Below are 142,788 nucleotides of genomic sequence, written 5' to 3'. Positions count from 1 at the left end.
CACTTCAATCTTGGTCCATATGTACTGGCTCTCAATTTGTTCTGGTCACAATTCAAGATGTTGGTCTTCAAAGCTATATACGGTTTGGGACCAACATACCTGAAGGACTACCGACTCATTTTATGAACCTGCCCAACAACTTCAGGGGCTCCTGATTTTGTTGTCCCACCTTCTGAGATTAGGTGGTAACCCAGGAAAGGGCCTTCTCAACAACAAAACCCTGGCACTCTAGCCCCACGGAGGTTTGTCTGCTCCCTCCTGTTGCTACTTTCTGCAGAGGACATAGCCTTTTTATTGGTTTGGAATTCCCTTAATGATCCCCCCCCCTTCCTGTTTTTATGTCTTACATCTCTGAACATATTTTAACTGTTTTTGTTTTAATGCTGTGTGTTGGAAGGGGTTGATTTTAATGTTTCTTAAAATGTGATTTGATCACATTTGCAAGCCACCTTGGTGGCCCTTGTAAGGTCAGAGGTTTGTAAATAAAATAATAGATAACACTATATTTTGATTAAAATCTGCATTGAATTCTGAAGGGTGGTTTTAATATTAAGTAAAACAGCACAGATAAAATCATGCTCCCCTGCTTGAAAATGAATGGCAGAACCAACTTGTGAGGCAAATCTTGAACCCTACCGTCAGGGAAAAGATGGACAAGGTTGAAGCAGGGAGTTACAAAGGAACACTTATTCAGCACTATCCAGGGATCCAGAATCATCCTTTTGGGCCACCCTATCTGCAATATATGAATATATTATGCCAGTTCTAGTGTATTAGGCTTCTTATTCCAGGTTCACTTGTGTTCCAGATTTTCCCACTCAAGCTCCCCTGAGAACAACCAAGCTCCCCTACTGCTATAATCTGCATGCCCTGTTGCTGAAATCCTCATGGCCAACCAGTGATTGCTCTGCAGTAATGGTGCTTTACTGCTTCTTGTATGAAGGTTCAAATCCTATGATGTCACATGCACTTCATTCGTTCTCACAGCAACTCTGTCTCCCATTATCCCCCCCTGCCTATCCCAACTTCCAAAAGTTATACACTAGGTGAGACCGGCTGCTGCTCAGGCCACATCTCTCTTCATCATTCTCTATTGATTCTCATAAACACCCCAAAATCCCAGAATATCATCACTCTACTCCAACTGTTCTGGTTATTCATCTTCCCTTGTGTATTGCTGCAGTTTCTAAGCCTTAGGGCAGGGGACTCTTGGTTGATATGAACCACTTCTGAAGACAATTCAACTAGTTGCTTCTGCTGAGCATGGCCAACCAATGTCAAACTCCAATGCGTTCTCTGCTACTCTATGGGAAGCTGAAATCCCATGATGCCATGCACTAACTGAGCAGTCAACTGACTTGTCGTGTTAAGCCAAGTTATCAATCCCTTTGGAAGTTATGTTTTTCCTAATTCCTCATGCCAAACCAAACTCCCATAAAGTCTCATGCCACATCAGACACCCTAATTCCTCCTCCTCCTCCTCCTCCTCCTCCTCCTCCTCCTCCTCCATTGCTTCTATGAGCTGTGTGAAGAAGGCTCTTACTTATGACTCAGTCCTCCCGCTTTACCCACATCTTAATCCTCCCTGGGGTCTAACACTGTTATATAGGACAGCCACAGAGATACAAGCGACGAATGAGACGAACTTCTGGTAAATATTGAAAACAGCCATTTACGCTGCTGTCCTATAGCTCTTTCTACCCTCCTTTTGCTTAGTATCATAGAAAGTGGGGGGGAATCCGTTTTTACTTTGGAAGTATTAATCCGAAGCGGCTTTTTTTTACTGTCCCTATGCAGAAGCATGAGTTTCTCCCCTCGTCTTATGCCTATCCAATAAAACAAACAAAAAGCCTTCTGTGTCTCCAAGATCTTCTTTGACCCCCAACCTCCAGTCCGCTAGCCGTCTGAGAGAGCCTCGACCTGCGTCATTTCCGGCGCGCGCCGGCCGGGACCCGGAAGCAGGGGTGGCTGATGTGTCGCTCTGCTCCCGGCCGGTATGTGGCCTGGCGAAACAGGAAAGAAACAGGTGAAGGGGAGCTATGCTTGTACCTGCCCTGACTCTCGGACTCCTGGGTGCGTTGGGGAATTTGGGTCTATACGAGCTCGGAAGGGAAGGGTTGGAAGCGAAAGTGGCCACTGCACTTAAAGGCCTGACCCGTCTCAGAGGCACCGGGACCCCGATCGCAGCCTCCTGCCCTGATAAAGGGTAATCTTGTGTGCGGCAAATGACGTCCTGACACCTCTTTGCCCCAGAGCAGCCTGGAGGTGGAGCAAGGGGGGTCGGGGATCGTCCCTGGGCAGAGTTGTTACCCCTTGACCCAGCCCCTACAGCGTTCCCTTTTAATAGAAGAAGAGTTTGGATTTATATCCTATCTTTCTCCCCGGTGAGGAGACTCAAGGTGGCTTACAAGCTCCTTTCCCTTCCTCTCCCTGCAACAAACACCTTGTGAGGTAGGTGGGGCTGAGAGAGTCCTGAGAAAACTGTGACTAGCCCAAGGTCACCCAGCAGGAATGTAGGAGTGCGGAAACACATCTAGTTCACCAGATGAGCCACTCAGGTGGAGGAGTGGGGAATCAAACCCAGTTCACCAGATTAGAATCCACCTGCTGTTAACCACTACACCACGCTGTTTAAATAACCGCTTCATCTGCAGCTGTGATATAGGGGATTCTTTCTGTTTTAATGAGTGGGCTGTAGTTGCAAGGCCTACTCATACCTTCTGTCGGATATGAAACAGAAAAGGGAAACAGTTCTGGACACCATACCCGAGCCATTGTTTCCAGTGTAATACCATTGACCCTGTGGCACAGTATAAATAACCGGTTGTTAAATTATTTGAATCCCACCATTTTAACTATTTCTTCCATCATGTGTTTTCTGTTTAGTTCCTACTTGATATGGTTTCTCTTAGAAAAGTTCAGGAATGCAGAGTGTATTAAACAACTCCCATATTTCACTCGGAAGTCTCTACATTTCAATGGTAAGTGATCATTGTTTATGTGATGGTTGTCTAATTTGGAGCACAAACTTTAACATGTGCTCAAAAGTGTTATGGTTGAAATCCTGAAATCCCCAGTGCATTTCAGACCAATCTGTACAAATCTTGGGAGGCAATTGGGAGTTTTATACAGCCACTTCTCCCCACTTACAGTTGCATATGACAGCAAGGAGAGTAGAGTTGCCCTATAATTCCACATCCTAGATTTCTTCCACAGGCCCTTAAAACAATGTCATGCAGCAAAAAGGAATTAAATCTAACATTAAAGAGTGACTGTGAGCCAGTTTTTGTGGGCCACTTTGAATTACCATAGTTGACTGAAAATGTGGCACGTACATGTTTAAATAAATAATTGAGGGGAATTCAGTGGTGTGTTCTTGGCGAGCAGCAGTAGATTAAAGGTGAAGGATCTCTGGATTGACCTCAACTGGCAGACCTCAACCTGGCCCCAGCCTGATAGAGCGCTCTGTCAAATGAGATTTGGGCCTGTAAGATGGGGCTGTTCCACCAGAGTTTGGGACTCTTTAGTTTGGAGAGGAGACATCTGAGGCGGGATATGATTGAAGTCTACAAAATTATGCATGGGGTAGAAAATGTTGACAGAGAGAAATTTTTCTCTCTTTCTCACAATACTAGAACCAGGGGGCATTCATTGAAAATGCTGGGGGGAAGAATTAGGACTAATAAAAGGAAACACTTCTTCATGCAACGTGTGATTGGTGTTTGGAATATGCTGCCACAGGAGGTGGTGATGGCCACTAACCTGGATAGCTTTAAAAGGGGCTTGGACAGATTTATGGAGGAGAAGTCGATTTATGGCTACCAATCTTGATCCTCCTTGATCTGAGATTGCAAATGCCTTAACAGACCAGGTGATCGGGAGGCCATTGCGTTCACATCCTACATGTGAGCTCCCAAAGGCACCTGGTGGGCCACTGCGAGTAGCAGAGAGCTGGACTAGATGGACTTTGGTCTGATCCAGCTGGCTTGTTCTTATGTTCTTATGTTCTTAGACTTATGGTTGAGGCAGCAACATTAAAAACCAATGACTTCCATCAATCTTGGCCTCTCTCTCCCCCTACTGTCATATAGTTCTACTGAATTTTAATTGCCTTCTATTACAGGATTAGGAATTACTGGTTTTAATTGAGATAGATTGCTTAGCCACAAAGCTTATTGGGTAACCCAGGGCCAATTATACCCCTTCTCTTACTTATCTCATATGGCAATTGTGAAAATAAAATAGGATACAAGAACAGTGATTGCCTACTTTAGCTCCTTGGAGCAATGGCATGGAAGCAAATGCATGGATGGACAGTGTTGTTGGACTCAAGCATGGTAGGCCTTCAGTCAGCAGCTTTTTTCAATCTATCCCACTCTATAAGGTTGTTGTGAGGGTATAATAGGATCTGATGTACACCCTTCTCCCAGCTCTGTGGAAGCAGAACACCAAATATATGGGTTGTCAATATTTGTTCACATGTTAATATTATTTTCTTTTCTCTGTACTTAGTAGAAATGCTACCTTTTAATATTAACGGAATCCTTTTATTCCAGTTTCCATTTGTACCAATGATTCTGGGGATAATGCTTGTGCCTTATGAATCTGTGACATCTGGCTGATACTGGAAGACGATCTCATTCCATGTTCTGCTCGTCCTGAAGAAACTGTCCCAAAATGGGTAGGTGAGTATCTGAATGCTGACTACATAAAACCAATATCCTGATAATTCCAAGGGGATCAAACAACCTTTTAAAGTCTGCTTGACTTTAAAGTCATTAGCCAAACCTAGCAACTTTCTTTGTTGCTGTTATCAACATCTGTGCTATCCATTGTTAACAGCTATAAACTGCTTTATAACAGATTACTGAGGTACACAAAAGGTGTTGAGACTGCATACCTTATGTTGTAACAGGATGTTTCACAATATAGGTGGACTGGATCCCACAGTGCTTCTAGGTTCCGTGGAAAGAAAGTGTTATTGTTAGCAGAATGGATCAGTGGGATTCAACCCATTGTATAGTGAAGAAATGGTGTCCAATGATGATATTAATACGGATTTTGAATGTAGTTCACACAAATGGTATTGATGCATAATTAATAATCATAGTAATTGTATATAGTGATTCACATATAATGCCAATAATCCATAGGCAGTTTTGTAAAGAAGGAGACAATTACCATATTGCAGCTCGCACCGGGAAGATAGCAAGCTTTGTCTCTCGGTAGTTAGTTTTTTAGCGCACATACAAGCATCGGCTGCCGTCAACGCACGTGTGTGTGTGTGTGTGTGTGTGTGTGTGTGTGTGTGTGTGTGTGTGGGCACACACACGTGGGGGACTCACAATGTTTGGGAGGGGAATGTCATTTTCCTCTGTCCCACTCTTTCTCTTCCCTGAAAACCTGTATAGCCTCTTCTCTTTTCCTGCCCGGATGGATGGATGGATGGATGGATGGATGGATGGATGGATGGATGGATGGATGGATGGATGGATGGATGGATGGATGGATGGATGGATGGATGGATGGATGGATGGATGGATGGATGGATGGATGGATGGATGGATGGATGGATGGATGGATGGATGGATGGATGGATGGATGGATGGATGGATGGATGGATGGATGGATGGATGGATGGATGGATGGATGGATGGATGGATGGATGGATGGATGGATGGATGGATGGATGGATGGATGGATGGATGGATGGATGGATTCAGATTTCAGGTTTTTTGCAAAGTTTTTGCAAACTTGGAGCTTTTCTCAGGTTTCTAGACAGCTTTTGTCTGTCTGTGGCTCCAGTTTCCGGATTTAAGAATCTACATGCCCACACTGAGAATTAGATATATGGAGAAGTGGGGACCCACAAGAAACTTGCAGGGAGGGAGCATTCCCCCCACTTTTGACCTAGACAGGGTGGTGAAGGAAGGAAACAATGTTCCCCTTTCTGCCTCCACCATATCAATCTTCCCTCACCCACCTTTTTCCCCTCACCCTTCTGTGACAGTCTGTCCCCCACCGTTTTCCCGCCACCACTTCTCTGACAGTCTGCCGTTAACCCTTCTTTCTCCCTTCAGCCTTATATGTCCATCTTTGCCTTTTTCCCTCCTCCCCTTCTCGGACAGTCTTCCCCTACTCATACAAACTCCCCCCATCTTGTTTCTTTCTAGTATGAGTGTTGCAGCGGTAGGGCCCTGGTAAGTACTCTGTGTGTACATACATAGACAACATTTTTGTTTGGATAGGATTTAGATACTTCCATATAATATATTTTAAGTTTTATTTTCCACCAACCCGGGGGGGGGGGGGTCTTCCACGTTTGGAGAAAATTCTCCTTTCTCTTAGTGTGAACCAAATCTGTGGATTTAGATATCCATAGATCAACCCACATTTAGCTTTTAGAATATGTGTGTAAGCGGAATTAAAAAACCCCCAATGTTTATACGTATACTGAAAAAATACAAAAAGATGGAAAAAGGGGAAAGTGATAAATATCAACAGATTATATCTCACAATTTCTGAATATAAGGTAGAACAATTAAAATGGTTCAAATCTCTATTCAGCTTTTGCTGCCATAAACAAAAACAAAGGTTTCCACGTTACCAAAAATAATTTTGATGGTCTTTTATTTCTCAAGTGGACAGTTTTGCTTAACCTCGGTGACTTTCTAAATCATGTGCTGGGTGCTTGTTTGGTTTGGTTTTAACACGGTGTAAAATGTGGCCTGTGCAAGATTAATCTGTAATCGTTTTTCCACTGTCCCGTTGATAAGGCCCCATTGATTTCAGTGAGACTAGTGAGATATTGTTACTTTACTGTCCCATCATATATTAATCAATGAGGATTTTAACACTTAGGAATGCAAGTTACCAGTTTAACCGTTGGGAGTTCTTTCCTAGCTTTGAACCATGTAAACACTGTCTATAGTTTATCACATATATAATTTGACAGTGAAATATTGACTATTTTAAAATGTTTTGGGGGCAGCAGTTGGGTCTTTTGGCATGTGTTTCAGGAGAGCCTTTCAGATGGAACTGTTCTTATGCATTTCAGGATCAGCATCTCTTGTCTGTTTCCTGCTTCGTGGCATTTCAGCATTTCACCAGTGGGCTGTCCTCGAATGTTGAACACCACATTGCGACAGATTATTGTCCTCAGTCTGCTTGCTGCTGCGTTTTTCTTGCTGTACTACTCAGTTGTTGTAATCAGGAATAAATATGGTTACAGGGACAGAAAGCTACACAGGTAAGAACAACAGCAATTAGGACAAAATATGTGGTGCAAAAGTGTACATGCCCAGTTGAAAATAATATATATTGCATATGTCTGGAGCTGCTGCTTTCTGGGACAGCACGTTGGTCTGTCTAGCTCAGCTGTGCTGTGATTGGCAGCAGCTCTCCACATCCCTGGCATAGAAAGGTTTTTCCTGACCTGGACTATTTGTAGTCTTCTAACAGGAGATGCCACATGAAACCAGATGGATGCAAAGCTTATCCTCCATCTCTGAATCACGCAATATATGAGCGCAGTTAAATGCATGCTTTAAAAACACTCTTACATCCACATAACACTACTGGGGTTTGCAGTTGCGTCTTCTTTCATTATTTTACCCAGGAGTGGGTGGGACTCACTTCTAAGCATCACTGCTTCTTTTTCTTCTAGGTACCTTGCTCGAGTGACTGATACAGAAGCCACAGATACCAACAACCCCAACCTGAACTATGGCATCATGGTGGACTGTGGCAGCAGTGGATCTAGGATCTTTGTGTATTGTTGGCCAAGACACAATGGCAATCCACATGATTTGTTGGACATTAAACAAATGAGGGATGAGAACAGAAAACCAGTGGTCATGAAAATTAAACCAGGTATGTTGCAGCCTGCTTTATTGGTGATAGTTCACACACACACACTCACACTAAATGCTGTTGTTAGCAGCATTTAGTGTGCTTATTCCTTTCTATTTGGGATGATCCTTGCAACCTGATTTTTATCTATGCTTACTCAGTATTAAGTCCAGTGGCTTTTCATTGGACTTGCTCCCAAATAAATGTTTAGAATTACAGTCTCAATTAAATGCTCTAAAGGAATGTTGAGCATCTAATTAAGCTGACAAAAACAGATTGTCAAGATTTGATATTTGACAATTGCTGTTTTTGTGAAGGGCTGTATATTTGAAATTAACCATAATTAATGTCAGTATGGCCTCTGCCAACTCATTCTTGCGAGCAGCTGTGCTTGCGACGGTAGTCAAAGAATAGAAGGATTCCCAATTCAACCTGTAAAGTGGTTTTCATTTTCTGTGACGCAGATTTAATCTGTTTAGGGCAGGGAGCTGCTTGGCAACCACGTCCCCTAATGTTGATTCATCACAATTGTGTTCATATTGAATTTCTTGTTAGTCTGCGAAATCTAAAAAAGGTGTTATGAGCCCTAGTGGATCAGATTGTGTTCACCTGATTTAGCATCCTATGTCCAAAGTAGATCCCTCTGAGGAAAATTGTAAGTGGGGCATGAAGGCAACTGCACACCCCTGCTATTTTCCCCCAGCAACTGACATTTATAGGCACCTCACCTTTGAATATGGAGAATGCATTTAGCCACATTAGTCCTAAAGTGGCTGTCTCCCATTAATTTCTCTAGACCCCTTTAAAGCTAAGCTTCCTGCTGGCTTTGAATCATGTGACAGCGAGATTTGTGTGTGGTATGAAGAAATACTCTGGTTTGTCCTGAGTTTGTCAATTTTATAAGATGGGCTCTAATATTATGACTGAAGGAGGAAAGCTTTCCTTTATCCACTTTGTATCCTATGAGTAATGTTTTGAATGATCAAATGATACCTTTCGTTTGGGCATGAAATTTTTCTTTTAAGGGTTTTTTTTAACCATTAAATCGCTTACAAAATTGCAGTAAACAAGTAGATTCTCTTCAAGTGCTATTTTTTCCTTTTATTGGGTTATTGTGCTGAATGTTGTGTCGGAAGTCCTCAAGATAACATTTAATGCAGTTTTCATCTCTTACAAGTAAACTTTTGTTGTCCGTTTCTTTTTTGTGTTGTGTTTTACTCTACAATATTAAAAATACCTCTGTTGTTCTCTAGGCATTTCAGAATTTGCTACCTCTCCTGAAAAAGTTAGTGACTATATTTTTCCACTTCTGAGCTTTGCTGCAGAACATGTACCCCGTGCAAAGCATAAAGAAACACCCCTCTACATTCTTTGTACAGCAGGGATGAGGATCCTGCCAGAGAGGTGACTGCATAGCTATTTCTATTAAACCCTTAACCCAGTGATCCCCAGCACAGTGCCTGTATGAACCATGACACCCCCCAAAACCTTTCTTTGTGCCTGCAGCAGGTATTGTTGGAAATTAGTTGGGCCAGGTGGGGTTTTCCCAGCAAGGCTTCTGATAGGCCCTTGGAGATTTGATTGGCTTTGTAGATTTTTTTAAAACTGATGCTTTGGCAGCAGCTGCCACCACAAGCATTTTCACTGTATGACTGTGGTAGCTATTGTGTTAGCAGTTCCACCCCCGTGACTGCCGTTTTGTGGCTATGTCCACCACACTGTGTTACAATTCCAGTGGTGCCTGCAGGCTCAAATAGGTTGGGAACTCCTGCCTTAACCCCAAAAGATTCAGTTGACTGGAAGAAGTGGGGAGAGGGAATCCTTGGTTTTATTCTTTTATAACTTATTATTTATTCCTTGAGGTGAATTGCCCAGTGATGTTTCATGTCCCTTGTAACTTTTTTGTAAACTGCAGTGTGGGTCACGCACATCCACTCTGAAAGGGAAACAAATTAGCATGTACAGTGTAAATAATACAATTGTAAGAAATTACATATTTTTCTTACACTTTTCCTCTAATCCCTTTGCTGCTATTTTGTTCATTTACTGCCGAAAAGGAATGATAAATAGGATTAACTTTGTAGGGGTGGTGTGGGGGGTAGTTGGAGCATGCTCAGTGCATCCTTCAAGGCTTTTTAAATTTCTATGATTTACTTTGGCGTGTGTTGAACCTTCACACTATGTTAGTAGCAGTATACGTTTTCTTTGGGCCAAAGTTTCATATAGAGAATGGAAGTATAGCAAGTGTCTTTACTGTCAAACTTTTTGAAATCTTGCAGCCAGCAAAAGGCAATACTAGAAGACTTGCTTACTGATATTCCAGTGCATTTTGATTTTCTGTTTTCGGATTCACACGCTGAGGTTATTTCAGGAAAACAGGAAGGTAAGGGTTTTGAAATGATATTTTTGGACACTCCAGCACTGAAATTATGGATTATTGTCCTGGGCACTGGCCCTTCAGTGGGAACCAAGCACCCCTTGCTGCAAATGAAGTCTGCACCACTGGGAGGGGGCATTCCCAGCTGGAACGCCCCCTCCATACTGGCTCAGGCATTTTTAGCAGTAGCCTGCCACCACAGGGTCCAGCTTCCAGGTTGGATGCCGCAGTTGCTGGCTGCTGAGGTAACTGGCATCCATGCTACTTTTCACGGCTCTGATGGCATGGGTCCTGGCACAACCCTTTTACTGCTTCCTATGCAACTTCAGCTTCCCCTCCTTCGGATTGTACAGTAAATCTTCCAATAAGTATTAAGTTTATAGAGAAGCACCTTGTGGTAGTTTTATCAGTACATTATTATTAATCTGTGTATGGTTTGAACTTGGATTCCTGAAAATGTTCTTCTCTATCATTTCCTTTTCAGCATTTCAGCACTTCCATTTCTTTTCTGTAGACATTTTGTAAATATTTAGGACTAATGTGCTGTCAAGTCTCACCTGAGACATGGTTACCCCATCCACGTGAGGCTCAAAGCAAGAGATGAGCAGAGTTGGCTTGCCATTGTCTTCACCCCCTTAGAAACCCCAGTCTGTGACGATCCTCCCATCTAAGTACTAACTGTGGCTTATTCTGCTTGGCTTCCCAGCTGTGGCTAAGCTAGGCTATTCAGGTCCAGCCCTGGCTTATCTACCTCTGTGCCTTCCATCTGCTGTTCTTGTGTCCTTTACATACCTCTGTGCTTAATGCCTTCCAGCACTTTCCGAACCCTTCCACTCTGACAGGCAGACTTCTGTTACAGCCTTCCTTTGAGTCTCACAAATGCTACAAGAGCACACCCTCATGGCAGAACTTGGAACCCCAGAGCACAGGAAATGCCTCATATTCTTTTCAGTTTTCCTTTCTGCACAAACTTCAGAGTTAGGACAGTTGGTATTTTCTGGTTTCAGTCACATCTTCAGAATCCAGACAATATTGTTTAGATCACCTGATACCTGATTAGCGGCATGTCGAGATTAATGGAATATTTTAAAAGGAAACTATGGTGTGAGGATTTTTGTGCATAAACACTCTTATTAAAGATACTATTTATTTTATTAAAGGTACTACACAATAACTTTTAAGTGTTTAGAAGTGTTGTGTTCAATTTCTGTAGGTGTATATGCTTGGATTGGCATCAACTTTGTCCTTGGAAGATTTGAACATACCGATGATGGTAAGTACCTTAAATAGTAACCAGTGCTGTATATCACCACAGAAGCACCAGTAGTGATCTGCTGGGTTGTGTCCTTCCCCAGCCCTGTTCCACTGTACAGACATTGCTCATCAGCAGCGCCAGCAGAATTGTGTCCAGTGTCCCAAAACAGGTTGTAATAAAAACAGTGATTCCATGTAACTCTTCAGGTAGTAAGATGCACGATCAGGTATTTGATCAGAGGCCTTATTCTTCTGTGTGAATATGATTTATTTATTTTTTATTTATTATCATATTTATATACCGCCCCATCCCCTGATGCAAGAACTATGCTGCCAGATCAAAGCAAGTTCCACTAAAGCCCCTTCTGCACGTTCAAAATAATGCACTTTCAATCCACTTTCAATGCCCTTTGAAGCTGTGTGGAATAGCAAAATCCTCTGGCAAAGAATTGTGAAAGTGGATTGAAAGTGCATTATCCTCATGTGTGGAAGGGGCCTTAGTCATGCATTCCAGTAGCAGCACCTAACCAGGTGCCCCTTGGTGCTCAAAAGAAGAGTATGAAGGTGATGTCCATGCCTGGTTTGCTCCAGAAAGAGGTGATGCTGCTTCAGAGATATGCTGCTTCTGAACTGAGCTTCTCCTTTGCAATCGTGGCTAATAGTCCCTGATATGGAGCCAGCATAGTGTAGTGGTTAAGAGCAGTGGACTCTAACCTGGGGAACCCAGTTTTGATTCTCCTCTACATGAAGTCTGCTGGGTGACCTTGGGCTAGTCACAGTTCTCTCAGAACTCTCTCAGCTCCACCAATTCACAAGCTGCCTGTTGGCAGGAGGGAGGTGATTGTAAGCTGCTTTGAGGCACCTTGTGGCAGAGAAAAGCAGGGTACTAAAAACAGCACTACTTCATACCCTTTTAACGTGCTTTTTAATAAAGCCATCTAATCCAATGGCCATCAGGTTTTGTTGATTTAAATTTCATATATGAATTGTGCATTGTTTTTGAACATATTGCACTTTAACATACTGTAGATCAGCTTCATGGGGTTCTGTTATTATATAGATGACAGAGAAATGTTTGTTACATTTTATAAACCTCAGCCATGTCTCCTATTAATCATCTTTTTTCCACCCACAATCAAATAAGGAGTCCTTTGTGATGTTGTTGTCAACCCTTTAGCAATTTGTGGTGGTGTTGCCAACCCTTTAGCAATTTTTAGCTCTTCTTTTTAGTACTGTTTCTAGTTATATTCAGGGGCCTTGCTGCTCAAAGACAGCTTTCAATCATAAATGTTGACGCTCCAGCACTTAGATGTTTCGGGCGAGTCAGCTTCAGTCTGGTCTGCTAATGGTGATGCTTTGCTCTGGTGGAAGGGGCCTTCTGCTGACACAGGTGGATGAGTCCTTGTGGGAAGCTCCACAGCTAGTGGAGTAGGTCCACAGGATCCAGCCTTCTGCAGTCTGCCAGGCTCTGACTCTAGGTTCACGTGGCTTAAGTTTCTGTTGCAGCGCTGTAGGCAATAAGAGCAGCAGAAAGAGTTCAAGTTAAAAAAGAGTTCGCTCCACCCCATTAGATTCTCAGGAGTGTTTCCTTCATGTTCCTATCTTTCAGAAGATGACGCTGTCGTGGAGGTGCACATTCCTGGCAGTGAAAACAAGGAAGCCATTGTTCGAAAGAGGACTGTGGGTATACTTGACATGGGTGGTGTGTCCACTCAAATAGCATATGAAGTCCCTAAAACTGTAAGCTTTGCCTCTTCACAGCAGGTTATTATCTGTACAGTTTTCCTTCTTTTCCTTTTGTTTTTGTCCCCGTGTTTTAACTCATATCCATTGATTCTTTTTCTTTGGCGTGTCGTGAGTCCTGTGCTTCATAGCAATGACATCTTCGCCCCCAGGCCAAAGAAGAGGCGAAAAAGGGTGTCTCATCAGTTAAGCAGATCCACCTGTATTTATTCATTCCATCAGTTGGTTTTCATGCAAATGTGTTTGTTTAATTCTGGTGCGCAGCTGTCTTTTCTCTGAGCCTTTCTTTACATTATGACCAGTAAATAACGACAGTGTATCGTCGAAGGCTTTCACAGCCGGAATTAACTGGGTGTTGTGGGTTTTTTGGGCTGTGTGGCTGTGGCCTGGTAGTTTCAGTTCCTAATGTTTTGCCCACATCAGAGGCATGCCACAATAAGACGTCCTTCTCTCCATGGTATAGTGTTGAGTGCCACAGATAGAAACACATCTTGCCGTGGCATACTTCTGAAGATGCCTGCCATAGATGTGGATGAAACGTTAGGAACTAAAACTACCAGATCACAGCCACACTACCTGAAAAACCCACAACAGCCAGTAAGTAATGACGCTTTAAAGACTTCTAATGCTAAAGCTATGTATTGTTGTATGGGTGGAGGATAGTAGTTGTGGGGATGGGGGGCTGCAAAACCAAAGTGTAAAAAATTAGCCTTTGCGGGAGGGGGGGGGGAGTGTCCCAAAAGATAGCATGGCAGGGGTTGTGTTCTTGTAAATAACACATCAAGATGCTTTGCTGCCTGTTATGAGATTTCAGTGAAGCCACGTGAGCAACTATGCATTAAATATTTATTGCCTTTTATGTATTGCTCTTTACTTTGATAAAGAAAGGTCTTGTGATTTAGCCTGCAGTGACTGAGGGGGCTACTTTTTAACATAACGATGAATGTGTGCAATGGCAAAATGTTGACATCTTGTGTTGATCAGAGCCTAACCAGTGCATTTTGTGCCTGAGGAGGGGGCATGAGCTGGATCCTCTCCCAAGCACCAGATTCATTGTCCTGGGCCATGCCAAACTCCGTGCTAAAGATGCAAGTTAATAAGTGTACAGCATTTGCCAAAACAGGAATCTCACCTCATACTTTTAAGTGCCAGAAATGCAAACAAACCATCTTTCATTGTGCTTACTATTAGTGAAGATGTTTTTAAAAATTGCTTTGCAAATCTTTGCACATTAGTCACCTGTCCCTTTGACAAAGCACTCAGTTGTCCATTACGACATTTAAGAGTTTGTTTTTCTCTCCTGACAGTGCTAGAGTATCCTAAATGTTGTTCTTGAACTGTCAAAAGTCAAGTGCCAACTGTCAGTCATGGATGTCAGCCTCCAGCTGCATATTAATCCTTCCTTTGTTGTTGCCTGTTTGAGTTTACAGAAATGGGGACTGGGGAGGTAGAAAATGGTTTTTCACCACTGCATGTTAATAATAACAATTCAGGGTGTTGTCGAAGACTTTCACGGCTGGAATCGCTAGGGTGTTGTGGGTTTTCTGGGTTGTATGGCTGTGTTCTAGTAGCATTTTTTCCTGACATTTCGCCTGTATCAGATGCAGGCAAAACGTCCGGAGAAAATGCTGCTGGAACACGGCCACACAACTCGGAAAAACCACAACACCCTAATAACAATTCAGTTTTGCATACTAACCCATGCATTCCCGTGGAAGTCAAATGTGGCTTCTTCCCTGCCTCCCCCCCCCCCCCTTTTTTTCATTCCATTTTTAAAAATTCCCTCATCTGGACACAATTTTTACTGGGTATAGCTGAGTGACCATTTTCAGGCCTGCATTAATTTACGTTTCACTTTTGTGGAGAGGGGAGAAAAGGGAGAGGCAAAGTTAATGGGATGGACATGAGCATATATGCTATTATGCTACTGGCAATGGGCTTAATTCCACTGTGGGCAAGTTGCACTGGTCCATATTGGAATGGATGTCCCTTTCTCTAGAGTTTTAGTGTCAGGCTTGAAGGATTTTTGTAGAGAAATTTCTAATGAAAAAGTTCCAGAGACATAAATCTGAACTGATTCCCCAGTATTTGGGGTGTGGCTACATAAATCATAAAGCAGAGCTATTCATGCCTTCTATCCTCTTGTTTGGGGACCTACAGGAGGAGGTGGCCAAGAATCTACTTGCAGAGTTCAACTTGGGATGTGACGCTCATCAAACAGAACACGTGTACAGAGTCTATGTTGCAACTTTCCTCGGCTTTGGCGGGAACGCTGCGCGGCAGAGATATACAGATGGCATATTTGCCAACATGATATTTAGAAACAGGTGATGTTCTGTGAATGATTTGCCCTGATATTGAAAATGCTTGACTTGTCTTATACACCCAACATTAAACATTAACATTAAACTGATGTACATGGGACCTTTAAGGACTCTATCTCCACTGCTAAAGCTGAAGTTGTTAAAAGTTCTGTGCATAACTCTTGAAGGATATGATCACCAGGCTAATGGTGCCAGGATATTGGCATATATAGAAAGCCATTTACATCCCACAAAGTGAGCGTTGTTGTCGGTACTGTCCCAACGCTATGGACTCAATTCCTCATATCCTGCTTTACTGTTCGAGGTATAATGATAAAAGAACCGATCTGGGAGCTTTACTACCTCTAGAATTTATGTTTCTCTCAGACAAACTAAAAATGTCTAAGCTATTGAACAGCCCTAATGTAGAAATTTCTGAAGCAGTTGCTACATTTTTAATCCATGTTCTACATGATATATAAAAATGATCCTGTTTTTGTACTTGGAATGTATGGTACTTCTGGTTTATGCCTAATAAAGGTTTTTGGATTAGATTGGATTAGAAAGCCATTTAACATGAATTGTCTACCTTGAGAATAATAATTATGTATTGAATAGGGATCCTTCAGACGTCATACTCCGACTCCATTTATGTTTGCAGGGTGGGGGGTGGAATTCTAACACCTGTGCAATTCATACATTTCTGAACTCTGTATATCACAAAAATGTTGTGGTCAAGATCACAGCACTGTTACCCCCATCCCACAAATATAAGAAGTGGTTTATTCTAACTATGTCTGTGGTCCTATCTTGATTTTTTAAAGTTTCTGTTCTGTCTCTTTTACTGCAACAGGATCTATAGGGTGGCCTTTTAAAAAAGTGATTGATTTTAGATAAAATTGCCATAAGCTTAAGTGTAGGTAGCTTCTCTCAGATACTGAAAAGAAGTATGAGAATTTGGTATTAGCACACATTGACACTCATCATTAAAAGCAAATGATGTCTTCCACATATTTCTTTTTTATCAATTATTTCATTAAGACCAGAATAAAAATAGCCTTTAATTGTGAACAAAGAGGCCCTTAGCTTGTTACAATGATTAAAATTTACCTTTAATGGTTGATCAATTAAAACTGGGTTTGATCTGCCAGTTAAATGTGAACTTCAGTACCCTATTTTCCAAAGCAGTCTTATTCAGATAGAGCAGGGAAGTAAGCCATATATGGTTGGTGGCAACATTAGATCATTGAGACTTGTTTGAGAATTCCTGATATGAAGAGAAACAAAATATCTAAATCCGTCAACACCAGATTGGCTCATTACACCTTTCTAAGGCTACTTCAAACATTGCAACTTAAATCCTGCCTAGAGTTTCTCTGACCATGGGGGGGGCGGGGGGGGGGTGTCATTGATTTTCCCACCACTGTCAAGATAGCCCAACACACAGCTCAAAATACTGTTCCTGGAGGCTCTCAGGAATAACTGCAAGGGGAATAGGTGAAAATCATTGGTCCCATTAGGCAGAAATTCCAGATGGGATCCTAGCTCAGATTTCTAGGATATACTTGTCTTACTGTGTGCATACAAAATTAACCCTGTGAATGTGAATATGATATACAGGTAAATTCACCAGGGAGCTGGTCTTGACTGCAGCTGCCTAAAAAAATTATTCTTAGTGCAAGTGAAGTAATGCCTCAGTTCATATATTTAATTGGGGTTGGAGCTGAATAGAGTGATTGAAGAGCAGCACGAGCTCCTCTCCTTCGGCATTTCATTGTCCAGTGTGAACTGGGCCTTCAACAGATCTCAGAAGCTAAACAGTGTCAGCCCTGGCTAGTATGTAGTATGGAAGACCACCAAAGAAATCCAAGGTTGCTCGTAGAGAGGCAGGCAATGATAATGTGAGTGGCATAACTCTGTTCAATCTTGATTGCAGGCTTCTAGGCAAACAGGCTGGTATGAGTCCCGATACCCCTTATCTAGACCCTTGTCTGCCTTTAGACATTGAGGAGGAAATCCAACAGAATGGGCAGACGATGCATCTTCGTGGAACGGGAGATTTCAACCTGTGTCGTGAAGTTATTCAGACTCTCATGAATAAAACCAACGAGACCCAGACTTCTTTGAATGGCGTTTACCAACCTCCAGTTCACTTTGAGAACAGCGAATTCTACGGGTTCTCAGAGTTCTACTACTGTACCGAAGATGTATTACGGATGGGGGGAGAGTACAGTGCTGCTAAGTTTCTGAAAGCTGCAAAGGTAAAGCTGGCCTGTGTAAATGGAATTGAATGCGGGTCCTTCCCTCGTTTACTCTTGCCTCCACCGCCCTCTTCCTCTCCCCTTTATCTCCTTTCTTGTCTCAAATGTTAGATTGTAAAGCATTCAGTCTTCCTTCTCATGTTCATCTTTCCTCACCTCTGGCTGACACATGTACTATGTGGCTAGGACTACTGCCCCAATGTCCTCTGGGCGTATTAATTTTAAAAGAAGCTATTCTACAGGGTGATTGCAAGAAGAGAAATTAGGAAGCAGTTTGTGCTCAAAGCTGCTGTATAAATAGGTATTCAATATGTTCCCAGCACTGAAAAGGTAACTCAGTGATCCATGTTCCTTATATATTCATCGGAGGAGGACCTCCTGGTGATCCCTGGCCCTAAAGCTATCAGGCTGGCCTCTACAAGGGGCAGGGCTTTTACTGCCCTGGCCCCTACCTGGTGGAACAGGCTTCCAAGGGAGATCAGGGCCCTGCAGGACCTGCAGAGTTTCCGCAGGGCCTGTAAGACAGACCTGTTCCGCCAGGCATTTGGCCAGCCTGGTTAAAAACATCGCTGCCATTTCATCTGGCCTCCCGTGGGCATAATGGTAGGGAGGGGGGGAAGGGTGGAACGCCATCTGACGTTGTACGGTTTCGGGTTTTATTGCTGCTAATCAGTTTTATGTTACGTTTTAAGCTGTTTTAATCATTGTTGTTCACCACCCTGAACCCCTCGGGGGAGGGCGGTTTAGAAATCAATCAAATAAATAAATAAATAAAAATATTCTTAAGTGTTTTAAGATGTGTTTATTGGTATCCTTTTCACTTTCAGGACTATTGTGCCACAAAGTGGTCTGTGCTGCGGGAACGTTTCGACCGTCATCTTTACGCATCACACGCTGACCTTCACCGGCTGAAGTGAGTGTTGTTCACCTTCGCAATTGAATCTGCTCAAGCAAACTTCTCAGGGAGGCAGGGCTAAAACAAAACTATTAGAACAAAAAAAAGTTAAGGAGACTAGGAGGCATTAGATCTTGCTGTCTGAACAGCTGCTCATCAAACACTTCTGGAAGTGTAACCTATTTGACAATATGATACAGTTAACATGATGGGTGTAGTTTTTTTTGTTTTTGTAGTTATGATGGAGAGGAGAGCCATGGATTCTGCCCTAGGCTCCTGAATGGAAGAGTGCGATAAAGTGTGATCAGCTGTATAACTACGACCTGATTCATTACAGCCCCTATGGCTGCTGCTGTCCCCTTTTGGTGGAGTAGTGAGTTGATGCCCAGTGTTCTGACTTTGCATGGGAGGCTTGTGTTTGGAGGCATGACTGGCATGGTTTCCTCTCCTCTCTCTGTTCCCCTACTCATAAAGAGTATTGGGCTCTCCCCATAAGTTACTTGCTCGATAGAGAGCACATGAGGACAGTGGTGTACCAGTGAAATGTATGAACTGTGCCTCGATGCCTGAGAAGGTGATTGTGCTGGTCTTGGTTATGATGGTTGATTAGGAATTGAGCCATCTCAAATCACTGTCCTTTATGTGTTCATATACTTGTAACTTCTAAAAAACTGAATACCCCTTTAAAATATATATGTATGTGAAGGTCCCATCATACTTTTAATAAGCCTAGAAGAGTTTTTAAGGCTAAATTGGTCAAACCATTTGGTTCCTTTAACCCTGTACACTCTTGACTTCTGCTTTCAACATGTGCTATCTTTTTAACTGGAGTTGTTGGGCTTTGAACCAGAACTTTATGCAGACAGAGCCTGTATGTTGCTTCTGAGTTATGTCCCTTTCCATCTTCAGTTCTTCTGAATTCCAAATTCTAGCTCACTGGAGGCATTACTGCTGTATCATAGCAGATCCATAAACTCTTTCAGGTAGTGGTTAATGTTTTTGGACACAATGCAGAGAATGTTAGATCTACGTAAGTCCCACTAAAGACAATAGGTAAGACAATGAGTATACAATTGTGCTTCAAGCTATGGGATTTAGACATTATTCTGGATTGCACTCTTTACGTTGGTGTTCCACTGTTCTTCAAATAACATGTTGATTCTTTATTATTGACTTTATTTTCTGTAGGTATCAGTGCTTTAAGTCAGCCTGGATGTTTGAAGTGTTTCACAGCGGCTTTTCTTTTCCCATAAACTATGGCAACTTAAAAACTGCACTGCAGGTTTATGATAAAGAGGTGCAGTGGACCTTGGGAGCCATCCTTTATCGAACACGATTTTTGCCTCTGAGGTATGGCGTGGATGTACTTAGCATTATCTAACCATGAACCTGGCTAGTCACCAACTTCTGCCTTCTGCAGGCTGTTTTCCCAGAAAACTTTACAATAGTTGTTCTTCCTGAACAGTATGTAGAACTACTGAGATGCCTGCCAAATGGGGTCACATGGATGTGGCAGATTAATGGGTAACAAAGTGCCAGTTGTCACCAGGTGCTCTGTGCCCATGTTCATTCTTGACCCTTGACTTCCAGGTTAGTTAGCTAGAGCCACCTTTGCTCTGTGCTGTTTAGACATGGATAGTTCTGAAAGGAGGATGAGGATTAGTGGAGCAACTCCCATAAACTGGTTGTTGTGGGTTTTCCGGGCTGTGTGGCCATGGTCTGGTAGATCTTGTTCCTAACTTTTCGCCTGCATCTGTGGCTGGCATTTTCAGAGGTGTATCACAGAGAGAAGTCTGTTACACACTGTGTCTGGTGAGAAGAGAATGTTTAGTGGGGTATACCTATATTGTCCTTGACCCAGGGTGGGGAACCAATCAGTAAGTGTTTGGGTGGAACTTGCAAAGGTGTGGTTGAGTGCATTGTATTGCAGCTAGGGTTATCAGTCCATTTACATTTGTAGTCACGCTTGCATTCTCTGCAGCAGCAGCAGCAGCAGTATTGGTGAATGCAAATCCTGTGTCTGGGTGGAGTCCATTGTCCATGAACTTAGCATGCCCATAAAGTTCCTAGGGGCAGTGATCATTTGGGGGGTTCTTTCCAAACTGAAGGTTGCAGATTCCTCAGCCTGCTAACTTCCCAGTCCCATGAGTTTTGTGACTGTCCCGCCTGACACAGTACATAAGGACAAGAAAGCCAACTGCATATAGACTCACTAAGGTGTGAAGTGGTGTTATATGAGAAGTAAAAACATGCCTTCTTTGAAGGTTCAACTTCTTTGAAGGTTCAACTTCTTTGAAGGTTCAACATTGCTTCTTTGCCCCTTTCTCAGGGACATCCAGCAAGAGAACTTCCACGGCAATCACTCCCACTGGCGCAGCTTCTCCTTCGTTTATAACCATTACCTGTTCTTCGCCTGCTTCTTCGTCGTGCTGCTGGCCATCCTGCTTTACCTGCTGCGGCTGCGACGGATTCACCGGCGAATGCTGCCCGGCAGCCAGTCCCCTGCCCTCTGGATCGAAGAAGGCCTCCCGCCACAGAAGATTCCCGGAGCCTTATAAGCTGTTGAATGTTCCTTTTCAGACTTGCTCAAGAAAAAGCCATTGTTTTGCCTCAGGGTTCTTCTCTTCTCCCTAGAAACCATTCTGCCACAGTGTGGGAATCAAGAGGAGCATCACGTCGAAGACCATGGAGAAAGCAGCTTAACTAGACAACCAGCCAAAATTATTTTAAAACTCGTATCATTAAAGTAAATGCACTTTGATTTGGGGTGGGGCGAGCAGAAGGGGTGAGACTTGATGCCAGTAAATGCATAAACGGGGATGTAGCAATCTGACTTATGCCCAGTAGCTGTGATTGTTCTGTCCGTATGTGATAAACCTGCTGTTCGGAGCTCTTACGTGAACTGATTATGTGCCCCCCCCCCCCCCCCCCCGAGGTTTCTCATCTGTCCCTGCATTCTGCTGCTTATCATACACCTGAAGTGTTCTGACCCATAGGCTCTTTCCTTCCTACTGTAAACATCAATGAGGACCTTGGCAGAGTTTTCTCTTGATGACTCTCAACTTCTCATTTCCCTATGTGTGAGTCTTGACTTGCATATGAGAATGAAGCATGAAAGGGGGCCAGAGACCCTTTCCGCACGGGCCAATAAAAGTGGGGGAAAGGCAGGTTACATGAACCTGTCCTCACCCCGGCCCGTTCGCACAGTTGGCTGTCCCATGGACAGCCAGCGTGTTGGCCAGGGTGTGCACCTTTGCATGAAGGCGCATCTTTTTTCCTTCCCTGCCTGCCTGCGAAGCACAGCAGGCAGGACTGACCCCCCCTGGGCCCATGATACAGCCTGTTGCCCTGCGTGGCTCTGCAGATGGGAGCCAGGGAAGGGTTGTTCGAGAATCGCAATTTTCATGATTCTCTTCTTCGAGCGAACCTCACAGCCACGGCTGTTCAGTCAGTCGCAGCTGCGAGACGTGTTAAAACAAAAAAAATCACAATTCTCGAAAAACCCAGGTGGGTGGGGGGAAATGAGCAAATCCGCAATAAAATCGGGATCCATGCAAAGTTCCCCCCAACCCGGGTTTTTTACTCGTGTTATCCCTGGTTTACCTGCGTAATTGGCCTTTGTGGAAAGGGTCAGGATACTGCTCTCGTGGGAGAAAGAACTTGAGCTCTTTGCCCCTTAGCAAATGGCTGATGTGTATAATAAAGTGAAGAATCTGCCGTATTCTTTGTTGCTGTTTACGTAGGGGAATAAGTAGTTGAAGAGTCCTTTGCTTGTCTGGGCTTGTGTAGGAGTGTGTGGCTGGTTTTTCAGCCTTTGCTCCATTTAAGATAGAATCTCTTATTTAAAAATTGTTGACCAGGGCAATAAACAATAGAAATTCTGAGCCTCAATTAAAAAATGGAACACACAGGGTTCTTCTGAAAAACTAGCAATGCAACTTGTTAAGATGTGATGCCTACAATGTTCTTGCAATACTGTGATAGAGAAGCCTGTTTGGCTACCGGTAATTTAAAAGTTGCCGCACACTACGCTGACAATTTTTTTAAAATGCACAGCTGCCCTTGCCAGGAGCCCTCTTTGTGTCTGGCTAGCAGCAGCCTGCTGTGGCAGAGGTGATGTGTGGCATTTAAGCTTTTTGACCTGATTGTGATTCTCAGTGGTCCTGTAGTGATGAAGAATTGGACAGGGATGAAATGGACAATCTTGTCATAAAGACAGCAGAAGAGGAAGAGTGTCTGTCACTTCCTCGTTTCTGGCTATGAAAACTTTACTTGAAAATCTGTTCATAATTAAAAGTGGCATTTCTGTGAAGAAGTCCCATAAATACAAGCTTTGTCATCTTCATAAAAGCAGCATCTGTTTTTACTCTTGCATTCCGCTCTTAGTGATTTTATTGTGAGATTTGGAGCGATTGTACTTTCGTATCTCTTCCAAATGTGTGAAGTTGAGATAGGAATAATACATTTAAGTTAATTAAAATAATTTGACTGCAGATCCCCACAGGCTTAGAGCTCCCATTGCTAACTCTTTCCCAAACTAATAGCAGTAAATAGAGCAAGTCTCTGTTCAGCATCACCCACTGCAGTGTTTTAATGGTTGTCTTTAAGGTGTTTATTTAGTATGCATTCCTTTTGATGGAAGACTGACTGATGGAAATCTTCTCAGCCTGTCATTTAGTTCTGACCGTTCCCTGTATACCTTCAAGCCAGTTGCTGTAGGCAGGATTAGCAACTTGCTCATTTTAAAAACGACAAGCAGATTTCCATAATGCAGAATGCTCAGTTTTGAACACCTTCTCCTAAAAAACATTGATTTTGAATTTGAAACTCTCAATTGCCATCTGAGGAAATAATTAAGCAGTAGAATTAGATTCCACTTTGTTTGAAGGATGTTAATGTAAATTGCGTTGAGTATATGTTTAAGGGAAAATAGCTGGTGTGCAAGTTAATGTATGTCAGAAATTAAGCAAATTTTTTTAAATATAGACTGCAGAGCACCTGACTACAGAGTTCTGAGTACCAAAGTCAACTTAATCTATCCACCCTGTCTAGGATTAAGGTTGGGCACAAGGGGCAGCTGATCTTTGAACCTTTGTTTCTTGCAAGGTTTGTTTTGATGTTTGATGCAGTCCATGGGAAACTTGGATGAAAATAGTCTTGCAATCTTGGTACTTCTGCCAATTGAACTGGCTTTTGACAGAGCTGGGGAGGGTGGAAGAAGTTCCTTTCTAATCTAGACTGATCTGCAGTGCTTCCCCCTGAAGCAGTAATGAAACGCAACACCATTAAGCGCCTTACATGGCTTCTGATCAGTTGAGATTGTGACAAAAGGTTGTGTTGATGTGTTTATGCACTTAACATGCCTGTCTCTCTTTTTCCCTGATCCATTAAAAGCGGGGAAGGCATGTAGGAAAAGGGCAAAGAGAGAGACTAAAGCTGTGTTCCCTGCCCTTTGCCAGTGACCTTGCTGGCCAGGTGGATGATATTCATGCCTCTCTGTTATCATGGCTACTTGCACATCTCCATCAGCATCCTTTTAGCTTCTGGGCTGTATCAACAGCCTTGCACCAATCACCATGAAGACCTTCTCAAATGGGTATTGTTGTTTTTTTAAAAGAGATTTTAGCCTTTTGGAAAGTACTTTTGAGCACAGGGAAACCGTTTGCCTCTATACCAATTCTCTGACTCCCAGGCCCTTTTTTAGATGGGCTGGACAAAAGGCTTGGCTAATGTATGTCCATTTTGGTAGCGCTTAACAAAGAAGACAGCTAAAACGTTTAATTGGGTAGATGACAAACTTTCTGGGTCACCTTGCTCCCCTTTGTGGCTTGATCTCCGCCATTGTTACTACTTAATGATGTGTGGAAGTTAGCTAACTCCATGTACACAGCTGTGGTGCTGAATGCAACTTATTTGAGGGGGAAGTTCTATTCAAGCTTTGATTATCTTTCAGATCAGTTTGCAGATGGTAGAACAAGTGGCAAGTACAGATATGGTGTTCTTGTGAAAAGTCTCCTTTGTTTTCAATGTTATAACTTTAAAAAGGGAGAGGTTTCCTCCTTAAGGAGAATTAGCCCATGTCCCATTTAACAGTGTGGAGAGTCGTGCAGAAGGGGTAAGCAAGTTCTGCCGACTTGCACGTTGGATCTGGAGTAAGGCAAACCATCCTTTTTCTGAGGATGGAACACACCAAAGGAGTGCAGGGTATTTTCTTCAGCCTTCGTTATCAGAAAAGAAGCCCTCGTTCTCTCAAGCAGCAATTCCACTAATTGAATGTTATTTTATACCACCTTCCTAGAAATAGATAATTAGGACAGGTTACAAAAAGAATTATATAACAATGCCAGGGTGGAACCTTCCTTCATCCTAAGGAGCTCCTTCTGCTGCGGAAAGGTTCTCTAGTTTGAAGAAAAACTTTGCTAAGCAGAATGGTAGGATATACTAGAAAACTTGCCCAGAAACAGAGAATAAGGCATGAAGCAATAAATACATCAATTACTGGCAACTGATAAGTTTATTCAGAACAGTTGAAATGTTCAGATTAAAAAAAAAATTCAACATAACCAGTTAACTGCCTAAAGGGATGAAAGAACAGTTCTGGGTCAGTTCAGGCCTTGCCTGGTGCCAAAAAGAAAGGAGGTACCAGGCAGATTTCCTTTGAGAGAAGGTTTCATAAACTATATGATCTGAACTTACTGTTGCAGCGGGTTTCCCAGTCTGTGCGTCACGTTCTGCGTATTCCTGTTCCTAACGTTTCGCCTTCATCTGTGATTCGCGATCTCTTGAAACGCACTACAGGGGGAAGTCTGTTCTCTAAAGCTGCCAAAAGCATACTATTGGAAAATACAATAAGACAAGCAAGTCTTAGTGTCCAATATATCAAAAACAACCTGGGTAGAAGTCAAGATGCATATTAATTGGTTAGAGTACATATAGCTTTGCATAGGCTCTCAGTGTGTGTGGCTCTGATACCTGATAGATGAAAGTGGATACAGACGGTTGATTGCTGGATTGTTCTGCCTCCGGTGTGGGTAACTCTGCTAATAAGGTCAGAAATGTTAGCATTAGAGGGGATTAATTGAACAGGTGGAGATTGAGTTGGTATGTGGGAAGGGATCTCCATCTAGCGGTCATATGGGTTATCACAAAAATTAGCATTTAAGTGATTTAATTTTCATCGACATAATGTGCACCTCCCTCACCAGCTATTCTTTCTGGCTAACCACACAAGGCATATTGAGACTTTTGCTCTTGCAATTATGAAAGGCAGTGACTGAGTACTCAGTGCAGAAGTTGTCATTGTGAAGGTTCCTGATTTCTGGTGGTTGTGGGTTTTCTGGGCTGTGTGGCTGTGATCTGATGGTGCAATTTACTGTGACATGCAATTTGCTGTGACATGTCTTTGGGGATGCCAGCCACAGATGCGAGCAAAACATTGGGTACTAAAACCACCAGAACATGATCACACAGAGCGGAAAAACTACAACCGTCCGTTAATTCCTGCATGAAAGCTTTCAACAGTACATTCCTGTTTTCTCTATTTTTAAAGAAGAAAAGTTTTAACCCTCTTGGTTGCTGGGTGTGGTAAAATCCCAGAAACTGAAGCAAAAGCTTCAGCGATCGCAGGCTGAATTTCGGGCATGGCCTTCATCACTTGTAGGATCAACAGAGCAGGCACAACAATAATGAAAATAGTGAGATCACAACATTTAACTTTTCTTGGAATTCAGCCTGGATTGGCACAGAATCTGGAATTTTGTTTAATGGCAAGTGCATGCAGCCCCAAGTATGACAATGTATGGTAAGCTGACAAACGCTCACGTGTCATTTTATCCCTCATTGTGCTGGAAAACTCGCTGCATTTCAAATGATCCATTGAATGCCGCAAATCCAAGGTCTGAATGGGTGGTGTTGACATCTTGGGCCCTCTGAAGAAACTAGCATCTCATACATGACCCAGCAGGATTCAGTCACATTGTTCATATCTATCTGGTTAACTTGACAAGGGTCATGGTACCCCAGGAGCCTTTTTTTGTGTCAAAGGAGTTTCTTTAGCCCATGCTATTTCCTTGTAAGAACACAGGGATGCCCTCTTCTTCCATTCAGTGGAGCGTAAAAGGGTGTTTGGATGAAGGATGATGTGGTATAGAAGAAGAGGAGGAAGAGGAAGTGTTTGGATTTATATCCCCCTTTTTCTCCTGTAAGGAGACTCAAAAGGGTTACAAACTCCTTTCCCTTCCCGCCTCACAACAAACACCCTGTGAGGTGGGTGGGGCTGAGAGAGCTCCAAAGAACTGTGACTAGCCTAAGGTCACCCAGCTGGCATGCGCTGGAGTGCACAAGCTAATCTAGTTCACCAGATAAGTCTCCACAGCTCAAGTGGCAGAGTGGGGAATCAAACCCAGTTCTCCAGATTAGAGTGCACCTCCTCTTAACCACTACGCCACACTGGCTCATAAGAGGTCTGCTGGATGGGATCAAAAGGCAGCCTAGACCAGCATCCTGTTTCCAGTGGCCAGCTGGATGCCTGGAGGAAGCTTTCAAAAGAGGATTTGAAAGCAACAGCCAATTGCTTTTGTTTTCATTCTTGTTTTCTTGTTCCTAAAATCTGTTATTCAGAGGTATACTGGTTTTGCAGTGGGTGGATACATTTAGCTATCAGGGCTACCAGCTATTAATAGATCCTATGCATGAAGGTCAGTGATTTATTTAAGACCCATTAGCGTAACTTCTACTGATTTGCCATTTAGTAATAATATACCTGCACCATCTAGGATCTTTCTTTAATCATATTTTGCTTGTCATATGATTTTGCAGTTCTAGACAACTTGCAATTGACTGTTTCAAAAGGCTAATTAAAAACAGGAGGAAGTATTTCACTCCAGTAGGAACTGGGACATTTAATTTTACAGGACTGGCAGACTTGCATGTGGGTTTTCCAGTTCTTCAGTTCTTTTTAAATCTGGCCATGTATTTGGGAAACTTCAATATATTATTTCAAAATATCTGTTTCCAACCACTGGAGGCCAGAACTGTGAAATATTAGTTTACAGAAGCATTTCTTCAAATCTAGCAAAGCCTGGGGAGGAATGTGATATTAAACAAATGTTATATTTTTTTGAATAACAAGAATAAGATGGAACTCGCTGTTACTACTGCATCAGATAATCTGTGTTGAGAGCCAACATAGTGGTCAGGATGTTGGACTTGGACTTGAAGTTCTGGGTTTGAATCCCCGCTCACATTATGAAAATCACTGGGTAATGTTAACCAGTCATGCTCTCTGTGTTCTTGTAGGGGGCAAATGGGATCATCTCACCCATGTCTGCCAACCTGAACCCCTTAGAGCAGGGATGGCCAACCTATGGCACTCCAGATGTTCATGGACTACAATTCCCATCAGCCCTTGCCAACATGGCCAATTAGGGGGATGGCCATGCTGGCAGGGGCTGATGGGAATTGTAGTCCATGAACATCTGGAGTGCCATAGGTTGGCCACCCCTGCCTTAGAGTAAGGGTGAGATATATAAATGGTGATAGGTGAATGCATCAGACCATTTGGGTGAACGCATCAGCCATTTGTCTTGTCTGGCACTAATCACCAATGGTGTCCTAACAAGATGCTCCGAAGCAGAGTAATTGTCATTTTCCACTGATTGTTCCACCATCTTGGCTAAGTGTAAACGCTTCCCCCTCAACTAAAAGGAATCTGTCAAGAGCTTCTTGAGGACTCTCGGCCATCATTGCTCATGATGTGTTCTGGGCAGAGGCCAGAAGTGGAGGGAACTTCCAGCTACAGACTTCAGACATGACTGATATAAGCTTTGTATGACTAGTAATGTGACTTCCGTCAGCTGCCTGCAGAAGCCTTTGTGTCCTGTTGCTGCCCTCCCCATACATCGTGAACAGTGGTCTAGGAGACTGAGGATCAGTAGCTGCCCTTTATAAACAACCTCATCAATTCTTCAAGCAATGTCTTGTTGCTGTCCTGCAATGGCCACTAGCATGCAGAAAAACCTGCTGGTTTTTCAACTTATGTGGGTTTCAGAGTGATGTAAATTTTGAGAGAGTCTCTATCTCAGTGATAGAGCACTGCCATACCGGCAAACGATCTCTAGTTGAACTGCTGGCATCTCCTCTTCAAAGATATCCATGCTTATCTTTCCGAAAGAATCACCTGCCAAATTCTAATGACCAAGCCCTTTGCCTTCTTCCTGCTAGTTTACATATTCTGGATGACTCTGGTCATGCCTAATTTGGATATCAGCATGCGGTTAGGAAACCCTAGGCATCTAGTTAGTTTCCCTATATCAGATCATTTAACTCCTAGCCGGAGGAACTGTATAAATTTGTTCCAGGTATAGTACACAAGTAAATACTATTAGAGAATCTCTGTTTCAATTTTAAGCTTTTTATTAAAATGTAACCAGTCTGTTCTTAAAGCAGACTAAATCCATCCATCATTGTTACGTAGATCATTAAGGACAGCAAATACAACAAAGTTTCTCACTCCAAAAGTATGCAAGTCACAAGCTAAGAGCCCCCTCAGAGAAGAAGCTGTCAATCAACACAACTTCCCATTTTCAAGGATTTTAAATTATCTTTTTCCCATAGCTGGCTGCCTCACTTGATAGGGGCACACATTTTTTGCCTGATCTCATATCTTCAAATATCATATAAGGTTTATCTATAATTAAAATATATTCTTGGAATCTACAAAATAGTTTATTCTTGTTAGTTTTTATCTTAAAGCCTATACAAAAATAGTTTCCTATATATGATAATTTTTTGACCCTTAAGCAAAACTCCCATCTTTGAACCATATATTAAGCATGGAATTGTATTCTCAGAAACTTTTGATGTATTCTCAGATGCTTTTGCACTTGAGCTTAAACCAATTGTATCAATTGATAATAGACTCGTATGTCTTTTGAATCCCGTGGTGGTTTAACTCTATATAGCATCTTCCAGACGCCATAGAGCAATTCCCATCAGCCCCTGCCAGCATGGCCAATTGGCCATGCTGGCCATGCTGACAGGGGCTGATGGGAATTGTAGTCCATGAACATCTGGAGTGCCATAGGTTCACCACCACTGTTCTAATCTATACAACACCATATAATTATGTTATTACTATGGCTTCTTGATACTCTTCAAGGCTGTTCTATACACAAGGTTCAGTGTATGGCTGAGATTTGGAGAGAGCCCTAGACAAGATGCCCTCTAGTGACTACCTACTGTATTAAACATAGCATTCACTTTAATGTGCATACACACACATCCATCCCAAGAGCATAGCATGTTCATACTCCCTTGTACCCCAAGGACTCTGGGAAGGCCACAGATATTGTAAAGAGTTGTGCACAGCTTCCTCCAGGCACTTTCCCAGCATGAATGGGTATTTGTCCCATGGATCCCTGCAACATTGCAGTCTTCAAGGACAATCTCCCATTCATGGTGGCAGCATATACGGCAAACATCTGTGGTGGTTGGCCTTCTGCCAGGCTGTGGGCCTCCACAGGTACTCAGCCGTTTGGACCCATTCATAGCATATGCGCTACTACAAACACCAGCATGGTTCAAAACATTGGCACATAAAGATTGTTTTGTTGGGTGAAACAAACTTCCATCTAGTTCAGCATTTCTGTTTCCAACAGCAACCAAACAAAGGATTCCCAGAGATAACAAACAGCGTGTGACCATAAACATCCTGGGTTCTTTGTTCCCAGCATTTGATATTCAATGGTATACTGCCTCTGCACATTGAGGTTCTATTTAGCTGTCACAGCTAATAGCTACTGAGAGCCATCATTTCAATGAATATGTCTAATCTGTTTTTTTAAATCCATCTAACCCAGGTGCCATCACCATGTGGCATGAAATTTCATAACTTATTTAAAGAAAGAAGTGTTTCCTTTCAACTGCTCTTAACTTTTTGCTACTTGGTGTCACAGGGTAGCCCTAAATATAAAGATCTATTTCTTTAAAACAGTTATATGCTGTCCCTTCAATCATCTGCTTGAGGTCCCTCACAAAATAAAAAAGATAAAAACCATAAAAACATAAAACCATTAATTTCACAACCATTACAAACTCAACCAATAAAAGCCCCGACGAGTTAAATCAGCGCTAAACCCCCAAAAGCTTAAAACATTGGGCAACCTAATCTTCTCGTATTCTAAGATTCGTACTCCTCAGATTCTAAGCAGACAGTACTTGGCCTTTTTCATTGTTATTACAATACAGCGAAGAAATCTCTCCATACATACCATTTATACTTTTAAAAGCCTCTGTGTTGTTCTAATTATCTCTGTTTCCAAACTTAACCGTCATGGAAATGAGCCAGCCAATCTTCCAAGAACTACTGATTTCCAAGGGGAGAGTTAAGCAGTGTACGAAACAACCTGGGCTTAATTTGGACTGTGAAGCACACGGCAAGAAAGAGACAGAAGTTTTTTTCTTTGGGAACTAAAGTCACAGTTCCCAATGGGTGGGTGAAAGACAGCCATGGTAGCCTAGTGGTTAAAGTGCCGGACTGGGATCTTTGGGCCATAAATGATTAACAGTCTCCAAATGAGAAGTGATGACATGGTGTGTGATGCTCCCCCTCCCAACTGAAAATAATGTATACAGTGCTTGTATATCTGGGATACTGTGAACAACTTTTTGCTAGAAAGAAGTTGGTGCATTGCTTCTTAGTGCTGTGCCAAATCAGACTGGGTTCCCTGAGGATATTGCTTAACTGATCCCTGCAGAGGGGGTGGAAGATCCATCCACCAGTTTTGGTCACTATGAAAGGTCAAGCTGACCTAGAAGAGATGTAGTTCCACTGAGTATAGATCAGGGGTCAGCAACCTTAACCACCGAAAGAGCCATTTGGACCCATTTTCCATGGCCCCGAAGATCTACCAAGCCGGAGAGGCGGCTCCACACGGATCCTCCTCCGGTTTGGCCCCTCCACTCTCCTTTCCTTCCAGCGTTGCTCTGGAGAGCTGGAGGGACACACCCACGCTACCCTCCGACCTCCAGGCCATGTGGAGCCACAGTGTAAGGCTGAAAGAGCCGCATGTGGCTCCGGAGCCGCAGGTTGCAGTCCCCTGGTCTAGATGATGCTGATAGAGGGGCAGCAGCTGCTAACTCAACCCGGCACAATGTTTGGAAAAGCCCAAGTGACCGGTTAGCAAAAACCAGATTCCCCACACCATGTGCACTGGCACTAGAGCATCCAAAAGATCTAGCAATTAGGCATGGAAGTCCAATGACTGTTCACTAGCATAGCTTTTATAGTAGTGTCTAGTGTGACTCTCTGGTGTACAAGACTCTGGGAAGCCTTAGTTTCCATTTTAATGTTTAAAAAATTAGCAAACATGCTTTCAGCCCTCACAGTTATGAGGCTAGTTTGGAGGAAAGCACCAGTGGTTGCTAGTGGCCCAAAATTTCTGCCTGCAAACCTAAGAATACTTCACTTTGTCATCTTAGTGACTTTTAATGTCAAGAAATGACATCTGAAAGACAACAGGAACAGGAGTTTGTCATTTTGTACAATTCTTTGTGTTGCATTATAACCCAGTAATCTTGGGTTAATCCTTAAACCAATGATTAATTCAATGGTCTGATTTGGATCAAAGCTGCAGCAAAGAGAGAAAGTGGAGATTAACTATTTTCTCTCCACCAATTTCAAGATGGGAATCTTGAGGCCCAGTGTGGAAAAAAGATAGGTGCCTGTTTTAGAGCTTCCCCTTTACTGGAGCTAATAACGTTACTTTCTCCACAAACAATTACTTTCTACACAAGTTGCTATTGAAAAAATAGCGTAGGAGGAAAAAGGATTTTAAAATGAGTACTTTAGACTTGATCCAAATCTGTCCAAGTCTTCCCAGAGCTACTGCTAAACATTAAAAAAAATACATTGGTGTAGTTCAGTTTATTCCATAATGTGCTAACTATGTTTAGTGTAGATCAGTGATAGCGAACCTTTTCGAGACTGAGTGCCCAAATTGCAACCCAAAACCCACTTATTTATCGCAAAGTGCCAACACGGCAATTTAACCTGCATACTGAAGTTTTAGTTTAGAAAAAAACGTTGGCTCCAAGGCGTGTATTACTCGAGAGTAAGCTTGGTAGTAGTTGGTGGTTTTGCTTTGAAGCAACCATGCAACTCTTCCAACAGGTGAATCAGGAACCTAGGAGGGTTTACTCAGAAGCAAGCCCCATTGCCATCAACCGAGCTTACTCCCATTAAAGGATTGCGCTTTAGTTCTTCACATGAAAATCAGTGGGGTTTAACAGCACTTAACAGGGTTACCTACACTGCTTCCCCCAAACTAGGTCTTAGGTTTAATGCTAATAATCGAGCCCAGCGGCCCATGCCAGCCTAGATATGTGTATGTGTGTGCGCGCGTGGGGGGGGGTGACTCTGTTTGTGTGTGCCCACAGAGAGGGCTCTGAGTGCCACCTCTTGCACCCGTGCCATAGGTTCACCACCACTGGTGCAGATGGATTTGCTGTCTAAGTCCTTAAATGTGGGAAAGAGTTAATGGAGGTTATTCAGTTGGGAGGGGGAGCACCATCCATTGCAAATATGACTTGTGTTTGATTATGCTGCTGTTTTACGTTGTGCTCAGCACTGTATTGTTCTAACGTTTCCTGTTGAATTATTTTGCTGTTTTACGTTGCGCTGAGTACTGCATTGTACTAATGTTTGCTGTTGTCAAATGATTGTTTTATTTCACGCACTAAGTTGTTGTTGCCTACAAATTTCAGTTCAGTTAAGAATCAAATCAGAGCTGCAGCCAACGAGTTACGACAAGATGGGTGACTTCCCCCTCAAGCACTTTGGCTAATTCTCTGTGAATGTATCATTCAGCTTGGAAAGTCACATTCCAGTTGGCAGAGGGCTGGATGCTCTATCCTTACCTGGCCTCCCAGTTTCCTTAGCTATGCCGCAAAAAAATATTCCAGCTATGTGCTGCCGTTTACTCCTTCATGCCTGGACTTGGGGGCAGTTCTGACTTTCCATTAAGTAGCTAATCTGCTGCACAACCAGCTCAAAACATCTTATGGGCTCATTCTTCACAGACTGCATGTTAGGTATGGCAGTGACCTGTTAAGTTGTACACCACAAGGTGGCGTTCAGGTTGCTGGTGGCTCTCAGCATGCATGTTGTAATCAGTACCCTAGATCATAGGTGTCAAACTCAGGCCCTCCAGATGTTCATGGACTACCATTCCCAGCAGCCCCTGCTAGCATGGTCAGTTGGCCCTGCTGGCATGGGCTGATGGGAATTGTAGTCCATGAACACTGGAGGGCCTGAGTTTGACACCTATGCCCTAGATGGCCCAACCTTTTTGTTATGGTGACCCACAAATATTTAGTATGGTGACCCATCCAGGGCCAGTTCTATGTATTTTGGCACCCAAGGCAAACTATGGCTTAGCCTTAGCCACTGTAGAAAATGCAGTGCTGGACTAGATGGGTGACAAACGTGATGTTGCTGAGAAACCCAAAGGGTCTATTTGTTTACTCTGCAGCAACCTGTCCTGTTTGATTTCGAGACCAAAGAGGTATCTGTTCTTCTCGCTAAAGAGATACAGGAAAATTGTAATTGTCCTACAGTAGGTTGTTAAAACAGACTTCAGCTGCTTTGTATCATAAGGCCATGCGGTGCATGGTGCCTTAGTGTTCATACACCATGACATGCATGCACAGTAAAATCTGGATGTCTCTATTCCCCCACTTGGACAATTAGTATTTGGAGACCTTGGGAAAGAGAGCTGAACTCTGAAGAATGCCACATCTGCCTGACCTTTACAATCAGTGGACGAAACCTTTCTTTAGGAACCTGCCTGTCTTCGGCTAGGTTGGCAAGTACTTGTGGAAGATTTTTTTCCTGCCATTGTCCCCAAGTTATAGAATTTCATCCCCAATCAAATGAAGTTGGCACCATCCCTTCAGACTTTCTGGAGCAGTCTTAAAACATTCATGTTCCAGAATGATCTGAGAAGAATGATTGTTATGGCTCCCTAGGGCCAATCTGCTGTACCTGTTTGGGGTTATTTTTATGATGATATGAGGAGTCTCCATAGTATACTGATTATAGTGGTTTGACTACGTTCATCCACCCAGACATGAAGCTCACTGGAAGACATTAGGCCTGTCACTCCTTTTAAGCCTCACAGAGTAGATAATTTGGGTGGCATTTTACAGTTACAGATAAGGGTTGTATTTTTCTTTACATTATGGATTGTCATGTGTGAGGCAGAAAGGCAGCATAAAAACTGACTAAAATAAATAGAATTTACAGCTTTACCCTTCAAAATGTCTGCCAGATATCCTGCCTAACGCCAAATTTGAGACAGAGGTTTACCAGAGACCAGAAAAAGTAGGGCAGTTCCTGGTAATTAGGTACAGAGTATGAAAAGAAGAGCAAAGCAAAATGAGAGAGCTGAGAAATGAGGCCTGGAAATATTTCCCTCTAGTATCCCAGCAGGTACAAGGAATTTTGAATCTCTTCTGTTTGGTAGTCTAGGTAACTCCTGGCATGTGCAATTCGTTCCTTATTGAACGAATTTCATCACTCAATACTTTTCTTGACGAGATCCTCAGACATCTACCTAGGCATTGACGGCAAAGTAAATGTTGCATTTCGCATCAGAAAGGTTTCCAGAGACAGCAGTTTTCTTTTCCGCTGGAAGGTAAGCAGCTGGAGTAAAATTAAAAGCTTTCCCTCTACTTCTTGTTTGTTCAGTTGCTACCATGGAAGGTTGCTTCAGCACCTTCCATTTTCTCTAGCCGGTCTGGACCACATCACAGTCAACCCATTCAGCTTAGTCTCCATGAGTATAGCTGTTGGTACAGGAAAGGTGCCCATGACACCAAGCTCAGGTATGTTAGCCCTTTCCAGCCACAGCAAGATAGAAAAAGGCAAAGGGTACGCCAGGCCAGAAGCAGCTTGATGATGGGGCATCCATTTTTGTAGCGCAGCACAGAAGCAGATACAAGGTGTTGAAAGCAAGGTCTCTGTCTGTAGTACAAACCCAGCTTTGCAGTTTGCACTACAGAAGTGTATGTCCCCGCAAGTCCAATACTGTAAATATTATGGATGCACACTCTTTGGGTATTGTCATTTTTTTGTTTGTTTTACAATATTTTTAGTTTCTGCTACATTCATTATTACATATGATCATTTTTGTTACTACGTTTGACTTCATTGGATTGTTTTCAATGGGAAAACTCTGTTTCTTGAATGACATTTGTCGTCATTGCTTTGGTTTCAGTGGCAAACACTACCTTCCAAGGAGATTGTAAGCCCCTTTGAGTCTCCTACAGGAGAGAAAGGGGGGATATAAATCCAAACTCCTCCTCCTCCTCCTCCTCCTCCTCCTCCTCCTCCTCCTCCTCTTCTTCTTCTTCTTCTTCTTCTTCTTCTTCTTCTTCTTCTTCTTCTTCTTCTTCTTCTTCTTCTTCTTCTTCTTCTTCCCAGTGTGCTGTGGACTACTATAGCAAAACTGAGCATCCAGCTTGCAGTGACAGTGTAACCCCCATGCCCAGAATGGGTTGGCCCAGAATGGGTTGACCCAGTAAGGGGGTGGAGACTCGGAGCAGCAGAGAGGCTGAAAGAGCGCTTTGCAGAAGACAAGGGTACCAGACTCGGACCTTGATTTCTATAAGCCCTTAACACCTTGTTAAGGTAATTGCAATATTGTTGGGAACTACTGGGAAGGTAGTTGTTGTTTTTGCTATGTTGTAAATGTTGGAGTTTATTGTTTCAGGGTTTTCTTTTGTGGTTGTAATGGGTGAGAGTTCTCCTGGAGACCTTCATCATGTTGCAACCTGTTCATCAAGCCCTTGGAGTCTTCAGGAGCCAGCCAACTTGCAAAGAGAATTTGGACTTGGCAATATCAGTAGACTGTAAATAGAAGGACTTGAAATGCAACCTGAACAGGACCTTGAATTGTAACGTTAAATGTTGATGTTTTAAAAGTGTTAATTGTAAAGAAAAGTAAACAACTGTTTTGTTTAAATTTGGTTCTTTGCAACTCCTTCCAAGTACTGCCCCACAGAACCCACAAGCTGAGGTTACAACAGCAGCCAGCCAGCTGCTGGGTGTTCTTTTGTAATATTATTGCCACCTCACTGTAAGCTAATCTTTGAAAAGAGCGGGATTTACATATTTTAATGAATAAAATGAAAATAAAAAAACCCATGATTTTTACATGCTTATCTGTTCATCTTTCATCTGTCCCCAGAACCACAAACTTTACAACAAACATTTGCAAAAATGTTCTGGCTATTGTGGCAAAAGCAGAGGCGTAGCAAGGGGGGAAAGTGCCCAGTGCACTGGTGCATCCTCCGCCCACGCCACACCCCGGAATGCCCTCGCCACACCCCCACAGGGGTGCCCGCCCAGTGCATTGCACACACCCCGGTCCCCTTGGAGCTACACCTCTGGGCAAAAGCAAGCTGGATGCTCTCCACAGCTTCAACTACACTTAAAAGCTGCAGATCAAGTATTTCAGATGTTGCCCTGGGAGAGAAAAAGGTACATTTCACACTTAATGCAGCAAGGACTCTTTCAAATCACGCTTCACCGCTCTCAAATTGTTATGTCTCTCTTTGCCCTCAGAGGTGTGTGATGACATTTCAAAACTTATCTTTCAGCACTGAATGGGGGGGAGGAGGGGGGGTTCATTCATTTTACAATAAGTGAACAAGGAGTTCAGAGTGAGAGAGCAAACTTACACTAAAGTATGTATATACATTTACTCACTACTGTTAAGACAGCGGTCCATTCTCGTCCTTTCCCAACCTGAATTTTGTGATGGCCCTCTTTCTAGCTTGCCACTTCGAGTCTCTTGCTCCCATTCTCTTTTAACTTGTCTTCCTTTTTGGGTTTGTGTATTGCATTTCCTTCCATCTTTGTTGTTCCTTTATTATATTCCCTCTGTTGATTTTTGTTTGCAAATTTGGATGCAATAATCTTTGCTCTTTGTCCCCTTCTCTTCACACTCTCTCTTTTAATTTGGGGTATACCCTGCTTTTACCTGTGATAAGGACCCAAAGCAGTTTAGACAAATTTCTAATTTTAACGAACAATTAAGCAAAGTATGAACAAAGCCACCATACGATTTGGCTGAAGAGTAGATCAATTCTTGTCATTCAGCCCTGCCCTGTCCCTTTTTTCTAGGTGTTTTCTCCAGATGTTCATGGACTACAATTCCCATCAGCCCTGCCACTTGGCCATACTGGCAGGGGCTGATGGGAATTTTAGTCCATGAACATCTGGAGAGCCACAGTTGCAGACCCCTGTTCTAGGGCTTCCAGATTCTCAACATTTGCATCTCTCACTCCTTGCACTTGTATAGAACAGTATTTAAAAATGTACCTCTTCTCTTGAGCCGCTCTGCTTCTCTTCCAACTCTGCCATTCCTTTCTGTCTTTCCATCTTTCTTTGTGGCCTTGTCAGCTTTGTGGTCTTTTCCCCTTGAAAAGCAAACTTGTGTGCAGCATTTGTTCTTTGTTTAATTTCAATCATTTCAGAAAGCCAAGTTTTTGAGACACATTTGTAAATAATATTAATCAACAAAGGAACTGAACTGAACCCTTTTGTAGGGTTGACCTCCATAGCAGTAGGGAGAAATGTAAAGAACTTATCTAAGCTTGTCTTTAAGGTTTTATTGCTCTGTAATGTGTACCTCAATGATGTTACATAAATTATTATTGTAGGATTAATGGGACTTTAATTTGCCAGATACTTGACAACATTTTTGTTCTTGCATCCCTAGGAGACAAACAAAACTAGGAAGATTATTGAGCTCCTGATGGCCTCGTTGCTTAGAAAGTTCCAACATGTATTGGCTTGAATTAATATAAACATACTATAGAATTGGTAATACATATTAGTTAATTTCAAATTGGGACCTATTTGGAGGCAGTTGGTACTGGGGGTGGAAACATTTTTTAAAAAATTGCAATCATTCAGCCACTCTAGTATCAACAAAGATTCACTTCTTGTTTGTTGTTTATTTAAAATATTTATGCCCTGCTTTTCTCCAGCACTCGAAGCACTTTTCTCCAGGTCTCGAAGCAGCTTACAAAAATTAATATCTTAATTTATGGGCAAGCTCTTGAAAGTTTATTAAATTCAAACTGTATATTGAAGCTAAAATGCCTGCTCTGCAGCCCCTAGAAAAATTTAAAAAGTAGGATATTATCAAAAGAGGTAGGCACAGAAGGATGTCCTGAGTGTAATCATTATAGGTTGGGGCAAGTGTAATTGAAGGAGTTTTAGTCCAGGGATAAGTTATCATTGGGGAACTCCACACAGCAAATGTATAACAGGTTGCAGTCAATTGTTTTCCTTTCTCCCATTCACATGCATGCTGTTCAGGCAGCGATTGGAGCCCAATCTGGGTTGTTTTTGCGCCTACGCATGGAGACACTTCTCTCTTTTAAAAAAAATTTCCTGCAACACATGTGTAGCTGCACAGGCATACAGAAATGAACCCCCGCAGCCACATAGATTGTCCCACAATACCACTGGCTGCACCTGTGTAGCTGCACATGTGCAACATGCAAAAACCTCCCTGCAATGGCAGGGCAATAATGAACATGTTGCCGTAGATCGGTCATACTCACTGCCAAGGGGAGAAAATGTGCTTGGGGTCTTTGTACCTTGTGGGGACCTCAGAAAATCTGCCCACAACCAGCTGGGTGACCTGCACAGAATGGCAGGCAGGGGGATTCTCCCTGGCAGTGGACAGCACAGAACTTACAGTAAATGGGCAGCAGGGAGGGAAATAGAGCATCTCCTGCCCGGCCATTCATGCAGGAGTGACTCCAACCCAGGAACCCCCCCCCCCCCCCCCCCCCCCCCCCACCCTCCCCCCCCCCCCCCCCCATCCCACCCCCCCCCCCCCCCCCCCCCCCCACTCCCCCTCACCACCCCCCCCCCCCCCACCCCCCCCCCCCATCCCCCCCCCCCCCCCACCCCCCCCCCCCCCCAACCCCCCCCCCCCCCAGCCCCCCCCCCCCCCACCCCCCCCCCCCCCCACCCCCCCCCCCCCCCACCCCCCCCCCCCCCCACCCCCCCCCCCCCCCACCCCCCCCCCCCCCCACCCCCCCCCCCCCCCACCCCCCCCCCCCCCCACCCCCCCCCCCCCCCACCCCCCCCCCCCCCCACCCCCCCCCCCCCCCACCCCCCCCCCCCCCCACCCCCCCCCCCCCCCACCCCCCCCCCCCCCCACCCCCCCCCCCCCCCACCCCCCCCCCCCCCCACCCCCCCCCCCCCCCACCCCCCCCCCCCCCCACCCCCCCCCCCCCCCACCCCCCCCCCCCCCCACCCCCCCCCCCCCCCACCCCCCCCCCCCCCCACCCCCCCCCCCCCCCACCCCCCCCCCCCCCCACCCCCCCCCCCCCCCACCCCCCCCCCCCCCCACCCCCCCCCCCCCCCACCCCCCCCCCCCCCCACCCCCCCCCCCCCCCACCCCCCCCCCCCCCCACCCCCCCCCCCCCCCACCCCCCCCCCCCCCCACCCCCCCCCCCCCCCACCCCCCCCCCCCCCCACCCCCCCCCCCCCCCACCCCCCCCCCCCCCCACCCCCCCCCCCCCCCACCCCCCCCCCCCCCCACCCCCCCCCCCCCCCACCCCCCCCCCCCCCCACCCCCCCCCCCCCCCACCCCCCCCCCCCCCCACCCCCCCCCCCCCCCACCCCCCCCCCCCCCCACCCCCCCCCCCCCCCACCCCCCCCCCCCCCCACCCCCCCCCCCCCCCACCCCCCCCCCCCCCCACCCCCCCCCCCCCCCACCCCCCCCCCCCCCCACCCCCCCCCCCCCCCACCCCCCCCCCCCCCCACCCCCCCCCCCCCCCACCCCCCCCCCCCCCCACCCCCCCCCCCCCCCACCCCCCCCCCCCCCCACCCCCCCCCCCCCCCACCCCCCCCCCCCCCCACCCCCCCCCCCCCCCACCCCCCCCCCCCCCCACCCCCCCCCCCCCCCACCCCCCCCCCCCCCCACCCCCCCCCCCCCCCACCCCCCCCCCCCCCCACCCCCCCCCCCCCCCACCCCCCCCCCCCCCCACCCCCCCCCCCCCCCACCCCCCCCCCCCCCCACCCCCCCCCCCCCCCACCCCCCCCCCCCCCCACCCCCCCCCCCCCCCACCCCCCCCCCCCCCCACCCCCCCCCCCCCCCACCCCCCCCCCCCCCCACCCCCCCCCCCCCCCACCCCCCCCCCCCCCCACCCCCCCCCCCCCCCACCCCCCCCCCCCCCCACCCCCCCCCCCCCCCACCCCCCCCCCCCCCCACCCCCCCCCCCCCCCACCCCCCCCCCCCCCCACCCCCCCCCCCCCCCACCCCCCCCCCCCCCCACCCCCCCCCCCCCCCACCCCCCCCCCCCCCCACCCCCCCCCCCCCCCACCCCCCCCCCCCCCCACCCCCCCCCCCCCCCACCCCCCCCCCCCCCCACCCCCCCCCCCCCCCACCCCCCCCCCCCCCCACCCCCCCCCCCCCCCACCCCCCCCCCCCCCCACCCCCCCCCCCCCCCACCCCCCCCCCCCCCCACCCCCCCCCCCCCCCACCCCCCCCCCCCCCCACCCCCCCCCCCCCCCACCCCCCCCCCCCCCCACCCCCCCCCCCCCCCACCCCCCCCCCCCCCCACCCCCCCCCCCCCCCACCCCCCCCCCCCCCCACCCCCCCCCCCCCCCACCCCCCCCCCCCCCCACCCCCCCCCCCCCCCACCCCCCCCCCCCCCCACCCCCCCCCCCCCCCACCCCCCCCCCCCCCCACCCCCCCCCCCCCCCACCCCCCCCCCCCCCCACCCCCCCCCCCCCCCACCCCCCCCCCCCCCCACCCCCCCCCCCCCCCACCCCCCCCCCCCCCCACCCCCCCCCCCCCCCACCCCCCCCCCCCCCCACCCCCCCCCCCCCCCACCCCCCCCCCCCCCCACCCCCCCCCCCCCCCACCCCCCCCCCCCCCCACCCCCCCCCCCCCCCACCCCCCCCCCCCCCCACCCCCCCCCCCCCCCACCCCCCCCCCCCCCCACCCCCCCCCCCCCCCACCCCCCCCCCCCCCCACCCCCCCCCCCCCCCACCCCCCCCCCCCCCCACCCCCCCCCCCCCCCACCCCCCCCCCCCCCCACCCCCCCCCCCCCCCACCCCCCCCCCCCCCCACCCCCCCCCCCCCCCACCCCCCCCCCCCCCCACCCCCCCCCCCCCCCACCCCCCCCCCCCCCCACCCCCCCCCCCCCCCACCCCCCCCCCCCCCCACCCCCCCCCCCCCCCACCCCCCCCCCCCCCCACCCCCCCCCCCCCCCACCCCCCCCCCCCCCCACCCCCCCCCCCCCCCACCCCCCCCCCCCCCCACCCCCCCCCCCCCCCACCCCCCCCCCCCCCCACCCCCCCCCCCCCCCACCCCCCCCCCCCCCCACCCCCCCCCCCCCCCACCCCCCCCCCCCCCCACCCCCCCCCCCCCCCACCCCCCCCCCCCCCCACCCCCCCCCCCCCCCACCCCCCCCCCCCCCCACCCCCCCCCCCCCCCACCCCCCCCCCCCCCCACCCCCCCCCCCCCCCACCCCCCCCCCCCCCCACCCCCCCCCCCCCCCACCCCCCCCCCCCCCCACCCCCCCCCCCCCCCACCCCCCCCCCCCCCCACCCCCCCCCCCCCCCACCCCCCCCCCCCCCCACCCCCCCCCCCCCCCACCCCCCCCCCCCCCCACCCCCCCCCCCCCCCACCCCCCCCCCCCCCCACCCCCCCCCCCCCCCACCCCCCCCCCCCCCCACCCCCCCCCCCCCCCACCCCCCCCCCCCCCCACCCCCCCCCCCCCCCACCCCCCCCCCCCCCCACCCCCCCCCCCCCCCACCCCCCCCCCCCCCCACCCCCCCCCCCCCCCACCCCCCCCCCCCCCCACCCCCCCCCCCCCCCACCCCCCCCCCCCCCCACCCCCCCCCCCCCCCACCCCCCCCCCCCCCCACCCCCCCCCCCCCCCACCCCCCCCCCCCCCCACCCCCCCCCCCCCCCACCCCCCCCCCCCCCCACCCCCCCCCCCCCCCACCCCCCCCCCCCCCCACCCCCCCCCCCCCCCACCCCCCCCCCCCCCCACCCCCCCCCCCCCCCACCCCCCCCCCCCCCCACCCCCCCCCCCCCCCACCCCCCCCCCCCCCCACCCCCCCCCCCCCCCACCCCCCCCCCCCCCCACCCCCCCCCCCCCCCACCCCCCCCCCCCCCCACCCCCCCCCCCCCCCACCCCCCCCCCCCCCCACCCCCCCCCCCCCCCACCCCCCCCCCCCCCCACCCCCCCCCCCCCCCACCCCCCCCCCCCCCCACCCCCCCCCCCCCCCACCCCCCCCCCCCCCCACCCCCCCCCCCCCCCACCCCCCCCCCCCCCCACCCCCCCCCCCCCCCACCCCCCCCCCCCCCCACCCCCCCCCCCCCCCACCCCCCCCCCCCCCCACCCCCCCCCCCCCCCACCCCCCCCCCCCCCCACCCCCCCCCCCCCCCACCCCCCCCCCCCCCCACCCCCCCCCCCCCCCACCCCCCCCCCCCCCCACCCCCCCCCCCCCCCACCCCCCCCCCCCCCCACCCCCCCCCCCCCCCACCCCCCCCCCCCCCCACCCCCCCCCCCCCCCACCCCCCCCCCCCCCCACCCCCCCCCCCCCCCACCCCCCCCCCCCCCCACCCCCCCCCCCCCCCACCCCCCCCCCCCCCCACCCCCCCCCCCCCCCACCCCCCCCCCCCCCCACCCCCCCCCCCCCCCACCCCCCCCCCCCCCCACCCCCCCCCCCCCCCACCCCCCCCCCCCCCCACCCCCCCCCCCCCCCACCCCCCCCCCCCCCCACCCCCCCCCCCCCCCACCCCCCCCCCCCCCCACCCCCCCCCCCCCCCACCCCCCCCCCCCCCCACCCCCCCCCCCCCCCACCCCCCCCCCCCCCCACCCCCCCCCCCCCCCACCCCCCCCCCCCCCCACCCCCCCCCCCCCCCACCCCCCCCCCCCCCCACCCCCCCCCCCCCCCACCCCCCCCCCCCCCCACCCCCCCCCCCCCCCACCCCCCCCCCCCCCCACCCCCCCCCCCCCCCACCCCCCCCCCCCCCCACCCCCCCCCCCCCCCACCCCCCCCCCCCCCCACCCCCCCCCCCCCCCACCCCCCCCCCCCCCCACCCCCCCCCCCCCCCACCCCCCCCCCCCCCCACCCCCCCCCCCCCCCACCCCCCCCCCCCCCCACCCCCCCCCCCCCCCACCCCCCCCCCCCCCCACCCCCCCCCCCCCCCACCCCCCCCCCCCCCCACCCCCCCCCCCCCCCACCCCCCCCCCCCCCCACCCCCCCCCCCCCCCACCCCCCCCCCCCCCCACCCCCCCCCCCCCCCACCCCCCCCCCCCCCCACCCCCCCCCCCCCCCACCCCCCCCCCCCCCCACCCCCCCCCCCCCCCACCCCCCCCCCCCCCCACCCCCCCCCCCCCCCACCCCCCCCCCCCCCCACCCCCCCCCCCCCCCACCCCCCCCCCCCCCCACCCCCCCCCCCCCCCACCCCCCCCCCCCCCCACCCCCCCCCCCCCCCACCCCCCCCCCCCCCCACCCCCCCCCCCCCCCACCCCCCCCCCCCCCCACCCCCCCCCCCCCCCACCCCCCCCCCCCCCCACCCCCCCCCCCCCCCACCCCCCCCCCCCCCCACCCCCCCCCCCCCCCACCCCCCCCCCCCCCCACCCCCCCCCCCCCCCACCCCCCCCCCCCCCCACCCCCCCCCCCCCCCACCCCCCCCCCCCCCCACCCCCCCCCCCCCCCACCCCCCCCCCCCCCCACCCCCCCCCCCCCCCACCCCCCCCCCCCCCCACCCCCCCCCCCCCCCACCCCCCCCCCCCCCCACCCCCCCCCCCCCCCACCCCCCCCCCCCCCCACCCCCCCCCCCCCCCACCCCCCCCCCCCCCCACCCCCCCCCCCCCCCACCCCCCCCCCCCCCCACCCCCCCCCCCCCCCACCCCCCCCCCCCCCCACCCCCCCCCCCCCCCACCCCCCCCCCCCCCCACCCCCCCCCCCCCCCACCCCCCCCCCCCCCCACCCCCCCCCCCCCCCACCCCCCCCCCCCCCCACCCCCCCCCCCCCCCACCCCCCCCCCCCCCCACCCCCCCCCCCCCCCACCCCCCCCCCCCCCCACCCCCCCCCCCCCCCACCCCCCCCCCCCCCCACCCCCCCCCCCCCCCACCCCCCCCCCCCCCCACCCCCCCCCCCCCCCACCCCCCCCCCCCCCCACCCCCCCCCCCCCCCACCCCCCCCCCCCCCCACCCCCCCCCCCCCCCACCCCCCCCCCCCCCCACCCCCCCCCCCCCCCACCCCCCCCCCCCCCCACCCCCCCCCCCCCCCACCCCCCCCCCCCCCCACCCCCCCCCCCCCCCACCCCCCCCCCCCCCCACCCCCCCCCCCCCCCACCCCCCCCCCCCCCCACCCCCCCCCCCCCCCACCCCCCCCCCCCCCCACCCCCCCCCCCCCCCACCCCCCCCCCCCCCCACCCCCCCCCCCCCCCACCCCCCCCCCCCCCCACCCCCCCCCCCCCCCACCCCCCCCCCCCCCCACCCCCCCCCCCCCCCACCCCCCCCCCCCCCCACCCCCCCCCCCCCCCACCCCCCCCCCCCCCCACCCCCCCCCCCCCCCACCCCCCCCCCCCCCCACCCCCCCCCCCCCCCACCCCCCCCCCCCCCCACCCCCCCCCCCCCCCACCCCCCCCCCCCCCCACCCCCCCCCCCCCCCACCCCCCCCCCCCCCCACCCCCCCCCCCCCCCACCCCCCCCCCCCCCCACCCCCCCCCCCCCCCACCCCCCCCCCCCCCCACCCCCCCCCCCCCCCACCCCCCCCCCCCCCCACCCCCCCCCCCCCCCACCCCCCCCCCCCCCCACCCCCCCCCCCCCCCACCCCCCCCCCCCCCCACCCCCCCCCCCCCCCACCCCCCCCCCCCCCCACCCCCCCCCCCCCCCACCCCCCCCCCCCCCCACCCCCCCCCCCCCCCACCCCCCCCCCCCCCCACCCCCCCCCCCCCCCACCCCCCCCCCCCCCCACCCCCCCCCCCCCCCACCCCCCCCCCCCCCCACCCCCCCCCCCCCCCACCCCCCCCCCCCCCCACCCCCCCCCCCCCCCACCCCCCCCCCCCCCCACCCCCCCCCCCCCCCACCCCCCCCCCCCCCCACCCCCCCCCCCCCCCACCCCCCCCCCCCCCCACCCCCCCCCCCCCCCACCCCCCCCCCCCCCCACCCCCCCCCCCCCCCACCCCCCCCCCCCCCCACCCCCCCCCCCCCCCACCCCCCCCCCCCCCCACCCCCCCCCCCCCCCACCCCCCCCCCCCCCCACCCCCCCCCCCCCCCACCCCCCCCCCCCCCCACCCCCCCCCCCCCCCACCCCCCCCCCCCCCCACCCCCCCCCCCCCCCACCCCCCCCCCCCCCCACCCCCCCCCCCCCCCACCCCCCCCCCCCCCCACCCCCCCCCCCCCCCACCCCCCCCCCCCCCCACCCCCCCCCCCCCCCACCCCCCCCCCCCCCCACCCCCCCCCCCCCCCACCCCCCCCCCCCCCCACCCCCCCCCCCCCCCACCCCCCCCCCCCCCCACCCCCCCCCCCCCCCACCCCCCCCCCCCCCCACCCCCCCCCCCCCCCACCCCCCCCCCCCCCCACCCCCCCCCCCCCCCACCCCCCCCCCCCCCCACCCCCCCCCCCCCCCACCCCCCCCCCCCCCCACCCCCCCCCCCCCCCACCCCCCCCCCCCCCCACCCCCCCCCCCCCCCACCCCCCCCCCCCCCCACCCCCCCCCCCCCCCACCCCCCCCCCCCCCCACCCCCCCCCCCCCCCACCCCCCCCCCCCCCCACCCCCCCCCCCCCCCACCCCCCCCCCCCCCCACCCCCCCCCCCCCCCACCCCCCCCCCCCCCCACCCCCCCCCCCCCCCACCCCCCCCCCCCCCCACCCCCCCCCCCCCCCACCCCCCCCCCCCCCCACCCCCCCCCCCCCCCACCCCCCCCCCCCCCCACCCCCCCCCCCCCCCACCCCCCCCCCCCCCCACCCCCCCCCCCCCCCACCCCCCCCCCCCCCCACCCCCCCCCCCCCCCACCCCCCCCCCCCCCCACCCCCCCCCCCCCCCACCCCCCCCCCCCCCCACCCCCCCCCCCCCCCACCCCCCCCCCCCCCCACCCCCCCCCCCCCCCACCCCCCCCCCCCCCCACCCCCCCCCCCCCCCACCCCCCCCCCCCCCCACCCCCCCCCCCCCCCACCCCCCCCCCCCCCCACCCCCCCCCCCCCCCACCCCCCCCCCCCCCCACCCCCCCCCCCCCCCACCCCCCCCCCCCCCCACCCCCCCCCCCCCCCACCCCCCCCCCCCCCCACCCCCCCCCCCCCCCACCCCCCCCCCCCCCCACCCCCCCCCCCCCCCACCCCCCCCCCCCCCCACCCCCCCCCCCCCCCACCCCCCCCCCCCCCCACCCCCCCCCCCCCCCACCCCCCCCCCCCCCCACCCCCCCCCCCCCCCACCCCCCCCCCCCCCCACCCCCCCCCCCCCCCACCCCCCCCCCCCCCCACCCCCCCCCCCCCCCACCCCCCCCCCCCCCCACCCCCCCCCCCCCCCACCCCCCCCCCCCCCCACCCCCCCCCCCCCCCACCCCCCCCCCCCCCCACCCCCCCCCCCCCCCACCCCCCCCCCCCCCCACCCCCCCCCCCCCCCACCCCCCCCCCCCCCCACCCCCCCCCCCCCCCACCCCCCCCCCCCCCCACCCCCCCCCCCCCCCACCCCCCCCCCCCCCCACCCCCCCCCCCCCCCACCCCCCCCCCCCCCCACCCCCCCCCCCCCCCACCCCCCCCCCCCCCCACCCCCCCCCCCCCCCACCCCCCCCCCCCCCCACCCCCCCCCCCCCCCACCCCCCCCCCCCCCCACCCCCCCCCCCCCCCACCCCCCCCCCCCCCCACCCCCCCCCCCCCCCACCCCCCCCCCCCCCCACCCCCCCCCCCCCCCACCCCCCCCCCCCCCCACCCCCCCCCCCCCCCACCCCCCCCCCCCCCCACCCCCCCCCCCCCCCACCCCCCCCCCCCCCCACCCCCCCCCCCCCCCACCCCCCCCCCCCCCCACCCCCCCCCCCCCCCACCCCCCCCCCCCCCCACCCCCCCCCCCCCCCACCCCCCCCCCCCCCCACCCCCCCCCCCCCCCACCCCCCCCCCCCCCCACCCCCCCCCCCCCCCACCCCCCCCCCCCCCCACCCCCCCCCCCCCCCACCCCCCCCCCCCCCCACCCCCCCCCCCCCCCACCCCCCCCCCCCCCCACCCCCCCCCCCCCCCACCCCCCCCCCCCCCCACCCCCCCCCCCCCCCACCCCCCCCCCCCCCCACCCCCCCCCCCCCCCACCCCCCCCCCCCCCCACCCCCCCCCCCCCCCACCCCCCCCCCCCCCCACCCCCCCCCCCCCCCACCCCCCCCCCCCCCCACCCCCCCCCCCCCCCACCCCCCCCCCCCCCCACCCCCCCCCCCCCCCACCCCCCCCCCCCCCCACCCCCCCCCCCCCCCACCCCCCCCCCCCCCCACCCCCCCCCCCCCCCACCCCCCCCCCCCCCCACCCCCCCCCCCCCCCACCCCCCCCCCCCCCCACCCCCCCCCCCCCCCACCCCCCCCCCCCCCCACCCCCCCCCCCCCCCACCCCCCCCCCCCCCCACCCCCCCCCCCCCCCACCCCCCCCCCCCCCCACCCCCCCCCCCCCCCACCCCCCCCCCCCCCCACCCCCCCCCCCCCCCACCCCCCCCCCCCCCCACCCCCCCCCCCCCCCACCCCCCCCCCCCCCCACCCCCCCCCCCCCCCACCCCCCCCCCCCCCCACCCCCCCCCCCCCCCACCCCCCCCCCCCCCCACCCCCCCCCCCCCCCACCCCCCCCCCCCCCCACCCCCCCCCCCCCCCACCCCCCCCCCCCCCCACCCCCCCCCCCCCCCACCCCCCCCCCCCCCCACCCCCCCCCCCCCCCACCCCCCCCCCCCCCCACCCCCCCCCCCCCCCACCCCCCCCCCCCCCCACCCCCCCCCCCCCCCACCCCCCCCCCCCCCCACCCCCCCCCCCCCCCACCCCCCCCCCCCCCCACCCCCCCCCCCCCCCACCCCCCCCCCCCCCCACCCCCCCCCCCCCCCACCCCCCCCCCCCCCCACCCCCCCCCCCCCCCACCCCCCCCCCCCCCCACCCCCCCCCCCCCCCACCCCCCCCCCCCCCCACCCCCCCCCCCCCCCACCCCCCCCCCCCCCCACCCCCCCCCCCCCCCACCCCCCCCCCCCCCCACCCCCCCCCCCCCCCACCCCCCCCCCCCCCCACCCCCCCCCCCCCCCACCCCCCCCCCCCCCCACCCCCCCCCCCCCCCACCCCCCCCCCCCCCCACCCCCCCCCCCCCCCACCCCCCCCCCCCCCCACCCCCCCCCCCCCCCACCCCCCCCCCCCCCCACCCCCCCCCCCCCCCACCCCCCCCCCCCCCCACCCCCCCCCCCCCCCACCCCCCCCCCCCCCCACCCCCCCCCCCCCCCACCCCCCCCCCCCCCCACCCCCCCCCCCCCCCACCCCCCCCCCCCCCCACCCCCCCCCCCCCCCACCCCCCCCCCCCCCCACCCCCCCCCCCCCCCACCCCCCCCCCCCCCCACCCCCCCCCCCCCCCACCCCCCCCCCCCCCCACCCCCCCCCCCCCCCACCCCCCCCCCCCCCCACCCCCCCCCCCCCCCACCCCCCCCCCCCCCCACCCCCCCCCCCCCCCACCCCCCCCCCCCCCCACCCCCCCCCCCCCCCACCCCCCCCCCCCCCCACCCCCCCCCCCCCCCACCCCCCCCCCCCCCCACCCCCCCCCCCCCCCACCCCCCCCCCCCCCCACCCCCCCCCCCCCCCACCCCCCCCCCCCCCCACCCCCCCCCCCCCCCACCCCCCCCCCCCCCCACCCCCCCCCCCCCCCACCCCCCCCCCCCCCCACCCCCCCCCCCCCCCACCCCCCCCCCCCCCCACCCCCCCCCCCCCCCACCCCCCCCCCCCCCCACCCCCCCCCCCCCCCACCCCCCCCCCCCCCCACCCCCCCCCCCCCCCACCCCCCCCCCCCCCCACCCCCCCCCCCCCCCACCCCCCCCCCCCCCCACCCCCCCCCCCCCCCACCCCCCCCCCCCCCCACCCCCCCCCCCCCCCACCCCCCCCCCCCCCCACCCCCCCCCCCCCCCACCCCCCCCCCCCCCCACCCCCCCCCCCCCCCACCCCCCCCCCCCCCCACCCCCCCCCCCCCCCACCCCCCCCCCCCCCCACCCCCCCCCCCCCCCACCCCCCCCCCCCCCCACCCCCCCCCCCCCCCACCCCCCCCCCCCCCCACCCCCCCCCCCCCCCACCCCCCCCCCCCCCCACCCCCCCCCCCCCCCACCCCCCCCCCCCCCCACCCCCCCCCCCCCCCACCCCCCCCCCCCCCCACCCCCCCCCCCCCCCACCCCCCCCCCCCCCCACCCCCCCCCCCCCCCACCCCCCCCCCCCCCCACCCCCCCCCCCCCCCACCCCCCCCCCCCCCCACCCCCCCCCCCCCCCACCCCCCCCCCCCCCCACCCCCCCCCCCCCCCACCCCCCCCCCCCCCCACCCCCCCCCCCCCCCACCCCCCCCCCCCCCCACCCCCCCCCCCCCCCACCCCCCCCCCCCCCCACCCCCCCCCCCCCCCACCCCCCCCCCCCCCCACCCCCCCCCCCCCCCACCCCCCCCCCCCCCCACCCCCCCCCCCCCCCACCCCCCCCCCCCCCCACCCCCCCCCCCCCCCACCCCCCCCCCCCCCCACCCCCCCCCCCCCCCACCCCCCCCCCCCCCCACCCCCCCCCCCCCCCACCCCCCCCCCCCCCCACCCCCCCCCCCCCCCACCCCCCCCCCCCCCCACCCCCCCCCCCCCCCACCCCCCCCCCCCCCCACCCCCCCCCCCCCCCACCCCCCCCCCCCCCCACCCCCCCCCCCCCCCACCCCCCCCCCCCCCCACCCCCCCCCCCCCCCACCCCCCCCCCCCCCCACCCCCCCCCCCCCCCACCCCCCCCCCCCCCCACCCCCCCCCCCCCCCACCCCCCCCCCCCCCCACCCCCCCCCCCCCCCACCCCCCCCCCCCCCCACCCCCCCCCCCCCCCACCCCCCCCCCCCCCCACCCCCCCCCCCCCCCACCCCCCCCCCCCCCCACCCCCCCCCCCCCCCACCCCCCCCCCCCCCCACCCCCCCCCCCCCCCACCCCCCCCCCCCCCCACCCCCCCCCCCCCCCACCCCCCCCCCCCCCCACCCCCCCCCCCCCCCACCCCCCCCCCCCCCCACCCCCCCCCCCCCCCACCCCCCCCCCCCCCCACCCCCCCCCCCCCCCACCCCCCCCCCCCCCCACCCCCCCCCCCCCCCACCCCCCCCCCCCCCCACCCCCCCCCCCCCCCACCCCCCCCCCCCCCCACCCCCCCCCCCCCCCACCCCCCCCCCCCCCCACCCCCCCCCCCCCCCACCCCCCCCCCCCCCCACCCCCCCCCCCCCCCACCCCCCCCCCCCCCCACCCCCCCCCCCCCCCACCCCCCCCCCCCCCCACCCCCCCCCCCCCCCACCCCCCCCCCCCCCCACCCCCCCCCCCCCCCACCCCCCCCCCCCCCCACCCCCCCCCCCCCCCACCCCCCCCCCCCCCCACCCCCCCCCCCCCCCACCCCCCCCCCCCCCCACCCCCCCCCCCCCCCACCCCCCCCCCCCCCCACCCCCCCCCCCCCCCACCCCCCCCCCCCCCCACCCCCCCCCCCCCCCACCCCCCCCCCCCCCCACCCCCCCCCCCCCCCACCCCCCCCCCCCCCCACCCCCCCCCCCCCCCACCCCCCCCCCCCCCCACCCCCCCCCCCCCCCACCCCCCCCCCCCCCCACCCCCCCCCCCCCCCACCCCCCCCCCCCCCCACCCCCCCCCCCCCCCACCCCCCCCCCCCCCCACCCCCCCCCCCCCCCACCCCCCCCCCCCCCCACCCCCCCCCCCCCCCACCCCCCCCCCCCCCCACCCCCCCCCCCCCCCACCCCCCCCCCCCCCCACCCCCCCCCCCCCCCACCCCCCCCCCCCCCCACCCCCCCCCCCCCCCACCCCCCCCCCCCCCCACCCCCCCCCCCCCCCACCCCCCCCCCCCCCCACCCCCCCCCCCCCCCACCCCCCCCCCCCCCCACCCCCCCCCCCCCCCACCCCCCCCCCCCCCCACCCCCCCCCCCCCCCACCCCCCCCCCCCCCCACCCCCCCCCCCCCCCACCCCCCCCCCCCCCCACCCCCCCCCCCCCCCACCCCCCCCCCCCCCCACCCCCCCCCCCCCCCACCCCCCCCCCCCCCCACCCCCCCCCCCCCCCACCCCCCCCCCCCCCCACCCCCCCCCCCCCCCACCCCCCCCCCCCCCCACCCCCCCCCCCCCCCACCCCCCCCCCCCCCCACCCCCCCCCCCCCCCACCCCCCCCCCCCCCCACCCCCCCCCCCCCCCACCCCCCCCCCCCCCCACCCCCCCCCCCCCCCACCCCCCCCCCCCCCCACCCCCCCCCCCCCCCACCCCCCCCCCCCCCCACCCCCCCCCCCCCCCACCCCCCCCCCCCCCCACCCCCCCCCCCCCCCACCCCCCCCCCCCCCCACCCCCCCCCCCCCCCACCCCCCCCCCCCCCCACCCCCCCCCCCCCCCACCCCCCCCCCCCCCCACCCCCCCCCCCCCCCACCCCCCCCCCCCCCCACCCCCCCCCCCCCCCACCCCCCCCCCCCCCCACCCCCCCCCCCCCCCACCCCCCCCCCCCCCCACCCCCCCCCCCCCCCACCCCCCCCCCCCCCCACCCCCCCCCCCCCCCACCCCCCCCCCCCCCCACCCCCCCCCCCCCCCACCCCCCCCCCCCCCCACCCCCCCCCCCCCCCACCCCCCCCCCCCCCCACCCCCCCCCCCCCCCACCCCCCCCCCCCCCCACCCCCCCCCCCCCCCACCCCCCCCCCCCCCCACCCCCCCCCCCCCCCACCCCCCCCCCCCCCCACCCCCCCCCCCCCCCACCCCCCCCCCCCCCCACCCCCCCCCCCCCCCACCCCCCCCCCCCCCCACCCCCCCCCCCCCCCACCCCCCCCCCCCCCCACCCCCCCCCCCCCCCACCCCCCCCCCCCCCCACCCCCCCCCCCCCCCACCCCCCCCCCCCCCCACCCCCCCCCCCCCCCACCCCCCCCCCCCCCCACCCCCCCCCCCCCCCACCCCCCCCCCCCCCCACCCCCCCCCCCCCCCACCCCCCCCCCCCCCCACCCCCCCCCCCCCCCACCCCCCCCCCCCCCCACCCCCCCCCCCCCCCACCCCCCCCCCCCCCCACCCCCCCCCCCCCCCACCCCCCCCCCCCCCCACCCCCCCCCCCCCCCACCCCCCCCCCCCCCCACCCCCCCCCCCCCCCACCCCCCCCCCCCCCCACCCCCCCCCCCCCCCACCCCCCCCCCCCCCCACCCCCCCCCCCCCCCACCCCCCCCCCCCCCCACCCCCCCCCCCCCCCACCCCCCCCCCCCCCCACCCCCCCCCCCCCCCACCCCCCCCCCCCCCCACCCCCCCCCCCCCCCACCCCCCCCCCCCCCCACCCCCCCCCCCCCCCACCCCCCCCCCCCCCCACCCCCCCCCCCCCCCACCCCCCCCCCCCCCCACCCCCCCCCCCCCCCACCCCCCCCCCCCCCCACCCCCCCCCCCCCCCACCCCCCCCCCCCCCCACCCCCCCCCCCCCCCACCCCCCCCCCCCCCCACCCCCCCCCCCCCCCACCCCCCCCCCCCCCCACCCCCCCCCCCCCCCACCCCCCCCCCCCCCCACCCCCCCCCCCCCCCACCCCCCCCCCCCCCCACCCCCCCCCCCCCCCACCCCCCCCCCCCCCCACCCCCCCCCCCCCCCACCCCCCCCCCCCCCCACCCCCCCCCCCCCCCACCCCCCCCCCCCCCCACCCCCCCCCCCCCCCACCCCCCCCCCCCCCCACCCCCCCCCCCCCCCACCCCCCCCCCCCCCCACCCCCCCCCCCCCCCACCCCCCCCCCCCCCCACCCCCCCCCCCCCCCACCCCCCCCCCCCCCCACCCCCCCCCCCCCCCACCCCCCCCCCCCCCCACCCCCCCCCCCCCCCACCCCCCCCCCCCCCCACCCCCCCCCCCCCCCACCCCCCCCCCCCCCCACCCCCCCCCCCCCCCACCCCCCCCCCCCCCCACCCCCCCCCCCCCCCACCCCCCCCCCCCCCCACCCCCCCCCCCCCCCACCCCCCCCCCCCCCCACCCCCCCCCCCCCCCACCCCCCCCCCCCCCCACCCCCCCCCCCCCCCACCCCCCCCCCCCCCCACCCCCCCCCCCCCCCACCCCCCCCCCCCCCCACCCCCCCCCCCCCCCACCCCCCCCCCCCCCCACCCCCCCCCCCCCCCACCCCCCCCCCCCCCCACCCCCCCCCCCCCCCACCCCCCCCCCCCCCCACCCCCCCCCCCCCCCACCCCCCCCCCCCCCCACCCCCCCCCCCCCCCACCCCCCCCCCCCCCCACCCCCCCCCCCCCCCACCCCCCCCCCCCCCCACCCCCCCCCCCCCCCACCCCCCCCCCCCCCCACCCCCCCCCCCCCCCACCCCCCCCCCCCCCCACCCCCCCCCCCCCCCACCCCCCCCCCCCCCCACCCCCCCCCCCCCCCACCCCCCCCCCCCCCCACCCCCCCCCCCCCCCACCCCCCCCCCCCCCCACCCCCCCCCCCCCCCACCCCCCCCCCCCCCCACCCCCCCCCCCCCCCACCCCCCCCCCCCCCCACCCCCCCCCCCCCCCACCCCCCCCCCCCCCCACCCCCCCCCCCCCCCACCCCCCCCCCCCCCCACCCCCCCCCCCCCCCACCCCCCCCCCCCCCCACCCCCCCCCCCCCCCACCCCCCCCCCCCCCCACCCCCCCCCCCCCCCACCCCCCCCCCCCCCCACCCCCCCCCCCCCCCACCCCCCCCCCCCCCCACCCCCCCCCCCCCCCACCCCCCCCCCCCCCCACCCCCCCCCCCCCCCACCCCCCCCCCCCCCCACCCCCCCCCCCCCCCACCCCCCCCCCCCCCCACCCCCCCCCCCCCCCACCCCCCCCCCCCCCCACCCCCCCCCCCCCCCACCCCCCCCCCCCCCCACCCCCCCCCCCCCCCACCCCCCCCCCCCCCCACCCCCCCCCCCCCCCACCCCCCCCCCCCCCCACCCCCCCCCCCCCCCACCCCCCCCCCCCCCCACCCCCCCCCCCCCCCACCCCCCCCCCCCCCCACCCCCCCCCCCCCCCACCCCCCCCCCCCCCCACCCCCCCCCCCCCCCACCCCCCCCCCCCCCCACCCCCCCCCCCCCCCACCCCCCCCCCCCCCCACCCCCCCCCCCCCCCACCCCCCCCCCCCCCCACCCCCCCCCCCCCCCACCCCCCCCCCCCCCCACCCCCCCCCCCCCCCACCCCCCCCCCCCCCCACCCCCCCCCCCCCCCACCCCCCCCCCCCCCCACCCCCCCCCCCCCCCACCCCCCCCCCCCCCCACCCCCCCCCCCCCCCACCCCCCCCCCCCCCCACCCCCCCCCCCCCCCACCCCCCCCCCCCCCCACCCCCCCCCCCCCCCACCCCCCCCCCCCCCCACCCCCCCCCCCCCCCACCCCCCCCCCCCCCCACCCCCCCCCCCCCCCACCCCCCCCCCCCCCCACCCCCCCCCCCCCCCACCCCCCCCCCCCCCCACCCCCCCCCCCCCCCACCCCCCCCCCCCCCCACCCCCCCCCCCCCCCACCCCCCCCCCCCCCCACCCCCCCCCCCCCCCACCCCCCCCCCCCCCCACCCCCCCCCCCCCCCACCCCCCCCCCCCCCCACCCCCCCCCCCCCCCACCCCCCCCCCCCCCCACCCCCCCCCCCCCCCACCCCCCCCCCCCCCCACCCCCCCCCCCCCCCACCCCCCCCCCCCCCCACCCCCCCCCCCCCCCACCCCCCCCCCCCCCCACCCCCCCCCCCCCCCACCCCCCCCCCCCCCCACCCCCCCCCCCCCCCACCCCCCCCCCCCCCCACCCCCCCCCCCCCCCACCCCCCCCCCCCCCCACCCCCCCCCCCCCCCACCCCCCCCCCCCCCCACCCCCCCCCCCCCCCACCCCCCCCCCCCCCCACCCCCCCCCCCCCCCACCCCCCCCCCCCCCCACCCCCCCCCCCCCCCACCCCCCCCCCCCCCCACCCCCCCCCCCCCCCACCCCCCCCCCCCCCCACCCCCCCCCCCCCCCACCCCCCCCCCCCCCCACCCCCCCCCCCCCCCACCCCCCCCCCCCCCCACCCCCCCCCCCCCCCACCCCCCCCCCCCCCCACCCCCCCCCCCCCCCACCCCCCCCCCCCCCCACCCCCCCCCCCCCCCACCCCCCCCCCCCCCCACCCCCCCCCCCCCCCACCCCCCCCCCCCCCCACCCCCCCCCCCCCCCACCCCCCCCCCCCCCCACCCCCCCCCCCCCCCACCCCCCCCCCCCCCCACCCCCCCCCCCCCCCACCCCCCCCCCCCCCCACCCCCCCCCCCCCCCACCCCCCCCCCCCCCCACCCCCCCCCCCCCCCACCCCCCCCCCCCCCCACCCCCCCCCCCCCCCACCCCCCCCCCCCCCCACCCCCCCCCCCCCCCACCCCCCCCCCCCCCCACCCCCCCCCCCCCCCACCCCCCCCCCCCCCCACCCCCCCCCCCCCCCACCCCCCCCCCCCCCCACCCCCCCCCCCCCCCACCCCCCCCCCCCCCCACCCCCCCCCCCCCCCACCCCCCCCCCCCCCCACCCCCCCCCCCCCCCACCCCCCCCCCCCCCCACCCCCCCCCCCCCCCACCCCCCCCCCCCCCCACCCCCCCCCCCCCCCACCCCCCCCCCCCCCCACCCCCCCCCCCCCCCACCCCCCCCCCCCCCCACCCCCCCCCCCCCCCACCCCCCCCCCCCCCCACCCCCCCCCCCCCCCACCCCCCCCCCCCCCCACCCCCCCCCCCCCCCACCCCCCCCCCCCCCCACCCCCCCCCCCCCCCACCCCCCCCCCCCCCCACCCCCCCCCCCCCCCACCCCCCCCCCCCCCCACCCCCCCCCCCCCCCACCCCCCCCCCCCCCCACCCCCCCCCCCCCCCACCCCCCCCCCCCCCCACCCCCCCCCCCCCCCACCCCCCCCCCCCCCCACCCCCCCCCCCCCCCACCCCCCCCCCCCCCCACCCCCCCCCCCCCCCACCCCCCCCCCCCCCCACCCCCCCCCCCCCCCACCCCCCCCCCCCCCCACCCCCCCCCCCCCCCACCCCCCCCCCCCCCCACCCCCCCCCCCCCCCACCCCCCCCCCCCCCCACCCCCCCCCCCCCCCACCCCCCCCCCCCCCCACCCCCCCCCCCCCCCACCCCCCCCCCCCCCCACCCCCCCCCCCCCCCACCCCCCCCCCCCCCCACCCCCCCCCCCCCCCACCCCCCCCCCCCCCCACCCCCCCCCCCCCCCACCCCCCCCCCCCCCCACCCCCCCCCCCCCCCACCCCCCCCCCCCCCCACCCCCCCCCCCCCCCACCCCCCCCCCCCCCCACCCCCCCCCCCCCCCACCCCCCCCCCCCCCCACCCCCCCCCCCCCCCACCCCCCCCCCCCCCCACCCCCCCCCCCCCCCACCCCCCCCCCCCCCCACCCCCCCCCCCCCCCACCCCCCCCCCCCCCCACCCCCCCCCCCCCCCACCCCCCCCCCCCCCCACCCCCCCCCCCCCCCACCCCCCCCCCCCCCCACCCCCCCCCCCCCCCACCCCCCCCCCCCCCCACCCCCCCCCCCCCCCACCCCCCCCCCCCCCCACCCCCCCCCCCCCCCACCCCCCCCCCCCCCCACCCCCCCCCCCCCCCACCCCCCCCCCCCCCCACCCCCCCCCCCCCCCACCCCCCCCCCCCCCCACCCCCCCCCCCCCCCACCCCCCCCCCCCCCCACCCCCCCCCCCCCCCACCCCCCCCCCCCCCCACCCCCCCCCCCCCCCACCCCCCCCCCCCCCCACCCCCCCCCCCCCCCACCCCCCCCCCCCCCCACCCCCCCCCCCCCCCACCCCCCCCCCCCCCCACCCCCCCCCCCCCCCACCCCCCCCCCCCCCCACCCCCCCCCCCCCCCACCCCCCCCCCCCCCCACCCCCCCCCCCCCCCACCCCCCCCCCCCCCCACCCCCCCCCCCCCCCACCCCCCCCCCCCCCCACCCCCCCCCCCCCCCACCCCCCCCCCCCCCCACCCCCCCCCCCCCCCACCCCCCCCCCCCCCCACCCCCCCCCCCCCCCACCCCCCCCCCCCCCCACCCCCCCCCCCCCCCACCCCCCCCCCCCCCCACCCCCCCCCCCCCCCACCCCCCCCCCCCCCCACCCCCCCCCCCCCCCACCCCCCCCCCCCCCCACCCCCCCCCCCCCCCACCCCCCCCCCCCCCCACCCCCCCCCCCCCCCACCCCCCCCCCCCCCCACCCCCCCCCCCCCCCACCCCCCCCCCCCCCCACCCCCCCCCCCCCCCACCCCCCCCCCCCCCCACCCCCCCCCCCCCCCACCCCCCCCCCCCCCCACCCCCCCCCCCCCCCACCCCCCCCCCCCCCCACCCCCCCCCCCCCCCACCCCCCCCCCCCCCCACCCCCCCCCCCCCCCACCCCCCCCCCCCCCCACCCCCCCCCCCCCCCACCCCCCCCCCCCCCCACCCCCCCCCCCCCCCACCCCCCCCCCCCCCCACCCCCCCCCCCCCCCACCCCCCCCCCCCCCCACCCCCCCCCCCCCCCACCCCCCCCCCCCCCCACCCCCCCCCCCCCCCACCCCCCCCCCCCCCCACCCCCCCCCCCCCCCACCCCCCCCCCCCCCCACCCCCCCCCCCCCCCACCCCCCCCCCCCCCCACCCCCCCCCCCCCCCACCCCCCCCCCCCCCCACCCCCCCCCCCCCCCACCCCCCCCCCCCCCCACCCCCCCCCCCCCCCACCCCCCCCCCCCCCCACCCCCCCCCCCCCCCACCCCCCCCCCCCCCCACCCCCCCCCCCCCCCACCCCCCCCCCCCCCCACCCCCCCCCCCCCCCACCCCCCCCCCCCCCCACCCCCCCCCCCCCCCACCCCCCCCCCCCCCCACCCCCCCCCCCCCCCACCCCCCCCCCCCCCCACCCCCCCCCCCCCCCACCCCCCCCCCCCCCCACCCCCCCCCCCCCCCACCCCCCCCCCCCCCCACCCCCCCCCCCCCCCACCCCCCCCCCCCCCCACCCCCCCCCCCCCCCACCCCCCCCCCCCCCCACCCCCCCCCCCCCCCACCCCCCCCCCCCCCCACCCCCCCCCCCCCCCACCCCCCCCCCCCCCCACCCCCCCCCCCCCCCACCCCCCCCCCCCCCCACCCCCCCCCCCCCCCACCCCCCCCCCCCCCCACCCCCCCCCCCCCCCACCCCCCCCCCCCCCCACCCCCCCCCCCCCCCACCCCCCCCCCCCCCCACCCCCCCCCCCCCCCACCCCCCCCCCCCCCCACCCCCCCCCCCCCCCACCCCCCCCCCCCCCCACCCCCCCCCCCCCCCACCCCCCCCCCCCCCCACCCCCCCCCCCCCCCACCCCCCCCCCCCCCCACCCCCCCCCCCCCCCACCCCCCCCCCCCCCCACCCCCCCCCCCCCCCACCCCCCCCCCCCCCCACCCCCCCCCCCCCCCACCCCCCCCCCCCCCCACCCCCCCCCCCCCCCACCCCCCCCCCCCCCCACCCCCCCCCCCCCCCACCCCCCCCCCCCCCCACCCCCCCCCCCCCCCACCCCCCCCCCCCCCCACCCCCCCCCCCCCCCACCCCCCCCCCCCCCCACCCCCCCCCCCCCCCACCCCCCCCCCCCCCCACCCCCCCCCCCCCCCACCCCCCCCCCCCCCCACCCCCCCCCCCCCCCACCCCCCCCCCCCCCCACCCCCCCCCCCCCCCACCGTGAGTGGGGCGGGGGAGGGCGCAGAGGCGGCTCCGTGCGGAGCCGCCTGCCGTCTGCCGGCCTCCGCTTCGCCCCCACGCCGCCCGCACTCTTGGCGGCGTGGGGGCGGAAGGAGGCCGTGCGGAAACGGCCTATAACAGTAATTTGTCATGAGAAGTTTTCCTGTGGAAACAAGGCAATCTAGTTGCAAATGATTGCTGTAGCTCAACAAGTGCAGAGTATCCTGTGATGGTAGAATGGCAGCCCACCATAAACCTGGCAGCCCTTGACATAAGACCTGCACATAGACAAGTTTTGTGGGATGCAGTCACGAAGGTACAAGGGGATGGGGGGTGCGCTGTGCACCAGGCGCACGCCTGGGGGGCACAGAAAATTGCCCCCAGGCCCCTCCCCCCTTCCCTGCCCCCTGCAGCGCGCATTCCGCAATTTTAGCCTTCCCACACTTGCTTGGATTCGCTGCTTTTTTGAAGAACTTTTTTCAGGCGGCAAGAAGGCCTGTTTACGGTAAAAACGGCATTTCGAAGAACTACAGTTAGAGGAGACCTTGGGAGTTCACAAGGTCTCCTGGGAAGTATGGATTCCATTAGAGACAGTTTTTACTGAAATTAAACGCAATACAAAGACCCTCAAGAAAGAATTCTCACGAAATGAAAAGAACTAAAGTAAGTGTAGGAATGGAAGCGCCGATCGAAGAGCATAGAGACGTAAGAGTGGAAAATTACAGTAATGCACCCGAAGGCAGTTTGGCCCAGCTATACCTCTGGTGGGATGCACCTGTAATACAGAGGGCAATTGAGCCTGAGTAAAAAAGCTGGCTAGATCCAACTCATTCAAATTGCTACAAACATTCCTAGAAGAGTGGCTTCCCAGCTGGACAAGCAGGACTCAGGCATGATGAAGGGATGCCGGGCCACTTCTCTGCTCTCTCTGGTGGCTTCATTAGTAGCAATTGATAGGTGAAGGGACCAGGCTCTTAGCTGAACTGGATCCAGGCATATTGGAGGGGGCCTTGCTGCTTTCTGTCTCATTCTGTTCATTTCAGTGGTGGGCTTTAGAAGGAGGGGTCCAGCAGAATCTGAGAAGGCACAGTGGGAGAGTGTCTGGCTGCTTCCTGTCCTCCCTCTGGCCCCATCAGTACAGCCGGAAGCAAGAGGTTGGGATGAGATTGGATACAAGCACAATGGAGGGATACCAGGGTGCTTTCTGTTCTCCCGTATCGAGCTTGACATCTCACAGACTTCATTTTTTTCCTTCCAGCAAACCAGCCAAGTTGCCTCCCAGCCCTCTGCAGAACTCTGTTGGTAAAGGACTTTGGCTTCCCAGGAGACTTGCAGCTGCTGAAAAAAAAAAGAAATGGAGAGGTCCCTAGACCTTACTTTTAACCACTGTTTGTTTGCGCTGTTCCTCTCTGTTTACTTGAGCCCCTTGAGCCTTGCTCAATATGAACATTCGCCAGACCAACCCAGTCAGGCCACTCATGCTCCCAAAATCCAGGTGCGGTTGGTTGGGACCAAGAAGAAACACAATGAAGGGCGGGTAGAAGTCTTCTACAATGGGGAATGGGGCACCGTATGTGATGATGATTTCTCCATCAGTGCTGCCAATGTGGTCTGCAGGCAGCTGGGCTACCAAGAAGCTGTATCCTGGATCCCCAGTTCCAAATATGGCAAAGGAGACGGTAAGTCCCTTGTTCTTTTAATGACAGGAAGACGGTTTGCATTGCTTTTGCTTGCTTTAACCTTCTGCCCAGCAAAAGGGATTTCTGTCAATTATCCCTTGCGTCATCCTGAAGACTGCCATGGGAGGAAGCGAGGCAGATATATTGAAATCTGGATATTTTGTTTATTCATAGTCTGCTTTTCTCACTAAAACTCAAGTCTGATGATAAAATTAGGAAAAAATAAACAAAGGAAAATAGTATAGAATGCATTATAAACAATGCAACAAAATTACAACAATTCAAAGACAATAAAACCTATTCCTTTAATGAAAAGTGCCTACCAGACCATTCCATTTATCATCATCTTAGTCTCTTTTATTACAAAATGATGTCTACCCTATTAACATTCCATTAAAAATCAGCTAAACTGTCAAAAGACAATCATGCATAGCATTTACATAAAGTGCTGTGATGTGTTTCATACTGTAGATTTTGCTTGCTGATGTAATTCTTATAACAACCCTGCAAAATAGAGCTAAATCCTCGCTTAAAGAACAAACTGGTTGTTAATGTCTTGGCTCTGGGATTGTGGTCATCAGGACTGGCAACTAACTGTCCCTTGCCTTATATTCTTTTCTTCACTCATGCACTAGGGCACTAAATAGCTATGTAAATACTCCCAATGAAGCAAAGTCTTTGAGTCTCCTCCCAACAAACAGCAGATCTTTGGAGTACTGAAGTGGTCCTCTGGGAGCTGGCCATGGTGGATTGCAGGCAACCATTCAAAGGTGCCTATCTAGATCCAGAAGCTGGCCTCAAGGTTACTGTCAGGACTCTATGGGGGAAAATGTATGATTGTTCAGTCATGTTAGCTGCACACATATGCGATATTCTGACTGGCACACTTATTTCTCTGCAGGCAGAATCTGGTTGGACAATGTCTACTGTACAGGCAAAGAGGCTACGCTGGCCGAATGTACCTCCAACGGTTGGGGTGTATCAGACTGCAAACACACTGAGGACGTGGGCGTGGTCTGCAGCGAGAGGAGAATCCCAGGCTTCAAGTTTGATGACTCCGAAGTCAACCAAGTAAAGGTAAGCCCAGTTTGGAAGAAAAGAGGGTTTGGTTCACAAGGCCTTGGCAGCTCTGCTCAGACCTGCAAGAACAAGCTGAGTCCCGTCCATTTTGCAAGCAAGCACAAGTGCAATCCGAGTATACAGTATCCATCTTCCATTTCAAACCGCCTTGATAAATTAGCAATGAAATATCAGTCAAGGAAGGATGTGCCTTTGGGTCATGCTTTTAAGTTGCTGATGGAATTCAGTGCCAGAGCTGAACTGGGGGCTATGGGAGGCTCTCTCTGTAGGCAGTCCTGGAGTTTTTCCAAGACCGGAATACCTAAAATTAATGGCTAGGCCAGAGTCTAGAACAAGCAGGAAGTGCTATGCTATTGACCTGGAAAGAATAAAAGGCTCAACTGCATTTACTTATTTTCCCCAGTTCTTTAGTAATCTACCTTTCTCTCTCATGCTCAAAACAGACAGTTAAAATAGTTCAAGAACAGTATAAAGACATACACTCAACAGTGAAGAAAACTGCATTACAAGATCGGTGTACAATACGCTAAAATAGTATAATACATATACTAGAATAGTGCAAAACATACAACAAGCAATGTAAAGGAGCTGAATTGCGAAAATAGGAGAACCATAAAATGGAATGAAAACTGCTGATTCATAGGTGTTAATTGACCTTCCTATTCCAGAGAAGACTTTTGTTTATGTATTTATAAACATGTTTTATTTCAATGTCCGGCTTTCACGGCCGGAATCACTTGGGTGCTGTGTGGTTTCCGGGCTGTATGGCCGTGCTCCTCTGAAGATGCCAGCCACAGATGCGGGCGAGACGTCAGGGGGGAGTGCTGCTGGAGCACGGCCATACAGCCCGGAAACCACACAGCACCCATGTTTTATTTCATTCATGGCCAGTGCAAAGTCATTTGAAGAAATACTTGCTACCAAAATGAAAACCAGAATCATGATGCAGTCCTCTACTGGCAACAATCTAAAATTTTGCCTCTTTTGAATTCTCAAAAAAATGTACCACATATATATATTGCCAAATGTGTTTTTCCATGGGGTCAGCCAGGTCTAGTATAAACACTAATAGTGCAGTCCTATTCAAAATTAACCCATTCTTAACCCACTTGGAATCAAAAGGCTCAGACTGGAGTAACTCTGTATTATAAAAAGTCTGACTTTCTGCCCTTTTTCTGAACATCCCAGTAATGCATCCTCCTTTTTGAACCAAAGTCAATGAATGGGCAAGTGCCCATTGCTCATTTGAAAGGATCTCAAATAGCAGCTATGTGGGGAAGATCATGTGAGTAGTCAGATGTGTAGTTCCCTCCTGGGAACAGTCTGAAGACACATGGGGCCTGATTCATACTGGGACTGGGAGAGAATGTTTAGGCCTCCCTTTCCCTTGCTACTTTCTTAACTAAATTGTGAATGGGAGTATTATTTGCCTCATTGAGGAAACCTCATTTAACCTATCAGCGTATGTGAAGCCTCCCAACAAGGTAAATCCCCCTCCCAATTTCAGGTCAGGATAATGGCTAAGGGGAGAGGCCAAATCCCCTTTTTTTGCATGCCACAGTCCTGATCCAAAGTGGATTGAAAGTGTATGTGCAGAAGGGGCCTATGAATCACATGGACCTGAACAGGGCTTGATGTGTAGTTGAAACAATATTGGGCTTTCTGGTCTCACTCAGGTTAAAGCCACAATTGTACACAATATTTTGTATTAGATAAAAATCTAGTAGGGCTAGAATGTCTTTCAGTCTCTCCCTTTCATCTACATTCATAAGTAGGAAGCTGTTTCTTTCCAAGCAGGCTTCTTGGGGACAGCTCATCATTAGGAAGGGGGTCCTGGGATGTCCAAGATGGCTTTGGCAGTCACGGGCTTCCCCAGAGCCACATCTGAATTTTCAGGACAGAGGCCAAGGGAAAACATGCATCAGTCCAGACAGAAGTCATTTTCCATTCCGGGATGCTTCAGATATTAATCCTGCAAGCCAGTGTTCTCTGCCTCTGCTTTTTTCATTTGGAAAGGATCAAAGTTTAGTGAACTAGTGTAGGGCTGCTCCATTTGATGAGTCAGCTTGCACTGCCCCCTGACTTTTCCTAGGAACTTGTAATATCCAGCCACTTTGAGAGGGTGGGTGGAGATGAGGAGAATGAATTAAATCATCAGTCAGGGAGACTGGGGGAGAAGATACATGATTCATTATCTGTCAGCCCAGCTTCATTTGGCCAGTTGGTTTGGTGTCTGTTGCACATATGTTTGTCCTTCTGAGCTATGAGGTGGCCTGGGAACAGGTCACGCTATTTTATGCTCAACTTAACTTTTAGGACTTTTTGGACTGTATAGGTCAGAACAGGGTAAAATCTCAGCAAATTTAGCAAAGTAATACAAGAACAAAATGCCCCCCCCCCCCCCCCCAACCCCGGGAAGAACTGGTAGACTGAACTGCTTGATGATTTTCCCCCAGCAGGACTTCTTTTCAACCTCAAATCTCCATTGCAGACAAAAGTTATGGACAGGACATAATTCTTCTGCAGAATTAACATGGCATGCTTACTGTACTCTGCTTCCTTTTCTCTGCATTTAAATTTGTGGATCTGTAAACAAAGCAGTTTTAGAGAGAGTCCCCAATGTCTTCAGCACTCTCTTCTCCAATGGACAAAATGTGTTCTGAACTTTTCACCTCTTGTATACGAAGAAGCAAACAACAACAACTACAAGCCCCTGGCAGTAACTTTTCCACTGCAAAACCCTGAGCCTGTTTACAGTACAGACCCATCCCAGTTTTCCTTACATCACATCTTCCATGCCTAGGTTACATACCCTGTCCTTTGTTCTCTTGAAACAGTAATTATTTCAGCATGTGGACTCCTACCGAAGTTGCTGTCCTTGTGCATAGATTTTATAAAAGCTTCAGACTTCCATTAACAGCAGAGATTTTATTTTTTGTAAGAGACAACTTCCACGCTACTGTTTAAATTATTACCGTGCACTGTAGTATAAAGGTAAACAATTATCAGCTCAACATATGCTGTTGTGCATGATTGACATAAATGTCAGCAAATCAGCATTCTGCATAAAAGAACTGTTTTTTAAATTGTGGGTCAGCCCCAGTCCCATACAAATGAAGGATCCAGCTTAAAAAGCTGAGCCCTCCAGGGGTAGGGCGATCTATTAAGTTTAATAAATAACAACAGCAGCAGCAGCAGCAGCAGCAGCAGCAACAACAACAACAAAATGGATACAAGGCAGCGGGGGTGAAATGTGGGGATGACTGAATAATCACATCATTTCTGCTGCACACCCAAAAATGAGGTGACCACAATGGCATGATGCTCTGGGATCTCCCCACCTCTATGGTAAAACTATCAGCATGATGTCATTTTCTTGTCCCTGCTCCCTCCCTTTCCTCCTAGTTGTAAAAGACTGGGTCAGATCCAGATCTACACTTAGGCCCCTTCCGCACATGCAAAATAATGCATTTTGAAACCACTTTCACAACTTGGGTGCTGTGTGGTTTCCGGGCTGTATGGCCGTGTTCTAGCAGCATTCTCTCCTGATGTTTCGCCTGCATCTGTGGCTGGCATCTTCAGAGGAAGATGCCACAGAGGAAGATGCAGGCGAAACGTCAGGAGAGAATGCTGCTAGAACACGGCCATACAGCCCGGAAACCACACAGCACCCAAGTGATTCCGGCCGTGAAAGCCTTCGACAATACACTTTCACAACTGTTTGCAAGTGGATTTTGCTATTCCGCACAGCTTCAAAGAGCACTGAAAGCAGTTTGAAAGTGCATTATTCTGCATTTGCGGAATGAGGCCTAGAGATGGGTCTGCCACTTCTAGTTTGGCCCTGTGGTGGCAGGCTGGCAGCCCCAGGCAGCCAAATGTCTTGACCTGACTTCCTGTCCATAATAGCTTAATATAATTCTAAACCGATCCACGCATTTCTTTTCATTCATCCTAAGTGCTAATCAAATCACCGCATTTTCACACATTTGAAATTAATGTGTCCTGAAATCTGCATGTGGTTCATGTTTAGCAGTAGCTTAATAATAAAAAACCCTCGAGAACCAGATAATCACGCAGCGCAATGCTATCACATGTTGCCCGTCTGACTTCAAGTCTTAAAGAATGTGGACACTTTCAGGTGGGTTTCCCCAACAGGACAAATAATGCCTTCAGGATCATGACAGGTCAGGAAAGCAACACAGGAGGCTGGCTGAAGCCATTTCTCCATGCATGCTGCATTTGCTTTCTGAATCAGGTACTTCATGTGTGGGAACTGAGGAATTTCCATGTGACTGCTACACAGGACACAGAGTGCAGACGCTTGACTATGTATGTCCACAATGTAAAAATCAGTTCAAAGGCAGGGGGGAAAAACCACAGAAAAGAACTGATTCCAAGACTCATCTCTGCGCGGTGGCGCGGGGGAGTGCAAAGATATCCATGTCCTCTGTTGCTTCTGCAGATTCAGGAGCCTCCACAAGTTGTAATGGCTAGCTAGCTAAATGTCAACTGAATGAACAACTGAATTTCATTCTGAGATATTTAATGGTGTATATTGAACCAAATGGTGAGTAGGAATTTAAATTGCACATAGTTTGTACGAGATCCAACTGCAGCATTTGGCCTTCTTCTGTCAGGAGTGTGCTTATTCTTCTGAATTTACCATACGGTTTCTGCCTTAACTTTTACAGGACACATTTTTTTTTCAGAATGCTTGTTTTGCCCCTCAGTGTTATCTAAACATAGTTTAAAATAATATACTCATTACCACTTGCCCACCTCCTCCAGCAATTTGATGGGTGTAGGAATAAGACCCTACTATACTTTTTAAAAATAGACCCAGGAGGATTTTTTAAGAGTTCCCCCAAACATCCCTTTAAAAATATTTGTTGTTGACTCTGCCCTTTTCTCTGCTAAATATAGGCCTTGCTACTAAATATAATTAAACCACTGCAGCAAGAAATTTGCAAACAGAATGTCTTCGTGGTTTTGAATTCCAGCTATGGGCAGATCTCATTTGGGGCTGGTATACATGGGACATAGTGCTAGATTACAACACATCCTGCCCTCTATTGTAGCTATAAAATCTGCAGTGCTGGATAGGGCTAAAGAACCATTTTTAACATGCTCAGCTAGATGGCCATATGAATCTCACATGATGAATGATAGATATGTTGAATGAACTTGATCTCTGGTTACTGTTTGTTCTGTTGATGGCTAATCTATTACAATGTATATAAATATGTGCACAGGGGCAGTGGTGGGATTCAAATAATTTAACAACTGGTTCTGGAGGTGGGATCCAAATAATTTAACAATTAGTTGTTTACAAGCCCTATTTTAACAACCGGTTCTGCCAAAGTGGTGCGAACCAGCTGAATCCCACCACTGCACAGGGGGACTCGCTTTTACAAATCACTCTGTTGCTGAGTGCTACTAGTGGGGGGTGTCTTAGTGTTCTGGACATCTTTGCAACTAGAAACAGCCACTGGGGGCTGTTTGCCCCTTTCATGGGCTCTGTATGTCCTGCAATTATGTGATTGTGTATAACTCACAATTACCCCCATCTGAAAGTGACTCTCAGCCAAGTAGGTTTATTTGGAGGATATGTTCCAACATTAAAATGTAGTTGTAACTGAGACATGTAATGAAACAGAGGAGGAGATGGAGCTGACAGACTTACAGTTAAGCATATCTCTAACACTGGGGTATTAATGAGAGACAGTTTGCACTCTAATCTGTATCAGTTGCACTCTAATCTGGAGAACTGGGTTTGATTCCCCGTTCTGCACTTGAGCTGTGGAGGTTTATCTGGTGAACCAGATTAGCTTGTGCAATCCAACACATGCCAGCTGGTTGGTCTTGGGCTAGTCACGGTTCTTCAGAGTTCTCTCAGCCCCACCTACCTCACAGGATGTTTGTTGTGGGGGGTGGGGAAGGGAAAGGAGATTGTAAGCCCCTTTGAGTCTCCTTACAGGAGAGAAAGGGGGGATATAAATCCAAAACTCTTCTTCTTCTTCTTCTTCTTCTTCTTCTTCTTCTTCTTCTTCTTCTTCTTCTTCTTCTTCTTCTTCTTCTTCTTCTTCTTCTTCTTCTTCTTCTTCTTCTTCTTCTTCTTCTTCTTCTTCTTCTTCTTTCCCCTGCTTGTGGCCAGTGGGGAAATTAGCAACCCTAACAGATGAGAGGGGATCCCTTTCTTTGTCTGATTAATTGTTAGGCATGGAACAAACTTATGGTGGAAATTTCTCATACAGAGCTTATCAGCCCCAGCAGCTCCCTGGCTGCTTGCCCAGTGATGTCAGTGTGTGGGTGTAGATGCATTTAACATCATAATTGGGATTCCCTTCTGAAGAGTCATCGGCTGCGGTTTGCTCGGCTCGCTCCCATTGTGTTGCAATTCTACTTGGATTGCCAACAACCTGGAGAGGGAAAAATGCCTTGCCCCTGGAACAGAGACTTAACGAGCAGAAATGTGTAGTCGATGCTTTCCCTGGCATGGAGTTAAATAATATCACCTCCTAAATAACCTTCCATTAAGCTTCTGTTATAGGGCCTGGATGCTTTTTTTCTCCAGATAGTTGGCGGCCCTAAATTGCAAAAAAAATAATAATAATTGTGTGCATATGTATCCATATTCTCCTAAAAGGCATCTGATTGGGACCAGAAGAAACCCTGAGGAATGGTAACTAGAATAATGTGTCAGCAAAACTAGTTGTGCTGCAGTAAACAGGGATGATATGAACAAAACAGATTTGGGCAGCTATGTTGACCCAGCAGAGAAAAATCAAGTAAGCACTGATTTTAAAAAAAAACTGGCACAATTCAGACACACACACACACACACACACACACACACACACACACACCCCGTAGCAAATCTACCTTCCCCATAGAAATCATTCACCAACTCTCAGGCCAACATATATTATGTTGGGCAGTGTATGCTGTACCAGGTCCACATATTACTGAGTCCCTTTTTCACATCAGCATTCTATTTCTGGCCCCCAGAGTGTAGACAACTTGTGTTCCCTGTAAAGTTACCCTGAAGAGGAGCAGGCCAGCCGCTAGCACACTCTTCTGTGGGGGCCAAACAACAGTTTTTTAAACAAAGTTCCTGCAGCCACATTGCAACTATGGTGAATGGCTTTTAAAAAACAAAAGAGAGTCCTTATGGGCTCAAAATGCTGCAACAGGGGAGGAAGGGCTCAAGGGGGGAGCTATTCCCTGTTTTTGCTGTTTCCTGTGGATGGATTTTGCACAGGGCAAATGTAACAGGTGTCGGACGCAATACAAAACTGGGATTTTTTTTGAGGGCAAGTCTCATTCCCAAAACAGCACAAGTCTCATTCCCAAAACAAGTTTGCCAGTTTTATTTCTTTCAACCTGGGATTTCCGGAAAAAAAGAGAAACGTCTTTGTGTGAAGGCGCAAAAGCAACCTGGATTGTTTCCATGGGCTCCAATCACTGCTTGAGCGGCATGCATTTGAACAGGAAAAAGGAGAAGGGATTCCTTTAGAACAGTGATGGCGAACCTTTTCGAGACCGAGTGCCCAAATTGCGACCCAAAACCCACTTATTTATCGCAAAGTGCCAACACGGCAATTTAACCTGAATACTGAGGTTTTAGTTTAGAAAAAACGGTTGGCTCCAAAGCATCCATTACTCAGGAGTAAGCTTGGTGGTAGTCGGTGGCTTTGCTTTGAAGCAACCTGCAACTCTTTAAACACGACCCTAGGAGGGTTTACTCAGAAGCAAGCCCCATTGCCAGCAATCGAGCTTACTCCCAGGTAAAGGATCGTGCTTTAGTTCTTCGCATGAAAATCAGTGGGGTTTAACAGCGCTTAACAGGGTAACCTACACTGCTTCCCCAAAACTAGATCTTAGGTTTAATGCTAATAATCGAGCCCAGCGGCCCAGGCCAGCCTAGATGTGGGGGGGGGGTTTCCCCCCACATGACAAACTCTGCATGTGCCCACAGAGAGGGCTCTGAGTGCCACCCCTGGCACCCGTGCCATAGGTTCGCCACCACTGCTTTAGAAGGACTGCAGCCTGTTATACATTTGCTGTGCAGCATCCACCATGGAGTGAGGATCTTGAACCCAACTCTTTAAAAATGTGTACTTTGGCCCTGAGTTACAAGTTACACTTGTATTTTGGGGTGGAAATCCAAGAGTTGTGCTCCAGGATTCCTTGCAGTGGGTTCTGAACTAAGACTATCCTTTGCACTGGCAAGAAGGCACCGTTTCCTTCTTCATACATGCCGCATACCTTGTGTTGACTTTCCCACACTTTTTTGCTTGCAGTATACCACTCTTTTGATATCTAAATTTTCCCATGAGCCTAGACAGTCAATGCCGAAAAAGTTCCAAGAATCCAAGGAATTTCACATGAAGTACATTTAAATGCGTACTTACAACTTCATCTAACGCTATCTCAAACCAAAAGTATGTGCTTAAGTAAGTATCATCTGTTGTTAGCACAGCCCCCCCCCCACACACACACACACCCTCCCCAGTTTAGAAGCAAAGACAGAGCAAAAGGATTTTTAGAAGCAGCCTGTTTCAGGCTATGAGAACTTCAACAAAATGCCAAATGCAACAAAAATTCCCAAAAGAGAAGAATCTCCTTTTGTGCATTTAAAAAAGTAAACAGGAGAAACAGAAACATGGATTGATTATTCCAGGATGAATGTCCATGGTTTCATTATTTTATCTTACCTTCTAATAGCAAACTCGATCCTGTATGCAAAAGTGGGTAATGGAATAGAGCCACTCACAAACAAAGCAGAGGTTTCTAAATACCCAGGTATGCAGGGGGGGAAATGACTTTGTAAATTATAAAAGAAAGCTTTCTATAAACACTGGGACTTGACTGTTTTTGTCTGTTTTTGTAAAATGTTTTTGTCCTCTTTGACATTCAAATGAGAGGGCTTTTTTCCAAATATCCACGACATCATGCTCTGATGCTCCAATTGTCCTGTGCCTGTCCTGAATACTCTTGGACTGGGGAGGACCCTCTTTGAGTTCCTAACATCTGCCAGAGGAGGATAAAGGTCGGGTGATGTCCACCATGAAGGATGTATTCTTCAGCCTTAATTCCTGCCCCCCCTTCCTTCAAGATGCAAAAAGCTTATGAGAGCTTTGACCTCTCTGAAGCTAAAACAGTGGGGGATTAATTAGTATTAATTCATCATAATTAATCATAGAGCTCAGGATGACACAGCAAAGGAAGACAGAGCCCCTAACAGTCTTTAGCATCTTAAAATGAGCATATGTGACATCATGGTAGACACCCAATACCAATTCCAGAAGCTCTCCCATTCAGTATGGAAAAAGAAGACTAAAATTCCCTCCTCCCTATGCTGTTCTTTTTGGGGTTTGGGCCCAGATTGGTAGTTTCCCTTATCAGCACTTAAAGGGTGTTTGTGCAGTGTAGCACATCAGCTTTCCAAGTGGACAGGAAGCCACACAACCTAGATCCAGAACTCAGTGGTCACAAGGCTCAAGTGGATGAGATGCCCAGATCCTGGGAATAAAACTCCCAGGATCTTTTTCTCTCTCTAAAAATGAGAGCAAAGGACCCTTATGGGCTTGGGACCATGATTTTAGGGAAGATGGGGTTAAACCTTTTCCCCATGCTATTTTCCACCACAGATAGTTGCTCTTTGCCCCATTAGAGACACTTGCAGATGCTGATTTGGGTGCAGATTTGCTCTAGCTGAGCAAATACTGGCTTCCTATGCCATTTTTCACTGTTGAACCATTGAGGAAGATTTTGCCATCAATGATTTTCTGCCTCTCAATTTGTAAATCACTGTTTTCCAAGTCAAAGCTCACTTTGGGCAAAGCCTGTTTTGGATAATCTAGTGCAGGACTTCAGCCATACTGTAGCACAGACTATGTATGTGCCAGAAGCTAAACGTGGTTTGCCATTTTGCCCTTCCAAAAAACTAGATTTACTTGACATTTTTTTTAAAAAAAAGTAAACACATATTTCATTGTATGAAAGTGCTGCATCTACTGGCTATAAAAATCCTTTCTTCAGTTGATTGAAATGAGCCCTTCTGAGCTGTCAGTTCCGCAGCTGAGGAGTTTGGAATTGTTATTAACATTCCAACTTTTTAAAAAGTGCGCTTGCAAGACCTTTGAACAGATGGGTCCATTTGCAGGAAAGAGAGCAGAGAAGGAAGGAAGCGGGAGTATTATATGTACACCAGTTTTATGGAGTAATAATAGATATCTATATGCGTGAGAGCAGCACATGAGATATGAATGGAATAAGTATTGAATGTGGGAGAAGGACACAGAGAAGGTAGAGTAAATGTTTACAATTTGCATTTTCCCAGACCTCTGCTTTTAATCTTGACCATATATCTGGATGTACAAAAGCCAGTTTCCCAAATTCCTCCAACCAGGAAAATAGTACTCTCCCGAGAGATTTCAGACCAGGAAAATTGGGCTGTGGTCTCATCAGGGCCCCACATACTCAGGAAACAAATTCCTTCACAATCATCGTCAGGTAAGGGGCCCATAGACAGAACACACTGCAATTTGCAACTTATACAAATCATAAAGCTTAGTTTTGCCCTTAGACTTACCTTAAATGTTACTGGTTCTGATGGTTGTTCCTATCCCATTCTAATAACACACACGCCACTGCCATTGGTTTGGCTAGATTTCATAGGTGCAGAGTGTGGTTGTGATGATTTCCCAGCACTGCATTCATAGCAGTTGATGATAAGAACATAAGATGATAAGCAAGCTTGCTGTAGCTCAGCAGGCTGGGCATCTGTTCAGTACTTGGGTGAGAGGTCTCCTGGAAACCCCTTTGCTACCTAGAGTTTTGTAAGGGGAAAAGATGAAATATAAAATGTAATAAATAACAATAAATGGGAGAAAGTAGAAGCACCGTTGTTGGATGGTCTGAAAGAATACCATGCTAAAAGTTATCTTCCACACAAAGGTCTTGTTCTAAATTTCCCTCTCAAACTATAGCGGGTTTTTCCTATGTTTCCACACAACATGCAGCTGCACATGTTTTGACTTTTCCTCTGTTCTACAGTTCCCCAAACCTGCTCTGGTACAAGCTTTTTGGAAGATTGAACTCAAAGCACGTTTTGTAGCCTCATGGATAGGAAGATGCAGCCACAAGCCACAATACCACAACACTCTAGCCACCACACCACACTGGCTTTGTTCTTATAGAACGGTCTGGAATGTGAATTAGACCACCAACATGCCGTGCTGCAATAACACCCACAAAATGTTCAGAATTCTCCTTGGTGAAAGAAACTATCCTGTAAGATGAGCTCTGAATCGCCTTTCATAAGGAAACAAGGGGCACAAACAAATGTTGAAGCCGGTTTCTTTCCTTTGTCTCAATATTTATAATGATATATCCGCTTGCTGGCCCCTACTGAGTTGTGCTAGGAAGGATACAGTGGCTAAACCAGACACTATTAAGCAGTCATCCTGTTTGATTGGAGCCCACTGTAAAAAATGTGAGCGGTTAGGAGCGAGAATGTAACCTGAGATGTTAATTTCTGGAGCTGTCCAAGATGTTAGCCAGCAAAGTATATTTCATATACAGGAAGGTAATAAGGATGTAGAGCAGTAGTCTGGATTTGAAGTACAGAATTTAATCAGGATACTGTAGTACTGTCGCTGCAATTTAAAGCAGAGCCAGGATTTCCAGATAAATTAAACTACGCTTTTAATTTTAAAAAAATAATCTTATGCTGAGACTAATTTGCTCCCCAAAATTCTCTGCATTGAATGTTGATGTCAAATAATATCTAGATATTCTTGAAAGTATATTTTTGGGGGAGAGGGGAAAGAAGAGGGTAGGGGAGAGGAGATCTCCCCCAGTCTTCTTCACTAAAATAGTGGTGGGCCGAAGCAGCAGTCTGAATCAAGCCGAATTCGGGGATCTGCTGTTCGGCTCCCTTTACACTGCTGCCATTTTTTCTGGAGGGAAAAACCTGGAAAATATCAACAAGGCAAATACCAATACGGTATTTTTCGGGAGGTTTTGGGTTCAGCTGTGCTGAACTTCACACCCCTACTGCAGTGGTCTTGCTTGTGGGTTTTGTAGAAGCACCCAACTGGCCACTGTGTGAACTGTGTGAACTGTGAACTGTGTAGCTTGTGCTGTGACCCCAGTCCAAGTCAAGGCTGCTCATGCCTGAACTTACGATCCTAGCACAGAACTCAGAATATGTGTTTGATCACTCTGGCCCAGAGAATTCCTGGAAAAAATGTAATGTGTAACTAGGCCATGGTCGGTACAATAGCTTCATATTTCATACAGTAAATGGCACCCACTCTCGCATAAACATACAGCAGTAAATGGAATCACTGGGAATTTGCTGACCAATTCAAAATCGGGCTCACGTTTTGCTGCCTGAAGGGTCTCATTTTGCCTGATGTGAAGGCTGGATCTGTTTTAACCATTCCCCTCAGTGCCTCCTTGTTTTTCAGAATGAAGTGCAAGTCCTCCGTCTGGCAAAGCACTTTTAATATCTTTTACACGATCTTTGAGCCTGCACGTTATGGCACTAGCAGGTCTGGTGAGCCAGATTGCTTCAAGGAGAGCAAGTTGCAGGTCTGGCCAAACATAAGGAGAGAAGCAGGGAGGAAAACAGAGCTTAGTCTTAATTAAGCTTTTCTGGCAAAATGCTGTGTAGTTTTGACCTGGAAAAAAGACATTGGGAGAATTGAACTGTCCACTGGGGATAAAAGAGATGATGCATTTCTTAGTAAATTGGTCATTCTTTTCCTTAGCCAGGACAGGATAAAATCAGAGCAAACAAGCAGCGCATTTCTTTCTTTATGCCGTTCACCTGCCAATGATTTATTAGTAGTGTTATTTGTATTAAAATCTTTTAGGACAGAGAATTTCAGCCAAACCAGATGAAACTGGTAGCTTGAAAGGAGGTTCCCAATGTGGATATTTAAAAATGCAATTATCCTATGAACAGAGGGAGGGTGTGATCTTGCTTGGGACCACAATGTGAAGAGCAGGTGCCTTTAAATCTTTTTTTGTTCTGTGTTCCTGACCTGAAATGGCCCTGGGGAACCCCATTTGCCCTATTCTGGCAAACACAGAAATGGAACTGAAATTCTTAGCATTTTTCCCTACAATGAACAGAGTCCACTGGCAAGTCATCAAGGTCAAACTGGATGGGACAGGAGTAGCCAGGGTGGTTTGCTCACGTTTTCCATGTTCACATATAAAGCATGGAGGGGAGGGGACATAATTTTAATATCAAAAGTGGCACATAAGTGAGGATTTGAAGCCTCCCCAAATCCTATCCTCCATTATTTCAGGCACCTTTCTCTCTGACCTATTCACATATAGTTGCCAACTCTGGACCAGGAAATTCCTGGAGGAATGGTGGAAGTGCCTGGGGAGGGACTGAAGCTTCTCCCAACCTGTACGGCAGAGTCCACCTTCTGAAGCTGTCATTTTCTTCAGGAGAACAGATCTGTGCTGCACAACCACCCAGCCATTGCTGCATGCTGTTCTGCTGGGGAAGGGAGAAATAGAAATCTGCATGGTGGTTAGTCAGGCAGGTAGATACCACACCCGGAGGACAAAGAGAAGTTGTTACCAGCTTATACTTGTCTCTCCTAGTAACTGGGGTTTGGTAGGGCAGTTGCCTGGGTCTGTAAGTGGGGCCCACTGCTGCCATCCCACCCCTGCCCTTCTTCCAGCTTAAGTGCTTCATCACCAACACTCCTGACTGTATGCCCAGCATTTGCTATAATGGAACTCCCAGCTGATTGGACAGCCCAGCACAGTTGGAGAAATGGTACTCAGGGTTGCAGAGCAGGGGAAGTGAGAGAGCTTGCAAATGGGTATGGGGCGGAATTCACAGGTGATGGGGCTATGAGTGAGAAAGAAGTGGTGGAGTGAGAAAGAAGGCACGAGCAGGGGGCTCGGTGGGCAGCCGAGGGCAGGGGCTGCTGGACATTGCCCAGGACCTGTCAAAACATGGAACCAGTACTGGTGTAGAGGCTTCCTGGGCTCCAGGAGTGGGCAAAAGGTGGATGATCTTGCCCACTTACAAGGGAATAAAAGTAATGCTTTAACTGCAGACAGGGATGCCTATTGGCTGTGTGTAGGCGGGTGAAGGATCCATCATTTTTTCTCTCACGTTCCACTGACTCTCAGCTTCTTTTTCTTTCCCAGGATGACTGAATGTTAATGTGTTGCAAAAGGGCAACGGGAGGGAGTGACTTCAACCTGGAAAATTTGGTTATGTTTTTATGGCAATGTTTATTCCAGCATTCTCGGAACAAATACTTGAGGCCAGTGAATGTAATGTGCCACAGGGTTGATTTAGCTTATTTCAGATGACTACTTGTTGGAAAACAGCACAAATGGATTGATAGTTAATTCAGGCTGTTGGCTGATGACCTGTACACGTGCTGATAAGTTTGTGATGGGTGAGAGTTTTCCCCCGCCCACCCCCATTTCCATCATTTCCACGTGTCTCTTGCACGTGTTGGAAAAATTATCATGGAAAGAGGAGATGCACAGTCAAAATGTAAACAACCAGCCTATTGCATGACAATCTGGGAAAGCTTCATGAAAAAACATATGGGTCATGTAAAACCACCCTTAGATGTTAGAAACAGAGAGACAGCATGGGCTACATTTGTTTTCTCACGCTGTAGTTTATGCATAAACTGTACATTTGTGCACAGCAAAGTGCTTCAAGAAGGGCAGTGGTAAACGGTGTTGCTCAGCAGTTTGCTCTACAGGGAACTGAAAAACATGGCAGTCGGGTGTTCACAACCAAATACCTTGAAGCAAGAGAAACACACGTGTGTGGAGCAGCAGTGGCATAGTGGTTAAGAGCAGGTGCATTCTAATCTGGAGGAACTGGGTTTGATTCCCTGCTCTGCCGCCTGAGCTGTGGAGGCTTATCTGGGGAATTCAGATTAGCTTGTGCACTCCCACACATGCCAGCTGGGTGACCTTGGACTAGTCACAGCTTTCTGGAGCTCTCTCAGCCTCACCCACCTCACAGGGTGTTTATTGTGAGGGGGGAAGGGAAAGGAGATTGTAAGCCCCTTTGAGTCTCCTACAGGAGAGAAAGGGGGGATATAAATCCAAACTCCTCCTCCTCCTCCTCCTCCTCCTCTTCCTCCTCCTCCTCTTCTTCTTCTTCTTCTTCTTCTTCTTCTTCTTCTTCTTCTTCTTCTTCTTCTTCTTCTTCTTCTTCTTCTTCTTCTTCTTCTTCTTCTTCTTCTTCTTCTTCCTTCATTTTTCATGCGGGATCCCATATCCGGGTCTTGATGTCAGTGCATTGTGCGATTATATGGAGTGCAGGTAGAAAAGTATCAGGAACACTGAGTAAATCACCTTGTGTGGTTATGGAGCAGTGGAGAATACAATACAAGGCTGCCATTTTTGGAAGCAATGGAAGTATCCTTAGAAAAAACCTAGACAGCTAAATGTAGAATGTTGTTAATACAGTAATTTCTATGGCCCTTTTGATTTTATACAGTTTTTCAACATACATGATTCTGTTCAACATTTCAGCAATTTTACATGAAAGTAGGTTGTTTCTATATCTTCTTTACAGAGAACAAGCTAAGACAGTATAATACCAATGTAGACTTGACCTAAGTATATGGCTGAGTTGAGATTTGGCCAAGTTGGGATTTGAGTTACAGTTTTACAGTTTTGCTGGATCTCAGATGCTATCCATGTGTTTAAAAGCCAAGACATTGGGGTTATTCTTGATTTGTTCAATTGTTTCCAAGTATTTCACAATTTCAGATTAATCGCTGTCATAAAGAGGGCTTGCAGCTTAATGGGTTGGAACCTAACCATGAAATTAGATCTGAAGATTTCTTTCCAGTCATGGATGGTGTCTTCTGTTCATGGAAGCAATCCATAGGCAAAAAGATTCTTTCCATGAATGGCAGGGGGACTTTGGATCCAACCCCCAATGTTTCAGATCCAACCCACTGTTTCCTTAAGACTGAAAATTATAATTCCTAAGGCCCATGCACCACACAAAGATTCTTCTAGGCTGCATGTAGCCCTTGAATGTACATTGTCAGCACTGCGTTTACAGAAAAGTTAAATCAAATGGTGATACAGCAATTTGTTTTGCTCAAGCAATTAATGGAGATGTTTGGAGAAGTTTGATAAAATGTCAAAAAGGGTTTTGTAAGGAGGTCCCATGTCCAGTTGTTTTAGGCTATTTAAGTGCAAAACTTGCTTCTAATAACTAACTTTTAATTGATAAAGAATTCTTTTTGTTTACTAGCCTTTTCCCTTTATAGGTATTGCATATATGAGATGCCAGGGAAGAGCTCCATCAATGTGGTGTAATAAAGAATCCATGTGATTTTGTTTTTTGTAAAGGAAGCTGCTTCTTCTGAAAGCTTTATATAAACATCCAGTTGATCTTTTTTTCCTTTTCTTTGGGTTTCCCCCTCCTTTTTAGCTGCCTACCACTGCATTTTTCCTGCAGTCCTCTTGAGCATCTCAGCCTACATTCCTCTGAGGTTTGCTCCACGATTGCCCTCACATAGTCCCAAATCATGACTCATCTTCCCTCTGTTTTGTTAAGGGCAATCCAAGCTGCATTAACTTGAGAGGGAAAGCAATTGAGAGGGAAAGAAATCTTGCAAGATCATTTACTCAGTCTGATCAGCTATTTCTGTGCTCACTGTGATTTTTTAACCCAGCTTCGATTAGCAGCTTTTATTGATGCAATCATTTAAATTGCCTTTCTTAAGGGAGTTTAGTATGACGTGTGTCAACCAGGGTAGTGCCTTAAAATCCTAGAATCTTAGAACCATAGCGTTGGATGAGACCACAAGGGCCATTGAGTCCAACAGCCTGCCATGCAGGAATACACAATCAAAGCATCCTTGACAGATGGCCCCATTCAAGCTCTGTTTAAAAACCTTTAAAAAAGGAGACTCCGCCACACTCAGAGGCAGTATATTCCACTGTCAAACAGCTCTTACTGTCAGGAAGTTCTTCCTAATATTTAGGTGAAATCTCTTTTCCTGTACCTTGATCAAACTATTATTATTTTCACAATATCCCTGTGAGATACTGACTTAAGCTTACTATGCACTGGTGGCCCCAGAGCTGAAGCTAGTAGAACACATGGCCTGTTGCCAGGCAATGGAAAAAATGTTTTCTAGTCTTCTGGGGAATGGTCTCAGAACTGGGAAAGTAACCGGAAAAGGCCACCAAAAGTGGAAGGGGCGGCGGGGGGGGGGGGGCTCAGACCAGAGAAAATTCCCTTGGAGCTGAGCCAGGAAGGAACCAAAATAAACTCCCTTTTCTGCTGACTGAAAAGGCCTGGAATCCTTCATTCCCCATTAAATCCTGCTGTGAATTTCAAGGGATAGTTTGAATTCAAGCCTCCTAAGGATTTTTTTTTTTTAATTCTCAAGCTTGTCTACTGGACGGGAAAGAAATGTATTTTCTGTTTAACAGAGATGTTGTCAAACTCATCTGTGCCCTAGCCCAATAGTTGGCATTCTGTTTAGAGAGCCATCAGGTTCAAGTCTTAGCTTAGCCACGGATTCACAGGGTTGGGCCACAGCAAGTCACACAATGTCAGTTTTCAACTATAAACAGGAATAATACCCAGACTGGGAGAAACAAATAAAAATGGCAAAGCATTGTATATGCCAGTGATGGCGAACCTTTTCGAGACCGAGTGCCCAAATTGCAACCCCAAACCCACTTATTTATCGCAAAGTGCCAACATGGCAATTTACCCTGAATACTGAGGTTTTAGTTGAGGAAAAACGGTTGGCTCCAAGGCGGTTGTCTTTGCTTCAAAGCAACTGTCCAACTCTTCCAACAGGTGAATAACAACCCTAGGAGGGTTTACTCAGAAGCAAGCCTCATTACCAGCAACCGAGCTTACTCCCAGGTAAAGGATTTCGCATGAAATTCAGTGGAGTTTAACAGCACTTAACAGGGTCACCTACACTGCTTCCCCAAAACTAGGTGTTAGGTTTAATGCTAATAATCAAGCCCAGTGGCCCAGGCCAGCCTAGATGTGGGGGGTGACTATGTTTGCGCGTGCCCACAGAGAGGGCTCTGAGTGCCACCTCTGGCACCCGTGCCATAGGTTCACCACCACTGGTATATACCAACAATTGTCTAAAAATGCAATTTTCAACCAGCCTTCAGCTTCAGGTTCTACAGTTTACGCGTGAGTAGAACCTTGGAACTTGCAGTCTTGCTGGTGCAGCTTCTTTAACACCTCCCAGACGTCATGGGCACTTACGGCGTTTTGCACATACACCAGCTGAGAATCAGCCACTGCCAGGATAATAGTAGCTCTTGCTCTCTCATCAGCCCTCCGTTCTGCTGCGACTCCAGCGGCGGGGGTACCTCGGCAATGCCCCACAGGTCATCTCTGATCAGATAACTCTGCATTTTACAGCTCCACGGCATGTAGTTCGTCCCATCCAGCCTCTCAAAAGGCAAACTGGTAGCTGTAAACGCCATGACTGCCTCTGTTCCACACACAGCCCATGAACTTCACGCCAACAACACTCCTCAGCACTACCTTACTCCCGTGTAACGGCAAACTCTGGGCCCATAACCTGACAGAGTAGGCGGCTTATCAGCGGAAAGGTGCGTTACCAGAGAAAGATAAGCGCTGTTGTAGACGACTTGGCACGGCAGAAGAATAACTCCACACCACACAGTAGCTTCACTTCAAAGAAGGATTTTACTTTTAGGTGCAAGCTATATACAGTGAAACCAAAGAGCAAACCGGCAGCATGCCTCGCAGTAAACAAGAAACCCTAACGGACACTGTACACTGATAGTGCTCTGATAATATACAATCACTGACCAATCACTGTGAAGGTCACTGCACTGGATCAGACTGGTTTGGTTCAGTTGCATCAGGCTTTGCCAACTGACCCTGGATGACAGGTGCTGTCATTCAGATCACCATGATCTGCGCACACGATGCACACCATATTTATTTTGCTTCCCTGACAGTCATTCCCATACATTCTGGTACATCCCGGTTTCTGGCTTTTCACAGGGTCCAGAGTCCAGGATAAAGAAATTCCTCTCGCTGTCATATTTCTGGTTCCACCAGGAGACTTATTCCCAAGCTACAGTACACTATGTCTTTTGGCCAGTTAGGTGCAGGTTCCCTCTAGCCACACATCAGCTGTGGGGGATGTCATTTTAAAAATCGGTGAGATCTTAATTTCATCTGGCATGACAGTGTGGAGTGGCAGGGACTCCAGCCTTCTCTCTATGTCATTTTGCTGAACTGAAATGGCCTCAGCAAGGACAGCACCAAAGTTATGCAAATAAACGCACTGTTTTTTCTTCCTCTGACATTGGTCAGAAGATAAAAATACATACTTCTCATGCTATACTAAATAGTGCAGCTAAAATCTTCCACCAAATCATTGGGACTAATTTGTTTATACTGATTTCAATCAATCAATCAATATTTTATTTTGGTCAAAGACCAGAAAATATCAGATATACTGATGTGTTTTTATACAGTGATTTGGGTTTTTTAAAAAACTGTAGGCGATCTATTTGAGATGTATTTTTCAACTGTGTTGTGTTCTGACCAATTGCTATTGACAACAAACTATTTCTCTTCCTAGAATATGAATATCCATGTGGAAGATACCAGAATCCAAGCCATCCTAGGTTCCTCCCGCAAGCGTTTGCCCGTTACAGAAGGGTATGTGGAAATAAAAGAAGGAGGCGTCTGGAAACAGATCTGTGACATAAACTGGACCACAAAAAATTCCAGAGTCATCTGTGGCATGTTTGGGTTTCCAAGCGAGAAGAAATACAACATCAATATCTACAAGTAAGAAGGATGCTTTATAAGGGTTTGCCGTGTTCTTGAACCACAAGAGCTTATTGTGTTTCTTAAACCCAGAGAGCTCTTTTCAGAAATGTAGGTTTCCAAACTAGGGCCAGAAAAAGTCAAGCTTCAATGGGGGTTTTCTGTCAGCATATAAAATGCTTCATTTCTTTAGCTCAGGTTTATTTCACTTTAAAGTGTATTGGACAACAGGGCAAACCACATATTTCAAACCTGGGCCAATTCAAGCATGCAGGAAAAGCTTGTATAGAGGCCTCCTGGGACTGTGCTATTTTAGACTGTCAGTTGGGTATCACATTTTTGAATGCTGCCTTGCATAAAAATGGGCCCTATGTTTGGAGAGCTAGTATACCCAGAGGAAGAGCTTCTTCCTCATGTAATTTAACACTGAACATATGAAGCTGCCTTATGTCAAGTCAGAGCTCTGGTCCACCTCGTCCTGTATTTATCTATTGCTCTCTGGCAGAAGGTGATTCCCAATCATTGCTAACTGAGATCCTTTCACTGGAGGTGCCAGGGGTTAAATCTGTGATCTTTTGCCTGTAAACTATGAGTCTACCTTCTTGAGCTACAGTCTCCTCTCCTAAGACAACACTTTAGAGAGGCTTGAACTCACAGCTTCCATATTGTAAGTACCAGAAAGACATGTACTGGCTTTAAGAGGCCCGGAAAATAACTTTCAACAAGCAGAACAGTTTTTACATGGAGGAGGAGTATTCAAACAGACCCCACCTGGAATCAGAGTAGTGTAGTCAGTGTGGTATATTGATTAGTGTGTCGGACTGGGCCAGACAAGGCCCACGAATTTTACTGGGATAGTCATTGTCTAGGGGCAGGGCTGCCTCTCAGCACCCAATAGTCTGTTCCACCCCTGACTGCTCCTTGTCACAAATGCCTTCTTAGGGAGCTTGGAGCATCTCACAACTGGCAGCCCTGTCCCTGGACTTACCAAAAGGAGCAGGGACCTCCAGAAAGCCAGAGGTTGGGAAGAATTGTAGAGAAATGGCAGGAGGGTCTAAGCAGGAACAGCAGGTCTCTACAGTTCCAGATAACAAGGTGGGGGCAGCACAGCCCTAACCAAGCTGCAATCAGCAGCTCTCTGCAGCCTTAGGGAATGGGGCGGAGCTAAAACAGCTTCAGCCAGGCTACAATCAAGGAGGAGGACCAGGAAATCTGAACAGCCAGTCCAGACTGGCAGGGCCCGACAGACAGCTCATCAGCCACTAGCAGGTTGGACCAAAGAGCTCCCAGGAGGGAGGAAACCTCCTAAGAGGGATAAAAGGGAGGCAGGGCAAGAGGGAAGAAGTAGGGGTGGTGCATAGGCTCAGGATTTCAGGAGTTCTGTTTATTGCCTGATGGAAGTAAATAGTCTATGAACAGAAGCCAGAGTCCTGTCTTGTCTGTTTCAGACAGGTAGCCATGTCCCCATGAGACCAAGGTGGGCTACCTTGCAGGGGTAGCCAGCAGAGGAACTCTCACACTGATGTATCTCACAGTGTTGCTATATGGAGAAACTGAAGGAAAAAAGAGCCATATACACCCCCTTGTGATCTTCGAAAGCAGTGCAAAATAAAGATATAAAAATCAAATACAGTGCAGCCCTTAGAGCATTCTACTTTGTGATTGATCTTTTAAAAATCAATGAGAACAGAAGAGTAATCCAAATTACAGATATTAATTCACAATACAGGATAGTTATTTGATCCATTTATGCTTTGGTTTAGTCAGGATCTGAGATGTAGCAGATACGTTTAGTCTCTCACTAAGAATCAAACCAGGATGTTTTTCATCATTTATTATAAATAAGGCCTTTGAACCATTGCAGCATATCTTATGTTGAGAAGCAGTTCAGATTTTTTTTCTTAACCTGGTCTATGGAGCAAACTGCAGACAGAGGCTTGAAGTCACAGTGTTTGTGGCTTTTAGCTTGTTCTGTTGGCTCGTCTACAGGGATGTTTCCCAGGGTCCCTGTCTGGGGATTTCACTAACTGTGTTTCATGCTTTTTATTAGTCAGCTAATGACCAAAAAAAAGCAGTTCGTGGATTAGAATAATGCAAAAGCACATTCAGTGCATTTTTAAGGCCAGAAAAACTTTTTTCCCAACTTGTTTTTCCATCAGTAAATAAGTGTTTCCAGGTGGACTGGTGTTGTGTTCTGTACATGGAGAGAGAGAAAAATCGCATGTTTACAGCTGTGTTCTTCTTTTGCCTCTCTGGACTTCTGAAAGCTACTGCCTGCAGTTCACTGCTAAAGAATTTGCCACAATAAGGGCTAAGAAACTGCTCTGTGTGAATTCCCTTCTGTCCACGATGAGATTGGCTTCTCTCATTTGGTTTGGTGATCGGCCAACATATAGCCTGCTCTTTCTAGAATTGTCCAGGCTGTGCTCCATAAACACAGACATACGAAGGCAGTGCTTTTTCATACTAGAGGGGTTCTCAGATCAGTAACCTGGACCCTTTAAATCAGTAAAGAGGGGTTCTCAGATCAGTAACCTGGACACCTTTTGCCCTTTAAATGGTCCAGCACAGTTGGTGACTTAGTACGTAACTGCTCCAGTGGAACGGTAAACAAAGGGATGCTTCTTGTCCTTAGTGGCAGGTAGAGTTTGAGTGCAGAGAAGGTGTGTGGCTGCTGATTGGATGGCAGCATCCAGTGTAGCCTGCTGATATGACTTGCCAGCAACCAGACACCCTCACCTGGCCATCCTGCTGTCTCTACCAGTATCATGGGATGACATGGTGCTCTCTGGAAGCAGAAAGCTTGAAAACCACTTCAAGAAGAGAGTTTGGCACTGGTTTCCTTTAGAGCATCTGAGCTGAATGTTTCCATGCAGCCTCCAGTTCACCGATGGGAGGAACCTACATTTCTCTATTTTGAAATTTTGATGAGAGCAATCCTAAACAGAGTTGGACCTTTCTAAATCCACTGGCCTTAGATGATGCAATCTCTGTATAGGTTTGTACTTCAAATGTTGTCAATGACCCGCAGTGCCTTCTTTTGCAAATGGGGTTCAATAACGCACTCATTTTATGGCTTCAAATGCTACCTTAAAGGAAAAGCAAACAAACTGAAATTTCTCAGAGGTCATTTGGATCCAGTCCTTCTTGTACCTGTCTCTGAAGCCCATTTGGCACGTTTCTCATTCTTCTTTCATTTTGCATAATATTTAATTGCAAATAGCCTTTCCCAAGGGTGGAACCTCCTATATTCCAGGCTATATTTCACAGTTGGGAACCATGTTATCTGTTCTAATAAATCAACAATTTGCACACACACAAAAATTCCCATCTCTTGCCCACATGACCAAGTAATATTCCTGGTTTCAATCACAGTTTTTACGTGTTGAGGTCACCCATGTGAGATGGCAGCGTTTCTCAATGGCTGACCGGAGGCGAAATGAATCCCAGATGGCTGTTGGGTTAAAGAAAACAACTGAGTTCATCGCCCTTCTTCCTGCCAAACGCTCGCCTTGGAATGTCATTTAGTTTCTGCCTTCTGACAGCGCAGTTTATGTTAAGAGGAAAGACAAATCAAAAACACTGTCAGTTTCCTAACCTACTGTTTTTCCTGGTCTGACTTTTTCAGGCTTTTTGCCAGCTCATTCTAAGCTCCACACTAAAATGTAAGCGGTTATCCCCAAAGGATCTCAGAGTACAGCCATTACTATCCAGGGGCATGACATTTTGCCATGCGAAGCAACTGTGTTGCCCAATCTCAAGAGGTGTGTTCCAAGACTTCCTGATCCCTAACCTGAATTGCCAGTACAAGTAGAAAATTCCTTTAAAATTTTTTTGCATTGTTTGTTATTTTTATTGGAAGTATTCCCAATATATTATACCCTATAACTGGCCTTTCTGAAATCGTCATTACTATGTATGAAGTCAGGGAGTTGTGTTCAGCATTTGCTACCAAGAGTACCATAACTGACCTCCATTAAAATTTAAATCCTTCCCATCTAATGGGGCTGAAAACCTTTTTGTCCGATTTTTTTCTCCACAAGGCAGAGGTCTGCTTTGTGTTTTCAGACAGGTGGGAGTTGGTTTGTTTCTTGTCAAGGGGGCTTATCTACATTCAACAACTTAATGGAGTCGTTCTTACAAAATGCCACTGCAGAGCTTCGGAAACCTATGCCTGGCTGGTTTGCTCTTAATTTGTCATGGTGGATTTCCTTTTGCTCTTGGAAACGATCCCTGGGCTTTAATCTTTAAACACTAAGGTTTTGAAAAGCTTTATTCCGAGGTAGCAGATAAACCAGGATAAAAGATAGAAGAACAACTTATTTAAGTCCATACTTTCCCCCCTCTGTTTGGTTTTTAAAGATTTTTTATTTATTTTTCTTCCATTGTTTTCCTGAGCACTTTTACTGAGATGTTTTCCCTGAGCAATTTCCAATCCAATTTCCCTTGGGTATGCGATCATGATGAACAGTCTTTATTTCTCCACCCCACCAAATACCTGGCACTTATCTGTGGCTCCTAGTTTCCTAACTTCCCCTTCAACCAGTTTCTCCTCTCCCTCATTCTCCGACATGGGTATAGCTGCCTTTTATCCTCTCCGTAAATGGTGGTGGTCAACGGCTATGCTTTTGTTCTTCCTTCAAGGTTGACTTCAAGCCGAAAGAAGCACAGATACTGGGCTTACTCTGTAGACTGCAAAGGCACCGAGTCTCATATCTCCAGCTGTAAACTAGGCAATCGCATCAGTTCGGCTGCGGGGGGAAACATTACATGTGTGAATGGGATGCCTGCTGTGGTGAGCTGTGTCCCTGGTCCTGCCTTTGCCCGCACCAACTTCCACAGTGGCTTCCGCAAACCTCCTCAGCAAAAGGTAAGAGAGAGATTTGCTCAGCTTTCTCTAAAGGGCATGGTTTCCCTGGTATTTTTGTGTTGTAGACAATTTTTGGCTATAGACATTTAGCCTATCTTATAGTTCTGCAGCAACATCTGAGCAAGGCCTTTTGAAGGTGTTGCTCCTGCACATGCATAAGACCAACAGTTGCCCATACCCAAGCATTATCTGTTGTGGCCCCACTTGGTGGTATGGCTGGCCTGACAAGATATGGAAGGCTCCGCCACTCTGATCATTCTGCAAAATTCCTTAAACAAAATTCTTCAGAAGGACATAAAGGTTATTGTTGTAGCTGTTTTGGTGTCTGTAGAAATTTCCACTATAGTTTTTACTGTATTTGTCCTTGATTTTTACTGAAGTTATTGTTTTTACTGTGGGCTCTCCAAAGTAAGGACTCAAGGAACTTGCCATGAAGAAATTTAAAGCTGTGGTATTGGTTTGTGGTCTAGCAGTTATGTAGCTTTGGGAGTTTAGCTCAAACTCATTTCTCCTTAAGGAGTGGTCTTAAGGGTTTCTTCACGCTCAGTGTGAATGGAAGTTAATAACGTGTCTTCTCATACATACATACATACCAACAAGTTGAATAGTAGGGTGATGTGGGTTTTCCAGGTTGTATGGCCATGTTGCAGTAGCATTTTCTCCTGACGTTTCGCCTGCATCTGTGACTGGCATCTTCAGAGGATCTGATAGATCTGAAGATGCCTGCCACAGATGCAGGCAAAACATCAGGAGAAAATGCTACTAAAACACAGCCATACAACCTGGAAAACCCACAACACCCTAGTGATTCCAGCTGCGAAAGCCTTTGACAGTAAGTTGAATACTGGCTTAGCCCTTTGTATTATTCCTCCATTCCATCTTTACCAAATCCTTCCCAAAGCAAATAGAATTGCTTTGATGTTACAGAATGCTCCTCAACATTCTAGAAACTGGGATATCCCAATTGGACCCCTGTCAGTTGGAAAGCCAATGGAAAAACAGTTAATCTTTGCAAAACCAGCTCCTATGCAACAGAGGTGGTTGTGAGCAACAGGAACAGATCTCCATGTTGCTCAGAACATCCAGCAAGCCTGATCCAGAAACTTTCAAAGGAGTCAGATAGTATCTGGCCAATTGGTACAAGGAGACTTCCTTGGCTGGTCCAGCAGTCTTCTTGCACTTGTCCTTTTGGTCAGAGGTGGTTAGTGTGGTGGTACACAAGGTTCATGCCTCCCACAGAACCCTCCAGGCAGCAGTTCAAGACTGGCAGTTGTGGGCTTGAGACCATTCATATCCAGTCTTTACAAAACAGTTATTCAGAAGCATATGAGAGTTTGCTTATTTGCTCAGGATTAAGGGTAAATGCCGGTAGGACCAATAACTCTCACAATTTAAAAAATGTCCACATGGCCCACTTAATGTGTTGCAGTGTATAATTGGTCCTGTAATAAAAATTAAAGCAGATTATCTGTCCCCAATACCACAAGCAGTGAAGTATCCTGTAAACTTTGAATTAATCAAGCAGCCACTAATTCCTGTAGTGCTCTATGTAGGTTTTGGCTGTCCTATAGATAACCTCTACCCTATTTACAGTACATATCTCCATATTTTAAATATTTGGTACTGTGTAAGTTGCCAGTCTCTCCGAAATCGTGTTGTGTTCATTCTTCATTCATCCATTCATTCTTAGAATATTGCTTCATTTATAGAATTAGTATATTTTCCAGCTACAATATCTAAAGCCTCCATTCTCCTTGAATAGTATCAACATTTGTAGGGGGTTGTAACCTCCAGTAATCATAAGTGGTTGATCCTTTTCTATACTCCTGTTGGAGAGTAGCTGTCCTATAGCTGTCCTATCAGAGAGCAAAAACAAGACTCAGGCAAAACTGAGCCCCAACACCTCTCATTTAGAAATCAGTGTGTTTGTGAATTAATACATTTATAGTAGTTCACATGCCCATTGATAGAAACCAAAACACGATATGCATCAGAGTTTTTCTCATGTCCAGGAACAGATTCAGGCAGGGTGTCAGCCATGGTGACACCCAAAGTTATTTGAGACAAGACTGTCCCAGTCACTTGCCTAGTTAAAAATATGGCTCAGAAACATGTTAAATAAATGAAACACAGATCTTAGAAATTCACTGACAAAGTTCCTCACACAGACCCATAAGTAAACCAGGAAAGTCCACAGCAAGCTGCCAATCAAATTTATCCCTTGGTATTATTCCAGGGCGCTTCTCCACAGAGGGGGAGATGTTGTACCACCCCACCATAGATTCCTATAATTTCACATGACTTAAAATATCCAGCTCAACAAGTTGATGTTCCTCCCCCACATACAGAGTGGGGGCGGGGGGGGGGGGGATGAAAGGGAAACTCAGTACATCCAGGGAAGAGGTGCAGGTTCTAAGTTGCTAAAGGCAACTCTGCAGCATAGGCCAGGGCATGGAAACAAAGACCAAAAAAATCTGGTGGGGTCAGACAAGCCTAACACACACAATCCAGAAAGGCAGGAGGGAAGAGAGCCATGTAATTGGTTTGTCTCTTTTTTATGAGGGAGCCATATATTGACTTTGCTCCATGACTGAACTACAGCTTACATTCCAAACATTCCACTTTTTTAAAGAACAAGAACCTGTCCTTCATACAGGAAAGACATTCTCTTGGCATTGATGTTTCCCTCTTAGCTCCACTGAACTATTTTTTTTTGCCTGAGGGTTAGGTGGGAGTACCATCCATTCTTGAAGCCCTGGGGAGACAGAGGCTTCACTCTATCAAGATCTGGACCACTGTACACTTGACAACCTTCTCTATATTCAGCAAATAAACACATCACAGTAGGGTGCTTTCACCATTCACGTACATATATGACCAGAGGCAATATTGGCATCACTTGGTTTCAGAGGGCACAGCAAAATTCCTGTCATCAAGACTTTTTTATGTATCAAGCCACAGAGGAACTTGCTGGGTGGAGTTCTTGGGACAGCCTGTTATTCTACAAATCATTAAAATAGGGTATTTACTCCAGTAACAAGAGTCACTCAGTTCAAAAATGTTTTTAGAAGCAGAGATTTTTCTCTAGCCATATGAGAAAGCATGTACATCATGTCCTTGGATGGTGAACCTGTTTTCAGTTTAGTTGAAACATTTCCGATGGCTTGGATTTAGGAACCTGCTAGATGCGCAGGAGCCAGCATAACTGTAGCTGTTTTTAATTTCCAGTTTTCAGAAGTTGGGAATTCAGGCTTTATCTTTCAGTGCAGATACATGAGTGCGATCTAAGTGCTGCAAAATCTTTGCTGAAATAATCTGGGGTATGTGCTATCTAAAACCAAACTGCAACTTTTGTGCAGATCAGAGCAGTGTAGCCCTAAAAAATGTTCCTTGGAGTAAGCCCAGTTGAATAGACTTCAGTAGGATTCTGAGTAGGTTCGTTTAGGAATGTACTGTTACATAAACTATTTGTGTCAAAGAGCTATGGGCAAGGAACTATGGAGAACACTGAAGCTTGCTTGGCTATGTAAGGACAAATCCACTCAGACCATGTTTGGCTTTTTAGATTGCTCCCAACACTGCCTGTGTTCTTGCAAGGTCATAGTTGACACCCTAAGAGATAAGAACTAATTGCACTCAACACTGCCTGTACTCTTGCAAGGTCATAGTTGAAATGTGGAAGAAGAGGAGGAAGAAGAAGACTGTTCTATGGAATATTCACCATTTTCAATTCTCAGACATAGCTGTGGAAAGAAGGGGGCTTTCATGTGCCAAATACTGCCCCCATACCCCAGGAAGTGGCTTGCTTTTTCATTGTCCCATGATCCATGTTGCATCTTGGGGCTGGGGCCCATTTAAATTATTGAATTTGCCTGTTACTGATAGTTCTGCTGTTGTTCTCAGTTGTTCTGATTTAACTGAGTCCTGTGACAGTAACATTCATATCTAATGAAGTGTTTCCATGGGTCTTTTTTATTTTAGCAACCACTGGTGAGGCTAAAGAGTGGAGCCAAGACAGGAGAAGGTCGTGTTGAAGTGCTAATGAACAGGGAATGGGGAACCATCTGCCATGACCGGTGGACCCTCAATGAAGCCAATGTTGTCTGCCGAGAGCTGGGCTTTGGAAGTGCCCTAGAAGCTATTCCTGGTGCAAGGTTTGGACAAGGTAAGAAGCTTAAAATGAAACTGTGTTCAGAGAGAGTAAAGGGGACAGGGATAAGAAAACTATAGACAGAACCCTGCTGGATCAAACCAAAGTTTCATCTACTTCAGTTTTCCATAGGAGTGGCCAGATGCTTTGGGGAAGTGTATAAAAGAAAGCATAAGCCATAGCTGTCCCCCACTATTGCTCCCCAAGAACTAGTATTCAGAATTATGCTGTCTCTTAACCTACCAGTCTTATTTGGGCATCATGGATAATAGCCTATGATATGACCTATCCTCCATGAAATTGCCTATTCCCCTTTTAAAACCATCTAAGGCTTAAACCATGCAGGCATCGCCATGACACAATCTCTTTCATGTGACATATTGATTTGTTTTGGAGCGTTGCCACTTTTGGAACTGATGTCAACAGTTCCATTAGGGTGTCCCCATGTCTTTTCAGCCCCTAGCAATTAGAACATTTGCATTTAATTCCCAGGGAAGGAAGTTTTCAACATCAGCTGGTCATAAAGAATAAGACTTATTGAGCTGTCATTTATGGTTCTCCTTTCAAAGTACTTCTGCTACGTCCGTTAGGAAACTTGCAATGGCTTATGCTATAAGACCTCTTGAGCTCTGAGAAGAAAGGTGTTTTTGTTTTTTTAATCCTTTGCAATTAATGTTTTACACTAGTGGCAGACATTGCATCATCAGCCAGGAATGCAGTGAGTATATTGTCTAATCTTAGCTAGTGGCCAACACCACATCCATTCCGTAAATGAATTCCACAAGCTAATTATGCATTATGTGATGAATGAATTCATTTGTCATGTTCATCTTGAACCAGAGATAGGGTTGCACTTCCTCTTAAAGAGGAGTTTGACGGCTTTAGAGGGCTGTTAGATGATCCAAGGCTTTAGATGGAGGTTCAGTTGTCCTCCTCTGTTGCCTGTGGTACCTTTAACCAGATTTTGTTGATTTGTTAGCTGCAGCCTTTTCTTGATTGTCATGATTTGGCTACAAGTATCCACACCACAATTACATCCAGGTGAACTTCTGCCACGTGCTTAACCTCTGAAGGCTGTTGCTTCAGCTGATTCAAAGCATGGTGCTCAGTTGGCTTGCCAGACTTCATTATAGAACTCATTTTATGCCAGTTTTCAAAAACCAGTTAGCTACTAGTTTGCTCCCATGTACAATTCAAAGGTCTGGTTATTACCTTTAAAGCTTAAAGGGTCTTGGGGCTGGATCCCTGAAGGACTGTCATCCTCCATATAAGCCAGTTGAGTTATTTTTCTGATGCAAGATTGGTCAGCACCAGAGATGGGTTCTTCTCTGTGTGGCGTAGAGATTATGGAACTTCCTCCCCACAGAGGCACCAAATTCACCAGCTTTCAAGTACCAGGCAAAGACATTTTCATGCTGTGTTTGAGTCTTTTATGTGTACCCCAAGAATGAAAAAAACTTAAATTTCTTATTTGTACTGTTTGTTGGAGGAGGCTTGAAGCGGAAAACTGAAAGTACCATGTAGGCCTCTTTCTTTCTAGTACTCAGTAGTGGATAACATTCACCTTAGTCTTTACTGCCTGTGCACTCCAATCCATGCCAACTGGGTGATCTTGGGCTAGTCACAGCAGAGGCGGAGTGAGGGGAAACTGCGCCCGGGACACATGTGCCCCACGCCCCTGCCGCAGCATTGCCCAGCCCTGCCCTGGAATGCCTCAGAATGCCCCCACCCCCTTGATGGCCTGACCACACCTCCGCTGCTGCTCCACCGGGGCGTCATGCCCCCACCCCATGGGCGCTACCCCACTGAGTCACATTTCTTCTGAGCTCTCCCAGCCCCACCAACCTCACGGGGGGGGGGGCGGGGAATGGAAAGGAGTTTGTCAGTCCCTTTGAGTCTCCTTACAAGAGAGAAAGGGGGGATATAAATCCAACTCTTCTTCTTCAGACTTCTTGTGAAATCCCTGTATTCCTGGAATTATTGTTAAGGTCAAAACAATCTTGGAATCCTCAAGTAACCCACCTGTATTTGAGATTATTTATTTTTCCGTTTCTTTATGTTTTGTTATGTTGCCCTGGCAAAAACATCTTTTTTCCCAGCTGAATGTCAAAATTTGATCAACTGCAGGTTCCTGTCAGACAAAAATTGTCCAAAAAAATAAGGAAGTAATAGATATTTTGCTTCCAAGACTCCGGCTGTGAATAGCAAAGTGAAACACTGAACTTTCTTTTCCTTCTGGCCTTTAAAAAAAACTATTGGGAAAAAATGATCGGGCAGTACAAACAAGTTGCAAGAAGACCATAGCTGAAATCCCAGATCTTTCAATTCTGGAAATCCTTCTGAGCTGATATTTGAAGATTCTGGATCTGCAGATTTGATATGACTAGAATTATGAAGCATAACAAACCTCAAAATGTTCTCATCTTATTTGGCTGTGTAAAACTGGGTCTCACAACGCACTTCTTTCTCTTCAAGGAATGGGCTCCATTCATCTTAATGAAGTAGAATGCTTGGGTCATGAAAAGTCCATCACAGACTGCAAATTCACCACTGACACACAGAGATGCAACCATGAAGAAGATGCTAGTGTGAGGTGCAATGTCCCAGCCATGGGTTTCGAGAACCAGGTGAGGAACAGACATATTTGCCTATAATGGAAAGAAAAAACAACCGTACTGTCTATCCCGAGGTCCCCAGCCCTTTTGAGTCCATGTCTACCTTTGAAAACCTGATAAAGAATGGAGGAACCACAGAATGGTTGCTGCAGGAATTGGAGCCAATGTCAGGAAGTGAATGCAGAATGTCAGGGAGCGAAGTTATGCATAACTATAATAGCACCTCTTCAAAATTTCCAGCAGAATCTCTGTTTAACAGCATGCCTTTTTAAATGAACATGTTGTTTTAAAGTGAAGCTATGGTAGTAGTTGCTGCCAAAGCAACATCTTTAAAACCCTTTACCACCAATCTGATTTCCAATGGCCAGTCAAAGCGCTGCCAGACAAAAGTCACAATTGGACAAGCTGTGGTTGAGAAACCAGCTATGAACCCCATTGTGAAATCCTAGTCCAGCACCAACCAATAAAACCCAGTTTGTTGGACCACCTGCATTCAGACATCACAGTTAACTATCATTTAAATAAGCCATGGATTATAAACCACGGTTTACTGTGATGGCAGCGTGCAGCTGAACAGAACTTATTGTGCCATAAGCTTGCAGTGACTAGAGTCCTTGGCTATGACCCAAATCTTACCCCTCAGACAAATGTGTTGTCTTCTAAGCCCATTGGGTTGGGGACTCTGAACAGGACCAATCCCGCCCTTGGGTGGCAATTCTGTTTTCCAGATGCCACATCACTCCTTTTTGTTTTTTACACTCAGATCTGTACTTTAAGCAACAGCTACTCTCAATGTAATAACCTTCCAGTAGCCACAGATTTTCTCATACAACCAAGTACAAGGAGCATCTTTTTTGATTAAGAGGATCTAGCCAACAGAGAGCAAATTCACATGAACATGCAGAAAAGCTACTGCTTTTCTTTATGTGTTGCATTCTTTTCCTATTGAGCAAAAAGGTTTTGAGTTAAGACCTGCTGTAAATGAATTGAAGAGCCCTGATTATCTCAGGGCCTATAGCTCAGAGGTCAGATTTATGTTTTGCATGTAGAAGGTTTCAGGTCCAACCCTGGCATCTCCAATTACAAGGTCCTCAGGCTGTAAGTCGCAGGAGAAAATTTTTGGTGGATTGTGCCCGAGGCTTTCTGCTCTGCCTTCACATATCCCACAGTTTATGCGATGCTTTGATAACTGGTCCCAAGATAATATTTTGGAGTTGTTGTTCCTGTTTCTTCATTTTGGATGCATACAACAGTACAGTTATGATTACACAGTTTTTAAAAGAGAAATGTTTAGCATCAGGCTATGTTCTTTTAATCTGTAATAATATTCTTGGGAGATTACTTGCTTGTCCTGTGGGTTGCTAAGGAAACACAAGAGATGTCAGCAGAAGTATGTAGGTAAGTCAGAGAAATTCCTGAGAAGATGCCTGTGTATTTGTAGCTGTACCTGCTGAAGGTAGTGGCAAACTATTATGGATGCCTCCAGCCTAGCAAAGAGCAACAGCATTTGCCACTGAACAGCTATTTGTATTTGGATATGTCCCTCAGTTTGCAAGACCTGAGACTGTTTTTTGTAATAATCTACAGATACGTTTGAGTGGTGGCCGTATACCCTCAGAAGGCCGCGTAGAAGTCCTCCGGCACTACAATGGCACTCTTAAATGGGGGACAGTCTGTAGCGAAGACTGGGGTACCTTGGAAGCTATGGTGGTTTGCCGCCAGCTGAACCTTGGCTATGCTGAACATGCTTTTCAGGTATCTTCATGCTTCTTATTTGGACAGAGGGAAGTAAGAGATATTCTGCCAAGAGACTTTAGAAATGTGGGTTTTATCTGGCGTCTTGTGGTTCCTTGAAGACTAATTTTATTCCTGCATAAACGACCATGGACTAATTTATACTGGGATATCAGTTTGTTATGGCCCCATCCGAAATGAGGGGTTGAATCTGCTCGTGAGAACAATGCACAACCACACCAATGGATTTGCCCTCCATGGGGCACTTGCGCCAGTCGTGGGGCAATTATGCCAATAGGTGGCCGCCACAGCCCTCCTTGGTGCTGGAACACTGTGCTGGATGCTGCGCCAGTGTCCCCTTCTGCTGGTGTAGCAGAAACGGGGACATTAGTTGGTTTCTTCCCACCCTTTGCTAGCATAACTTTACTAGTAATACTAACATTTCAGGCACAAGCGAAGATCCTTGTGTTGTGGTGGCAGGTTGCCAAAAGCAATGTGTGTTTTTTAATCTGCTCAGCCAATCAGACCTTCAGGTGGCCAATGGGAAGTTCTGCTGGGCAAAGGACCCACCTGGTCCCTCCCATTTTCTAAAAACACTTGACAGGTGTCAGGAAAGATGGCTAGTTCCAGGGCACCAATATTGGGGGCCGAGTCAGCCAGTACCCCTAGTTCATTCTTTTAGAGCATGCTCTGCTGGTGGGGCGAAAAGTGTATTGGCTTTCAGTTTTTGTAGGATGAGTTGCTTGAGTTAGTATGAAGCAAGTTTTCAGTATCCATGGAAAATTCTTGGAATACCAAGCCAAATAATTGTGGTAGAAGTCAGGCAGTACAATAGCTCTGCAGTAGCAGGATCCAAAACAGAAAGGAAAGGTCTCTGGAGGATACTTAAGATTAAAACATGTTGAAGCAAATGTGAGAATCAGACCACCCATATTTTAGTGAGTGTGCATTAAAAGAAGGGGGACAAAAACCACAGGCAAATTATTCAGTGCTTCATGGAGCTTTATTAAGGGTATCACTTTTGCCTCAATTAAGCCAGTTGGAATGCTACATAAGAATCTCCATCCTTGCTCAGCAGCCAACTCTAGTTGAGCCTGACATCAGATGCACTATGTTGACTATTGTATTTATTAATGACATTTGTGTCCCACCCTTTCTCTAAGGAGTTGGGGGTGGCGTACATAAAGGTTATCCCATTGGAGGAGGAGGCCCACTACCTCCTATGAAATCCAGGCTCTTGATTTTGGATTGAGTGAGCAACCACTTGCTTTTGGAGAGATCCCACAGCGCTGTGGCAAAGGGCCAAACAACGCACGAGTTCTGTGATTAGAACTCCAGATACCTTTGGACTCCTAAAAGTGGTCATGGAAGGAAGGAATTTTTATCAGAGCCGTGGTGCAGGGGAAGAGTAGGTTAACGTTCCCCTACCCGACCCATGCATTTTCTTTGGTCAGAAGGTATCCCTCCAGACAGAAGAGAACAAAAGCAGGCACAATATGGATACCTTCCTTTTTTCCCTCCTTTGGGGCTTAAATCTACTTGGGGATAGTATTTTTATGTGGGGAAATACCTGGCACAGGGTTTAAATCTCCCCTTCCTCAGCAACATCCAATCCAATTTCCCCACCTCTGTATAGCTTCCTTTTAGAGCCAAAATGCACATCTGGAATTCTAATCATCAGATTCCAGTGTCATCTATAGTTCAGTCTAAACCCACTTTGGAACCTGTCAAGATGTAAGTTGTATGGTGCAACAGCTGCATCGTTGTTACTTATTTTTAATTCAACCAATCCACACAGACCTCGTCCATGAAGGAAGCTCGCTCAAAACAAAATGTTGTATTATGAGGGCCGTCTCTCATATTGGGAAGTTACATCAGTTGGGGTATGTTCTATCCATAAATATATTACAATTTTCTTCAGCAGAGAAATGTGTGAAGAGCTGACTTCCACAGTACTAAGTCCATGTAGTAGTGAGTACATGGCTACCACAAAGACTTTGTCAGATGAGCACTGGGGGTTCAGTGGTCAGAGCTTAATTTCCTGGGGTACCAACATTGTGCAGAGCAGGGGAGTTAAACATGCCACCTCGGGGGCCAGATCCAGCCCCTTGATGGGGGTTATTAGGGCCATGAGCCGACTGAGGCAACCCCCCCCCCTTGATCTAATCAAGAGTTAGGGGGAATTGCTCTCTCAAGGCAGCCACCCCACTCCACTGCGGGTTTGCCAGTCCAAGCCCCCCCCCCCCCAAGCACTTTTCTGGAGCCAGCCGAGGCACACACACACACCCCAGCCCAACCTTACCACAATTATGTCACATCCAGCCTTCATAACAAACAAATGCAATTCCCCTGGCACAGAGCATCTGTAGGGAAAGCAGCTCTTCCTTTAGAGAGACCTGCCTTTCTACAGCCAGACCCAGAAACTGCATACTAATCAGCGACCCTGCCCTTGAGATGGTACAGATGTTCACTAGCTGTCCTGGGACATTTCCCTGGAAATAAGTTGGTACAAGCACATACCTTAGCTGTCCACGCCAGAGGAAGGGAATCTATTTGTGCAGCCTACTGTGTTCACTTGAGAATAAACCACTGCAGTAGAAATTCGGTTTATTTTCTTGTGCAACTGCCAATTTCTGGTTCAAGAGTGCAGGGGAAAGGTATCCGCTGGACAGCATCCTTTCCCATCTCTCAGCTGTATTGACATAAGCAGGGATAGGGCTGTTTGATGTGGGGCATTTTCCTGTGGCCAGGTGATTTGATATGTTGAGTTGAAAAGGCCCTTGTGTCGGTCCCAGCTGCGCTTTTGATTGGAATATACAACAACTCTGTGTGTAGAACAGGGCTGGCCCTGTGCGTACAAGCATGTAAGGGCCCCATTGCTCATGGGGTTGATTTGATAGCCTGGGGCAATAGTACGTACAGTTCATTTCCTCTTCAGAAATGTGCGTGCTCCTCATCTGGATGCTGCCTGTACAGGATCCAAAATCTTTAGTTGCATATTGAGAGGACAGTAGTCAATACGAATCTTGAATTTCTCAGGTACCATCTGTGGTTGCATCTGCATGGCATTTTTGCTTCCCTTGGCTTCCAATCCAGTGTTTACTGGTGCATCCGCACAACATCATCCACAAACCAGCATCAACCTCACCCCAAACTTTCCAAGTGTTCTGCTTATTTGCTCTGATCTTTCCCAAACCTGATCTGATACAATCTTTCTGGAAAGATTGCATTCCAAACTTGTTTGCCTGCTGTTCAAATGGGATCACGTATATTTTTTGAACATTCTGCCCCTGTTGGCTCCTTGGGAAATATGTAGAAAACTGCCAACTGGACTTTCCATTTGCACTGCCTTATAGAAGACAGATCTATTGTAGAACAAACACCAATTCAAGAGTCAAAATATGGAGAGTAAAAACAGATGATCCAGCGTTCATTTATTTGTCTTTAATGGTTGAATAGAACTAGGGTAGTGGGGTTACAGAGTTTGGCTGTGTCAGGAAAATAAAAGGGTTAACTCTTTCTCCATGCTGTTTTCCCAACATCTCATTCCCCCTTCCCCCCCTTGCAATTTCAATTTCAATAAGCCTTTATAGGCATACAGGACATACAATATAAATACAGTTAAAATTACTAGATAAAACTTCACACTGGATCATAAGTTCAGTTCGCAAACCTCAGCCAGAAACTTTGCCACTGCGAGACAGCAGTCAAGGTCATTACAGTTTAAGAGCATATTTACTTTATCAAGCTCTGTAAGGGTTTTCATAGAGTCAATGCTTTGTAATAATAAGCTGGATCTTGGATTCTGGTAGTGGGCAGTGGAGGAGAATGTGCGCAATGGAATCCAACTGCCCTGGACTGCAGGGGCAAAGCCTCTTATCGTTTGGTAAACCCTTGAGTCTTCCTCTATGGAGCGGGGATGGCATAATGTTAAATCTAGCCAGCATATAGGCTCTCCTATATATAGGGTTGGTAAGCTCTTCAATACAGTAGGCTGGGTTTCCCTGCACAAATGGAATTGCCACGTTCATTGGCGAGCGGGATTTGTTGGCCAAGCTCTGCAGTTGTTGATAATCCATTGCTAGCAGCCGCTCTTTGATGAGGGCAAATGTCTCAGTAAGGGTTAGCATGTTCAGAGAGTCACTATCATAGCCCAATTCCCCAATCTTTGTTATAACTGTTGTGCACCCCCTTGCCAGGTGCCTTTTGTCTCTTGGGCAAAATATGCAGGTTGTCAGTGTGTTGCCTGTATGTTTCCCCCAACTCAGCAGGTAGCAGTTCTGAGGTGATGTTTGAAGTTTGAAAAGGGCAGCTGGAGGGAAGCTGTAAACTCTCATTCCTTGTGCCATGTCCCCAAGCCAAACTAGGGGTCCTTACATTGCTATTTAAAGCTGCTTTTAGTATGGACATCTTTGGCTTTGACTGGCTGGCTTTTTAGTACTGTAATCATAATTTTAGTATTTTCTGCACAGCAATAGTCTTAAGTGGCTTCCCTGTTGCTCTTGTGGCTATCAATATAGTACAACAGCAGTGGGGGTTCTGCAGAGCAGGTTTCCCTGAACTCACCCTAACCTAGGCTCATTCTGCACATGCAGAATAATGCACTTTCAAACTGCTTTCAGTGCTCTTTGAAGCTGTGCAGAATAGCAAAATCCACTTGCAAACAGTTGTGAAAGTGGTTTGAAAATGCATTATTTTGCGTGTGCGGAAGGGGCCCTAGTCCCCCCTGCAGCAGCTATTCCTTCTGTGCCATGGAGGTGAGGGGGGGCTCCCCCCCAAAAAATAATCAGCTGTTGACATAGCATTGTAACATTTAAAAAACCTTTCAGCTTCCCTATATTACCAGTTTTCATGTAAAATAAAAGTAAATCGCTAAATCTCCCTTTTCATTGCGAAATATAAGGGGAAAGGCATGCCTCTGCAACAAAAAGGGCTAGATATATATTTAAAGAACTAAAAACTAGGAATTCAGAAAACCTGATAGACAAATCTTTGACAAATTCACTTTTTCTTATTAAATGGCAGAAATCCTTTTAAAAGACTTTCCATGCAGTTGCTTTCGAAGTCTGTATCCTAGTGATCAGTGAAATATTTGGGAGGAAGAAAGTCACTTGATGAAAAGGGAATCACACTCTTCACTGTGTTTGGTTCCTGACTAGTTTGACAGAATGAAAAACTATTGGGAATTTGTTATTTATTGAGCTGCTATATATTTCTGAACCAGATGCCAGGTTTCAGTTGTTCAGCGTGTTCAGGAATATGGCATTTTAACTGTTCTTAATTCATTTAATTAGTTGGGGAAGATCTGGCTCTGTGTTCAGAAGGCCAAGTGGTCCAGGATTGGCAGAATTCTTGTGCTAAATAGATGCTTTCTCTTAGGTTTAGCAGAGGCGGATTCTGCATTGGCCAAAAACAATAGTGTGAAAACGGTGTAAAATGGTTTAAAACAGTGTAAAAGGGTTTACACCGTTTCAGTGATGTAGCGCCAATGGGACAGGGGGTGCAACAGCAGAGGCGTGACCAGACTGTGGAGGGGGAGGGGCATTCCAGCGGTGTTTTGGGGCCGTGCAGGGGCAGGCATGCCCTGGGAGCCGTTTCCCCTTGTTCCGCCTCTGCACCATTTTGATACCATTTTCACACCACTGTTTTTGGCCCATTCAGAATCCACCAGAGACTGAAATGCTTGGTCAGATAAGGATCACCTTCTGCATCTGTCTCCTTCACTGATTTTCTTTTTTTTTTTAATCTGCCATGAATTCACATTTCTGTGTCCTTTCTAGGAAACCTGGTATTGGCCGGGGGATGAAAGTGCTGACCAAGTTGTCATGAGTGGGGTGAAGTGTTCGGGGACGGAAATGACTCTTTCACATTGTCGACATCACAAGCATGTCAACTGTCTCAGAGGAGGGGGGCGCTACGCGGCTGGTGTTTCCTGCACAGAGGGTGAGTCTTGGGACTTTTCTTTTTCAAACAAAAAGAGTGTGAACTGGATAGAACTGAAATTTTGTTCAGGTTCTCTTTCTCTGAGCCACAGTGGCAATCATTTTGTTATTCCAGGGGGCATTCATTGAAAATGCTGGGGGGAAGAATTAGGACTAATAAAGGAAACACTTCTTCATGCAACGTGTGATTGGTGTTTCGAATATGCTGCCACAGGAGGTGGTGATGGCCACTAACCTGGATAGCTTTAAAAAGGGCTTGTACAGATTTATGGAGGAGAAGTCAATCTATGGCTCCCAATCTTGATCCTCCTTGATCTCAGATTGCAAATGCCTTAGCAGACCAGGTGCTCAGGAGCAGCAGCAGCAGAAGGCTATTGCTTTCACATCCTGCACGTGAGCTCCCAAAGGCACCTGGTGGGCCACTGCGAGTAGCAGAGTGCTGGACTAGATGGACTAGTTCTTACGTTCTTATGTTCCCTCATTGTATTACACATTAATCAATCCAGAATGCAATTCTGATGTTCAGAAAGAACATTCCCCCAAAGCCCCATTTTTCCCCAGCAGTAAGATGAGTTATGAATTTTAGGTGATTGGCGTGGTCATTTTATGTTATTCCAGGTAGGGTAGGGGTGGCCAACCTATGGTGCTCCAGATGTCCATGGACTATAATTCCCATCAGCCCCTGCCAGCATGACCAATTGGCCATGCTGGCAGGGGCTGATGGGAATTGTAATCCAAGGACATCTGGAGCACCATAGGTTGGTCACCCCTGAGGTAGGGCATTGTGCAGGCAGCTGAAAGCCATATCAGCATGCAAAGTATTATTTCCTTGCTATGACACCAGAAGTTCACCCGCACTCACTGGAAGTGGCTGCAGCACATGTTGCTATTGAGAGAGGCTGGCTCCAGACCTGACCTAAAATCCTGTGCTTTGGAGCAAGCAATCCCTAAAGATGTTTGTTTCAATTTCCTTTTCTTGCCTCCAGCTGCTGCTGACATCCTTATCAATCCCAAGGAGGTGGAGCGCACATCATACCTTGAAGACCGTCCAATGTACATGCTGCAGTGTGCACTTGAGGAGAACTGCCTGGCCTCCTCGGCTGTAAACACATCTGTCGCCACTGGTTCCAGGAGGCTGCTGCGTTTCTCCTCTCAGATCCACAACATCGGGCAGGCAGACTTCCGCCCTAGACATGGCCGCCATGCCTGGATTTGGCACGAATGTCACAGGCAAGCATTTGGTCTTCCCCTCCACTGTTGCAGATTGTAAAAAATGGAAGATATATTACCAATTAAGGAACTAAAGGACAACAATAAATACCCCCTACAGGCATAGTTTTGTACTTCTGGGTTATGGAGGTTCATTTATTGAGAGAGTTTACTGAGTTATATAACCTTGCTGCTGCTTCAGTCTTCCAGAAATCTGGCCTGGACAGAGACATGGGGATCCCCTGTATTACTGACTCTCATTTCATCTATAAAGTATTGCATAAATACAGTGTCCATTTTTTCTAGTGTCCATTTCTATTGGTGAAAAATCATGATACGGCTTGAGCCAAGGAAGATTTCATAACACATCTGTTAATATAGATAAGTTTCAGTTAGAATATTAGAACCATCTTCTCATGTTATAGAAACCATCTCCTCATACTAAGACGGTCATGTTCGTTATCACATTATTCTCAGTGTTGGTTGCAGAGTATTCTAGTGCTGTTCTGCCTGAGGTTTCTAGCTGATGGCTGGTGAGAGACTGGGCAAAGGAGGGGTGTCATAAGAATAACAGTGTAACATCAATTCTAGGGCTAACCAGGAAGTGACATAATTGCACTAATGAGACATCTTAGTGTTCAAATCTAGGATTGGAAGTTTGCCCCAGAAGTGATGTCATACTGAGACTGACAGAGATTTTTGGCACATCCTTGCTGAGTTCCCTCCCCTGCCCTTCCAGTTCTCAGTCCCCCAATTTTTTAGTTTGGAGTTGCTAACTCTATGATCTGTCAGGTGCTGGACAATTACCCAGCCTCCATATTTTTCAATCGTAAGCAGACTGCAAACACAGGGACTTCTCCAGGGCCCTGGTAAGCTGCCAGGCTTGGCTGGTGGGCCATGTTTGACTTGGTGAGTCACAAGTTCTCTAGGTCCATCCTAACTTAATTCCACACACTATCAAAAACCAGACCTGGTTACAAAGGGCTGTGCTCCCTGGCATTTCCGAACAGACCGTGTTTAAGTGAGCCCGCCTGTGTATTTAAACAGGTCTGTTTGCATAGAGGACTATGAACTCAATTCCTCTTCAGAATTTCCAGTCTGTAAACACTATAACATAAACACCTATTTGAATGATGCAGACATATTTTAGGAACACAGTCCAACCTGAAGTTTAAACTTTTTTTTTTTGCACTGGAAATAGCCAGAGTAGCCAACTTCAAAGTAAATAGTTTGGAAGCTTCAAAATGCCTCCGTTCCCCTTCCTGCTCCAACAGTCTCACTCTGTTAACTGTGTGCTTCTGTTTAGGACACGAAAGCAAGGGCAGGGAATGGGGAAAGACAGGGAAAGGGAAATTAAGGAACACCTGGAAGAAATTTTAATCAGTGATTCCAGGATCACTTTTTTGATCATGTTTTCCTGTAGGAGAAAATTGCCTTGCTCCTCATGTTACATCAACACATTTTCACAAGAATAAATACGCTGGTATATTAGGTGCTGATACCTGATCATCAGTGTCAGATGTTTCCTATTAAACCACATTCCTGATGCCTGCCAGTCCCGGTAGAGTGACTAATTGGGCTCCTTCTGGTCAGCAGCGCCTGACCTTCACTGCAACTCCTTCTGGTCAGCAGTGCCTGACCTTCACTGCAACGCCTTCTGGTCAGCAGTGCCTGACCTTCACTGCAACTTCAGATATAGTGATGTGGATGCTTGGATGCAATAGCCACAGATGTTAATTTCCTTCATTTACTTTAACATTGCAAATTTGGATTCTGTTAGAAAATTCCCACGTATTGGGTACATTCTGATCTCTTTGGAGTCTTAAGTTGAGAGAGAATGATAGTGATAAATCATTATTTGGGCAAGGAATGGATAACAGGTTCTCCCTCTGAGCCGGAGGACATCTTCGGGATGTTTCCCACCATCTAGTCATGGAGTCAGGAACAAGAATTCTTCATACTGTGTTCTGAGGGAGAGCAGCTCGCTTAGTTGCCTGCGCTATTACCTATCTCTGTTCAGTTCAGCTTGTTCTGATGCTGCGCGCTTTCAACATGACCCTGGAAGTGACATCACCATGTTGGAGTGATTCTCTAGGATTCCTCAAAATCTCTATCATAGTAGCACCTATTCCCAGCACTCCCCACCACCACCACTCTAAAAAGTGATGGCACCAACTGGGGCTTTAAATGGTGATTTGGGTTGTCACCAGTTCTCAGGGTCATCTGATGCCTGCTTTTATTAATTGAGACATTGGCTTCCCTTCTATCTCACAGGCATTACCACAGCATGGAGGTATTCACACATTATGATCTGCTAGATATCAATGGCACGAAGGTTGCTGAAGGAAACAAGGCTAGTTTTTGCCTGGAAGACAGTGACTGTGTACCTGGTATGTACATTACTACGTACCCTACGGGTCAGACCCAGAGCCATAGCAGTGCTCCTCCAATCAGCACTAGGGGTTGGTATGAAATCTGTCACAAGTCTTTCAAGTGTAAATTCTCTATGCTAAGGAGAAAGGAAGGAGCTGAGATAGACAGGTTTGAATCCTGTCATAAAGATGCTAAGTGTGAATTCTCTATGCATCCGCTTGCAGAATTAGCAGGTATCAGGGCTGAAGAGTCCTGGTTAAAAAGTGGTGCCCAGGGCAGCGTAAAATCGTGTTGGAGTAAAGCAGAGAGAGAGTTTCAGGGATGTAGGAGTAAAAATTGTGTTGTAGCAGACTCAGAGCAAAGCAAAGAAAAAGACAGAGAGAATCTCAAGTAGAAAACTGGTCTATAAGTAAATCATGATGAGTTGTCCTGATACATGAACAAGGGTTGCCTCCTCCCCCTTTTGTTGTTGGAATGCCCCATTCATTCCAACAGAAGATGGAAATCTGTGTATAAAAATGAATGGGCACATTTTATAATGGGCTGAAAAACGAACTCCTTTCATTTGATAGTGAAATAATCTTCTGCTAAAATTAATGGAAAACACCCTTGTAGATAGTCTACTGGCACTCAGTTTTACATATTAACATGGTGGCCATCAACTGCCCTATGTCTTCCACATGCTCCCTCCATGGTTTGTTTACTGCTTTCCCCCTCCCCCATTATAGTTTTCAAGTTCTGAATACACTCACAAACCCATACTGTTATTTGTCCCATAAAGGAAATCATAGGAACAAATAACATAGCCTATGTTTTGCCCCATGGGACAAATAGCCTTGGGAGCAATTAAAACGGCCCAATTAAAGGAACATGGGAACAAGTCAACGTCTCCTGGTACACCACAGGCCTAATACAAATAAGGACCTTGTTATAATACAGTTTGAAGTATTAAAAAATAGCAGGAGAGATCCAGTAAGAGAGTGATGTTCTGTGCATAACCAGTACAGTTATGCCATACAGTACAGCACATCTGGAAGCACATCACAATGCGTGTCTGGATCTAGTTGAACTGGATGGCTACATTTGACCACTTTTTATTATAGTGTGTGCCCCATCTGGAGCATCTTGTTGATACTTGCAAACTAGTAACATGCAATCAGATCCTCAAGGTGCTTACACAAACCAGAGGAGCAAGAATATCCCTTTGCAAGGCTAGTGAAGGAGATGTGTGATGCCAGCTAATCTGGGAGATGATGGAGCTTAATAAATACTTGAGAAAGCCCAGCGACAACAAATGTTACACCTGGTTTACCTCAGCTATTCTCTTCCTCGAACTGCCGAAGTCTTTCAAAAGGGCTTGTAGATAATACATTGTGGTTGATGTTCCCTTTGCATCTGCATCCCTTCCTTTTTAGGCATCCAGAGGCAGTATGGGTGTTACAATTTTGGGGAGCAAGGTATAACCGTTGGGTGCTATGATGTGTATCGCCATGATATTGACTGCCAGTGGATTGATGTTACAGATGTTCCACCAGGAATATACCTCTTCCAGGTTTGTTGTGATTCATCCAAATACTAGCTGATCTGTACATGCAGTGATCTTTGGACAGTGATACCTTTTCGAAGGAGCTTAATAAGATGTTAATTACCTGGGAGTTTTGTTTACCTCTATGCTTTGAAAAACTTCAGCTTCCCATTTCCACACATTAAGCCTCTATTAAAAAGACAGAACTTTTTTCTCCAAGTCCATTGGCAAGACCAGTGATTCTGGTGCACGTGGATGCCACAGTGCACCATGCGCTAACTTCCTTCTTCCCCCAAACAGTATATCAGTGGGTGATTCGGAAGAACCCAGGAGACAGTACTTTTAAGTCTGCAAAAACCAATAACTCAGAAACAGGTGCCTCTGTCATAAGAGGATTCTTGACTATCACCAAGGATTCTGTGACTGGCCCCAACAACTACGCCAGCCATTTTGTGGTTGGCTGTCCTTCCCCATGAAAGCCATTTTGTAGTGAAGAACCCTCTAAGTATTCTCAACATTCCAAAAGTTCCCGTATACCAAACAAAACTGGAAGCTGCTGTCTATGGAACCAAAAATCAAGGGCCTGTATCAGTGGTGGGATTCAGCCTTTTCGCAACTATTCAGTAGAACCAATAGCTAATTTTTTGTCTAGTTCAGAGAATGATTGTAATCCCACCACTGAGTCCTTTCGGAACCAGTTGTTAAGTTATTTGAATCCTACCACTGGCCTGTATATCCCATCAACAGAATCAAGTGGCAAAGCTTTTATTCAGGCTGAAAGAGTGTTCGCTCTCTAACTCTGGAACTGGGGAGCCAGGTTGTCTTGAATCTGCCCAAGGATGGAGGGGAGGCTTTAATTTAGCCCTGTGTTTCCTCTAGCAAACAATTATTTATACAGAGAACAAATGTTTGCTATTTACATTTTTTTTTGGATCAGCTTGCCCCCAGATAGTTCAAATGAAGAATCTTAACCTGTATTGTTCAACACTTCTAAAGCCCATCTCCAATCCTTTCCTAGGTCCATGTCAACCCACGCCACGACGTTGCAGAGAGTGATCATTCCAACAACAAGATGAAATGCCAGTGCAGCTTAAACAATCAACGTGTCTGGTTGTTCAACTGCCACATAGGTAGGTAGAAAATAGGCTGCAAAAAGGTGTACTTCATATAAAGCTGGTGTAGAAGTAGACTTGGGTGAATGGCTTTCTGCCATATGACATGCAAGCCCTATAGAAGGGAAATCAAGCTGCTAAATTGGCCAGATACATGAAGCTTAGGTCACTGGATTGTGTAGCTTGAGATTGTATGGTTTGACTGGCAGCCGTTACCTGGGCAGATAAACATAATCTCCAACACCTGAGGTCCTCTTCATACAAGGGGTCTCCACCCTGTGTCAGACGATGTAACCCATGAATTGAAAGTTCTGCTCCATTTTTGTGTTTGTAAGATCAGGATGCATTATCTTATGGTGCATGTGGTTTCCTGACAGGCACCACTTTCCCACCCTGAAACAGTTCTAGGACAGTACTTTCTGTGGTCTGTTGTGGAAATCCATGTGTTTCCCAGGAAACCCATGGGTTTCTTCAAGTACCACCATCCCAGAACTGTTTCAGATGGGGAAAATGGTGCCGGGAGGAAGGATGAAGCCCCTTTTCCACAGGCACCACAGTCTGATCTTGATCGGGCAGCACCCACATGGGAATTGAGAAGAACCCACACTTGTCATTGTGTTATGTCTGATGCAGCATGGAAACTCCACACCCGCACTGGGTATTCTGTAATGTGTGACGTGGAGGATGGAAATGCCATGGAGTGAAACCGTGTGCAATCTTGCTGCTGTCCATGTATCCTTGTTCTCATTGAAATACAAAACTACCTTAGACCATTGGTCTAGCTTAGTGTTGTTCACTCTGGCTGGCAGTTCTACAGAATCCCAGTCAGAGAAGGGACCTTTCCAACACCTACTCCCTGAGGTAGGGCAGGAATAGAACTTGGGACTTTTTGCATAAAAGTATGTGCTCTACCATGAAGACAAAGCCCTGCCCCTATCACACCGTGTCTTCCTGTTTTCTCCCCTCCACAGCTGACTCCTTCAGTGAAGAAGTGGAAAAGAACTTTGATCACTTCCAAGGACTAATGACCAACCAGCTGCCCACTCGATAAAGAGAAACCGTTAACTTCAGCCCCATTATTTAAGGAAAAAGGACTACCTTTTGATTTCCCAAACCACTGCACCAAAACCTAAAGTACTCATGCAACCATCCATGAACTTTCAAATTAGCTTTGCAAGTTATTTTCAAGAGTGTCCTCCATACTTACTTTATGGTCTTCTGCAGCAGGAGAAATAGGGTTGGTTTTTATTTCACATTCATTCCAGCAAAAGGAAGGTTTTGCACTAAGCTGTCTAGTTTCCCCAAGAACTTGTGTCCCCTTGGTGTGTACTCTAATTTATTCACAAGGAATCGTTTGTAATTCTCGTGCCATATCCGTTCAGAAAAAAAAGCGGCAATACCTGCCCAAGAGCCCACTTTGGGGGATCAGACGCTGGCAATTTTTGAGGGAATTGCTCTCACACAGCAACTATCTGTATGTCCTGTCTCACTAAAGATTTGAAAAGGTGACTCTATACCACTGATGCAGAACAGACATTTCTGCAGTTCTCATGACACACAGAGGTCTCAGGAACACTCTTCATTTCCAATGGTCAGCAGTCGATTTCTTGGCACCATCCCTTTTCTGATAGCATACTTTACAGCTGGCTTCAATGCACTAAGAAGCAAAAACATCTATCAAGTTATTCTTTATATTTTTGGTTTTGGGTGCCACTAGACTGTGAATTGTTCTTTACCCAATAAGCTGTTCACTTGCGTGTCTTTGACTTGCATTCCCCAGTACTCTGATCTGTACCCGTAACGTCCCCACATCCTCCCTATCCATAAGAAACATCCATAAGAACACTGCATCATCAAATGTAGTCTGTAAAGATAATTAATTTATTGGTCTTTTGCCAGGAGAGTCCTCCTTACTATCCTGTGATTTTTTTCAATCACAGTTGCACACATTGGTAAATACATAATGGTGCTAAGGCCGACCCCCTCAATGCCTCTCTTTGCTTGAGGTTTTGCATGCACAAGGCTACAGAGGCCATACACACCTACTTGAATAGTCCATCCAGTGGTGCGATTCAGCAGGTTCGCACCTCTTCGGCAGAACCGGTTGTTAAAATGGTGCTTGTAAACAACCAGATGTTAAATTATTTAAATCCCACCACCGGAGCCGGTTGTTAAATTATTTGAATCCCACCACTGAGTCCATGGGTGCATTCTGTAAACTTCCAGTAAATGGAGACAGGCTAAAGCCTTGAAGCCAGAATTCAGAGACAAGAACCACATTAGAATTGCCTTGCTGGACCCAATCAAGATCTGTCTAGTCCAAAAACAGCCATCCAGCTGATGCCGGTTGTCCTGAAAACAGGACATGAAGGTGACGGTGTTGCTCCCCATCGTAGGTTGACTACGTCCATGCGCATAGGTTCTGATATCTTTGCTTCCAGCCCTATTTGTTTTGCTTGTATCAGTGAAGGAACTAAAAAGGGACCTATCCAGCCTAGACAGAGTTTACAAAGATTCTTTTAGGCTTTGTGTTTTCCACAGAAACCTTTCCCTGCTTTCTCTTCCAGTTTGAGTCTTCCCAAGCGAAGGACTAAGCACAAACCCTTGGTGGTGTCAACCGGGTGGCGTTGTGCCTGGCAATCACTGTAGCAGGTTCACAGCCTCTCTGTTAGTGAATTTCTCAGAGCAATCTAGCTTCTTACCTCCTTCATTCTTGTGTGTGAAATGGGGACAAGTAGACGAGGGAAATTAGTTCAGGTATAAAGATAAAAAGGTACGAAGGGACAGAACAGAGCATACTGCATGGTAAAATATTTCGTACATGATTAGAAATTACACTTAGCCACTGTGATTTTCAAAAATGCACAATGATCTCCCAGTATCTGGTCTGTTTTTTGTCATGTGTAACCTACTTCACAGAGGTGCTGTGAAGGGGGCCAATTCAGATGACCGTGCTTGGATAAGACACTGATTTCCTCCAGCTAGAGGAGGGCATCCAACTCATGCACCAGGAACCCAAACGAACTCCTCCATACATTGCCACCACACAACACCAACCACTGCTACTAGTGGTGCACACCTCTGAAAGGCAGAGCAGAGACCTAGTTTAGTGGCAACAGTGGCTCTACTGTGGCTGGGCTGGTGAGAACCAATGGCAGCATCCCTTTGTGTTAGGAGAATGGCACTAGTGCATCACAGTGGTCACTGCATTTCCCATCATCTGCCACTTTGGAAACATGAAAGCAGAGCTTTGATACTCCTTAGCTGAGAAAAGCAGGGTATAAATCCAAATTCTTCTTCTTTTGTCTGATGCCTGATAAGAGCTCCAGCAACTCGTATGAACAATTCTGTTATACATGTTCTTCTGCAGTCATGGCACTGAAAGAATCATGGGCTGGAAGCTACTATGTCGCCAACACTTTTCATGTGACCAGCAATACTAAATGATATAGGGGAACTGATCAACTGCAGGAGCTTCAACAGTAAAGGAGCGGCACAAAATCGATTTCAATCCAGGAGCCCCAACATGGCACCTGTGGCCATTATGCTGCCTGCTAGCACCTCTCCCGATGCCTGCCACCTGTTTCTAGAAAGTGGGCAGAAACAGATGGGGGAATTTGCTCAGCAAGGTTTATTTACTAGCCAATGGAGATTTCATTGGCTGTGCAGATTTCAAAAAGACTGCTTTGGTAGCACTGTATGACTGAAGGCAAGCTGCAGCAGCCGTTTTGTGAATGGGTTTATATCCTGCAGAGGCTACCTTATGAAGGTCATTTGGTGGCTGCATCCACCACACTGTATAAGAATTTCAAAGGTGCTTGCCCATTCAAAAAGTTGGGGACCCTTGGTTCAATCCATAAACCCACTTAAGCACATTTGCCTTCCCACACAGCTTGATTAATGTCAAGGGGATCAGACTGCCCTGCCACTTCCAGATGGGGAATTCATACAGGCCATAATGAATTTAGGCCTTCAACAAAATACCAATGCAAGAGTTCAGCAAAGTGTATATTTGTGCCGTGTAAAACTGAAATGTTAAATACATGCCAGGCAAAGAGGATTCCAAAAGCCACTCAACATCCATACCTGATCAGCAATAACAACTTTATTTTGAAATGAAACAAAAAAAACCTTTACAAACTTCAGTAAAGAAGATACCGAGTCTTTCAAATGTGTCTTTGTTGTTTTGTCGTTTTGTCATTCTGTCTCTGTGTCATTCATTTCTAATTTCACTGTAGGCACCATCTACACATTAGCACAAAGTCCTTGAGTTTGTTGGAGACAGGAGGACTTTGTATCACACATGTGATAGGAGTTTTGTGCCTCCCAGCACACATTGACTCTTTTCAGTTTGCGACAGCTTCCCCCTCCCCACTTCAACATCTGCAAGGATACCACAGAGCCCCCTGGGCTCTGTTGTAAACAACCCATTACTTACATGGGTACATTTAAATTTCACAATTGAGCCAACAGCAGCTCCATGGGGTCATCTGCTGAAGGGAAAATAACGTATACCAACTTCAGAATGAAAAACACCCATTCCAAAACTTCCTAAGTTCAATGAACAGGTGATAAACCAAGTTATAAAAAAAACCTAACACTCATCTGTTTTGGCTTTGTGTAAATGCCCAATGAAAAAGACTCTTCACTGTCCTACACTGCCCTCCTGTGGTCCTCTCACAGGTCAGCCTGCTTCCCCAAAAGCAATAGGAAATTTGACTACCTACCATTAAATGCCTGTCAACTCAGTTCCTTCCCATTTCTAACACAACCAACCATAATTTCTCCCTATTGCAAAAACAACACCCTCCTTTTAAAAAATCACAGATGAGGCCTACTGTCAGACTACAGTTTTAATAGCACACCCAAAACCATCACCCCAAGCCATTTGGAATGATCCGCTTTACTCCGGCAGGTTGACATTTTCCGATTCCAGAACTTCTTGGCCTGAGCACGGCTGGGTTTTGCGGAGTAATCCCAGAGCCCTGGTCACCAGCCTTCTAGCCACTGCTGTGTCGGTCTGGGGCCTCTCTTTGGCCAGCTGAAGGAGTTCTGAGTAAAAGGGAGGAGGAGAAGAGGCTGAAAAGGGGGAGAATCAACATGGATTCACACTGGACCTTAAGCCTTCACAAAATTTTGAGCCAGTTCAAAACTCTCTCTGCCGCATGACTAAGGCCTGATCCAGCCATACATCAGGACAAGGTAGCACAAGGGATGCCCTTTTTTTAAAGTAAAAATGCATCTTCTTTTTTAAAAAAGCATTTGTGAGGAAGATTCCATCCATCCCTTGCTGAGAGCCCTCATGCCCATTACAGAGTTTGGCACAGAGTTAGCGGGACTGCATAAGGTCTTTTCACCCACAGAGTTTTCCCACCGTTTGGGTGCCGCTCTGCGGTAGCTTCTCTCTGAGCTTCTTTTGTCTTCGTTTTCCATTTGTTGTCTTTTTTTATGCTTCCTCAGATCAGATCAAAGGTCATTTAAGACAGCACAGAGAAACACAAAAAACACAGAAAGACAACAAACAGAAAATATCATCGTGAGCAAGCTCAGAAAAATGCTGCAGTTCAGCAGCCAAACTGTGAGAAAATCACTGTGTTCCAGAGAGATCCAGAGAGAAACAGGAGTCCCCGGCGACCTTTTCTTCACCAACCCATCTGTCTCCTAAGGGCTGGAGGTGAGGCAGAGGGACAGTGGGGAAGGAGCAAGGACAACTAACTACTAAAGAAGAGAACCACAGCAAGGACAAATGAGAAAGGTGGCCACAGGCTCCAGATTGCCTGTGATCCCATTCAGATGTCCCCCGCCTGGCTCAGTTGTGCTTCAGAATTCTCAATTATCAGCTCCTGGTTATTGTGTAATCACAGAAATATGCAGTCAAGTGCTAAGAACAGATACTGAGAATCAGTGGCGTACCTAAACAAAATGGTGCCCAGGGCAAGAACTAAAATGGCGCCCCCTGGGTCCCTCCAAATTTGCTCCCTCCTCCCAAATTGTGCCCCTACCTCCTTGCAACCAGTCTCTCCTGCAGGCCCGATGGGCCCAAAACCGGCAAGCATAGCCCCGGCATAGAGGGAGCCGCAGGGCACCATGCCACAGGAGAGGCCGGGTGCAAGGACTTGGCTGGCACCCAGTGCCCCCCTCCCATGTGAGTAGATGGTGGGCGGTACGCCCCTGCTGAGAATCAATTTGTGCTAGGGAGCCTTTTCCCCTGCTTTCACCAAGCCTCCCACTGAATAAAAAATGCCCTCCCAAAAGGAGGTGCCAGTCTACTAGTTAGTAATTCCAAAAGAGCAGTCACATTACTTCCAGATGCAACCAGCGTCAAAAATAAATATTACGTTTCTTACTTGGGCGCTGAAGTGCTTTGATTTTTGACTGTCTTGTACCATGGATTAGAGGGCGGATCTTTAAGGATGTATAACTCTGTTCCATTGCTTGAGATGCTGCCAAAAGATCACATGATTAGGAGGTTGCATTTTTTTATAAACATGCTCTCAATGGGTGGCTTCAGTGAACCACTCCCAACCTAGACCCTCCCTCAGCATTGATGCAAGGATAAAGTCAGTTAAAAGGATGCAGCAGGTGGTCTCGGTCCCTTCAGGAGTCATTACTCCCCCTATCTAAACAACACCCACATAGCATTCCAATGATACCTGCAGTTCCAAAGTGAGTATTCAAACTTCATCTGCTCAATTGTTTCAGCCCTCAAGTTAAATAAAACATATGCAGTCATTTGGCTCCGATTACTGCAGAAAAAAATCCAACCTTTTTTTCCCCATGCAAAGCCATTTCACTGCTATTGCACAGAAGATAGCCTCCACCTAGGAAGCATTTCTGTTCTGGAGAATTCACATTTTTCCATCATCATTTTGGGTCTCCGGGATTGCTTTTCAGGGGTTGCCTTTATGTGAGAAATACTGGCTAAAAATATTTGAGGTCAATTAGGAGAACCAGTAGTATTCTGTAACTACTATTCCTGCCCCAATGAGCATTTCCATTTCAGCTGTCAAGAATTATGTGGGCTAAGGTGAAGTTAAAAGGCATCTGTTAGCCTGCACCCACGTTATCACTGCAAAAAGAAACATGGCTGGATACAATATAGGAGAGTTGAAAAGTAGTATGAGAGGCGCACCATTTCCCACTGTGCATGTGCCCAGGCCCATTTTTTCCAGTTGCCACATGGTTTTTGCAAAGCACTACAAAAGCGAACAAGCAGAGAAGCTACTGGGATGAAAGCATGAACCACAGGCAACAGTGTCTCTATCACAGCTTCTTTCAGAAAGCTAAAAGTGATAGAACAGAGGCATGGTTTACCATAATGTGTATGAGTTCATCCCTCTATGGACACATGAGGCTGCCTTGTAAAGATAGAAGTCCTTGCACCTGTGGAAACGCTGTAGCAGCTGCAACCCATTGAGGGTTCAACCCAAAACAATGAACTAGTGTGGTGAAGTGGTAACAGAGTTCGACTAGGACCTGGCAGACCCAGCTTCACACCCCTACTCAGCCATGGGGCTTACTGGGTGATCTCAGCCTACCCTACCTCACAGGGTTGTGAGAATATTTGTGGGGATCATTCACAATTCTCGATACAGAGATTTCTGCAGTAGCAAAAACAGCAAATTCCTGCAAACACCACACAAACTGGGTAAAGAAAGGGAAAATTTGAGATTCCACTTAGTGGGAAAGTAGAGCCGGCTTAGTTAAACAGATCATGTGCAAAAATATGGGGCTTAGTTAAACAGCTAGAGCAGGGGCTAGAGCCAGCTTAGTTAAACAGATCATGTGCAAAAATATGAGGAATGAAGGGGACAGAGAGAGAGGGAAAGAGGGGGAGAAGAACTTGTGCCACGTTACCTGCCACCAAACTGGAGAAAATGCCAAGGGCATGAGTGTCATCAACCCACTGCACTTTAAAGCCGCTCTCTCTGAAAAAAGGCAGAAGAATCACAGCAGTTATTAGTAATTAAAACACCACGGATAGTTTCCTCAAAATACATGTTTCCCATGAAGACAGTTACAAGTACCACTGCTTTGAACAGGGCAAATGCAACAAACTTGAGCTGGAACTGGGTCATTGCTAGCCACAGTCATTGAAACAGATTTGGTGCTGTCAAAAGGAACCCATCTTATTTGATATTAATGGACAGCGAGGTCATGGAACAAAGTGACAAGATCAAAACACCTCACAGGCCCTGCTATGAAAGCAGTAAAGTTAGTTGTTTCTCCAAATTAAAAAAAAAAGAAATCCCTCAGTATTCAGATGGACTCTGAATGGAGAAGAAATCCAACCAGTGAAGTTGCAGAAAAATGTTTCCTCCTTTTGTCCATTGGGTGATAACAAACAAACAAAAGCTTTGTTAGCTGGTACACATGGGAATGAAGGCTGCCAGTTAATCAAGCGTCCCAAGTACTCAAGGTCTGAGCTGGTACCTACAATCCACAGCCACCACACTCCACCCCATTGGGAACATTACGACAGCAACTTCAATGCTTGGAGGGACCCTTCCCCTTCTCCTCAAGCCATTCTATGCAGCAACCAGACAAGGAAACTAGTTGTCCAGGAGTCCTCCAGGACAGCTGTCCTAACAGCTCAAAGCAGGTTGAAGGGGGAAGGAGGCACCTGAGAATAATGCCATCTGGTATCACCAGCTATCAAGAGCCCAACAACCACCAAAGGCATCAAGCTAGTCAGCGCCCACTCAAGGTGGGAGTGTACCTCACATGTCCAAAGACACAAGGGCCCGTTGACTGAAGTGGATGACCATGCCCTATAGGTAATGCCAGCTTATCAAACTTTTTGGATAATCAAATGCCAAATAAAAATTTTACTGCATATAACTTCTGAAATGGAGAACCAATGTGGTATAGTGGTTAGAGTGTCAGGCTAGAACGCCCAGGTTTGAACTCCCGCTCTGCCATGAAAGCCCGTAAGGTAACCTTGGGCCATTAACAACTGTTAGCCCATGGGTCTGCAACCTGCAGCTCTCCAGTTGTTCATGGACTACAATTCCCATCTGCCCCTGCCAGCATGGCCAATTGGGATTTGTAGTCCAAGGGATTTGTAGTCCAAGAACATCTGGAGAGCCGCAGGCTGCAGACCCCTGTATTAGCCTAACCTACCTAACAGGGAAGAACCTGTGTGAATAAAATGGAGGACAGGAGAACACTGTAAGCTGCTTTGGTCCCTATTGGCCGAGCGTATATAATATATATATATATATATAATGAGCCAGAGACAGTATCTTGTTTACAGGAGGGAAAAGAACCTGTCTGGCTCCACCAAGTAGAAGCTCCACCCCAAGTACCAAACTGTCTTGAGTCAGCCCTAACAAAACAAGAAAGCTTTAAGCAGGTTTCTTACTGGAAGTCCGCAAAGGCCTCCAAAAGCTGCTCAGTCTTCAACGAAGGTGAAAAATCATAGATCTCTAGCACGTGTCCAAAGTCTCCCTCGTTGATCTGTGCCTCCCCGTAGCCAGTGCAATCAAACTGGATTTTCTCAATGCTTATGTCCTTTATGGTCAGATAATTTCTGATCTGGAAGAGAAAGAGATTTGCTGCAGAAGGAAATATTACTGCCTAAACAGGAACCTACTTCGGACATGTGATGAGGACACATTCACTGGAAAAAGAGATGCTACTCGGAATAGTCGGTGGCAAACAGAAACAGGGTAGGCCGATGACTCATTGGTTGGAAACCATTAAGAGGGACATGGGCATGAATATCAACCGATTGAAAGAAGTTGTGGCAAACAGGGAAGCATGGAGGGGACTGGTTTACAGAGTACCCAAGAGTCGGACACGACTAAACGGATAAAGAAGAGAAGAGAGACAAAGGAACGAGAAACATCCCTTTGAATACAGGCTACATATGTTTGATATCATGCTACTGTGGTCACTGAAATAATTTTCCCATCTGGTCAGGAAAACCCAGCAGACAAAGAGAAATATCCAGTGACATTTGGATCATACAACGTTCGGCAAAATCATATAGTATTTTCCTGAAAGGCACAACTTCAAGTTGCATCTGTATGTTTGAATAACTCTCCCAAGAAATAGATTCCAGCACAAAGACAACCACCATCTTTCTCTCCTCCTCTCCCTCCTAGGTACAGCTAATATAATCTAATTCTGCCTTTGGTTAAAAACAGTTATACAAGCTGATTCACAAAATACTTTCTCTCCAACATGTTGGATTGGACCTTTCCTTCCTCAATTTGACTACTGAACATGTCAGTCTACTTTAAAATGTGTCTTAAATCTACTGACATAAATAATCATGAATGTTAGCATAACTGCAACATGGATGCCATTTTTGAGCTATCAAAGCAAGTAAAAGACAACTTTAAAATTATTGGGCAGAAGACCTGCAACTAACTCAAGGGAGAAGAGAAGGTTTTGCTTCCTCTTCAAGCCTCCTCTCAATTCCTGTAAGCATTTCTCAAATGAATCCATTGCAGCTATCAACTTCAATGGAAGAGCTAAATGGGGCAGTTGGGCACAGGAGCCTCCCCGGTCCTGCTCCCACACAAGATGGTGGCCTTGTTTGGCTCCAGTTTAAGCATATCTTCTGCAGACAAGGAGAATGCATCAACTCAACAAGGCTAAAAAGCACCCCATGAACAGTCTTGTTTTATACAAAAATGTACAAGAACCTCCCAGTGATCAAGGCTAAAGAGGTTCAGAGAAAAGTCCAACCATTACCTCTTGAAGGAGTTCAGTGCCACAGTCATCTTCAAGGGCACTATTCTTTTCATCCATTGCAGAAGATCCCACATTTCTATCTCCTGCAGACAGTTCCAGCCCAGGTAACTTGTTGCCCTCCAAGTCCACACTGTCTCTCTCATAGTCTTCAAGTACCACACTGGTTTTGCCAATGGACAATACAGAGGTATTTATAAAAGGTAGAGCCTCAGGGTCTAAGACAGATGATTTTGTACTATGTTCCAGAACAGGAGACACCACTGATGATTGGCCCAAATCAGAGGCACAAGTGGTACTTGAATCTTGAGTGACTTCACAGGGCTCAGTTTGGCTACATTCCGATAGGGATACATCAATGCAGTTCCTATCTTGGTTCTCCTGTGCTGACACTTCTGAGCCATGTTGAGATGCGCCGGCCTCCACACTACTGTCTTTCAACAAGGGCTGTGTTTTACTAAACTCCACTTCACCAGGACGTGTATGATCATTCTCATTTTCCAACAGTAACAGATCACCAGTATGTTTCAACACAACGTCACATGTAACCTGTCCCTCATGGTCTTCAAGCAGAGATGTGGATACGATGCTTTCTGACACAGTGGAATCCTGACAGTCGTTTCTACGGTTTTCCTGGGATGTCAGATTTTTGCCTAAATCCAGTGTAGTAACATCTGGAGCACTTTTGTTTTGGTCTTCAACTGAAGACAGCTGTTCCCTTTCTTGGAGAAGTGCAGCATCAAGATTCCTGGCTTTTGGTTCCTCCAGTAAGGAAGAGGTTTCAAAACTCTCTGATATCACAGTATCCACACTATCTGTACTCTGGTTTTCTGAAAGGATTAGGCTTGCGGTGGTCTCCTGTACCAAAGTGATTTGCTTTGTTTCATTTTGGCTTTCCTCGTCTAACAGACCTTCCAATGAAGAAGAACACAGATACCCCACAGGGTCTTCAATACTTTTACCTCCAGACTCCAAATTATCCGTATAAATCTCACTGGGGTTTTGTGGTTCTGGATATTCCACATCAGGGCCAACGTCGCCTGGAAACACACCAGTATCTGTAACTCCTTCACAGACAAAGACCATGCTTGACATTCTGTCCGCAGTCAACCCAAAGCCATGCGACTCTGCTCCACATGCTTCAGGGCTGTCATTTGTCAAGTCCTCAGGCTTCTTGCGCATAGCCCTGGGGACATACAAAGCTCTATCCGGCTTCCTCCGGGGCTGCCTCCTGCACCGACCATTTCCTCTGCGAGTTTGGCCACCATTCGCCTGAGCTTCCATGCGCCGTGGCCCTCCTCCAGATCTGCATCCTCTTGTTCTTGAGTGGTACGGGAGTTTTGAGCTTGAGGCGCTGCCGCAGGAGCCATCTTGATCAGCTGGATCATCCGGCAGCCTAGCCAGAAGAAACAAAAAGAGAGTTCATGCACTGGCAATGTGCAAACTCCCAGGTAAAAACTCTTTTACTTTCTGGCAAAAGGGGCAAAAAGTTGAAGATCTTATTAATATATCCATGTTCAGCCTGACCACACAAGTGTTTACTCTGACATAAGACTGTTTTACTCCAAAGTGTGAGATGGTTTTCAGGTCAAAGCAATGGAGCGATAATTAAGCAACATGATTATGGAGTGCTAGCACCCTGAAAAGCCATATTTTGTGCGTGTGTAAAGTATAATAAAAAGTCTATGTTGTAATTCAAATACCTCTGGTTTCCATTTTACCTTCTAGACTCTTAAATTCACTCCCTCTAACCTCCTCCCACAACCAGCTGACTCACACGTCAATCTGAGGTGATACAATCCTTTCAAGGAGACTGTACCATTCCAGTTTCGCAAGGCACCATCAACACAGCTTTGTCATGACAGCAGTGGAACTTTCCCACACAAGACAGAAAAATAGCTTACAAGGGACAAGTATCACGTGGTGAATTGATTTCAAATGCCTTTGCATGTAAAAGTCAGCTCATATATTATGAAGCACACCTATGTTTGTAACCCAGGGTATGTTCACAGTGAGCCATAGTTCTGTTTTGTATCAACTTAAAACATCTTACACACAACAAATGGTAACAGTGCTAAGATGCTCTGAAGCAGTAAAAATCCCTATATAACCATATGATATCCTCAGCAAGCAAGGTCTGAATCTGAGATCACTGGAGTTCAATGGGCACAGCATTGTGACACAGCATCAAACTGCAAACTAAGGTAAATCATTTCAGTGGCACCATCATGAACTTTTTCTCTTTTAAAAGTTTATAAGGTGGAAAAAAGAGTGTGGGACAAAAAAAGGGGAAAATGACACTGAAGACCAGGTCAATTCAGACATCACACCAAACCATGGTTTATTTAATTTGTGAAATCAGGATTCAAACCACAATCATTCAAATCCTGTTTCAAATCAATTGCTAATGCTAGTTTTGGTGCCTTCTCTCTGTAGCCCTGGGGGGACAAGCCAGAATGAAACACTAACCATATTGAATAAAACAACTTCAGAGCCTGTCTTGACAGACTGTAAGTAACAACAGTCAGCAGAATGGTCTGCATTCAACACAATCACCCCAACCATAGCTACCTTAATTAAATCATGGTTTTGCACATCTACCATGAGCCTGAGAAAAAAAAGCTGCTTCCATACAGGGAAAAATACCTACATACAGGGATTGTTTCCTGCATAGAACACAGGAAGCCTGCAGAGTTAGGGAAATGGCCACATGACTTTATGTTCATTCTGAACATAAATCATGGCATTCCCAGGTCTTTCCCTGAATCTGGAGAATAGCTAAACCTGCCTTCTTTAAAGGGGGAACTATAGGCTGACTACAGGGCTACATCTATCTGGATATCCATAACCACCAATTGGAGTATGAAGTTAAGTTCTGCTTTCAAAACAGCACGGGACAGCAACAACCCTTTAAAGGGCTTTTCCCTATTTCTCTGCAGAGCCACACTGTAGTCCCATGGTGGCGAACCTTTGGCACTCCAGATGCTATGGACTACAATTCCCATCAGCCCCTACCAGCAGCATGCTGGAAGGGCTGATGGGAATTGTAGTCCATAACATCTGGAGTGCCAAAGGTTTGCCACCACTGCGTGTAGTGCTACAAAGTAGCTTGGTCCAGAAAGGGAAAGTGAGGAGGAAGGGCTACTTCTAGGTCATTTAGGGCCCTGGCAAAACCACCACTGAATAGGGGAAGCTGCCTTTATAGTGAATCAAACCAGCGGTCCATCAAGGTCAGTCCTTTCCCCAGACTGGCAGTGGGTTTTCAGGGGCTCAGGCAGCAACCTTTCAAATCACCTACTACCAAATCCTTCAACTGAAGATGCCAGGGATTGAACCAGGGCTGCACCCTCTACATTTAAGGCTGGTTAAGTTGCAGATACCACTACACCAACAAGCCACTTTGTCTAAATAGGAGGCTGATCTGCTACACAACATCTCTTTGTATCTCACAAAGGGAGCTTTGATGCTCAAAAATGTATCCCCCAAAATCTTGTTGGTCTTTATGATGGACTGGAATTTAGCTGCATTGCAGCTGCACATCTGCACAGGCACAATGGAGAAAAATAAGAAAGGACGCATGGAGCGAGGTGTGGACGCTGCTCCCATCCACTCCCACATTGCTTTCCACTGTGCCTCAGTTTATTCTCCGTCTCTTTTTAACAGATTATTTTTTTACTGCAATGAACAGGAGGAGGAAGCTAAGTTCTGCTTTCAGCCAGGAGCTCCTGCTTGTCTGCAATCCATCCAAAATGCACTAAGGAGCTGTTAGCGTGGGACTCCAACCTTATTGCTGAGTGACAGACCACCGTCCTTCTTCTCCATCCTTCCCCAACAGAGAAACTACTCAGGAGGTCAACATCGTCCACAGTCCTGTGGATCAGGTACCTGAGTCGACTGGACAACGGAGGAAACAAAAGGACTCTGTGGGAGAAGGGAAAGAGGACATCAAGAGAGTTAGCATCAAGCAATAAGATCATAAGTCCTGCTTGGGTTATCTCAAAGACTCACCCTATTTATTATCTGTATCATTCATAGATTTGAGGAATTTATATGCTGCCTCTTCAAAGACCTGCTCAAGGACAATTACAAATAAAAACACCAAACGAATCACTATAAAAACAAGCCCATGACATAAAAAAGGAGGGGGGGGAACCTACAGAGCACAATTTTAAGCAGCCAGAGTCTGGCTTAGAGATGGTGCCTTTCAATGAGAGAGATGCCCCTTGCAGTCTGGCTCTTGGGAAAGGAATGCTGGCGGCGGCACCCATTACTCAAGCAGCACATGTTCAAATGCATGAAACACCACATCTTCTCTTCCACATCAAGAAAAGTCACTTTCTAGCAGTCCAAGAAAGTTTACTCCTAGACATTCACAAGTACACTATATATGCATTTAGCACTGGGCATTCACAAGTACACTATATATGGATTTGAAAAGATAAGCAAAGCCCAGAATTCTTCCCCCTCCCCTATCCACCCAAAAGGTTGTGATATTGTCCACCTTCATATAACCATAGACCAGCATCCTTTCCCACTAGCTGGACAAGCTCTTACTTGTCCAGCTGGTTCTGAAGCAGAAAGTGGTCCAGTTCCTCCAGGATCTTGCTGACAAAGTCATTCTCGGTGGGGGAGAGGAACACGCCGTCCAAGCAACGCAGCGCCAGGGTGACGGTAGGGTGGCGGCCTGCTGTCACGAGGGGACAAAGAGGCAGAGAAGGGCAGGGGAAAAATTAGAAACCAGCCTGAATGAAAAGCCGATAGAATCACCCGACTGCAGCCCCACAACATACGAAGCATTTGCTCACAGGCTGTTTAACGCTCTGCAAAGCTGCAAGCCTCGAGAGGGCTTGCAAAGGAGATTAGGACGATTTTGCACCGCTGCAGCATCAGACTCTGAACCTGCATTTAGGATTTTTATTTTTTTTTGGAAAGGGGTGGGAATCCTATTTCCAGGGCCGCTAAGCAACCCTCCCCTGGGGTTTGTTTTCCCGCGGCAACCGGACGCACCACCGACAAGTCTCGCCCTGAGCCTCCTCTCCAAGCTCAGGGATCCGAGACTGGGGTTTGCGGGGCCGCTGCAAAGACACCGGTGCGGGGCAGAGGGGCGGAGGCAGCAATCATCAGCGAGCGCGGGCGGCCGAGGAAAGAAAGACGCTTCCACGCCCCCGGGACTGGCACTGACTGCGGACCTCCGCCTGCAACAGCGCCCCCTGGCGGCGGAGGAGTGGCTCGTTCTTTCCTAGAGGCCGCAATCCCCGCCCACTTTCCCCGCCCACTCCTCTTTTTGTCTCCTCCTCCCCCAGGCTTCGCCGGCTTCTGCTTCCCGCGTTGCTTTCCTTCGCCTCCATGGTGCTGGGGGAGGTTTTTCTGACTTTCCCTCATGCCCCCCACCCCCGCCAGCTGTCCTAAAACGAGCCCTCAGTTTATAAGGGGGCAGCTAAGGAAAAGGGTGGGGGAGGACTGTGTCAGATATATCCAGTTACACCCACATAAGAAAAAGGCAAAAATTCAGATATGCTCTTGTAATATGTGAAAATACAATAAGGTAATATAATATAATAAAGTGTATAATATAATAAAATGAAGTATATAATTCCGGATCATCTTCAAGGTGTTGGTGTTGACCTTTAAGGCCCTTCGCGGCCTGGGGCCCTCATACCTTTGGGACCGTCTGACCCCATATGTCCCAAATAGGCCTCTGCGTTCTGCAGAAGTGAATTTACAGGTGGTTCCTTGCCCCTCAATGATGTGGCTAGCCTCTACCCAGGCCAGGGCTTTTACGACCCCGGCCCCTGCCTGGTCCAACATTCTTCCTCCAACTGGTAGGACCCTGTGGGACCTTGGAGAGTTCTGCAGGGCCTGTAAAACTGAGTTGTTCCTCTGGGCCTTTTGGGAGGCTGGCTGTGGATTTGCTGTCCCCCGAGACGCCCCCCTCTGGTTTCATCTGTACCATTCTCAATCTTCTGCCAAGTCCCCTCCTGAGCCTGGGATTGGGCGCCGCCAATAATTTTTATGTGTTGGTGCTACTGTATTTTAGAACATAAGAACATAAGAACAAGCCAGCTGGATCAGACCAGAGTCCATCTAGTCCAGCTTTCTGCTACTCGCAGTGGCCCACCAGGTGCCTTTGGGAGCTCACATGCAGGATGTGAACGCAATGGCCTTCTGCGGCTGTTGCTCCCAAGCACCTGGACTGTTAAGGCATTTGCAATCTCAGATCAAGAGGATCAAGATTGGTAGCCATAAATCGACTTCTCCTCCATAAATCTGTCCAAGCCCCTTTTAAAGCTATTTTAAATTTAAAGTTAAATTTTAAACAATTTCAGTGTTGTATATGTCTACATTTTATCATTGTATATTGTATGTTGCCTTTTTGGCCTTATTGTTCACTGCTCAGAGCCCTTCAGTGGTTCGGCAGCATAGGAAAATTAATAAATAATAATAATAATAAAGTAAATAAGTAACAAATAATAATAAAGTCAGAGATTTGTGGAATTATTCAAAAGAAATGTATCCAAACAATTTATAAATGCTTAATCCTAAAAAGGGTTTAAATTTATACCTTGCCTTTCTCTCTTGTAAGGGGGCTCAAGGCAGCTTACAAATTTTCCTTTTCCCACAATAGACAGCAGGTGGGGCTGAAAGAGTTCTGAAAAACTGACCAGTAAAAGGTGACCCAGCAGGCTTCATGTGGAGGAGCACGGAAAGAAATCCAGTTGCTCTTAGAATCCACTTGCTCTTAACCACTACAGCATTGGAATCCACTTGCTCTTAACCACTACAGCATGCTTACTGTTAGCAACAAAATGCGGTTTTTGTCTTTGTACCAAATGCATGAAACAACCATTTTGAGTTTTTGGAACATATGACGGATGCTTGATATCCCTGCGTTTGCTGTTTGCGTTTTGTAAACATTTTGTTGCTAAAGATTAAGCTTTGATAAATTGTTTGGAGAAATTTGTTTTGAATAATTACGCAAGTCTGATTACAATCTTACTTTATTCTCACATATCATAAGAGCATATCTGTATTTTTGTCTTATTGTAGGTACCTCTTGGTTTCTTGATACACAAACGAAGCAGGAGAACACCAGCCTGCTCTACTCGCTGAAGCCTGGAGCAGCATTGCCAGCTGCCCGTTTGCTGTTTCTCCACCCCGTGCACACAGTAAACTTTGTTTTTAGACATGGAAATATATACAATTCTGTCTTTAAAGGCAACCTCTAGCAGACGTTGCCCAATCTAGCAAGTTGATGAGCAGCTGGCTAATTAAGCTCAGAGTTGCTGAACTGGATGGGTCTGCTGCTTAGTGCGTGACATGTTTATAGCATCGGCAATAGAGGTTCTACCCCTTGGCAAAGCTTTGGATCTTGCTTCAGGGAGCAATTATAATCTCTTGCCATGTGGAATAAACCCCTTCACTGAAGTCAAGAAGACCCTCCTGGAATCAAGCATGGCAGGGATCAGAAGGAACCTGGTGAGTATTACCCATAGTTAGCATAGTTTAGTCCTGGACCATAATTATGGCGAATAACGGGAAAAAGGGGTAAGGGGCATACAGAGGCGTGGGTTAATAAAATGGTGTCCAGGGCTTATTCCAGGCTCTGCACCCCCCACCTACAGCTGCACCCTGACCCCAAACTCCTTGTGGAGATTGGTAGTGGGAAGAGCCCAGCTGGTCCAGCTCCTATCTCCATGTGGAGATTGGGGGTGGGGTGAGCACTATGTACTGCCATACAATTGTGCCCTGCACCAAACTCCCTGGAGTCCAGTATGGGATCCAGTTGCAAGAGAGGGGGTTTCTGCCCTGCTGTGAGCCCCCAGGAAGTGGGCTTGGGGCTCTAGCCTCCCATGCCACTGATACATTTCCACTGATACAGGAGCAACATTAAAATGTTAATACAAATTAGCAACAGGAGCCTTGGCCAAAGACATTTAATCTAGGATACTGGAAGGAGATTTTGTTGAGCAACTGGGTTTTCCCATATATCTTCTACCCCATCAAACAAGCTGAAAATTCAAGGAAGAGGTCCCCATCGAGATTTCCTGGCTATGATCTTATAACTAACAAAGGTATTTCTTGATAAGAGTTCATTTTATTTTAATGCGTTTCCCAACTTTACCCAGGTGAGGTAACAGAATGTTGCCTATGAAATGCAGGTATCTATTGAAGTATTTGCATTAAAACCGTTCCGGACCCATTTTGCAGAAAACTTACTAGATCTTCAGTTGACACAGTCCTGTGAGCTGTTCATTTGTCTCTGGTCAACTCCTTTAGAATTTTTGCCTATTCTAGAATGTCTTTATAGTTGTCATAGAGGGACTATGTAGGAATACCAGCTTCACAGCACTGAAAAGGACTGTTATCAGTTCAGATGTTAAAGTTTTGGCAGCTGATGATGGATGAAGTAACTTCTTCAAAAAAAAGATTGACAAGGCAAAGCTCCCCCCCCCCCTTTCGTTCTTCTCTGTAAGGGTTAATGCCTGATTGTTGGGAAGTTGACTTGCAGGTACAGATGATTTTGTGCCTGATCATTTGGTATCATCTCCTCAAGGTCAAGCCAGGAGACGAACTAATGACTGTTCCACAAGAATGGATGCCATCTTTGGGAAGGCTGTTGCTGGGGCCAGCCATTGGTTGAAGAGGTTATTGCGCTGGGGGCAGTAATGCTATAATGAACCATGGTTCAGCGCTTGAAATTATTATCATCATCACTACTACTATCCCACCTGGTTCCATGTTACAATCTTGCTATAGGGCAGTGATGGCGAACCTTTCAGAGACCGAGTGCCAGGGGCGGAGCGAGGGGAAACTGCACCCAGGGCACATATGCACCATGCCACGCCCCCATCCTGCCCTGGAATGCCCCCAGAATGCCCTGAAACACCCCCACCATGCCCCCAGAACACCCTTGCCATGCTCCCACAGGGACATGCACCCAGTGCGTCACGCACCCCTCACCCCCTTGATGCTATGCCACTGCCAAGTTCCAAACTGGGGCGACAGCACGCGTGCCCACAAAGAGGGCTCTGAGTGCTACCCCTGGCACGCGTGCCATAGGTTCACCACCACTGCTTTAGGGACTGATGCCTTGATCTTTTACTATGGTGAACTTTTTTAGCTGATTGGAACTACAAGAAAGAACCATCTATGCTGCAAATCAGTATTAGGCAGACTTAATTGGTTTTATTATTTTTCTGTTACTGTGTTTTTACAGACTGTGCTTGCTTTGTCTTATTCAGCAGTGGTGTAGTGGTTAAGAGCAGGTGCACTCTAATCTGGAGAACCGGGTTTGATTCCCCACTCTGCCACTTGAGCGGTGGAAGCTTATCTGGGGAACTAGATTAGCCTGTGCACTGCAGCACACGTCAGCTGGGTGATCTTGGGCTAGTCACAGTTCTTTGGAGCTCTCTCAGCCCCACCTACCTCACAGGGTATTTGTTGGGGGGACTCCACCTCTTTCCCTTAGTTGTATTAGCATGACAGCATATGCACAGTGGACTGTAGGCCAACTGTAGCAGCATTCAAAAATATCCAGGAAATGCCTTATCTGTAAGATCTATGTGGAAGTTTATGGAGATAATGGCCATCTTTGACAGGGAAGGGACAACAGTCCTCCCTCTTTTGTGTAGGAGAGGCTGCTGCCTGGATTCCATCGCCTCATCTCAGCCTTCCAATTGCTGCCCTGGGTTGACCAAAAGCTAATCTGGAGGTATCGTTACTGAGTGACATGATTGGTGGGTGTTGACAGAATTGCCGTAGTTCTCATGTTGCTAAATTAGCTTTTGTTTCTACCACTTCCCTTGTGCTTTGGACTTTGTTGCCAGGGGAGTTTCAGATCCTAGAAATGTACATTTGGTATTAGCACTGGTGTAGCAACAGTCAGCATATCACAACCATAAGATTAGCCTATTAGTCATTCATTAGCAAGTATTGTAAAAATTAGATGTCATTGGAAAATATGAAGTTTAAATTAGATGAGACTGCAAAAGATCCATTAATGCGTCTGTTGCTGTATCCATTACTACTAAAGAGCGGGGTGGGGGGGGTTCCAATTTGGGTCACAAATATAGCATGGGACCAAAGGGTTAACACCATTTTGCTGATTTTTTTAAAGTCCTGGAGTTAATAATAACTGGGGGGGGGGGGGGGGATACTGATTGCTGTATATGGGTAGTACCTTTCTGCTCAGAAGGGCAAATAGCAATTACTGAGGTGTATGTGATAGAAAATTTGTTCATGGATCTTCCATTATCTTAGCTAATTTGACTCTCTGATATGCAAATTTCAGGAAATTTCAATACCCAATGCCTCTGCAAGACTTTGTATGGGAGTAAAACTGATATCCTTTTGAATATTTATGATTGGGAAGGCGGTAGCCATTTTTTGCAGAATGAACAAGATCTGGTGCTCATCAACCATTGCCCTAAAGACCAAGCTCCGCCTATTCACCTCCACTGCGATCCTGACTGCCACCTCCTATTCACCTCCATTGTGAACCTGAGAGGTGGCATATATCCTCTCCAGGAATTGCTGGAAACTCTCTGGTTTTACCAGACTTCTTGGTGATGCCAGTTTTACCCAAATGTGACACAGTATGTCAATGACATCACACGCACCACACATCCCTGCTCCAATATCCCATTGGTGCCAGGCTCAGCCTAACAACCCTACATAACACTGTGACATCACTTCCATGTGTGTGCCATACATGACATCACAGTGTTGGCACAATGGCTGATTGCATATCCATATCCCCCTAAACCTTCCACCTGTTGCCAGCCCTGCTTGGCGCTGCTGCTGGAACAGTATGTCCCACTTGAGTCCTCACAGGAAATGATAATTTCTCTCACATCAATTTGTAAAAACAGTCTCGAACACAGAGTAACACTAGATGGCACAGTTTATCAGAAAGTCATGCACACTGTTCCTTGAAAGTGTATTCTGTGGAGACAGGCTCTTCATCTAACTAGCACTGAGAAGGAAATGACTCATTATGAAATACCAGCAAAGTGTTGTGGGAGCAGTGTGTATGTGTGCACATATGGCTAGAACACAGAATTAAGACTGGGAAATCCAGACTTAAATCCCCATTCAACTATAAAGCACACAGGCCAATCTTGGGCTGGTCAACATAAGCTGAGAGAGTTCTGAACAAACTATGATTAGCCCAAGGTCACCCAGCACGAATGTAGGAGTCAGTAAACAAATCCAGTTCACTAGATTGGCATTTGCTGCTCATGTGGAGGTGTGCAGAATCAACCCTGGTTCTCCAGATTAGAGTCCACCTGCTCTTAACCACTACACCATGCTGGCTCTCCCATTATACCATGCTGGGTGATATTTATTTACTATTTATTTATTTACTTACTATTCATTCTTTACTAGTTATTTAACTTCACCCTCTCCTTCCTTCAAGAATTAAGGGGGTTACGTTAAAAAAACCATGCTGCATACTATCCTCAGTAATGTCGAAGGCTTTCACGGCCGGAATCACTGGGGTGCTTTGTCGTTTCCAGGCTGTATGGCCGTGTTCTGGCAGCATTCTCTCCTGACGTTTTGCCTGCATCTGTAGCTGGCATCTTCAGAGGATTCTCTGAAGATGCCAGCCACAGATGCAGGCAAAACGTCAGAAGAGAAAGCTGCTAGAACATGGCCATACAGCCCGGAAACCACACAGCACTATCCTCAGTAACTTTGTATGGAAGGCTTTGTATACAAGCAGAGGTATACCCTTCTAAGTTCGCTGAAGTTAAATTGAAGGGTTTAAGATTGTTTAGGATTGTACTCTCCATCCATAAGGTTGTTTTGGGTTGTTTTCTATCATTTCCCCCTATAACAATTTTTTTCCTCAAAATGACAAAGGCACCAATGTAACATTTTCCCATAGGTAGGTCAGTCCCAGCACCTCAAGTGGCTTTGCCTGGGAGATACCTGATTTTGAAGGGAGATACCTGATTTGAAATCCTCCAATGATTTTCACCAGTCGCAGCCCCCCAAAAGTAGAGCATCAGCATCTTTGTCCATTCCCCCCACTCACCTTTTTTATTTTAGTACACTACATCTATATGGAGGGATACAAGAAAAGCACAGTGTTCATTCACAATAGCAGTAACCGGTGATAATACTGACTACCTGGGTGACATTGAACTCCTGTAGTGGGTGAGAAATACTTCATCTCTATTTATACTTGAGATAAATCAACTAAAGGAAAGAAAACTTACCAAACGGCCTGATGAGGACTGAGCGTGGGCTACAAGGAACAGTTAATTAAAGGGAGAGTCTGAGAACATCCATAAATAGGTCAAAAATCAACGTGTATGTGTGTGTGCGTGCGTGCGTGCGAAATGCTCTCAAATCACAGCTGACTTATGGTGGCCCCAGCATGTGGCTTTCAAGGCAATTGAGAAGCACAGGTGGTTTCCCTTTACCTTCCCCCGCAAAGCCTTCCTCAGAGGTCTCCCTTCGAAGTACCGACCCTGTTTAGCTTCCAAGATCTTACAAAACTGGGCTATAGCATGCTGCCCACCTTTCCAAAAGCCTGCACAGACAATCTGAAAAACTGGTTGTGCCAGACTGCTGCTCCTTCGCACGCCTCTTTTGTTTCCTCCTCTCCCTTTCAAAAAATCCCAGAAGAAAATGGCTGAAGAGATGGCCGTGAGATTCCTCTCCTGTAGTCTACCTCCATGAAACATCCTGCCTACAGAGAGTTAAACTTCCTGTGCCCTTTTCATCTCTATAAACGGGTTTTGATTGCTCTGAATTACCATACCGATTAAGAAAGGCAAGGCTGTGATTGCACAAGTGCCTGTCTTCAAGTGGCCTAAAGGCCCCTCAGCAAGTTCTCGTCCTCACCCAGAGTGATTTTGCTTTCCCCGGTAATGCAGCCGTTCTGACTTGTTCCCTCACTTTGCACCTGCTTTTTCTCTCTGATAAGAATGGCCCTCTAATGACTCCAATTTGGAAAAGGACCCAAGAGAAAGAATGACCTTGACACACAGCTTGCCAACAGTCCTCGTCTGAATTCCTATGATAGCAAATGCACCACAGCCTCCCAACGCTTAGGAAGAGAGTGTCTGTGTCTGCTTGCACCGTTTTGCCCCTAAGCATTAAGTCTCCAATAGGCTACTAAAATGGCATTTAATCTCAGCTAATAATTACACCTCATCATCAACTCTTGTTTCCCTTTCAAAGATTTGTGGGAAGAGTCAGGTTTGCAGATTTTCTTCAGCCAATTTCCCTTTGTATGTATAAGAATTCATCTTTTGGCAAGGAATTTTTCCTTCCGATTAATGCAGAGGTTTTATGTATAGAAAATAGTGATGGGCTGGCCCTTTAAGTAATATCACTCACCATCAATAGATGGGAAATAATGATCATCATAACACTCTTAGTATTCGTATTGTGATTTCAAGTACCGGTATTTGTTTTAGTACATTTTTACCATGCCTTTCATCCAAAGAGCTCAGAATGTCTTATATCAGTGATGGCAAACCTATGGCATGGGTGCCAGAGGTGGCACTCTGAGGCCTCTCTGTGGGCACGTTCACACAGAGTTCGTCATGTGGGGAGGGCAGAAAATCACCCACCCACACACATTTAGGCTGGCCTGGGCCACTGAGCATGACGTGCGCGCACTGCGGTGAACAGAGAGGACTCGGCTGGTGGGCCTGGTGCCTGTGCTCTGGGTGGCTGCTGCCCGAGGGGGGGGGGGAGGCAGAGATGCTAGAGAGGCACAGAGCGGTGCTAATGGGACTTGCCGGAGGCTAGAGCAGGGTGGTCCGTGCTCGAGCGGGTGGGGCAGAGGAAGAGGGAGCCAGCTGTTTTTTTCTAAACTAAAACCTCAGCATTCAGGTTAAATTGCCTGGTTGGCACTTTGCGATAAATAAGTGGGGTTTGGGTTGCAATTTGGGCACAGTCTCCAAAAGGTTCGCCATCACTGTCTTATATGGTTCTTCCATCCTCTATTTTATCATCACAACAACATTCCTGTGATGTAGGATAGGCTGAGAGAGTGACTGGCCCAAAATCTCCTAGCAAGCTTCCTAGCTGTGTCCAACTTTAAATGTAGGTCTCCCAGATTCTAATCCAACTATCTAACCAGAACACCAATACAGTGCTGAAATATTTGAAATACATTGTCTTATTTAATTCTTACAAGAGCCCATAAGGTAGGCAAGTATTATCATCCCCTGTTGCATATGAGAATGGCTTCATCTACAAACATCAAGTTCATGACAAGAGGGGGGATTTGAACCAGGGACACACCAGATCACAGCTCATGCTATCAACCACTAGGCCATGCCAGATGTACCTTTGGACAGGTTGACACTGGAGAGTGACTGAGAAGAGTCTGTGTTGAACTGAGAGAGAAGAGTGTGTGTGGGAAGCTTGGGAGAGAGACAGCAGTCTGAGCTGGAGGCTGATGGAGTCAGTCTGAGCTAAACTAAATCAGAGGCTCATTCCGCACATGCACAATAATGCACTTTCAAACTGCTTTCAGTGCTCTTTGAAACTGTGCAGAATGGCAAAATCCACTTGCAAACAGTTGTGAAAGTGGTTTGAAAACGCATTATTTTGCATGTGCGAAAGGGGGCAGAGTGTGTACAGAGCTTGAGAGATAAAATATTATATGCTGAACAAAGAGAGACAGTATTCTGCACTGAAGACTGAGAGAGAGAGAGTCAGTCTGTGCTGACTGAGTGAGAGACTAGAAAAGGAGTCACATCCTAATATGGTCTCATATATGTAAAGAAGGAGAGGAGAATTGATGTAAAGTGAAAGTCACCACAGCAGAAGTTGTTACTTCAGTTTGTTTTAATTGTTGAATGCTATTTCTTGAAACCCTTAAAGCTAAAGAGCATTTATAAATAAAAAAATATTTTGTTAAATGTAACCTGGAATCCCACAGTTGTAGTTTCCTCAGGACCACGTGGGCCTTCAAAACTGCTGAAAAGGTCAGACATTCTTTCGCAAGAAAGGAGGCCACAAGTGCACCTGCTTTGGCCACTGCTGAAGGCTCTGCAGTGCCTCCAAGCCACACAACTCCTGTTCATATGTGTTGCATTCAAGACCACTTAAATTCACCAGGGCTTCGCAGCATAACAATGACGCTACCATCAATCATTTTCAACTGGACTACATTGCCCATTTTTAACTGGACTACATTTTTAACTGGACTACACAAATCTGACTGCAAATTATTGCTACAGCGTAATGATACAACAAAACCCAATGAACTGTGGAGGCAGCTGAGGTGAACCCTAGCGTGAGCCCAGCCTCCTCATGACATCAAAATCAGCATGATTCTGTTCAGTCCAATGCTAGGCCAGCTGCCATTTTAGCTCTCTTTAGTCAGACTGTTCATCTTTTTAAAGAAAATTTATGAAAAAAGGAAACATTCCATAGAAAGGTTAAACACTCTTCCAGGATTAGTGTGGCAGATGTCTTCGTAACATCATAGGGAGATGCAAATATGTACCGTCCACAGCTGGCTTTTGCAGAGAACACAGAAAGCCAGTTTTTCAGACCTGGAAGGGAAAACTTTGGGAGACAGTGCTGAACATTTATTGATCTTGGTTGGATGATCAAGAGCCCGCTGCTTCAATATGGCCACTCTTTTCAACAGCCTTCTTGATATTTGCTGGCATTCTCGATGCCCAACACCTGACAATACTAGAGGCAGCAATCCTTGGTTTGTACAGCAGATGACTGTTTGTTTGTATGGTTGTACAGCCCCACTGAGAATCTCTTGCTTCTGGATTGCTAAAATCCTGACCCCAGCCTGGGAAAAGGTCCACTTGTATTGAAAACACTTCCAAAGGCAATGCTCTACAAATGTTTTCATCCAACTCTCTTGCCCCACCATATTATGTCTACCAGTTAAAGTTATGACATGTTAAATTTTTTACTTTGAACATGCACCCCAAAAGAGTTCTGTGCCAGTCAGAAGCTGGCTTTTCCACCATCTTGAACTTAGCCAGCCTGATGAACGCTACCTATATAGATACACCATTCAGATTAGGGCAAAGGCATCAAAACAGCCTCAAGAGGCAATGAAGCAGATCAGATCTGTCAGTGCTTCAGCAGTGAGACATCAGGACGGTCCCCCAGAACACTGGCGAAGTGCCTCTCCCACCCACATCAACTGAACAGCGCCTTGACTGTAATTGGGGTGTATTTAGTCATTACCCTTACTCAATAATTAGCACCTTCTGATTTCCCTCTTTGTTAAAAGTTTAGGAAGGAGAATTGAAAAGTACTTTGCCAAGGCTGAGGAACTAGAGATGCCCCACATGCCACATCAGAGAGGCACGGAATACACGTCTGCCACTAGAGCATGTCTCTTTCAAAGTACTTTTCTCTTCTAAACCATCCTTGTCACTTTTTACAATGAAATGCTGGCAGCTGCCCTCATCTTCTCCCAATCTGCTTCCTCTTCATCTGCCATTCTGAAGCCTCAGACAGGATGAGAATATGCAAAGAAGATACTAATTACAAAGGTACAAGTAGAAAAAGCCTCTTTAAAAAGACATTGTTATTGAAATGAGGCAGCCCTGGTGCAGAGGGATCATTAATGCAGCAGCCCGAAGGAAGTGTCATAAAGAAGAAAGTGGTTTGGGAATGAACTGGTGAATTCAGTCTGAACATAACTACAGTCATAATGACAACACTTTGCATTTGTATGGCACTTTCAGAACTCAAAGTCCTTGAAGGACATTATCTTGCTGCAGTCCTACCTACCTACCAAGAGAGAATGGTTTTCTTAATGGCCACCTGGATCAGGAGGCTTCCAGCCTCCCCCAGCCACCTTTTTAGACAGGTAGTGAGAGACAATGAGATGGGTTAAGCCCCCCCGCCCCCGCCTTCTCCAAGCCAGTATCACAGATCTGGAGGTGTTAAAAGGATAGAAGGGCCTCAGGAAGAAGATACCTGGAGCTAGCTGAAAAAGCTCCCTTGATCCAGACTGACCAGGTCAAGGGGATTGGGCATAAAAGTCTTGGGAGCAAGGAGGAAGAGTCTTCTGGCTGGGACTATCAGAGGGGACAGAATTCTTGCCTCAGTTCTGGAGAATGCAGCCATTTTGGCTGTAACATCCTTAGCTTAAGACCCTACCCTATTCTAATAACTGATGGGGTCTGTATTGAGGGAGAGGACAAGAGTGTTTATCCTTGATTTCTGCTGAATCCCTTGCTGTGCTAAATGTATGCTTGTAAATGTTTTCTTTTCAATGAATACTTTTTAAATGTTGAATGCCGGTGGCAGTTCTCTGTACCACACAGACCTCCACCATCTTGGACACGCTATTTTTTTAAAAAAGGGGTGCCAGGAGGAGGGACGGCTGGTAGTTGACAAGCGGCTATTCCTCCAAGAGCACACCAGGCAGTAATCATCTCTGTGGTGCCCAGGAGGTGGGAGACACAAAGGCAAGGCCTCAGAGTTGGAAAGGAAGCTGGCAGGTCCTGACCCTCCTCTGTGGGAAATTCCTATGAAGGTCAGGTGGTGGCAGCAGTTAGAGAAATCACTCCAGGAGGAGTTGGGAACCATTATGAGAGGGCTGGGCGAAATACAGCCTGCAGGTCAAAGCAGCTAAGATGCTGTTGGACTTGAATCCAGCTGTTTTACTGCAGACTCTATAACTCTTTGCAGGCACTGAGTGATTCTCCCAGCACGTCTCTCACAGCTGTGTAATACACACATGTAGGGAAACAACCATGAGTATGCTTAACATACGCAATAGTGTACCCTTAGGCAGGAAAAATATTCATATAGGGAAACCACACAATGCTGACATATGTTAAACACAGCCACTCTTATTTAAATATACGTTAATACTAGTACTAAACCAAGTGCCCTGTTCAAATTCAGTCCTGATAGAAGTCAGTTCCAGGTAGCCAGCTCATGGTTGACTCCGCCTTCCATCCTCCTGAGATCGGAAAATAAGTACCCAGTTTGCTGTGGTTAAAGTGTGTACAAATGGAGAAGGCAGTGGCAAAACACACCACAAACATAGCCTGCCCAGTAAATGGCTTGTGACATCACCTTGTGGATAAGTAATAATTTACCTTTACCTTTAATACTCATTAAGCCAGTTACCTTAGCACCAAGCTTACAGTCCTGAATAACTGAAACCTGCAAAAACTCACCTGGAGCATATTTTCATGCTTAGGACAGTGGCTGCCCATTAAGCAAGAAAATTATGGTTCTCAGCCCCCACTCCCCAAAAAACCCAGAATCACCTTCTTTTTACAGACCCTTTATCTTCCATACACTGTGCAAGGCAGGCTATACTTTCAAGGCAGGTAGGTATTCCTGGGCTCTGGGCAAGGTTGCAGCGACAAGCAGCTGATAGTACCATCCCTCTCAAATAAACACCCTGTTTAAAAATACACAGTCATTGCTAGGTTTTCCCATTCTCCACTCAGTATAGTTCCTAGTCCCTGCCCACCAAGCCTGCAGCCATGATAAAACAGCCTCCGTTTCCCCTCTCTGTACCACAAGATACCTCTTGAAAAGGAGGTTATATGACCACTTCATCACGAGGCCCTGGTTGAACCAAGACAGAAACATAGTGATTCAGGGCCATCATCATGAAATCAATAAAAACGAGAAAACATCATGCTCCTTAGCATTTATATTTTCTTTTCAGCATCCACACGCATTGGTACGCAGCACAAGACAGTTGCCAGAGTACAATTGTTATTTCATAAAGAAATGCCTACTAGTGCAGCTCATCAGCCTGGCGTTTTGTGGCTTTTCTTTTTATTGGGGCAGCCCCTTTTGCCTTCTAACAAATGCTGCCCTGAGAGAGCAGTCCCACCACTGGCACCTCTAACCAAGTCATATCGACTCGAATCGGCAGCAGCTCTAAATGGTCTTCAGGAGAAAAGTTATTTCTTAACATCCACTACTTAAGAGTTGCTGGTTGGTTTGTTGTTACTGCAGACTGAACTTGGGACTTTCTGAGTACGAAGAACTGCTCTCTTTCTCTTGCTGTCTCTGAGCCATGCCTCCTCATGAGCATTTGGTACAGCATCATCTACAACTCCCTTACATCTTGTCAGAGGCGTACCACCTATGGAGACATGGGGACACCCATGTCTCTGGGCGCATGCCTATGGGTCATGTGGGGGGGGTGCCAAGCAGGCTCCTGCCCCCCCCCACCAGCTGCTGCCGCCACCCTCCCCCTCCATCAATGGAGAAGGCTGGTCTCTTGTGAAGCCTTCACATATATCTTGAAGGAGCAATTCTCCAAAGATTGCTTAAAGGGAAAAGGACTTCAAACTGAGTTTCAGTACTTTCTGCGCTCCGCAAGCGGGGGACGCCCGGAGAGGGTTTTGTCTCCAGGCGCCATTTGGCCCCGGTATGCCTCTGCATCTTGTACAATTTATACGTACCTTCATTTATTAAAAAGCGAGTTGAAAATTCATGGAAGAAGCCTGTACCTCAGAGAGGACATGACCTCTGTAGCTTCCATTACCGCCTCCTGATGACTGTAGCCTGTGGCCCTGTTGACCTTAACAGCTTTCTAAAATTGATATCCATTTGCTTTCACATGGGCATGCAAATGACTGGCATTCACTAACTAGTGGCAGATGCACCAGAGGTCTCCACTCCCTATTCTCCTTCTGAAGTATATCCAAAAGACATAGATGATCATCTGCATATCGATTAACAAGATAATTGGTTTTCCCACTGAGTGGCTGGTAATAAGGAAATACTGATTTTCTCTCCTCCCACCCTTCTTCTTTACATGCATTCCACAAAACTGATCAAATATGGATGGCCCCAGACAGTGCCCTTGTCTCCTCCCTATTGCCATTCTATCCTTTTCAATCCAACACATGAGAGGTGACAGGTGTGATCTTCTCCAATGATAAGTCAGTCTCGCACTCCATGTGCACTACAGCAGACAAGACAGCGGCATTTTTGGGAGAGGTTTGGGAGGCCTTTTCACAAGCAGCATCATTGTCCTCCCCTTGGAGGGAGGTTGCATGGGGGAGAAGGTGTGGGTAACTCAGAGTGACCAAGTCTTTCTGACAGGTGGTGTCATGGTGGTACGAGACCAGCTCGTTGCTGAAATTCACTGCCTCCACCGCATTGCTGGGGCAGAATCGGCCACAGCCGAGGAGAGTAGCAAAGGCCTTCCGGAAGTCAGCGTTGAAAGCATAGATGATGGGGTTGAGGGAAGAATTTGCCCAGCCAAACCACACAAAGATGTTGAAGATCGTCTTGCTAACACAAGGGAATTTCCCCAGTGTGTGAAGGCTGGGGTCACAGAACGGTGCCACACAGTTGAGGACAAAAAAAGGAAGCCAGCAGAAGACGAAAACGCCCATTATGACCGAGAGGGTCTTGAGGACCTTGGTTTCTTTTTTAAAGGAATTCTTCAAAGAGATGTCATGAGGACAGCCACGGGGACTCTGGCAGCTCTGGGCATGCTCCACAGCCCTCTCCAAAGAAGAAATCCTCCGTATCTGCTTCTGGGCAATGCGGAAGATCCTGGTGTATGTCACTATCATGATAGCAACAGGAATGTAGAAGCTAATCAGGGAGGAAGAAATAGCATAAGCTCTGTTGAGGCTGGAGTCACAGTTTTCTTCAGGGCTCCATGTGACATTGGGGCCCATTTCGCGGGCAGGGAGAAGCTCGCCAGCTTTGTGCCACCTCAGCTGGACGGGTATGAAGGAGATCAAAACAGAGAGCATCCAGGCCACCCCAATCATTACAAATGCCACCCGCTGGGTCATTTTCCGCTCATAGCGAAAGGGGCTGGAGATAGCCCAGTAGCGATCCACGCTGATGATGCACAGGTTGAGGATCGATGCTGTGGAGCACATGATGTCAAAGGCTACCCAGACATCGCAGAAGCCACCAAAAGGCCAGAAGCCGGCCACCTCAGTGACTGCCTTCCAGGGCATCACCAGCACAGCCACAAAGAGATCAGAAACAGCCAGTGAGATGACGAAGAAGTTGGTGACCTTGGAGCGCAAATGCCTGAATTTGACCACAGACAGGCACACAAGAGTATTGCCCAGCAGGGTAGAGAGGATGAGGAGGAACAGCAAAGGGGCCATCACCACTCGTAAGGAAAGCTCTGGCGTGCCCTCTTTCACCTTGCCTTCCTTTGTGAGGCTATCATTAGTCATCGCCGATGCACCACCTCCTCGTCCATGCTGGTAAAGTCCATTCATGGCTACTAGAGGTCCCGAAGAATCCATGATGCTCCCTTGGTGTTAGATGTCTACCAGCCCATCATATCTTGCCTCCTCTATTTCTTTGCTTGCATCTCAAAAGCAACCACCTCTGACTCCTAAAGCCCCAGAATCCCAGCAAGATTTCCAGCTACAAAAAGCTGCATTCCAACCTTTTGTTCCTTTCCAAGATTCCTACCGGCAGCCTGACATTTCCTCCCACCCACCCCTTTTTTTTCCAGAGTGCCACTCACAGCCAGCCAGTTCTCACCTTCAGCAGCACTTTTATTTTTGCAGGGTGGATTCAGGTGCAAGCCTCTCTCACCTCTTTTCAGCAGATGAACAGCTCGTCTATCGCTTGCTGCAAAATTCTAGTTTCTTTTGCATTTTCCAGGACTTGTCCGGAGATGAATGGGAGACCTGGGCTTCTGCCACTGTGCCGGCTGGATGCTCTTCTCTACAATTCAGCTCCAGTCGTTCCGCCGCTGTTGCTGCTGCGCTCCCCGCTGATACCAGCCTGCTGAGAATTGTTCTCGAGTGAGAGATTCCTTCGCTCTTTCTCTCTGTCTGTTCAGAAGTGCCACGACCCACAACCTGGTGTACTAAGGTGGACGGGCTCACAGAAAATGTAGGACGAGAAGTGAGAGAATGAAGACTGAAGTGGATTCAGGAATCTCTAGTTTCACAACTAGTAAATTCTGCTAGGACCCACCAGTCTCTCTAAGGACGCATGGAGTTGTATTCTGAAGATTTTATCACCAGCCCTGCTGGGTTACCTTCGCTAGGGATTTTCCATTCCTTTAAGAGGAACTTTTAGATTCTTATTGTAAGAAATTCTTCAGTGTTTCATGACACTAACCTTCCTTGACATTAGGGACATGGATCCTGTTTAGGGTAGTTAACTTTTCACTGAATGTCTTTCTTGTGTATCCACCTTTCATTAAATAGCCAGAAACCAATGCTGCTTATATCTCACTCCCCTCCCCTAAGAAAACAGTGCCGTACAGAAAGCTCATGCAACAAGAACCTAGCATACGTTATGAAAAACGGAAGGAAAGCAAACCTAGACTCATCGGTGTAATTTGTGGTGGCAGGGAGATTCCATATTACATCAGAATGTCTGCAGAGTTAAGCGTTCACTGAAAATACTGTTTGCAGACAATTCCTGCCATTTATACTACAGATGCTGTTATGTGGTCTTGTTATTAATGACTCCTCTCACATTTTGACATCCTTTGCAGTTTTTCAGTTCTTATACGCTTATGCAACATTTCCCACACGCATGTTCATTTCTTGATGACTGCAACACTGAAACATCGCTTGCATGTGTGACCGGGGACACCATTTCTGATTCTGCACAATTCTTAGCAAGGTTCAAAATCAAGAGGTAAAATGCAGTGTATTTTAAGAACGTTTGTTGCTATTGGAACTCCGCAATAATCATAACTCTCACTGTTTCTAAAAGATTTTCCCAGCTTAATGCCCCAGTTTTCATATCATATCAAACATAATGCTTTTCAAATGAGTTCCTGGGTTATAGGGCAGTCAAGTGACAATACTAGCAACTGCATGTGTGAATGTACTTGCATCTCAATGTCTGCTTCTCACATTTTTCAGCTGGGGGGACATCCGTCCTTAACCCAACTTGATGACCCTCCCTGACGACATAAGATTGAATTGTTATGGTCATAGACCAGCATAAACATGCATACAATACCAAAAACATGTATATAAACAGCCATCGTGTAGTTTATATTAAAATTTTAATATGGAATAAAAATTGAAACTATAATTCATTAAATTGATTCAGAGCTATAGTATTATAGCAGCAACACAAAATCTGATCACTGTATCTGTAATCCAAAGCTCATCACGGTCTGAGAGAAGACAAAGTATACAATTCCTCTGATTTACCACGATAGTGGAAGATAACAGTAATAAAAGCACATCTGATTGCCATAAAAGGACACTGCAGTAGAACATGCCCCACAATTTCAACTTCCTCACTTACTCAAGACCCATTAGGGTTGAACTACAATGGAATGTTTCCTTCCCCACAACCATAATGTTTTTGTTTTGTTTTGTTGTTGTTTTAGTTTTTGATCTATCTGAGAAAAGCAGCCTTGCAGATTTGAACTAAGAGCAGAAGATGGAGGGAAGGGCTCCTTCATCCTTTCCCTCCACACTATACATTTGTCATCCTCTCCAGGTGGCTTTTTGTTGGGAGAGGAAGGGAATGTTAATTGGTCCCTCCTTGATTATTGTTCACTCTTACAGTGACAGCCCCCAACAAGCCTTTTCTGCAGAAACATGTAATTGCACATAACATGCACTCTGACCCAGTGCACAGCCAACAACCTTGCCAGTTCTAGACTGGGAAATTTCTGTAGAGGGGCAGGGTATAATGCCAAGTCCACCCTCCAAAGCAGCCAATTCTTCCATGTAACTAGACCTCTGTGGTAGGGAGATCACTTGTAATTCCAAGAGATATCCAGGCATCACTAGGTAGTTGGCAATCTTGTCTATGGTTTCAACTCTTATGACTAACCAGTACTTGTAAAACAAGTCTAGGAACTAGCAGTATTGACCTACCTAATTCAGACACAATTTAATCTGAAGATTAATAGACTTTATTCACTTTTCAGTTCAGTTGGGCTTCAGCCAAGATCAGTATGGCCCACAATGCTAGGTTTGACACCAAACAGAGCGGGGGGAAATGGCCTTCGTACAAAATATGTGCTCTTATTAGTGCGTTTCCTTTTATCGCGAACGCATTCTGTTTGCTTCTTTGAAGTCACCCAGAAGTAAATGTGGCAAAACATTGCCCAGGTAAAGGAAACAAACATCCACTTGAATTGTTTTGCAGCTATTATTGCAAAATGCAGCCCAGCGGATCGGCAGAAGTGTTTTCCCCCCACGATAATCCTGCTTTAAAAAAAATTATTTCCAGGGACTCCAGGTCTTTTGCTTTCAGGAAGTGAGCTAGAGCTTCATGGTCAGGGCACTCCTGTTGTGGGCAGAGGCGTATCTAGGAAAAATGGAGCCTGGAGACAAAAATCTGCTGCTACATCTTATGGGGGTGAATTTTTGCTCATTGCATAGCACACTTTTAGAGTTTGTACTTAAAGTTACTAGATGCTATTCTTGTAACAGAAAGCCTGCATTGTATGCAGAAGCAGCAAATAAACCCTAAATAAATTGGCCTAAATATAGGAAAGCTTGCAAGTGAGGAAGACAGTG

At 50.8% G+C, this 142,788-nt stretch overlaps 4 protein-coding genes across 9 annotated transcripts; 2 read left to right on the top strand and 2 right to left on the bottom strand.

Moving 5' to 3' along the window:
* The first annotated feature begins 1,936 nt into the window (after positions 1 to 1,936).
* ENTPD4 (ectonucleoside triphosphate diphosphohydrolase 4) lies at positions 1,937 to 23,050 on the top strand. 6 transcript variants are annotated; one of them, XM_048512931.1, is made up of 14 exons: positions 1,937 to 2,026; positions 2,887 to 2,981; positions 4,557 to 4,685; positions 7,058 to 7,249; positions 7,667 to 7,872; positions 9,105 to 9,255; positions 10,131 to 10,234; positions 11,442 to 11,501; positions 13,092 to 13,411; positions 15,386 to 15,552; positions 17,465 to 17,789; positions 18,617 to 18,702; positions 19,873 to 20,034; positions 21,014 to 23,050. In XM_048512931.1, the coding sequence occupies exons 3-14, from the start codon at positions 4,678 to 4,680 to the stop codon at positions 21,240 to 21,242; spliced, it is 2,010 nt and encodes a 669-aa protein (XP_048368888.1). In that variant the 5' UTR covers positions 1,937 to 2,026; positions 2,887 to 2,981; positions 4,557 to 4,677; the 3' UTR covers positions 21,243 to 23,050. The 6 variants fall into 6 exon arrangements, with proteins under 6 accessions (XP_048368888.1, XP_048368887.1, XP_048368889.1 ...); XM_048512930.1 differs by having other exon boundaries at positions 1,940 to 2,073; XM_048512932.1 differs by having other exon boundaries at positions 1,947 to 2,073; positions 4,557 to 4,681.
* Positions 23,051 to 60,787: 37,737 nt separating this feature from the next.
* On the top strand, positions 60,788 to 111,828 carry LOXL2 (lysyl oxidase like 2). Its single transcript, XM_048512629.1, has 13 exons — positions 60,788 to 61,209; positions 62,111 to 62,286; positions 81,933 to 82,144; positions 86,768 to 86,993; positions 90,975 to 91,158; positions 93,619 to 93,770; positions 95,346 to 95,513; positions 101,273 to 101,435; positions 102,421 to 102,664; positions 104,918 to 105,033; positions 106,432 to 106,568; positions 107,560 to 107,671; positions 108,625 to 111,828. Exons 1-13 carry the CDS (start codon positions 60,885 to 60,887, stop codon positions 108,702 to 108,704), a joined length of 2,295 nt encoding a protein of 764 aa, XP_048368586.1. The 5' UTR covers positions 60,788 to 60,884; the 3' UTR covers positions 108,705 to 111,828.
* Positions 111,739 to 137,708, bottom strand: R3HCC1 (R3H domain and coiled-coil containing 1). The gene is made up of 11 exons (XM_048513074.1): positions 137,653 to 137,708; positions 137,409 to 137,429; positions 135,102 to 135,164; positions 123,362 to 123,549; positions 122,909 to 123,041; positions 122,138 to 122,275; positions 118,358 to 119,750; positions 117,018 to 117,190; positions 115,511 to 115,581; positions 114,001 to 114,096; positions 111,739 to 112,705 (listed from the first exon to the last, which is right to left on the bottom strand). Exons 1-11 carry the CDS (start codon positions 137,706 to 137,708, stop codon positions 112,557 to 112,559), a joined length of 2,481 nt encoding a protein of 826 aa, XP_048369031.1. The 3' UTR covers positions 111,739 to 112,556.
* A 478-nt stretch (positions 137,709 to 138,186) lies between these two features.
* LOC125442089 (D(1) dopamine receptor-like) lies at positions 138,187 to 139,548 on the bottom strand. Its single transcript, XM_048513227.1, has one exon. It carries the CDS (start codon positions 139,546 to 139,548, stop codon positions 138,187 to 138,189), a length of 1,362 nt encoding a protein of 453 aa, XP_048369184.1.
* Between the last annotated feature and the right edge of the window lie 3,240 nt (positions 139,549 to 142,788).

Source organism: Sphaerodactylus townsendi, linkage group LG12 (genome assembly GCF_021028975.2).
Source record: "Sphaerodactylus townsendi isolate TG3544 linkage group LG12, MPM_Stown_v2.3, whole genome shotgun sequence".
In the NCBI taxonomy this organism is placed as follows: Eukaryota; Metazoa; Chordata; class Lepidosauria; order Squamata; family Sphaerodactylidae; genus Sphaerodactylus; species Sphaerodactylus townsendi.
This window is presented reverse-complemented; position numbering and strand designations above follow the sequence as displayed.

What these genes read in the sequence shown, in the direction of transcription:
- ENTPD4 (XM_048512931.1), top strand. An exon ending in AACATGATATTTAGAAACAG is followed by an intron (nt 15,553 to 17,464) that starts GTGATGTTCTGT and finishes TCTTGATTGCAG; the next exon opens with GCTTCTAGGCAAACAGGCTG. An exon ending in AGTTTCTGAAAGCTGCAAAG is followed by an intron (nt 17,790 to 18,616) that starts GTAAAGCTGGCC and finishes TTTCACTTTCAG; the next exon opens with GACTATTGTGCCACAAAGTG.
- LOXL2 (XM_048512629.1), top strand. Translation starts at nt 60,885, where the DNA reads ATGGAGAGGTCCCTAGACCTTACTTTTAACCACTGTTTGTTTGCGCTG. An exon ending in CCATGGGTTTCGAGAACCAG is followed by an intron (nt 93,771 to 95,345) that starts GTGAGGAACAGA and finishes AATAATCTACAG; the next exon opens with ATACGTTTGAGTGGTGGCCG. An exon ending in AGACAGTGACTGTGTACCTG is followed by an intron (nt 105,034 to 106,431) that starts GTATGTACATTA and finishes CTTCCTTTTTAG; the next exon opens with GCATCCAGAGGCAGTATGGG.
- R3HCC1 (XM_048513074.1), bottom strand. Translation starts at nt 137,708, where the DNA reads ATGGCGCCTGGAGACAAAACCCTCTCCGGGCGTCCCCCGCTTGCGGAG. An exon ending in GCACTGAACTCCTTCAAGAG is followed by an intron (nt 117,191 to 118,357) that starts GTAATGGTTGGA and finishes TTTCTCTTCCAG; the next exon opens with ATCAGAAATTATCTGACCAT. An exon ending in TTTCTCCAGTTTGGTGGCAG is followed by an intron (nt 114,097 to 115,510) that starts GTAACGTGGCAC and finishes ATCTTTTGGCAG; the next exon opens with CATCTCAAGCAATGGAACAG.
- LOC125442089 (XM_048513227.1), bottom strand. Translation starts at nt 139,548, where the DNA reads ATGAATGGACTTTACCAGCATGGACGAGGAGGTGGTGCATCGGCGATG.